At 51.8% G+C, this 138676-nt stretch overlaps 4 protein-coding genes and 1 long non-coding RNA gene across 11 annotated transcripts in view; 3 read left to right on the top strand and 2 right to left on the bottom strand.

The window, feature by feature from the left end:
- Positions 1 to 7669, top strand: part of LOC136326679 (uncharacterized) — a 9568-nt gene extending 1899 nt beyond the window's left edge. The window contains exons 3-6 of one of the 4 annotated variants that reach the window (XR_010729501.1): positions 490 to 568; positions 1507 to 1551; positions 4499 to 6948; positions 7032 to 7669. This is a non-coding gene — a long non-coding RNA (uncharacterized lncRNA). The remainder of the gene's footprint in view (positions 1 to 489; positions 569 to 1506; positions 1552 to 4498; positions 6949 to 7031) is intronic. The other 3 variants (XR_010729502.1, XR_010729504.1, XR_010729503.1) reach the window with 3 other exon arrangements.
- Positions 7670 to 16768: 9099 nt separating this feature from the next.
- On the top strand, positions 16769 to 66802 carry SPNS3 (SPNS lysolipid transporter 3, sphingosine-1-phosphate (putative)). Of its 2 annotated transcripts, none has more exons than XM_066262971.1 (12): positions 16769 to 17101; positions 21347 to 21412; positions 26429 to 26565; positions 27159 to 27310; positions 28036 to 28102; positions 28799 to 28947; positions 29760 to 29912; positions 36796 to 36985; positions 59041 to 59106; positions 65055 to 65153; positions 65293 to 65464; positions 66392 to 66802. In XM_066262971.1, the coding sequence occupies exons 1-12, from the start codon at positions 16954 to 16956 to the stop codon at positions 66478 to 66480; spliced, it is 1488 nt and encodes a 495-aa protein (XP_066119068.1). In that variant the 5' UTR covers positions 16769 to 16953; the 3' UTR covers positions 66481 to 66802. The 2 variants fall into 2 exon arrangements, with proteins under 2 accessions (XP_066119068.1, XP_066119067.1); XM_066262970.1 differs by having other exon boundaries at positions 16769 to 17224.
- An 8671-nt stretch (positions 66803 to 75473) lies between these two features.
- Positions 75474 to 112219, top strand: SPNS2 (SPNS lysolipid transporter 2, sphingosine-1-phosphate). 2 transcript variants are annotated; one of them, XM_066262969.1, is made up of 13 exons: positions 75474 to 76030; positions 89772 to 89837; positions 100519 to 100655; positions 105601 to 105752; positions 105986 to 106052; positions 107394 to 107536; positions 108009 to 108161; positions 108267 to 108456; positions 108786 to 108851; positions 110744 to 110842; positions 110926 to 111089; positions 111544 to 111590; positions 112081 to 112219. In XM_066262969.1, the coding sequence occupies exons 1-12, from the start codon at positions 75661 to 75663 to the stop codon at positions 111584 to 111586; spliced, it is 1650 nt and encodes a 549-aa protein (XP_066119066.1). In that variant the 5' UTR covers positions 75474 to 75660; the 3' UTR covers positions 111587 to 111590; positions 112081 to 112219. The 2 variants fall into 2 exon arrangements, 1 of the variants encoding a protein (XP_066119066.1); XR_010729500.1 differs by having other exon boundaries at positions 75513 to 76030; positions 111430 to 111590; positions 112081 to 112181.
- A 1762-nt stretch (positions 112220 to 113981) lies between these two features.
- Positions 113982 to 132075, bottom strand: MYBBP1A (MYB binding protein 1a). Its single transcript, XM_066262968.1, has 26 exons — positions 131847 to 132075; positions 131565 to 131660; positions 130755 to 130838; positions 130592 to 130666; positions 130385 to 130492; positions 129256 to 129431; positions 128947 to 129114; positions 128703 to 128820; positions 126916 to 127211; positions 126577 to 126687; positions 125878 to 126003; positions 125501 to 125668; positions 125312 to 125417; positions 120331 to 120427; positions 120069 to 120220; positions 119627 to 119707; positions 119309 to 119458; positions 119051 to 119221; positions 118778 to 118935; positions 117245 to 117503; positions 116986 to 117120; positions 116835 to 116903; positions 116145 to 116258; positions 115842 to 115943; positions 114782 to 114930; positions 113982 to 114642 (listed from the first exon to the last, which is right to left on the bottom strand). Exons 1-26 carry the CDS (start codon positions 132042 to 132044, stop codon positions 114075 to 114077), a joined length of 4035 nt encoding a protein of 1344 aa, XP_066119065.1. The 5' UTR covers positions 132045 to 132075; the 3' UTR covers positions 113982 to 114074.
- Positions 132076 to 133449: 1374 nt separating this feature from the next.
- Positions 133450 to 136606, bottom strand: GGT6 (gamma-glutamyltransferase 6). 2 transcript variants are annotated; one of them, XM_066262966.1, is made up of 4 exons: positions 136350 to 136606; positions 135551 to 135753; positions 135349 to 135462; positions 133450 to 135075 (listed from the first exon to the last, which is right to left on the bottom strand). In XM_066262966.1, the coding sequence occupies exons 1-4, from the start codon at positions 136481 to 136483 to the stop codon at positions 134033 to 134035; spliced, it is 1494 nt and encodes a 497-aa protein (XP_066119063.1). In that variant the 5' UTR covers positions 136484 to 136606; the 3' UTR covers positions 133450 to 134032. The 2 variants fall into 2 exon arrangements, with proteins under 2 accessions (XP_066119063.1, XP_066119064.1); XM_066262967.1 differs by having other exon boundaries at positions 134200 to 134476; positions 136350 to 136602.
- Between the last annotated feature and the right edge of the window lie 2070 nt (positions 136607 to 138676).

Here is a 138676-nt window from a genome sequence, read left to right as displayed (position 1 = left end):
GAGAGGTCGGAAACTTGTGAGGGCATTTCTGCTTGTCACAATGACATGGGGTACTACTGGCATTTTGTGCCCACTAGAGTTTTGGGACCAGGGATACTATACTCATGTAGTGGGTTGGGAGTTGGTCCCTTCAAGACCCTGATGAGGCCTGACCTGTGGTGGCGCAGTGGATAAAGCGTCGACCTGGAAATGCTGAGGTCGCCAGTTCGAAACCCTGGGCTTGCCTGGTCAAGGCACATATGGGAGTTGATGCTTCCAGCTCCTCCCCACCTTCTCTCTCTGTCTCTCTCGCCTCTCTCTTTCCCTCTCTGTCTCTCTCTCTTCCTTTCTCCTCTCTAAAATGAATAAAAAAAAAAAAAATTAAAAAAAAAAAAAGACCCTGATGAAATACCAATAGTGACCCACTGAGAAGCCCTGGTAGGGTTGAACTCAGTGACTTCTAAGGGACTTTTCGGTTGTAAGTGACTGTCATTTTAACCTTTATTATAGGTGACAGATGGACTACTGGCAAAATAATCTCAAGAAAAGAGGGTTCAGGGTCTAGGCGCACGCAGTCTAGGCCGACATGGTATGTATGTATCTGCCACAGATGCTTCCGTGCACATACAGGCACACGGGAGTGTGCCCAGGCCTGGACAGGCACACACCGCGCTTTGCATACAGCATAGGTACACACGAACACCCAGGTACACGTACATACTTGGTTGCAAACAGTCCTCTGGGAGAACTCCGACCAGCCCAGCAATAGACGGAGTGAGCTGGACAGACAGATGGAGGGAGAGAGGAGTAGAGTGGGAGGAGAGGGCAGGGAGTCCTGGGGATATTTGGGACCCCAGAGGAGGGCACAGTGGCCACAGCCTTTTCTGGGAACTCAATCTCTCCTTGGCCAGCTGGAAGCAAGCCTCTTCCAGGGCCCTGCTCACCAGCAAAGGTATTTGAAGCCAAGAAAATGCCATTTGATTTGAGTGATGGCGTCAGCTGGTTGCTGGTGGGCATTGGTCCCTGGGTTGATTTGGACACGTGTCCACCCACTGCTTCCTACAAGCCTCTGTGCAGTGGGGCCAAGGGCACATGCAGGCCCGGAGGTGAAGGGCCCTTCCATTGGTTTTGAGCATCCTCTTCTTGGACCTCTGGTTCTGTCACTTGTGCTCTGCTCCCACCTTGCCTGCCTGCTGCTGACAACCTGACCCCAGCCCTCTGGCTTCCTCCTACTCACTACCCTCCTTGACCACAGTTCCCATTCACCTGAGGATTTGGCTGTAGCCCATGAACCTTCACCTGGCCCAGCCCAGCCCCCAGGAGCTGGTTTCTAGGTTTGTCTTGGGCCATATGTGGGACCTAGGCTGAATGATGTACCCGTGCCTGTGGGGACAGGCAGAGAAGGGCTTCAGAAGAGCTGAGGCAGAGAGAAACCATTTGTAATAATAGCTTGTCACCGGTGTGGGCATAATTGGCACCTGGGTACTTTTTAACGCATTGAATTAAAAAAAAGGTCACTACTTACAGGTCCATGTTCTGGTGCAACCTCAAGAACAACCTGAAAACACACAGGTATGCTCATGCACATACCGGCACACATAGGTGTGCACAGGCATGGACAGGACACGGGGTTGTATGCGCACTACATGTGCACACGAACACTCACAGGCGCATCAGTTGTCTCCAGCAGCTCTCAGGGCAAGCTCTCTCTTTGGTCCCAGTTTTTCTAGCTCTGAAAGGCTGTTTCTCCAGTTCTTACCTGAAAGGCAGAGACTGCCAAACCTTACTTGAAGAGGAGGAGCAGGAGAGGCACAAAGTGTCTGTACCTCATTGGGAAAGCATGGCATCCTATAGCAGTTCCCACCCTCAGTTTGGCAGATTTCTTAAGGAGGGAGTAAGTAGGCAGGGTGGCGGGCCACAGTTGGCTCATTTGAGCTTGCGAGAACTACATATCTTCCCACCTCTGTGTTTAATGATGTTGATAGTTTGGCTTTGATGGGAAATATTTATACCATGGCAATTGGCTAATGCTACAACCCCTTCCCCTAACCATCACCATCATCATGGGTTGTTAAAATTTCCCCATGCACCACCAGAGCAGAATCACCTTCTTTCCCAAATTCCTGTGGGAGCTCCCAGCCTGACCCCACTGGGCATGTCACGGGCAGGAGAAATGCATGGGGGGAGAGAGTGGAGAATGGGAACGAGTGTGGGGAACAGGCATTTTTACACGTGTGTGTGGGCTGGTAAGTGGAACAGTACTGACATGCTACAAGTGGACTGCCTTTGAAAACATTATGCTAAGTGAAAGAAACCAGACACAAAAGGCCACCCTCTCTACCTGAATGCACTCGGGACCCAGCTGTGACTGTTCTCTTCACCTTGAAACCTTTTTCCTTCTCTTCCTATCACAAGACCTGCAAGGCCTAGCTGGACTTCTGCCATCCTGGGAGGGTTCTGGGATGCCCTGTAGGCAGTGGGAAGCCTCTCTGGAGCCAGGCAGGGCCCTGATCTGCCATTAACTAGCTGTGTGACTTTGGGCAACTTAACTGTATGGAGGCTTAGTTCCTTTCTCTGTAAAATAGGATTAATGATATTTATATCAACACAGTGTGAGCATTGAGCAGGGCACAGGGCTGGCGCAAAACTAATGATTGGTAGCTGCCAGTTTCTTTTCCCTCCTCCTGTTCGGCCTGTGGCAGGTTGCAGGCGCCTCTGATTAGCTTGGGCTACGATAATTGTAAATGCACCAACTGGGCCAGATTGACTGTCATATTGAATTTGAAAAAGAGTCCAGATTCATGCTGTTTACAAAAGGAACACCTAAAACAAGAATATGGAAGGTTGAAAGTAAAAGGATAGAAAATACTAACCAAAAGGAAGTTGGTGTTATCTATGCAGATATCAAACAAAATATTATTTAAGAGCAAAAATATATTTCTTAAATATTTATTTATTTATTTTAGAGAGAGAGAGAAAAGCAGAGAGAGAGAGAGAAAGACAGGAACATTGATCTGTTCCTATATGTGTCCTGACTGGGGACCGAACTGGCAATCTCCGTGCTCAGGCTGACACTCTAACCAACTGAGCTATCTGGCCAGGGAAAGGGCAAAAATATTAATGAGGGAAAGCAAGAGTGTCTATATCATGTTTATAGGAACAACCTGCTAAGATAAAACAATTCTCAAAACTCTAATATTATCCTTAAAACATACAAAGATGCCTGACCTGTGGTGGCACAGTGGATAAAGCATCAACCTGGAATACTGGGGTCACTGATTTGGAACCCTGGGCTTGCCTGGTCAAGGCACATATAGAAAGCAACTACTACGAGTTGATGCTTCCTGCCCCACCCCCTGCCTTTCTCTCTTTATTCTCTCTAAAATCAATAAACAGCCCTGGCCGGTTGGCTCAGCGGTAGAGCGTTGGCCTGGTGTGCGGGGGACCTGGGTTCGATTCCCGGCCAGGGCACATAGGAGAAGCTCCCATTTGCTTCTCCACCCCTACCCCCTCCTTCCTCTCTGTCTCTCTCTTCCCCTCCCGCAGCCAAGGCTCCATTGGAGCAAAGATGGCCCGGGCGCTGGGGATGGCTCCTTGGCCTCTGCCCCAGGCGCTAGAGTGGCTCTGGTTGCGGCAGAGCGACGCCCCCGGAGGGGCAGAGCATTGCCCCCTGGTGGGCAGAGCATCGCCCCTGGTGGGCGTGCCGGGTGGATCCCGGTCGGGCGCATGCAGGAGTCTGTCTGACTGTCTCTCCCCATTTCCAGCTTCAGAAAAGTACAAAATAAATAAATAAAATAAATAAAAAAAAATCAATAAATAAAATATTTTAAAAACATTTTATTTATTCAATTTAGGGAGGGGAGAGAAAGAGAAGGGGGGAGGAGCAGGAAACATCAACTCCCATATGTGTCTTGACCAGACAAGCCCAGGATTTCGAAATGGCGATCTCAGTGTTCCAGGTCGATGCTTTATCCACTGCGCCACCACAGGTCAGGCAATAAATAAAATCTTAAAAAAACCAAAAACTTATAAAGCAAATATCTCGAAAGTGAAAGACAACCCATGGGAGAATGGGAGAACATTTTTGCAGATCATGTAGCTGATAAGGAATTTGTGTCTAGAATATATAACGAACTCTTACAATTCAACACTAAAAAGACAACCCAATTTAAAAAGGGGCAAAGGTTTGAACAGACAGTTCTCTGAAGAAGATATACAGATGGACAATAACCACATGAAAAGATGTTTAACACCGTTAGTCATGAAGAAAATGCCAATCAAAACCACAATGAGATACCACTTCACACCTACCAGGATGGCTAGAATCAAAGACAGATGTGGGGAAATCGGAACCTTTACACATTGCTGGTAAGAAAGCAAAATGGTGCAACTGCTTTGGAAAACAGACAGTTCCTCAAGTGGTTAAACATAGAGTTACCATTTTTTAAAATTAAAAAATTTTAAATTATTTCACTCATTTATGCATTTATTGTTTGTTTCTTATATGTGCCCTAACCAGGAATCGGACCTTCAACCTTGACATATTTGAAAGATGTGCTAACCAACTGAGCTACCTGGCCAGGACCACACGAAGTTGCCATTTGACCCAGCAATTCCACCTCTAGGAATATACCCAATAAGTTGAGACCATAGGTTCACACAAAAACTCATACAGGAATGTTCATAGCAGCACTATTCATCATAGCCAAAAGGTGAAACAACCCAAATGGGCCTGGCCGGTTGGCTCAGTGGTAGAGCGTCGGCCTGGCGTGTGGGGGACCCGGGTTCGATTCCCGGCCAGGGCACATAGGAGAAGCGCCCATTTGCTTCTCCACCCCCCTCCCCTCCTTCCTCTCTGTCTCTCTCTTCCCCTCCCACAGCCAAGGCTCCATTGGAGCAAAGATGGCCCGGGCGCTGGTGATGGCTCCTTGGCCTCTGCCCCAGGCGCTAGAGTGGCTCTGGACTCGGCAGAGCGACACTCCGGAGGGGCAGAGCATCGCCCCTGGTGGGCGTGCCGGGTGGATCCCGGTTGGGCGCATGCGGGAGTCTGTCTGACTGTCTCTCCCCCGTTTCCAGCTTCAGAAAAATACAAAAAAATACAAAAAAACAAACAAACCCCCCCCAAATGTCCATCACCTGATGAATGGATAAACAAATTGTAGTGTATTTGTGCAATAAAATATTCTTTGCTACAAAAAGGAATGAAGCACTGACACATTCTACCGCTGTGTGACCCTTGAAAATACGCTGAGTGGAAAAAATCAGGCGCAAAAGACTGTGTGTTATGTGATTCCATTTTTATGAAGTTTCCCGAATAGGCAAATCTGTGGAGACAGAAAGTAGATTGGTGGTTGCCAGAGCTGGGGTAGGGGAGTAGGAAGAAGAAGGGAGAAACTGAGGAAAAATGGGGAGTGACAGCTAATGGATATAGGGATTCTTTTTGTGGTGTTAAATTGTTTTAAGGTTGATTGTTGTAATAGTTGCATAACTCTGAATATACTGAAAACCATTGATTTGTACAATTTTTTTTTTTTTTTTTAGTGAGAGATAGGGGACAGGGACAGAGAGACAGGAACAGATAGGGACAGACAGGCAGGAAAGGGGAGAGATGAGAAGCATTAACTCATAGCTGAGGCACCTTAGTTGTTTATTAATTGCTTTCTCGTATGTGCTATGTGCCTTGACCAGGGGGCTACAGCAGAGCAAGTGACCTTGGGCTTCAAGCCCGTGACCTTTGGACTCAAGCCAGTAACCATGGGGTCATGTCCATGATCTCACGCTCAAACCAGCAACCCTGCATCAAGTCGGTGATCTCAGGGATTCGAACCTGTGTCCTCTGCATTCCAGTCTGATGCTCTATCCATTGCGCCACTGCCTGGTCAGATGACTTGTACAATTTCAATGGGTGAATTGTATGGTTCATAAGTTATATCTCAGTGAAACTGGTGTATATATGCTTGGATATATATGTATGTGTGTGTGTATATATATATAAGTTATATCTGTATGTATGTAAATTCACCTTTATTTTATTCTGCTTTTTGATTTGGGGTCTGCTCCCCAGCAGAGGCCTGCCAGCCTGGACTGTGGCCCTTTGTGGGAAGGAAACCCCACCCCTACTTGCCCTTCAGTAGTTGACAAGAACCAGGAGGCTCTGTTCTCAAGGCTTTCATTAGCCTCTGACCCAGATATGCCCCAGAATGGTGCCCCCCTTTTATTTTGTGGCTGAGTGGAATCAGGAAAAGCATGGGGTTCTGGAAAGAGGTATAACCTGCTTGCTTTTGCCATTTTGACCTCTTGGATACGTGCAGTAAAATTCTTACCGAAGATTTGGGTTTTTGAGACTTGTTACCCTGAAGCCCCAGGGATTTCCCCTGGTCTCCAACTCTTTTTCTCTTCTTTCCTCTCTCAGAACCCAAACTGGTCTCTCCCTTGAACTCACACATAGCAGTTTGTTGAGCAAATTTTGTGTGCGTGTTTTATCTGAAGGGAGAAAGCAAAGACACTGGACAGATCAGTGCTTCTCCCTGTGGCTCTTCTGTGAAACCGATGCCTGGGACCCCATGTGGCTTGTCAGGGTTTCTACTACACTGGGGTCTGTGAATTCTGGTCTGCTAGCAAGCTTGTCTGGTGGCCTTTTATTTTATTTTATTTTATTTTTTGTAAGAGACAGAGACAGGAAGGGAAAGAAATGAGAAGCACTAACTAACTTATAGTTGTGGCACTTTAGTTGTTAATTGATTGCTTCTCATATGTGCCTTGACTGGGGGGGCTCTAGCCAAGCCAGTGATCCTTTGCTCAAGCCAGTGACATTGGGTTCAAGCCAGCAACCATGCTATGATCCCACGCTCAAGCCAGTGACCCTTCACTCAATCCGGATGAGCCTGCACCCAAGCTGGCAACCTCAGGGTCTTGAACTTGGGTCTTCAGCATCCCATGTTGATGCTCTATCTACTGCGCCACTGCCAGGTCAGTGCTGGACTATTTTTGTTGAACCCTGAACTAATAATGGTTTTAGTATTTGTTAAAAAAAAATACATTTTCTCCTCCAGGACCTCCTCAACCCTCACAAGAGGAATTCTGGCATGATGATGATGCTACTCCCATAGAGGTGACTTCTTGTTGAATGCTTGGACACTGGGAACACACCTAAAGAAGGACATGTCCCTGCGCCAAATGAAGGGTCCCTGAAAACAAGAGAAAAGAAGAGGAGACCTTTTTCTTCTTTCTCATCTTTCTTCCAACATGAGTCTGCCACAGAGGAAGACTGAACCAGAGGAACCTGGACAAGTGAAAAGACTGAGGCCCGGAGACAACCCACGGTTTAGCCCAGGTCCTCTGCCCAGCCACTTGAGTCACTGGAGACTTCCCATCTCACCATCACCTTAAGCATGCGCTGACTCCCTAGTGTTCTGGGAGAATAGTGGTAAACTGACCATTTAGATGAGTGGTAGTCAACCTGGTTTCTACCGCCCACTAGTGGGCATTCCAGCTTTCATGGTGGGCGGTAGAGGAGCAACCAAAATATAAATAAAAAGATAGATTTAACTATAGTAAGTTGTTTCATAAAGATTTATTCTGCCAAACAGCGAAAAGCCAACATAAAGTACTTGGTAAGTAATTATTATTATTATATGCTTTAACTTGCTGTAACTCTGCTTTATAAATTTTATAAAATAAAGTTACTTCCCTACTTTATAAATCACCATTACTGTGGAACCGGTGGGCAGTTAGAAAATTTTACTACTAACAGAGATACAGAAGTGGGCGGTGGGTATAAAAAGGTTGACTACCCCTGCTTTTAGATGCTTGTGGGCCTTGCCAAGAAACAAGCTTAATGAGGAAGGCTCTTGTCTTAGTCTTTAGCGACACCTGGTGGTCACTGATTATCATAACTCTGACTCACTTTAAAGGCTGACTGATCTCAGAATCAAAGAGCTTATCCAGTCAATAACTTCATTTCCTCAAGAAGGTCGAGAATAACACTGACCTGCCCAGAGGCACACAGAAATTTATTTTTTTCTTTATTAAAATATGAATGAACATGGCCTGAGTGCCAGGGACTATGGCACTAGTGATACAGCAGCTACTGAGATAAACTAGGGGAGAAGAAAACAAACAAACAAATAAACAAACAAGAAAACTATCAGACAGTTGACAAGAGCTATGCAGAGCATTAACTGTGGAGCTGGGACAGAGAGTGGATGACTTCTGTAAACTGAGTGGTCATGGAAGTCTTCTTGGAGGAGGTGACATTTAAGCTGCTATCTGTCCTGGAGCTTCAGGGGCCCTGGGTTAGGATAGTTTCTGGCACCTGAGTCCTCCTAGAGCTCTTCAGTACCTCAATTTTTCCTTTCCTCCTTAGGAAGCCACACCAGGAACTTATTTAAACCCTCGAACATAAAGGGTCAAATCACACCCGGTTCCCTGGGGATGGAGTTTCAGGCCACCATCTATGGAAAGTGTTTGCTCATCCAAACGCCACTGTTCTTTTCCTTCCTCACTAACAGGGGCAGCCTCCCTGGTGCCCATCTTGGCAGCTTCTCTTGCAGCTGGGGCACAGTCAGTGACTCAATCCTGGCCAGTGAGTCCTGAGGGCATGCCGGCTGAGGGTTTTCTAGGAAAGATTTTCCTCCCTGATAAATAAGTACACACAAACACAGGTAAGGAGAAATCTCCTTTCTCATATGTGAGATGATAAGCTGAAGGCTGTGGTAGCCAGCCTGCAAGATGATCTCCAGTGAGCTTCACCCCCTGGTGTTCCCGCCCTGTGTAGTCCCCTCCCACAGTGAATCAGGGCTGGTCTGTGTGACCAGTACAATACAACAGAATCCAGACCTAGAAGGCTAGGTCATGAAAGGTCGTGAAGTTTCTGCCTTGGTCCCTACTGGATTGCTTCCTCCAGGGGAGGCCAGCCACCATAGTGCAAGGACATGCAAGGAAGCACGCCATACTGTGAGGACGCTCAAGCAGTCCTGTGGAGCGGAGCCAACCTGCCAGCCACGTGAGTGAGCTGACATCTCACTGCAGCCACACAAGAGGCTGAGCCGGAACAGCCAGTCAGCTGCTCACAAATCTGGACCCGATCAGCCGAAACCACAGGAGATGATAAATGGCCATTGTGGTTTAAAGTTGTAAAATTTGGGGGGCATTTGTAATGCCATAAAAGACAAGTAATCAAAGGCCAACCCTGTGAAGAGTTCAGAAAGGAAAGATGGAAAATACTGGAGTCTTCGATGATGTCATAGTGCCTCTGAGCTAAGCAGTCCTTAACCCTCTGAGTTCCTGATGATTCCTGTGTGAGATAATTCATGTCCTTGTTCAGCTGAGATGGGGTCTTCTGTAGCTTGCAGCTGAACAAAGACTTCCTGCAAATTTCTGAAGAGTGATTCTTGGGTGATTTCCTCTCACTTTTTATTCTGCGAGGTCAAAACATATCTTTTGTTAACAACAACAACAACAACAAATTTAAATTCTAATAGGAACCTTTCTGGAAGGGCCTCCATGAAAACTAATCTCAAATGAACGTCTGTGTTAGTTTATAGGAGCAAGCAGCTCAGTGAATTATGACGTGCTAACTCGTTTTTTGTTTTTGTTTTTAAGTGAGAATAGGGGAGATAAAGAGACAGACTCCTGCATGTACCTCAACCAGCATCCACCCGGCAACCCATGTCTGGGGCTGATGCTCTGCCCATCTGGGGCCATGCTCACAACAGCTATTAGCGCCTGAGGTGGAGGCTCTATGGAGCCATCCTTAGCAGTTGGGCTGATGTGCTGGAACTAATTGAGCAATGGTGTGGGAGGGGGAGAGAAAGAGAGAGAGGGAAAGGGAGGGGTGGAGAAGCAGATGGTCACTTCCCCTTTGTTCCCTGACCGGAAATTGAACCTGAGACATCCACATACCAGGCTGATGCTCTCATGCTGAGCCAACTGGTTAGGGCCAACTTTTTCTTGTATTTATTTTTATCATTTTTACCCAAAAGGGGCCATTCTGGACCTACTTTTTGTACACTCTTATTTATACTTGACTGTCATGTCTTGAACACATTTCTGATCAACATAGACTAATATGTAGAGTAGAAAGGATATTCTGGGCAATGCAATGTACTGTGTATGGCATTAGAATGATGAATACATGTCATACACTTGTAAAGGTACCATGACTTATTTGACCAATCCTGTGAAACCCAGAATCTAGAATGTTACCATTTTAAAATCTTTACAATCACCACATTTACCTTTTTTTTTGGGGGGGGGGTTGCATTTTTCCAAAGCTGGAAACAGGGAGGCAGTCAGACAGACTCCCACATGCGCCCGACCGGGATCCACCCGGCATGCCCACTAGGGGGCGATGCTCTGCCCCTCTGTGGCATAGCTCTCTTGCATCCAGAGCCATCCTAGTGCCTGAGGCAGAGGCCACAGAGCCATCCTCAGCGCCTGGGCCATTTCTGCTCCAATGGAGCCTTAGCTGCAGGAGGGGAAGAGAGAGATAGAGAGGAAGGAGAGGAGGAGGGGTGGAGAAGCAGATGGGCACTTCTCCTGTGTGCCCTGGCCGGGAATCGAACCCAGGACTCCTGCACGCCAGGCTGACACTCTACCACTGAGCCAACCGGCCAGGGTCACATTTACCTTTTTAATTGTGATAAAATACACATAACATAAAATTTACCATTTTATTTTTTTGTGTGGTGGGGGTGGGGACAGACAGGCAGAAAGGGAGAGAGATGAGAAGCATCAGTTCTTCATTGCAGCACCTTTGTTGTTCATTGATTGCTTTCTCATATGTGTCTTGATGGGGGAGTGGGGGAGGCACCAGTTGAGCCAGTGACCCCTTGCGAAAGCCGACGACCTTGGGATTTTGAACCTGGGTCCTCAGTGTCCCAGGCCAATTCTCTATCCACTGTGCCACTGCCTGGTCAGGCCCATTTTAACCTTTTTTTTTTTTTTTTTTCAGAGAGATAGAGGGATAGACAGGGACAGACAGACAGGAATGGAGAGAGATGAGAAGCATCAATCATCAGTTTTTCGTTGCAACACCTTAGTTGTTCATTGATTGCTTTCTCGTATGTGCCTTGACCGTGGGGCTACAGCAGATCGAGTAACCCCTTGCTCGAATCAGCAACCTTGGGTCCAAGCTGGTGAGCTTTGCTCAACCAGATGAGACCATGCTCAAGCTGGCGACCTCGGGGTCTCGAACCTGGGTCCTCTGCATCCCAGTCCGATGCTCTATCCACTGCACCACCGCCTAGTCAGGCAATCATTAGTTTTTCATTGCATGTTGCAACACCTTAATTGTTCATTGATTGCTTTCTCATATGTGCCTTGACCGTGGGCCTTCAGCAGACCGAGTAACCCCTTGCTGGAACCAGAAACCTTGGGTTCAACCTGGTGGGCTTTTTGCTCAAACCAGATGAGCCCGCGCTCAATCTGGCGACCTCAGGGTCTTGAACCTGGGTCCTCTGCATCCCAGTCCGACGCTCTTTCCACTGCGCCACCGCCTGGTCAGGCAACCTTTTTTATTTAAGTATAATTCGGTAGCAGAAGTGATTTACCTTGTGTAACCATCACCACTTTCCACCGCCAGAACTGTTTCATCTTCCCAAATTGAAACTCTGTACTCATTAAACAAGAACTTGCCAGTGTCACCCCCTCCCACTCCCCACTCCTGGCAACTACTTTTGGTCTCTATGAATCTGCCTACTCTATGTACCCCACGTAAGTGAATCGTACAGTGTTTGCCATTTTTTTTTTTTTTTGGATATTTTAAATTTGTTCGTTTTAGAGAGGGGAAAGAGAGAAGTGGGAGGAGCAGGAAGCATCAACTCCCCCATGTGCCTTGAGCAGGCAAGCCCGGGGTTTCGAACTAGCGACCTCAGCGTTCCAGGTAGGTACTTTATCTATTGTGCCACCACAGGTCAGGCCCAGTGTTTGTCATTTTGTGTCTTGCTTATTTAACTCGACATAATGTCCTCAGGGTTCATTTATGTTGTAGCAATGTGTCACAACGTCCTTCCTTCTTAAGGCTGAATAATATTGCATTGTATGGATAGTCCACACTGCTTATTCATTCATTCAGTGATAGACATTTAGGTTGTTTCCACCTTTTGGCTATTGTGGGTAATAGAGCTATGAACATGGGTGTACAAGTAACTACTTGAATTCCTTCTTTCATTAGAGAATGTGCACATTTACTTTTCAAGGAAAATGATTTTGAACCTATGCCTCAATGTGCAAAAACGACAGACTCTGCCGTGCCAGTTGTCCTGGGTCTCTGTGATTGGGAGGAGGCTGCCATGCATGGTGAAGGATTTGCAGCCAGTGTGGGGGTGACCCTGTCCCTTCCTAAGTCCTCCTCTGATGGGGCTCCAGAGCATGCACAAGGTGTCTTCCCCAGTCCATACTTTTCTCTTTCAAAAACAATGTTTCCTGGCCCTGGCCGGTTGGCTCAGCGGTAGAGCGTCGGCCTAGCGTGCGGAGGACCCGGGTTCGATTCCCGGCCAGGGCACATAGGAGAAGCGCCCATTTGCATCTCCACCCCTCCGCCGCGCCTTCCTCTCTGTCTCTCTCTTCCCCTCCCGCAGCCAAGGCTCCATTGGAGCAAAAGATGGCCCGGGCGCTGGGGATGGCTCTGTGGCCTCTGCCCCAGGCGCTAGAGTGGCTCTGGTCGCAATATGGCGATACCCAGGAGGGTCGCAACATGGCGACGCCCAGGATGGGCAGAGCATCGCCCCCTGGTGGGCAGAGCGTCGCCCCCTGGTGGGCGTGCCGGGTGGATCCCGGTCGGGCGCATGCGGGAGTCTGTCTGACTGTCTCTCCCTGTTTCCAGCTTCAGAAAAATGAAAAAAACAAAACAAAAAAAAACCCCCAATGTTTCCTGTCAGTGTCCATGTAGAAATCTTTCTGTTCTTTGAAAAGCAGGACTCCTGGATGGTCAGAAGGCGGCAGCAGCGGCCTGGTGGCTCCTGGAGAAGTGAATGGGTTCTACTTCCTGGGTCCCTCTCAGGAGTCGCAGTGGGATGCCTGCCCTCTAAGAGCTGAGAGAAGACACACAAACTGGAAAGCCGAGTGGTCCTTCTAGGACCATCCAATCCCTTTACCACAACTGTCAGTGTGCAGCTGAGAAAAGAGAGGCCCTGAGAGGGAAAGTATTGAACCCACGCCTCCTACCTGATCATCCATGGCTCAGTGCCGCCCCTTCTGGCCTCCTGCTCCTGAACGTTGATGTTTTTCTGCTTCATTCCCAAGATGTGCCAGGAATGTGTGGCAAAGCCTTTTCATCCAGAACCCTTCTGGGAGTCAAATCCTGGTGGGAGCCACACCTGGAAGCCCAGGAGTCCATGGAGGCTGGTTGTGTTCCAGTGCTGCTCTCCTGGCCAACACCCAGCCTCCCGAATTCGACCAGTTCTGGGAGTTCTAACTCCGTGAGCGGCTCCCTTGTCTCTGCCTGGCTCTGTAAGTTAAGGCACATGGCATTACGGCCTGGCCTGGTGAGGACTGGACGCTGGAAAAAGCTGCTCATGACGAGCCCTGTCTCGAACAGCAGCCTTCAGATGGGTGCAGCTCTGTCTTGATACTCACTTGCTACAGTGCTCTTGAGTAGTTTGTGTGTATGTGAGTGTGTGTGCATTTGTGGGCTTGTATTAGTGCGTTCATACTTGAGGATGTAACTCTGCCTGCCATTATTCGTCAGCTCTGACGGCAGAGCTGAGACTAAAGTCCCATCTGTGTGTATCAGGGATAACCCCATTTTACTTAACAGACAAATAGCACTTCCTCAATACCAGGCAAAGATCTAGGCATTTTTTCACACATTATCTAATTTAAGCCACAACAACCCTATGATGTATGTACTATTATTACCCCCACTTTATAGATGAGGAAACTGAGGCACAGAGAGGTTGATTTGCCTAAGATCAAGTGGCCAGGGAGTGGTGAGCCCAGCTGCAGGGCTCAGGAGCTTCACTATGACGCTAGACTGCCTGCACGTGCTCACGTTGGAGGGTCTGATTTTGAACTTCCCTTTGTTTCCCGAGACCATCCACATGGGGTATATTATGTGGTCAAACTGAATGGCAGAGGGCAAGGGCCAGTCACCGTCATCATCATTACAACAATCATAATGGTCAACACTCACTGAGTGTGTGTGCCAGGCTCTATGCTGGGAATGTTACACTCATCTTAGTTCATCCTCACAATTCACACCTTAAACACATATTCTTCTCACTGTCACACATGAGGACACCGAGGCTAGGGAGTTTGGGGATTGCCCAAGGCACAAAACTAAGAAGAAACACAATTGGAATTTGAACCTAGGCCTGTCAGATGGCAATGCTTACATTCTTGCCATGTCGCCAGACTGGGTTTTTTGTTTGTTTGATTTAACTTTTTTAAAAAATTGAGGTGAAATTCATGTACAATTTTAAACAGCCTAAAGCATATGATTTGGTGGCATTTGGTATATTCACAAGCTTATGCAACCACCACTTCTATCTAGTTCCACAACATTATCATCATTCCCAAAGGAGACTCTGTACCCATTAAACATTCCCTTTTCCTCTCAGTCCCTGTCAACCACTAATCTGCTTTCTGTTTCTATGGATTAAACTACTTGAGGTATTTCATAGGAATGGAGTCATACAGTATGTGACAGTTTATGTCTGGCTGCCTTAACACGGCCTGGTTCCAAGGTTCGGCCGCAGTGTCACATGGATCAGGTCCTCCTTCCTTCCTGTGGCCGGATTATATTCCATTACATCAGGGGTTGGGAACCTTTTTGGCTGAGAGAGCTGTGAACGCCACATATTTTAAAATGTAATTCCGTGAGAGCCATACAATGACCCGTGTACATTACGCATTATCCAATAAAAATTTGGTGTTGTCACGAAGGACAGCTGTGATTGGCTCCAGCCACCCGCAACCATGGACATGAGCGGTAGGAAATGAATGGATTGTAATACTTGAGAATGTTTTATATTTTTAGCATTATTATTGTTTTTATTAAAGATTTGTCTGCGAGCCAGATGCAGCCATCAAAAGAGCCACATCTGGCTCACGAGCCATAGGTTCCCGACCCCTGCATTACATGTGTATACCACATTTTCATGGCACTTGTAATCAGGGTGCTTTCTAAGGTGGGCACCTGGGCAGTTGCCCAATGTGGAAATCACAAATTTATATCCCTTACTATTTGTTTTTTGTGTATTTTTCCGAAGTTAGAAGCAGGGAGGCAGTCAGACAGACTCCCACATGTGTCAGACCGGCATCCACCCGGCATGCCCACCAGGAGGCGATGCTCTGCCCATCTGGGGTGTTGCTTTGTTGTGGCCAGAGCCATTCTAGTGCCTGAGGTGGAGGTCATGAAGCCGTCCTCAGTGCCCGGGCCAACTTTGCTCCAATGGAGCCTTGGCAGTGGGAGGGGAAGAGAGATAGAGAGGAAGAAGAGGGGGAAGGGTGGAGAAGCAGATGGGCGCTTCTCCTGTGTGCCCTGATCGGGAATCGAACCCGGGACTTCCACACGCTGGGGCCCAATGCTCTACCACTGAGCCAACAGGCCAGGGCTTATTATTCTTATTTAAGTATTAAATGCATGAAATAATAAACTACTTTTTGGTATATCATTTTTTATACTTAAAATGGTCATTAGTGCAGAGAACCAGTTGTTAAATTATTTGAATCTCAACACTAGTATACTGTGTTGAGTGAGATAAATCAGAGAAAGACAAATGCCATATCATTTCATTTATATGGTATCTAAAAACAAAATAAATGAACAAACAAAACAGAAGTGAACTCATAGATAGGTCATTTTGATGGTTGCCAGTTGGGAGGGGGGAAGTAGATGGCTGAAAAACGGGAAGAGATTAAGAAGTACAAACTGATAGTTACAAAATATTTATGGGGATGTAAATTACAGCATAGGGAATATAGTCAGTAATATTGTAATAGCTATGTATGGTGCCAGGTGGGTACTAGATTTATTGGGGTGATCATTTGTAAGTTATATAAATGTCGTACACTTCAAACTAATATTGTGTTTTAACTGTAACTGAAAAATAAAACATTATTTATATATATTTTAAATTTATTGATTTTAGAGAGAGAAGAAAGGGGGAGAGAGAAAGAGACAGAGAGACAGGAACGTTGACCTGTTCCTTTATGTTCCCTGACTGGGGATTGAACCAGCAACCTCTGTGCTTTAGGTTGATGCTCTAACCAACTGAGCTATCCAACCAGAGCCATAAAAAATTATTTAAGCCTGACCTGTGGTGGCGCAGTGGATGAAGCTACAACCTGGAATGCTGAGGTTGCTAGTTCAAAGCTCCAGGCTGGTCCGGTCAAAGCACAGATGAGAAGCAACTACAAGTTGATGCTTCCTGTTCCTCTCCCCCTACCTTTCTCTCTCTCCTGTCTCTAAAATCAATAAATAATAAAATCTTTTAAAAACAGTCCCCCTTAAATTTTTCTTTTATCCGTTGATGAGTTTTGCCCACAGGCTGTCTTCACGTAGGCAGCGGGTGCGCCATCCTTGTTTCTCCAGGTGGGGCATCAGACAGGAGCAGGTGCTGCTTGCACCTACAGTCCAGTCCAATGCTGCTCTCCTGGCCAACACCCAGACTCCCTGATCTGACCCAGGTTCAAGTCCCTTGTTCACATCTCTTGTCTGGACAGCCAGGCCCTCCCACAGTGATCAGGACTCGAAGAGGCTCATCTCATTTCCTGCCCTGCGAAATTTCTCTTCCTCACTGCAGTCACTGCTGCCACCACAGCCATAGTGTTCAGTCACCCGAGGTGGGGGAAGGCAGCCAGGAGCCCTCTTCCCCTCTAGCAGGCCTCGGAGGCTGGGGATGGTGAAATCTCACCATCGAGGCTGTGGTGGGCTCAGCAGGAACCTGTGATAAGATGCTCAGCAGTTAGGGCAGCTGCTTTGAGGCTGGGAGGCTGGGAGCCCACAGGAAGTGACTCGGTAGAGAGCTGATGCGTCTTTGCTCCTGCATGCGTTCTGGGACAGGAGCTGCAAGCTGCAAGGTGTGGGGCATGTCTGAGGAGTGCCAGGAGCCTAGGCCGGAGGGGCCTCAGGGCAGGTCCCCAGGCTCAGGAGGGCACTCTGAGGCCTCAGGCTCAGGTAAGTGTCCCCCTCCAACCACACCTACCACCTGGAGCCTGCCCCGCTGGAGAGCTTATGTGGCTGCAGCAGTGCTCTGCTACACCAACCTCCTGAACTACATGAACTGGTTCATCATCGCAGGTGAGGAAGGGGACAGGCATCCTGGGCAGCCTGCTATGTGACCTTCTTGTGGAGCATATTCCTGCTGTCCTCACCTCTGGCCATGCCAGTCTAGTTTCCCAGTCCGGCCACAAATTAAGCATGTGCACATAGATGTGGGTGGTGGTGAGTGGGTGGGTGAGGACAGTATGGAGGACTGGGCCTTCAGGCAAAAGCCTGGAGGTTCTGGGTGCAATGCAGGGGTGAGGCTGTGGAGGACAGGGCAGCCTGGCCTGGCTCTTAAGCAACAAATAGCTTGCTGGGTATTTGTGGAACAGTAAGCTGCGTGCAAACCTTGCACATTCTCCCTTCTTTCCTGTAGGCCCCAGGGCTCAATCCCCTTTGTCACTCACTCATCCCTCTCCTTCCCTCCGTCCCTCCGTCCCTCCCTCCCTCTGTCCCTCCCTCCCTCCCTTCCTCCCTCCCTTCTTTCCTTCCAGATTCAACCTTCTTTTCTCTATCACTGATTCATTCAAGATCAACTGAGTACTAGCTATGGGCAAGACTCCCTGAGTGGGCCTTGGGGACGCAGTGGAGGGGAAGTCAGTCTTGTAGTTCCTAAACTCAGGAATGACCATCTACAGGGCAGAGAGAGAAGCTTATTAACAAGAATCCAGCAAGGCAGATAGACGCAGCCAGATAAGGGAGGTACCAACTGGCCTAGGGAGCTCAGAGGTTGCATCTGTAGTAGTTGGGCATCCCTGTGACCAGGATACTGAGTCATCAGTTACTAGCATGGCACACCAGAGGGCAGTTGTGGAATGAAGGGGACTCAGGGGTTGCAGACAGCCCTAGACCCAGTGTCTGCCTGTGATGAGCTCAGAGGGACACAGAGCACATGTACAAGTAGCTCTAATACAGGTAGAGTGGGGTGAGCTCAGCTGAGCAGCCCCAGGACCAATGACCAAGGGCTCTGGTAGAATTCACAGAAGAGGGAGCATTTGGTTTGAGCTTTAAAGGCTGTGAAAATTGGCAAGGTGGGGAATGGGGTGAGGCAAGGCATTGAGAGAGGGTTCAGCGTGAGCCAGGGCACACAGGGCAAATGTGCATGCTCTGATCAGATATGGTGAAGGGGGAGAAAGCAAAACATGATGATGATTTTTTTTTTTTAAAGAAGTGATTCTTAAAGAGGGTCGAGGGCCAGATCACAGGCTTTTTCGGTGCCAGGCTAGGTGCTTGGACTTGCTGGTGAAGCACTGGGGAACCATGGAGAATGTTTGTAAGTGCAGGGACTGTAATCAAGTTTGAGGCCCTGATGGAAGCAAAGTGAAACAGTGAAGTTCAAGCCCTGGCCAGTTGGTTCAGTGGTAGAGCATCAGCCTGGTGTGTGGAAGTCCCAGGTTCGATTCCTGGCCAGGGCACACAGGAGAAGTGCCCATCTGCTTCTCCACCCTTTCTTCTCTCCTTTCTCTCTTTCTCTTCCCCTCCTGCAACCAGGGCTCCATTGGAGCAAAATTGTCCCAGGCACTGAGGATGGCTCCATGGCCTCTGCCTCAGGTGCTAGAATGGCTCTGGTTGCAACGGAACAATGCCCCAGATGGGCAGAGCATTGCTCCCTGGTGGGCATGCATGCTGGAGTCTGTCTCTCTGCCTCCCTGCTTCTCATTTCAGAAAAATACAAAAAAAAAAAAAAAAAAAAAAAAAAAAAAGGAACAGGGAAGTTCATTCAGAGCCAACTGCAATGGATTGGGCCAGAGCTGAGGAGGCCTGAACTGGAGTGTGGATCCAGGGCACGAAGAGGAAGGGATGGCAGGACATGGACAAGAGCAGGGCAAGCACGGGTGTAGAGCTCTCTGAGCCCCGAGGGCTGGGTCCCTGCTCTCACAGCCTCCTGTCCTGGGAGACCTTTGGCTGGGCCGCAGACTCTGAGTTCTGCCTGCCTGAGGCCCCTTCCCTGTGGGTACTTCCTCTGGCCAAGTGAGAAGCAAGGCGGTCATTAGGAAGAAGGCCTGGGGAAGTGAAACCAAGCCCAGTGCATGGGGACTGTTGTGGCCCGCCAGTCTCCTGGCAACTAGAATTCTCCCCTGAGAGGCAAGAGTGACAGCTTTTAAAGGTAAAAAATGAGGCTGCACCGAAGTCCCTGGAGCCACAGAGCTGGGAGGATCCCAGGAGGAGACCAAATAAGGGGATGAGTCCTCATTCTCCGATATGGAAGGAGTGTGATGAGAGAGAATTTTTTTTTTTTTTTTTTTTTTTTTACAGAGGCAGAGATAGACAGGGACAGACAGACAGGAACGGAGAGAGATGAGAAGCATCAGTCATTAGTTTCTCGTTGCGCGTTGCGACTTCTTAGTTGTTCATTGATTGCTTTCTCATATGTGCCTTGACCGTGGGCCTACAGCAGACCGAGTAACCCCTTGCTGGAGCCAGCAACCTTGGGTCCAAGCCGGTGAGCTTTTTTTTTTTTTTTTTTGCTCTAACCAGATGAGCCCGCGCTCAAGCTGGCGACCTTGAGGTCTCGAACCTGGATCCTTCCGCATCCCAGTCCGACGCTCTATCTACTGCGCCACCGCCTGGTCATGCGAGAGAGAATTTTTATTTAGCTTATTTGCTTTGCTTACCAGTGTCTAATTTTTTCCTTTCCAATGAATATGTCTTATTTGTGTAATTAAAAATATTAAAAAGGAGGGAAAGGGCATATAAGTGGGCATGCCTAGATGATGTGGCATTGGGCCCAAAGTAAATGTCAGAACAAAAATTTCACTTCGTTTCTCTGATTCTTTCATCATTCCTCACCTGCTAACAGCTCTCAGAGGTGTGGATGTGGGGGGGCTTTCTCCCTTCCCCCCACCCTGTGGGCATTTCTGCAGGGACCCCTTCTGTGACACTGGGTGGCCGGGTGGCTCTGCCTGGGATTCTAGTCCCAGTTTCCCCGTTTCCAGCTGTGCAACTGTGGCTGGCTGGAGCCTCTAGTCCTCACCCGTATCATGGGAACAGTGATAGTCCCCACTCCTTAGGGAAGCACTGCAGATGTCCAGCTCAGGGTGTGGCCCTCAGGCATCTCATAATTCAATGGAAGTAATGATTGTTCTTCACCATGATAGGGCCATAGCCTCACAGCTCAGATCATCAGGTGCCTAGGACCCTGACTAACTGTTTCTAAAATACAACAAATGGCTGAAGAGATCTTGGGGAACAGAACCTGGAGGCTGGGGGCCTGATTCTCCTCTCTGCATTAGGCTAAGTGCCCTGCACCAACCCATGGCCTAGCAAGGTCTTAGAGGGGATTTAGAGACCTGGCTAATGTACAGCAAGAGCACACCACCCTCAGGGAGTTGAGGCCAAGGTCGGACCTAAATAGGGCCTTTCTCTGAAGCTTTCATGTGTACTCTCATGTGTGTGTGCTCATGCCTCTGGAATAACATGCTTGGGTGTGCGTGTGTGCAGGCCAAGGCACATATGTTCCTGCATATACATGCTCATGCATGTATATGGATGTTTATGAATATCTGGAGTTTATACATGAGCAGGGCAGCTGTGTTGCAGAATGCCAGGAACTTTTATTTGCACTGTAATCTAAGTGAACGGCTTTGCATTGTGCAGTAAAAGGAACTCCCACTCGCTCTGACTATGGTGTGACTGACAGCCCTGTGCGTGTTCATATGCATGCATGCCTGTGGGTGTGTCTCAGTGTATATGTATATGTACGTCTGGTGTATAAGACTGGGCTTACACATCTGTGAGTGCAGGCTCCTGTGTGTATGTATATCAGCGCCTCTGTGAGTATATTTCCCAGGGTATTTCTATCTGTGTGTATGTTTGTGGGTCTGCGTGTCTGTGTGTTTGCATGACTGTGTGTCTATGCCTGAGAGTGCATGCCGTATGTGAATGTGTATGTATAACTCAGGACCCGTGGGATGTATGTCCTGCATGTGTTTGATGCGTGCACATCTCTGTGTGCCTGCTCCTCTGTGTGTGTGTGTGTGTGTGTGTGTGTGTGTGGTTGTATGTACATGTAGGAGAGAGGGGGAAGAATAGTGGGCCTGGGTGCCATACCCCGTGCTATGCTGTTCAGCTGTGGCCTTGTCTCAAATGAGGAGGCAGTGCCTTTATGGGCCCACTGGTCTATTTCCCATTTCCCGAGCACCGTCCGTCTGTCCACAGGAGTGCTGCTGGATGTACAGAAGTTCTTTCAGATCAGTGACAGAAGTGCTGGTTTGCTTCAGACAGGTAAGGAGTGAGTCCCGGCCCTGGAGCTGGGTGCTGGGCTCGAGGCTGGGGTGGAGTCTTCTGGCAGGTCCTGTCTGTGCCCAGCTATAGCTGCTGGGACACAAGGACTGGGCTGAGCCCCACAACGTCCCCTGGTAGAGAGAGGGGCATTGGTGACAGTGGGCACGAGGGACAATTTGGGTAGCAGAGGAGGTAGCATGGGCTGTGCCCTTGTGCTTGAACAGCCCCTTCGGGTTCGAGGGTGGGCGTTGCTGGAAGAGCAGCAGGAGCTGGGGCTGGAAAGGGCTCCTGAGCTTCTGATCGTGGCTGTGGAGCAGGTTGCTCACCCCTTCATGTTTGTTCAGCTGAGCTGGGTACCAGAGATGGCAGAGGTTGAGAAATCCTGATGCCTGCTTTCCTTTCATGGACCTGAAAAATCTGACCACCAGGACACAGACAGATAGACAGACAGAGACACCCCCACCCCCACATGAACTCAGAGGATTTGGGTCCACATGCACCTTCTGTCCAGCTTTGGGGAGCAGCTGTATGTTCCTATTCCAAGGAGGGGGCATTTGGGGTCATGAGTGCCTGTAAGGTAACAGACACATGCACCCCCCATATGTGTGCACACATACATGGTCACAACATAGGATACACGTGTATGAACACACTCGGCTGGTAATTAGCACGTGCGTGGTTCCTCCTCCTAACAATCCTGACTATCCCAATGCTTTAGAATAAGGTTCTCAAACTGGAGTATGGGAAACGCTGGGGAGACATAACTTTCTAGGAGCTACATGAGCAGAGCTTTGAGAAAATCCATTTACAGATCCTCGACCCCATATATTTCTTTTCTAAAATGGACCTGCCTGAGAACAAGCCTCTGGTTGGCCTTTGGTTCTCTCCTCTCTCACCTCCTCTTTAATAATCACCAGTGCACCATTTTAAACAGGAAAATGCACCTTCCCTCCTTTCGGAGTTTTACTATGGTGCACTGCTTAGGGGTGTAAAAACCTCCGGGGTGCCAGACAGAGGGAGTCCTCAAGGACCTTGGCTTCAGCTGGGGAGGGCCTGGGAGCAGAGCAGACAGAGTCAGTAGAAACTCACTGGGAATGTTTTCTCCAGGCCACAAACCCATGGCAAGGTGCCAAGCCTTATCTAGCTGTCTTGCTGGTGTGTGACAGTCTGCTATTTATCTATGATTCAGAATTCAAAAGTGAGAAGGTTGTCTCAGGGATGGGTGTCGGCACATTTATTCCAATAAAAAAAAATGATGCCAACATTTTAATGTCTTTCTTACAGACAGCCAGTCTGATCTGTCTGATTGATTTGGCAAATAAGAACTGGTTTTGCTCATTAGACTCTATGGCAGGCATTTCCCTTAAACTGAATGAACTCATTCTGCAGCCCTCATAATTGTGGGCTAAGGTGAGACCATTGTGGGCCAATGCCCTCAAACTTTTCGATGAAACAGAAAACGGTAGTTGAGCCAACCGTTCCCTTCCCTGTTTCTTACCGGGGTGAACAGGATTATTACTACAAGGCCTTTGATAAGTGAGATGTTGTGATTTGTCGTGGAGGGTGAAGTGTGTGTGTGTGTGTGTGTGTGTGTGTGTGAGAGAGAGAGAGACAGAGAGAGACAGAGAGACAGAGAGAAGATACATGAATGTGTGGGTATGGACATGTGAGTGTGGTGTTTGGGAGTAGATAAAGGGAAGGGTCATCTCTGTAGAAATGGCCCAAAAAGTATATGGAAAGAGCAGTGAGACTGGAGAGCTGATGATCAGTTTGTCTCTGGTGACCTCAGGTAAGAATTTTATTTATTTATTTAATAAGAGAAGGGGAGGCAGAGAGACAGATTCCTGCATGCGCCCTGATAAGGATCCACTCGGCCAGCCCACTAGGGGGCGATGCTCTGCCCAACTGGGGCTATTGCTCAGTCGCTCAGCAACCAGAGCCATTTTTTTAGCACCTGAGGGGAGGCCATGGAGCCATCCTCCCTGCCCAGGGCCAGCTGGCTCCTATGGAGCCATGGCTGTAGGAGAGGAGGACAGAGAGAGAAAAAGAGAGAGAGAGAGAGAGAAGGGTAGGGGAAGGGGTGGAGAAGCAGATGGTCACTTCTCCTGTGTGCCCTGACCAGGAATCAAACCCAGGACATCCACATGCAGGGCTAGAATTTCTATCTTTCTAAGTCACCATGCAATGGCCCAAAGACCACCCTGCTGTCTGTCAGGGCTGCAGAGTGAAGGAAACGGCTAAGAAAGGGCTTGGTCAAGCTCTAAGAGTGGGATAGAGGGGAAGGGAAACAATGGTCAGATGCCCCGCCCCCGAACTGAGACAGAGAAACTACTGGAGTAAGTTAACTGATTAACAATATTGAAAACTTACACTGATGTGGCCCTTACCACATGCCAGTCACTATTCTCAGTGCTTTATAATATTAACTCATTTAACCTTCACAACAATCCCATGAGGCAGGCATTATTATTTTGTTCATTTTCTGAATGCAGAATCTGAGGCCCAGGGCAGCTTTGGGGCTTGCTGAAGGTCACAGAGCTGGTGAGGGACGGAGCTGAGATTCAAATCCCCTGGAGTACGTCTCTTAACCATGATGCTCCTTAATTACTCACTCCCACATTGTCATGGAAATTATTTAAATTTGGAGTCGCTAGGAAGGAAAGGCGTGAGTGCCTGTCTTCACTTGAGGGGGCAGTTCCTTCTATCCTAAGGCACCTGCAGGCCTAAGGTGTTTATGTCCCAGAAAAAAAATATTTTTAACACCTTTGGGTAAGAAAGATAGACATTAACAAGACACAAAACAACCTCCCTAGAGGAAGATGATAAATTTGACTACAAAGCTAAACCCTTCTGTATGTTGCTGATTGCAACTATAAATGCAGTAAGTGGCAGTAGGTAACATTTATTAGGCATTTACATAAAGCCAGTCACTGCCTTTTATATGCCTTATTATATTTGAACTTTAAAACAATTTTTTAAAATTTATTGATTTTTAGTGAGAGAGGGAGGAAGGGAGAGAGAAAGAGAGACAGGAACATCAATCTCTTCCTGTATGTGCCCTGACCTGACCTGGACAGAACCAGTAACCTCTGCCCTTAGGGATGATGCTCTAACCAACTGAGCTATCCAGCCAGGGCATTATATTTGATCTTATGAGGCAAGTACTCTCGCTATCTCATTGTGTAGCTCAGTGGTAGTCAACCTGGTCCCTACCGCCCACTAGTGGGAGTTCCAGCTTTCATGGTGGGCGGTTAGCAGAGCAACCAAAGTATAAATTAAAAAATAGATTTAACTATAGTAAGTTGTTTTATAAAGATTTATTCTGCCAAACTTAGCGAAAATCTGACATACAGTACTTGGTAAGTAATTATTATTATATGCTTTAACTTAATGTAACTCTGCTTTAGAAATTTTATAAAATCAAGTTACTTCCCTACTTTATAAATCACCATTACTGTGGAACCGGTGGGCAGTTAGAAAATTTTACTACTAACAGAGATACAGAAGTGGGAGGTAGGTATAAAAAGGTTGACAACCCCTGGTGTAGCTGATGAAAGAGGAAAAGGAGAGTTAAGAAATTTGCCCAAGGTCATACAACTAGGAAGTGGTGGCGTCAGGGTGTGAGCCCAGGTCCTTTAGTCTCAGGACTTGCATTTTATATCCTTAAAACAAATATGAAGGACTGGGGAAAAGAGCCCAGTAGTAAAATGGGCAGAGGGTGCTCAGTTTTCCTGGGACTAGGATGCAGATGAAAATATCAGCTAGACACCATTTACTTTTCAGTGAGACACCATTTATTTTTCAACCGGTAGATGAACAAAAATAGAGTGATTGATCCCATCAAGTGTCACAAGGGTGCTGGCATATGCTTCTATACAAGTGTAAATTGATGCAGCCTTTTTGGAGGCCTATTTTGTCAGTAGCTATTAAAATTATAAATGCCATTGACACCAAGACCATTCTCTGTGGAGTATTAGGTCGAACCATATTAAAGTCTCGTTTTTGTAGGTCAAGACTGGCCTAATTTCCACAATTGCATGCAGCTGAAGCCAATACTGTAGAAGTGGGAGGGGCTGGAACTTTAGCCAAGAGGAATCTGGACACTCTTTGGGCTCAGGAAGTGTCAGTCATGTTTGCTCAATGAATGGAGACCCAGGTGGTGGGTGAGGCCCTCCAAAGCCTAAGGCTCTTGGATGGTGGGACTGGTGGGGACGGTCCAGGTCTTCTTGTCACCTGCAGATTCGGACATGCCCTCCTCAGAGGGTGGAGGCAATTTATTTAAGGAACAGAAGCAGTGAGGGTACTTATCCATATGGTAGAGTCATGCAAAAATGTGGCAGTTTGTCTTCACAGAGAGCAGATGTGTTCATTAATCCAGCCGCCAGATCTTAAGGGTTTACTTTAAAAAATGGTATAAATATAACCGACAGTGTCAGGGGAATGTTTTACCTACTTAGGAAAACCAACGCATTTGCAGCCTCCAGGAATCACTGTGCTCATTCTAAACCGTTCTCATTTGCTCCAAGAGGGGCCAGGTAGACCACCCATCCCTTCTGCCATCCCTCACCCTCAGCAAGGGTGTGACAACAAAGTCAGACCAGTCTTGCATCAGGCTCACAGAGGGCAGGAGTTCTGGTAAAGCTAGGGCACTGGTGTGCACTGAACACGCGTGCTCTCCATGTTCATGTCTATCTCATCTTTACACAGCCCCAGAGGGGCATGCAGGGTGGGGGTGAAAGTTATTTCCTTCACCAATGCTGGGGTGATGATCAGAGAGGTGAAGTTAGTAACCCAAGGCCACACAATGAGCAAGTAGCCTAGTTGGGATTTGACCTGGGGCCCAGATCCCTGACTTTAGGCAATGAGCTATGTGCTAGAAGGGGATTGGGGGTTTCTCTTATGCTCTCCTCTCGGCTTTGACCCACTGCCAGGATGCCCTTCTGTGGGCCTGTTGGACCCATCTGCCCACCCACCGCTGTGGGGAGATGCATGCTGCCCTTTGTCTGTCTCCTCCAGTCTTCACTGGCTGCCTGCTGCTATCTGCACCGGTGTTTGGCTACCTAGGCGACCGACACAGCCGCAAAATCACGCTGAGTTTGGGGATCCTCCTCTGGTCTGGAGCAGGCCTCTCCAGCTCCTTCATCTCCCCACGGGTAGGTGCTCTGACCCCTCCTCCTCTGGTCTGGAGCAGGCCTCTCCAGCTCCTTCATCTCCCCACGGGTAGGTGCTCTGACCCCTGCAGAGGCCCCAGAGGATCGTCCCCCACCGGCTTCCTCCCTGACCCAGCCCCATCAGAGCTGGGTGGGGCTCCTTCTGCTGCACTCCAGGCTCCAGACTAGACGGGGAATGCCTTCCAGGGCTGAAAGAGGAGCCGCTAGGCTTTCTTAACAGGAGCCTTTTTCTCTTGCATTTCCCGCTGCCCTTGGCTTTATTCCTGCCTGCTGTGCTGGGGATGGGGGTTAACAGCTACTGTCTGGGAGAGCTGGTCTGGTGAGCAAAGGCGATCCTCCGGAGAAGGGCTCCTCTGGGCTAGGGACATGCGGCAGCTGCAGGCGCCAGCAGGGGGCACCCGTGTGACTTGGGGAACTTGAGCTGGGAAGATAATGAGATGCCCCTAGCTCAATCCCCTCTTCCTCTCATGGAGGCACGTGTCTCCAAGTGCCCTCAGCCCCTCCGACAAACCCTTGAGTCCGTTGCCCGTAGGTGATTTCTGGAACTCACACTGTTCTTGTGCCTGCTTGCTCAGTATTCCTGGCTCTTCTTCCTCTCTCGGGGAGTCGTGGGCACCGGCACTGCCAGCTACTCCACCATTGCGCCCACCATCCTGGGTGACCTCTTCATGGGGGACCAGCGGACTCGGGTGCTGGCCATCTTCTACATCTTTATTCCTGTTGGAAGGTTTGTATCACCCTGCATTCACTTCCTGAGGAGGTAAACTGAGGCCCAAAGAAATCAGAACAGGGGCTGGGCTGGGAGAAGAGACCTCAGACCGGGAAGGCTGGGATTTAAATCCCAACTCTACCTCTTCCTCATTTGGTCACTTTCCCTCTCTGAGCCTCAGTTCCTCATCTGTAAATGGGGGTAATAATACTGGTGGACTGTGGAGAGGATTAGAGAGAATAAAGGTACTCCTGCCATGCTGGTACACTTCCGAAGGGGTGCGAGAGAGAAGCCTGGAAGTCCCACTGGTCCGGGCGGGGCCGGCTCTGGGAGGTGAGACAGGGAAGTGCGTTAGGGCTGGCAGTGTAACCCACGGCCTGCCGGCCTGCCGGCCTGCCGGAAGGAACAAGCGGGGTTTACAGTTAGGCCCCTGAGCTCTGACCCACGTTTCCTGAAATCACCTGACTCAGGCAGGGCTGGGCCTTGGGCAAGGGAGGAGGTCCTCATCTAGGGGGGACAGTGAACAGCAGTGCTAGGGATGGGCTAGGAGCCAGAGGTCACCAGTGACCTGACCAAGGGCAGTGGACATCTGGGCCTTACGTGGCTCACTTTTCCCAGTGAAGGGGCTATGAGCTGTAGAGAACCAGTTCCCTGGGATGGGGGCAGCTTGGCGCAGGCTGGCCTTGGGGCCTCGGGCCACCTCTCTGTCCTCACTGCCCATTCTCCTTGCCCCTCCGTGACAGTGGTCTGGGCTACGTGCTGGGGTCAGCTGTGAAGACGCTAACTGGGAACTGGCACTGGGCCCTGCGAGTGAGTCCAGCTTCCTTTTCTTCCCTTTGCTTCCCCCCTGGGCCGGCCGGGACTTTCCAGTTTCGATTGGCCTTAGACACTTGGCACAGTACCCGGCGCCCCGGGGGGTGGTCAGCCGTCAGCAGCCTCAGACGTGTGGGGCCTCCTGTGGAATGTGCACCGTGAAAGTCCTGGCCCCGGGTGCACACCCTGGCTGCTCGGCTTGCTAGCTGCGTGCACTGCAGTCACCTCCCTCTTAGGGGTCTCACTTTGCCCATTCGTAAAGCGAGGGAGTAAATGCTAGGACTCTTGAGCATTGATGAGATAGGAAGATACTGGGGCATGACTGGCGTGGCAGATGGAGGGAAAAGGGGCAGTTATGGGGGCAGCAGTATGCAGTAGTCGGGGCCACTGTAGTCAGAGCTCCAGTTCTCAGCCACGTCAGGCTCATTGATTTACTAGAATAGTGCCTGTGCTGGACAGATAGGTATTAAATCAACTCCCAAGGGGACCCTCCTCCCAGAGAGACTGTACTCTCAGATGACAGGACTATGTCAGGCTCTGTATAATCAGCACCCAGGAAATGAGCCTTCCCCCCTCACTTCTCCCCAGGGCACAGAGCACTCCAAAATCCGGGACCACAGAGAGCAGTCACCCTAGGGTCTTTGGACCATAGGAGCATGTGGCACTGAGCTTTCTGGGCCCTCCTGTCCCTAGATCATGCCCTGCCTGGAAGCTGTGGCCTTGATTCTGCTTATCACGCTGGTTCCAGACCCACCTCGGGGAGCTGCTGAGAAGCAGAGGGAGGTGGCCATGGGGGGCCCGAGGAGCAGCTGGTGTGAGGATGTCAGATACCTGGGAAGAAAGTGAGTGTTCTTGCTCCTTCCTGCTTGTCACCAAAGACCCCACTGTCTGTCTCAGCATCCCTGACCTCCCCCTCTCTGCCTCCAGGGAGCTCTCTGTGACTGTCCAATGTGTCCAATATTCGCAGCCCCCTCTGAGCTCCTATGCATCAACTGAAATGTCCCTCCCTCACATGTGAGAGATACGGGCTGGGACGGAGGGAAAGGGAAAGGAGGGAGGTAGCGTGAGTTCCAGTCTTGGCTCTGCCACTGCCTTATTCCTGAGTGACCTAGGACTTGGAGCCTCACTTCCCTCATTTATTCAATGGGCGTGATTCTCCAGCCCTGCCTGCTTCTCGGGGTTGCTGAGAGGATGCTGGGAGTTAATCTCTTACCTCTCTGAGCCTCGTGGGAGGGCATCTATCCTCTGTTCCAGGCACGGTCGGGGAAGTAGACAGGAGTCAACCCCCAGGCCTCATGATTGACCAGAATGTGAGGCACAGACAGGACCCAGCTCTGGTTGTTGCAGAGCCATGAGAGCAGTGGAGGGCACTCAGGACGGTGGGGGCAGCTTCCTGGAGGACGAGGTATTGGATGTGGTCCTTTCAGGATGGGGAGAGCTGGTCTTAAAGGGAGGACGGAGGAAGACCGCACATGAGTAAAGGTGTGGCGGTGCAGTGGTAAGGGCATGCTGGGAAGGATGCAGAGCCTGGAACCCACCTGAGTGCCCAGATGACATAAGTGCCCAGAGATGGGAGAAGAGAAGGAAACAGGAGCGGACACCCCCTGCAGCCCCAGCCCTCACCCAGCTTCAGCTAGGGCGATTTCTCTTGCAGCTGGAGTTTTGTGTGGTCGACCCTGGGAGTGACAGCCATGGCCTTCGTGACTGGAGCGCTGGGCTTCTGGGCCCCCAAGTTTCTGTTCGAGGCCCGTGTGGTGCATGGGCTGCAGCTTCCCTGCTTCCAGCAGCCATGTGACAGCAAGGACAGGTGAGGGGCCTCTGGGAGCCCTGGGCACCTGGCCCTGGTTAGGGGGGCTCTTGATCGGGAGGTCTCTGGAGGTTCTGAGCCCCCAACTCCATCTGTCTGGCACATGGTGCTCTGTGAAGACCCCAGAGCTGGGCAGCTGGCTGGCTCTGGCTCTGGCTGAGCCCCTGCTGCTCTGGGTGTGCAGAGGCAGCTCCCTTGTCTTGTCTGGGCCCCGTCCCTGTTTCCCCTGCTGCCCTGGGTGTGCAGAGGCAGCTCCCTTGTCTTGTCTGGGCCCCGTCCCTGTTTTCCCACTCTTGGACTGCTGTGGAGGTCCAGAAAGCATTTGGAGTGGGGGTGAGAATGATGGGACTCTTAAGCAACGTTCTTTCAAAGAGACCCATAGTGTGAGTTCCTCCCATTTTACAGATGGCAATCTGAGGTACTGCGAGGCCTCATTACTTAACTGGCTTAGAGATTTCACTCATACATTTGTTTGTTCTCTACCGCATTTGAAGCACTGAGAATCCAGGAAAGCTGCTGGATGGGTGGGGAGGTGGAGGGCAAAAGCCACCCAGAAGGCAGGTTCTCTGCTCTCAAGGGATGTCCTCCCCACTCCCTGCCCCCTTGCCCCGTTCTCCGAGGACTCAATGACCTGACTGAGAGGGCACATCTCAGTCCTCTCTTATTTTCTCCTCCTTGAAACCCCTAATCCTAGTCCCCCCCCCTCTCCAGCTGATGCTTTTCAGTCTCCTGTGGTGCCCTCCTTCCCTCTGACTGCCTCATGAGCTGTTGTGAGTCCCCACAGCACCAAGCTCTGTCCCTCTTCCCAGCAGCTCCACAATTCCTGGAGATTCATTGACATCAGTTCTCTGCCAGCAGCTCATCTCTCTCCTTCTCCCCAGCCTCCTCCTCATTCCCAGATGACCAGAGAGAGAGCTTCATGTAATTTCTAGAATGACCTATGTCCTCTCACTTGTTTGCACCTTTGCCCAAGCTATGCCTTATTCCCATAGCTCCCAGCTCCCTTCCTTTTTTTATTGTTACTTATTATTATTATATTATTATTATTATTATTATTATTATTATTATTATGTGAGAGGCAGGAGGCAGAGAAACAGACTCCTGCATGCGCCCTGACCGGGATCCACCTGGCAATGGGAGATGCTCTGCCCGTCTAGGGCCGTTGTTCGGCAAGTGAGCAATTTTAGTGCCTGAGGCAAGGCCATGATGCTATCTTCAGCTCCCGGAGCCAACTTGCTAAAATAAGCTATGGCTATGGGAGGAGAAGAGAGAGAGAAAGAAAGAGAGAGAGAGAAGGGGAAGGAGGATGGGTTAGAGAAGCAGATGGTTGCTTTTCTTGTATGCCCTGACCAGGAAATGAACTCAGGACTTCCACATGCTGAGCTGACATTCTACCGCTGAGCCAACTGGCCAGGGCCTAATTGTTACTTTTTTTTTTTTAGATTTTATTTATTCATTTTTATTGGAGAGAGAGAGAGAGAGAGAAAGAGGAAAGAGATAGAGAGAACAGAGGGAGGAGCAGGAGTATCAACTCACATATGTGCCTTGACCAGGCAAGCCTGGGGCCTTGAACCAGCAACCTCAGCATTCCAGGTCGATGCTTTATCCACTGCGCCACCACAGGTTAGGCTCATTGTTACTTTTTAAGCTTTAACTTTACTTTAGGTCCTGACCTATGCATTCTACATGAAAAACCCTCTGAGGTTTTATAATAATTAACTGTTATTATTCTTGTATTACAAATGAGGAGAGGTTAAATGACTTGTCCAAGGCCACAAAGCTAACAAGTAGTAGAGCCAGGATTCAAACCCATCTGATTCCAAAGTTGGTGATTTTAGGCATCACATCCTATTGCCTCTGGAGACTGCCTGTTCCTATTAATTGATTTTAACACCTCTCCACTCAGCTGGAAGCAGCTTCCTGGCACACACACCGTGGGTGCTCAGTGTAAATGAGTGAATGATTCAGATGAGACTGCCATGCTTGTCTTGGTGTCACAGTTAGATTGTTATCTCCCTGGAGGCAAAGACTGGGTCCTAAAAACCCCCACAGCGGCTTGAAAAGTGGGGTAAAAATAAGGCTCAATTCCACCTGAGGCATTAACTGGCTGTGTTTTCCCTGGGCAACTCAATTCCCCCGTTCTCAGCTGACCTCAAAATCAGGCTGAAACCAAGGTTGGCTTCTTTCTTTCTTTCTTTCTTTCTTTCTTTCTTTCTTTCTTTCTTTCTTTCTTTCTTTCTCTTTCTTTCTTTCTTTCTTCTTTCTTTCTTTCTTTCTTCTTTCTCTCTTTCTTTCTTCTTTCTCTCTTTTCTTTCTTTCTTTCTTTCTTTCTTTCTTTCTTCTTCCTATCTTCTTTCTTTCTTTCTTTCTCTCTCTCTCTCTCTCTCTCTCTCAAATCAATAATTTTTTTAAAAAGGCAATTAAAAAAAAACCCAGAAATTAATTTTCTGAGAAGTCTTAAATGGTTTCACTGGGCCAAAATCAAGTTCATCAGGGCACACTCTCTTGGGAGGCTCTATAGGAGACACTTTTCTTTTGTTTTGTTTTTTTGCATTTTTCTGAAGCTGGAAATGGGGAGGCAGTCAGACAGACTCCCGCATGCGCCCGACCGGGATCCACCCGGCATGCCCACCAAGGGCGACGCTCTGCCCATCTGGGGCGTTGCTCTGTTGCATCCAGAGCCATCCTAGCTCCTGAGGCAGAGGCCACAGAGCCATCTTCAGTGCCCGGGCCATCTTTGTTCCAATGGAGCCTTGGCTGTGGGAGGGGAAGAGAGAGACAGAGAGGAAGGAGAGGGGGAGGGGTGGAGAAGCAGATGGGCACTTTTCCTGTGTGCCCTGGCCGGGAATCGAACCCAGGACTCCTGCTCGCCAGGCCGACGCTCTACCACTGAGCCAACCGGCCAGGGCCGGGAGACACTTTTCTTGCCTCTTCCAACTTCTGGTGGCTGCTGGCATTCCTTGGCCTGCGGCTGCATCAATCCAGGTTCTACATCCACAGACAAATGGCTTTTTCTTTTCTGTCTCAAATCTCCCGCTGCTTCCATTTTTTTCCTAAACTTATTTATTGATTTGAGAGAGAGAGAGAGAAACATTAATCTGTTACTGTATGTGCCTTGACGGGGGATTGAACCTGCAACCTTTGCGTATCAGGATGATGTTCTAACTAACCAAGCTATCCAGCCAGGGCCTCTGCTTCCTATTTATAAGGACACTTGCGGGTAGATTTAGGGCCCACTAAATAATGAAGGATAATCTCTCCATTTCAAGGTCCGTAGTGTAATCATATTTTGTCATATGAGGTAACATTCACAGGTTCCAGAGATTAGGACATAGACACCTGGGGGGCCATTATTCAGCTTAGCACACAATGAATAGAAGGTCCCAGTACTGAGGTTCTGCACAAACCCCAGCTATTAATATACCCTCTGTGGTGAGGATAAGCCTCAGGGTGAAGGTGGGGTGAGGGCAAAAAGTTGCAGGACACAGGATTCTAGCTTAGATATAAGAAAAACTTCCCATCCTAAGAGCTCACCAGATAGAAGGGGCTACATGGGGGTAGTGAGCTTACCACCTCTGAGAGTAGGTAAGTAGAAGTTGGACAGCTATTTGCCAGGACCACTGTGCAGAGAACCAGCATAGAACTTGCAGGCCTTTAAGACTCCTACTCGCCTGACCAGGCAGTGGCGCAGTGGATAGAGCGTTGGACTGGGATGCGAAGGACCCAGGTTCGAGACCCCGAGGTTGCCAGCTTGCTTGCGGGCTCATCTGGTTTGAGCAAAGCTCACCAGCTTGGACCCAAGGTTGCTGGCTTGAGCAAGGGGTTACTCAGTCTGCTGTAGCCCTACGGTCAAGGCACATATGAGAAAACGATCAATGAACAACTAAAGTGCCACAACAAAAAACTGATGATTGATGCTTCTCATCTCTCTCTGTTCTTGTCTGTCCCTATCTGTCCTTCTCTCTGACTCTCTCTGTCTCTGTAAAAAAGAAAAAAAAAGACCCTTACTCTTGGCTCTGAGAGTCTGATTCTGCAAAGGCCTTGTGAGGTAGAGGAGCCTGATGGCTGGGTGTGTCCTACAGTCACACCTTCTGCGCAGAGGTCTCCCCTGTTTACACTGCCTGTCTGAATAATCAATCCTAAGTCTCACAAGGTCTTGAGAATTTGCTAAGGCCGGCTCAGAGCAGGACTCAGATGCGGATAACATTCATCTGGGATTCAGGGTCACTTGACTGGGCTGAGCCAGAGCTTTACCCAGCTTGGAAGAGTGGGAAGGTTCAATGAGTACCTCTAAGCTGCCTAAGGACCCACATGCTTCAGTAGGCAGAGGGCCAGGAGGCCCTGGCTCTGCCTATGAGGGGCTGGCTGTGTGACCTCAGGCAGATTCCTGCCCTTTCTGGGCTCTATGCTCTCTCCTATAAACCAATGAGGTGGGGCAGAAGGACAAACCCATAGTCCTCAGCTAATTGAATAAACATTTTACAGAAGTTGTTTAGAGAAGAGGTATTTTTTATGACACTCGATTTGTCAGTAGCCATAGTGTTGCATCTGTCACATTCTTTCTTAATTTTGGTGGGAGCCACCATGAAGGTAATACATATCAGGGCACCTGGCTATTTTATGCACATGTTTGAGTTTGGGAGGGAATACTGGCCAGGCAGAGAAGGTACATGGGTGGAAGGTGGGTAATGGTACTTGAGGCCAAGAGAAGAGTGTGGGCCAAGGCAGGGAAGCTCGAAAGTGTAGGTTGAGTTTAGAGAATTCCCAGTCATTCGCAGAGGGAGAGAGGGAGAAGAGAGGGAGGTTCCACAGGTCTTCAGGGACCAGTCCCGCAGCGCTGACCATGAGCTTGCCCTGAGGACAACAGGGGGCCACTGAGGGGCTGGAAAGGTTACATTTGTGTTTTCAAGAGTTCACATTGGTTAGTCCTTTTAATAAGAGGCTTGGGAGAGCAGGATGACTAGGAGATGAAAATATATATTCAAATCCTGCCTCTGTCACTATTAGCTGGGTAATCTTTTTATTTCTTCTTAAAAATTTTTATTTATTCATTTTAGACAGGCAGGAGCAAGGAGGGGGAGAAACAGAGAGAGAGAGAGAGAGGGAGAGAGAGAGAGAGAGAGAGAGAGAGAGAGAGAGAGAGAGAGAGGCAGGGGAGGGCCAAGAAGCATCAATTCCCATATGTGCCTTGACCAGGTAACCATAGGATCTCAAACCAGCAACCTCAGCATTCCAGGTCGACACTTTATCTACTGTGCCACCACAGGTCAGGCTTAGCTGGGTAATCTTGACCTTAACCTTCCTTTCTCAGACTAACCTTCCCCATTGTCCACCTGGGAATTCTGGAAGGTCTCAATGAGCTCATTTGCTCAATATATAAATATATCTCTTGTAGTCTAGGCTCTATCCTCCCAGCGTAGAGTCAAGAAAGTAAAACAAATCTGTTCTCTGTTCTCCAGTAATTCACAGCTAATAAGTAATAATTTTGATGACAGAGAAACAGAAAGTGCTATGGGAACTGAAGGAAGTGAAGGAATAAAGCAAAGGGCCAGGGGAAGGCATCTCCAAAAAGGAGATAATTGTGATGGGTATTGAAGGATGAATAAGAGTTCATTCAGTAGGTGGAAAAACTAGTGAAAAGTGTCCAGATGGAGGCATAAAAGAATGAAGTGAGGATAATAACTAGTTTGGAGCTGGAGGTTGGGGTTGAGGTCAGGCAGGGTCAGATCATAAAGGGCCATGTATGCCACCAGTGGGCACCAAATCTGGTAGATGTTTGAGATCCGGTGGAGAACTTTAGGCTGGGAATGGGCAGGGGCAGTCAGATCTGTGTTCTAGAGAGCACCTTCTGGGGACCTGTCTTGAAATTGTATTGAAGGGACAGGTTTCCACAGGAGGAAGGTGCAAGAGGGGCCAGGTGGAGTTGCAGGAGGTCCAGGAGTAGGAGGAAAAGGTGGTAAAGTTAGGAGGGGGCTGCTTGAGAGTGTTCAAAGACAGAGATCGGAAGATGGGATTCAAGGAGGGAGAGTGTCAAATGCCTGGATAAGGGCCTAGTGTATCATAGGCGATCAAAAAATAAATGTTCAGGCCCTAGCCGGTTGGCTCAGCAGTAGAGCGTCGACCTGGAGTGCGGGGGACCCGGGTTCAATTCCTGACCAGGGCACATAGGAGAAGCGCTCATTTGCTTCTCCAACCCCCCCTCCTTCCTCTCTGTCTCTCTCTTCCCCTCCCGCAGCCAAGGCTCCATTGGAGCAAAGATGGCTGGGGCGCTGGGGATGGCTCCTTGGCCTCTGCCCAAGGCGCTAGAGTGGCTCTGGTCGCGGCAGAGCGAAGCCCCGGAGGGGCAGAGCATCGCCCCCTGGTGGGAAGAGCGTCGCCCCTGGTGGGCGTGCCGGGTGGATCCCGGCCGGGCGCATGCGGGAGTCTGTCTGACTGTCTCTCCCCGTTTCCAGCTTCAGAAAAATATAATAAATAAATAAATAAATGTTCACTTGCTTCCATTCCCATTGGAAGTGGGGGCTAGAAGGTGAGACGGTTGGGGCCACACTGGGACTGTAGAATTGAGTTTTCTGACTGGGATAGTTTTGGGTGGTGAGAGCTTGGAGCAGGTTACTGGAGTTGAGGAAGGCTGGAAACTGGTGCTGGGAAGATCACCACATGGGCCAGTGGCATCCCCAGGATGAGGCAGGAAAGAAAATGAGGGGAGAGTACGTGGGTCCCTGATCAGGCTCCCAGTGACCTAGGTCCTAGGAGCGCTGGTTAGGAGGCAGGGGAAAGGGCCCACAGCCACATTCCTTTTGGGTGGCTGGATCATGCACAGGGACTATCAATCCCTATTCTGACCCCACCTGCTGACCAACCCCTCTCTGTTCTTTCCCATCAGCCTGATTTTTGGGGCAGTGACCGTTGTGACTGGGATCATTGGGGTTTTTCTGGGAGCAGAAGCTTCACGGAGATACAAGAAAGTCAACCCACGGGCTGAGCCCCTCATCTGTGCCTCTAGCCTGCTTGCTGCAGCCCCCTGCCTCTACCTGGCTCTCATTCTGGCTCCGACCACTCTGCTGGCCTCTTACGTAAGTGAGGGCCCATTGGAGGTGGGGGTGAAATGGGTTGGGTAGAGAATTCCTGCCTTATATAGACTTATACTGTGTCAGTTCTTTATGTACATCATGTGTATCAGTTCTTCCAGTTGGAGCTTGTTACCCCCATTTTACAGATGAGTTATCTGAGGTTGACCAAGAGTTATACATATAGGAAGGGGAAGAACTGAGATTTTAGCCTAAGACTTTCCAGCTCTGAGCTCCTGGTTAATGCTTTGACTGGAGATAATAAGACTCACTTATCCCTAGGACATGAAGGAATAAGGTGATTCTTTCTAGGTTACAGATGAGGAAAGTTTGGCCATAACCAGTGCAGACACTGCTTTAAAGGTGACCATTGTGGCCTGACCTGTGGTGGCGCAGTGGATAAAGCATCGACCTGGAAATGCTGAAGTCGCCGGTTCGAAACCCTGGACTTGCCTGGTCAAGGCACATATGGAAGTTGATGCTTCCAGCTCCTCCCCTCTCCTCTCTCTCTCTCTCTCTCTCTCTCTCTCTCTCTGTTTCTCCTTCTCCTCTCTAAAATGAATAAATTAAAAAAAAAGGTGACCACTGTGATAATATAGCATCTTCCAGATCCATGACCCATATGTCTCTTCATGTGCCTCGCAGTCTGACTGTACCAGTGACAGGTGCTTTCTCCTCCCAGCCTTTGCTTGTGTCCGTTCCCTCTGCCAGGGGCACCATCACCTCTGGGCATCCTGAAACCCTTCTCCTTCTGCAAGACACAACTCAGAAACCACCTCCTTCAAAAGCCTTTCCACACTACTCTCTGTGTCTGAATTCACTGTTCCCACTTGGGCTCAGTGCATGTTTGGGTCTCAATAAGCACTATGACGTAAGGGTGGGGCTGTATCTGCATACACACATACATATGTGCAGCAGTGTCCCTACCTCCCCAAAGCCCCAGCCCTGGCTGTCCCACCCAATGGGAAAGGGCCGCTGATTCTGGGAATTTGGCTCCAGCCTCACTTCAATCAGACAGGCTTGAGCTCCCCTCCCCTGCCCTTACCTGGCCCCAAGGCCCTGGGGACACACCACTGTGGGCACTGATGCCCCTGCACGTGTGTGCAGGGTTCACTGAGCAGACTGGACTTAGAAATCAAATCAATCACAGCTTTGATGTTTTCCTGCCAGTTTGGGTGAGTCTCCTGCCAGTGACCAGACCCCAGTCACACTCATGGACTAAAAAACCAGTCCCATTTAAGTCAAAACTTCGGTTCTACTTCCCAATAAAGCTTCTATCCAGGCCCAGAAAATTGCACTGGGAAGAGGGGGAAAGGGGCGCTCTAGTCAGTTCTGTTCTTGTTCCAGCTCTGTCCCTCGTGCCTGACACCGCCCCTTCTCCAAAGTCCTGACCCATCCATGGTTGGGCAGGTCAGGAAGGATGACGGGAAATGGGAGTTGTTTGTGTCCAGAGTTGTTTTTGCCATCAGTGCCCTCCAAGTGAATGTGGCCGATGCCCAGATGCGGGCTGACTCCTTTCTTGGGGCACTTTTGTGGGTTTTAGACCCCTGGCCCTGGCTTTAGCATTTTCAGTTCCTTGCTCCAGACGACACAATCACCTCTGTCCTCTCCCATCTTCTCCTGTGCTCCTCTTCAGGTGTTGCCCTTCCAGCCCTTCCTGCTAGACTCTGTGTCCCTGGACAGGATGACCTTCCAGTCTGTCTCCTCTCTAGTGTTCACTTAACTCTCTGGATGAACCCAGGAGCTGCCTCCGCCCTGCCCTCTCTCCTCACTCCGACACTACAGGCTGCTTCCTCTGGCACTCCTGCCCTCAGCCTCCCCTTAGGAAATAGAGTCCTTTTTTTTTTTTTTTTTTTTTTTTTTTTTACAGAGACAGAGATTGAGTCAGAGAGAGGGATAGACAGGGACAGACAGACAGGAACGGAAAGAGATGAGAAGCATCAATCATTAGTTTTTCATTGCATGTTGCAACACCTTAGTTGTTCATTGATTGCTTTCTCATATGTGCCTTGACCGCGGGCCTTCAGCAGACCGAGTAACCCCTTGCTGGAGCCAGCGACCTTGGGTTCAAGCTGGTGGGCTTTTCCTCAAACCAGATGAGCCCGCACTCAAGCTGGCGACCTCGGGGTCTCGAACCCGGGTCCTCTGCATCCCAGTCCGACTCTCTATCCACTGCACCACCGCCTGGTCAGGCAGGAAACAGAGTCCTTTTGTTTTTTTAGAAACTGGCCTGGAGTTCTGCTTTTCTTGGGGCCAGGGTGGGGTCTATGATTGCGAGGGCTCGCTATATATATATTAATTGATTTTAGAGAGAGAAATAGGGAGAGAGAGAAACATCGATTTGTTGTTCCACTTATTTATGCGTTCATTGTTGGTTTTTGTTTGGTTAATTTTTTACATTGATTTGAGAGAGAGAGAAAAGGACAGAGGAAGGGAAGAAAGAGGGCAGAGAGAGAGACAGATAGAGATAGAGAGAGAGGAGCATTAGCTCGTTTCACTTAGTTGTTCATTTAGTTACGCACTCACTGATTGCTTCTGGCTGTGCCCTGACTGAGGGGTCGAACCTGCAACCTCTGGCATGCTTGGTTGACACTTTATCCACTGAGCAACCTGGCCAGGGCCCATTGGTTGATTCTTGTATGTGCTCTGACTGGGGATTGAACCTGCAACCTTAGCATATCAGGTCTATACTCTTAACAACAAAGCTACCTGGCCATGGTGCCCCGGGAACCATGTTTTCCCAAAGCCAGGTGACATGCTTCCAGATGCCCCAAGGGTGCCCTCTGTGGATGCCCCTCCGGTATTCCTGGTGCAGGACGGTCAGCATTTCACTGGTGTCCAGGCAGGGAGAAAGGCAGGTACCCTTACTGGCAGGTACTGCCCTGTCTGTGGGTGAGTTGCTCAAGGCCCCTCACTCAGCTTCCTCATTCTTTTTAAAAAAATTATTTATTGACCTGTGGTGGTGCAGTGGATAAAGCGTCAACCTGGAAATGCTGAGGTCGCCGGTTCGAAACCCTGGGCTTGCCTAGTCAAGGCACATATAAGAGTTGATGCTTCCAGCTCCTCCCCCCTTCTCTCTCTCTGTTTCTATCTCTCCCTCTCTCTCTCCTCTCTAAAAATGAATAAATAGCCCTGGCCGGTTGGCTCAGCGGTAGAGCGTCGGCCTAGCGTGCGGAGGACCCGGGTTCGATTCCTGGCCAGGGCACACAGGAGAAGTGCCCATTTTCTTCTCCACCCCTCCACCACGCCTTCCTCTCTGTCTCTCTCTTCCCCTCCCGCAGCCAAGGCTCCATTGGAGCAAAGATGGTCCGGGCGCTGGGGATGGCTCTGTGGCCTGTGCCTCAGGCGCTAGAGTGGCTCTGGTCGCAACATGGCGACGCCCAGGATGGGCAGAGCATCGCCCCCTGGTGGGCAGAGCATCGCCCCCTGGTGGGCAGAGCTTCGCCCCTGGTGGGTGTGCCGGGTGGATCCCGGTTGGGCGCATGCAGGAGTCTGTCTGACTGTCTCTCCCTGTTTCCAGCTTCAGAAAAATGCAAAAAATAAAAAAAATTAAAAAAAAATAAAAATGAATAAATAAAAAAATTATTTATTGATTTTAGAGAGAGAGGGGAAGAGAGAAAGAGAGAGAAAGAGAAATATTGATCTGTTCCCGTATGTGCCGTGACCAAGGATTGAAACTGCATCTTTTGCATATCAGCATGATGCTCCAACCAATCACGCTTCAAATGTACCCTCCCCAGTTCGAGTCTCCAGCCTCTTATACAAGCTGGGGGGCCACACAGGACAGTTCTGTTTCTCTCTCTGAGCCCTGAAGGTGTGTCCGGCACCTCTCTTAGGTGTGGTGCCGGACCTTGAGCCTTCAGCCTTGGTTGGGTTTCTGCTGCAATTCCTGGAGAGCAGACAAGTCCTGTTAGCATTCCTTCCTACCTCTCTCTGCCCTTATCTTGTCTTTATCACACCCTCGTGGAGAAGGGTTTTTCTCATGCCCACGTAATAGATTGGAACACTGAGGCCCAGAAACAACAACACAAATAGCAGAACAGACAAAATTCAAACTCAGCCCTGCAAATTGTAAAGTCTGTGTCCTGCACGCTCCACTGACCCTTGTCACCCCTATGGGAGAGAAACGGCCTGTGTACACTAGGCACCAATAGATGCCTTACTGTTTATTGGCCAAAGGAGCAGAAGAGTGACTGGGACCATCATCTCCAGCCAGTGGGAACCGAATGGGCCTGCCCTTGCAGGCAGGCTGAGGCCCAGGCAGATGGAGGCCCCATCAAAGGCCTGTCTCTGCATCAGCTGGGGCCGCAGACCCCCTGCCAGCTCTGCTTCTGCCACTGTCTTGGTTGGCTCTGGGAGGCAGTTCCTTGGCGGTACGTTGGAGACACAGCTGTCCCTCCCCCCCCCCCCCCCCACTGTCTGGCACATTTCCAGAGCTGGATGGCTCATCTAGAAGTGACATTGCATCTTGGCTGACGACGCCAGCTGGAGACACTGTTCTCGAGGCCTGCACTGGGGGTGAGGGGCTGAGGACAGGAAGGCAGGCGGGGTCAGGAGGCATCAGTCTTCCAGTGCTGGGAAGCTGCTTCTCCCCGTGGCTTGTGTTTGTCCCTGGCATGGTGCCCAGCTGTGCTGCTCCCCCATGGCCAGGTCTCCAGCCTTGCAGAAGTGGACAGCTTCTGCTGGACCTCCTGATGGACCCCCGCCTCTATAGCTCAGTCTGTACCTCGGAAGGCCATCTGAATGCTTAGACTTGAGATTACGGCTCTGGTTCCTTCCCCCCAACATAATCATAAAACCCTTAATACCTCCAACCTACTGTCTTCTCTCAGTCCCCTCTGTTCTTTCCTGGCTCATGCCTCACTGTCTCTCTCCAAGAATGTTCTGGGAGCCATCTTCCTGGTTTCCTTGCCTTCCTGCTCACCCATGACAATCGGTGCTTTCCACACTGCCAGAGTGACTCCATGGACCTTCCCTGCTCCAAAGCCTTGCATGGCTCCCCAGTGCCTCTGGGACCATGTCAAACTCTTCATCCTAGAGTTCAAAGCCCCTCACAAATAGTTCTGACAATCTTAGTAGTCTTATCCTCATTCAGTCCTGCCATGCAGGTCCCCTCTCAATTCCCAGGACACGCCCCATGCTTCCCACATCTGGGGCCTCCCTCTACCCCTACTCCTTCTCCATATGCCTGAGTCCTTCTGGGCCTTCAGCAGCAGGCCTGAGCACCATCTCTCCGTGGAGCCTTCCCTGATTGGTGGGCCTGACTCTCTCTCCATCCTCAATGCTCCTCAGCTTTGTCTTCCTTGGTTCATGGTTATTTATACTTTGACCCCTCTCCCAGCAGGTCCTAGGTTGGTTCTGATCTTTCTCAGCACTCCAACCTGAAGCAAAATATCAGGCACTTGGGGTGGGTAGGGGTAATCACTGCTTGCTGAGTAAATGGTTGAATGACTAGCTATTTGCATTCATTTATTTATCCAATAAATATTTATTGAATGCCTATAAAGTGGCATGCTAGTTGAAATGCTATGGATATTAGCAATGGATAAAATAGACTAAAACATCTCTGCCCTTAGGGTGCTTACATTCTAAGTAGGGGAAATAGACAACAGGCAAGATAAATAAGTAAAGTTCATAGTATTTCAGATGATCATAAATGCTTAGAATAAATAGAGTGGGGAAGGGAGATAGGGAGAGTGTAGGGTTGCAGGAGAGGGCTTCAATTTTATGTAGTGTAACCAGAGAGACCTCACAGAGAAGGTGGTTGTTGAGTAAAGACCTGTAGGAGGTGAAGGAATGAATTATGTGGCTATTTAGGGGAACCATTTTCCAGGCAGAGAGAATAACAACTACAAAGACCCTGAAGCAGGAGTGTACCTGGTGGTTTGAAGAACAGCAAGGATACTGTGGCTAGTGTGGAGAGAGTGAAGGGAGAGACAGAGAAGAGGACAAACAGGTCCTCTGCAGACAACAGGTGATGGGGGCTGGATCACATAGACCCTGTGGGCATCAAGTGAGATCGGCTTTTACTGGGAACGAAACAGGGTTCTGAGTTAAGGAGGTGGGAGATAGGGCTTATGCCTTCTGCATCTATTGAGATGATCATGTGGCCTGTTCTTTATTTTATCAATATGGTGTATTACATTGACTGATATTGGTGTTTAACCAACCTTGCATTCCTGGGATAAATTCTCTCTTGGCCGTGGTATACAGTTGGCGTTCCATATCTATGGGTTCCACATTCATGAATTCAACCAATCTCAAGTAGAAAATACTTGGAAATAAAAAGTTTTGTTGTTGCTCACATGTACTATGTAGTTAGGCCTGCAATGATTGTGCCTGCACTGAATATGTACAGACCTTTTATTCCCCTTGTCAATATTCCCTAAAAAAATATACTATAACAATTATTGACATAGCATTTCTATTGTATTAGGTATTATAAGTAATCTAGAGATGACTTAAAGTGTACAGGAGGATGTGTGTAGCCTGTATCCAAATGCTACACTATTTTTAAAATAAGAAATCTGAGCATCCATGGATTCTAGTACCTGTTGGGGCCCTGGAACCAACCCCCTCTGACACCGAGAGATAACTGCATGAATCATTTCATATGATGCTGAATTTGGCTTGCTACTATTTTGTGGAGGATTTTTGCATCTATATTCATTAAGAATACTGGCGTGGGCCCTGGCCGGTTGGCTCAGAAGTAGAGCGTCGGCCTGGCATGCAGGAGTCCTGGGTTCGATTCCCGGCCAGGGCATACAGGAGAAGCGCCCATCTGCTTCTTCACCCCTCCCCCTCTCCTTCCTCTCTGTCACTCTCTTCCCCTCCTGCAGCCGAGGCTCCATTGGAGCAAAGGATGGCCCGGGAGCTGGGGACGGCTCTGTGGCCTCTGCCTCAGGTGCTAGAATGGCTCTGGGTGCAACAGAACGATGCCCCAGAGGGGCAGAGCATCGCCCCCTGGTGGGCATGCCAGGTGGATCCCGGTCGGGCGCATGCTGGAGTCTGTCTGACTGCCTCCCCGTTTCCAGCTTCGGAAAAAAGAAAAAAAAAAAAAAGAAAAGAAAAAAGAATACTGGCCTGTAGATTGCTTGGTAATGGCTGCATAGAATGAGTTGACAAGTGTTTCTTTCTCTTCTATTTTTTGGAAGAGTTTGTGAAGAACTTATGTTAACCCATCTTTAGGTGTTTGTTAGAATCCATTAATGAAGCCATCTGGTTCTGGGCTTTTGTTTTTGGGAAGTTTTGATTACTGACTAAATATTTACTTGGTATAGGTGAACAGTCTTTTTAAATCAACTTTGGTAGTTTAGGTCTTTCTAGGAATTTGTTCATTTTACTTAGATTGTCTAATTTGTGGCATACACTTGTTCATAGTATTCCCTTATAATCCTTTCAATTTCTGCAAGGTTGGTAGTAATGTTTCCTCTTTTGTTTTTGGTTTTAGTAATTTGAGCTTTCACTTCTTTTTTCTTGGCCAATTTAACTAAAGAGTTGTCAATTTTGCTGCCAACTTTTGGCTTTATTGATTTTTATCATTGTTTTTCTATTATTGGCCTGTGTTTAATAGAATCACTCTGGTTTCTCTGTTGAGAATAGACTTTGGGGGCAAGGGAAGAAACAGAGAGAAGAGTTAGACTGCTATAATCTGGGTCAGAAGTTATGGAGCTTGGGCCAGCGTGGAAGTAGTGAAGGTGGGGAGAAGTGATTGGGTTACAGATATATTTTGAAGGTAGAACTATCAGAATTTCCTGAGGGATTCAATGTGCTGTGTGAGAAAAAGAAGAGTCAAAGGTGAGTTCTAGGATATTGACCTGAGCAGGTGGAAGAGGGGAGACACTATTAACTGAGATAGTAAAGTGGGCAGGAGCAGCAGGGGTGGTTTTGAGGATCAACAGCATGGTTTTATATATTCTGAGTTTGTGGTGGGATGTCAATATCCAAGTGGAGCTATAGTGGAGAATTGGAAAGATACAGGGTTCTAGAGTTCAAGGGACATGACACCACCCCCAAAACTTCAGTGGGCAGGAACTGGCTGCAGTCTACCATAAAGAATATCATTAGGTTTGAAGAACCTATGAAGGTCAACATGAGAAGGGTGTCTAAAGAGGCTATGTTGAGCTTCAAAATAGCAAGAGTCACTTGAATCTCTGCCACCTATTCATTTATTCCTTCTCTGCAGATTCCAGGAACCAAAGTTCTTGCACTATCTCTGTGAGTCCTGCGAAGACCGATTGGCCCCATGATCTTCTTGGGAAGAGCACATGGAAAATTGGGCATATGTGCTAGTATGTGTGCATGCATCTAAGTGTAGATATACTCAGGTCCATGACTATGAGTGCAGATGTGTGCTCTTGTGTATTCAATTTCTGTGTACTGGTATAGTCCATTTTATATATTGGTACTGGTATAGTCCAGCTTTCTATATATTGCATGTACATGTATAGTCATTCTCTATGTGCACGGTGTGTATGAGTGTGTTCATATGTTCTGTTTTGTATACATGTCTGTGCATGAGTGTGCATATACATGTGTATCAAGGCATGTAGATAATATAATTATGTGGGATGTATGTGTGCACATGTAAGTCTGCAGCTGAGCATAATTTTTCTTCCACTGCTTTAGTGACTGAAGATGCACTGTGTGGGAAGGAGGGGTTTTTGGCGGCATCATGTGTTTGCCCCCAAATTTGTTGAAGTAGGGGCCAAATCATGCTGTATATTTCATGGCAATGAGGTTTCTTGAGCATGTAAACCTTTCCCAGGGGGAACTCACGTCCTGTGGCCCACCTGCCAGCACAGTGTTCTGTATCTTCCCTCCTTCCAATCTCTTTGGCAGGAGAACTGGACTTTTTGGCTGCTAATTGGGATCCAGACATGCACAGCAGGTCTTGGCTCACACCCTCTTCCTTGGCCTACTTCCCAAAGCAGCTGCCCTTCAGAGGAGAATGGGTTTGTACTCAGAGGAGGGACTGAGCCCAATGCAGGGGCTCCATCATCACCGGCCTGGTTGCTGGAGGACAGGGCTGAACTCTGGCAATCCCCCCTTGGGTGGGCTTTGCAGTCCAGATGGAAGGGCAGGAATGGGGGGGTGGGAGTGTGCCTGCATCACGGTGTCTGCAAGACCTGGATGCCATGCCTGCTTCTTCATCGACTAGCTCTATCAGCTAGGGCAAGATCTCGGCCCTGCTGTGCCTCAATCTTTTCAGATATAAAATGGTGGTGCTAGTACTAATTACTTCTTGGTTTCCTTAAGGAACTAAATAAATAAACTTTTGTGCTTGTTCTAGTTACGATGGATATGTAATGAAACTTAGTAGGTTAAAACAACAAAAATACATATTTGCTCACAAATTTGCAGTTTGAGCAAGGTTAGGAGTGGGGATAACTTAGCTCTTTTCCACTGGGAGTTAACAAGGCAGGATGGGGTGGGGGCTGCATCACCAAAGGCGGGGGGCCATCGGAGACCGATTCTGACTATTGGCTGAGACCTTACCTGAAGCCATTGGCTAAAACACCTGGCTATGGTCTTCCCACGTGGCCTTGGCTTCCTCATAACATTGTGGCTTGGTTCCAAGGACTATCATCCTGTGAGCGAGAGCCAGATGCAGCCATATTGTCTTTATGACCTACCCTTGAAAGCGACATAGCATGACTTTCACAGCATTCTGTTCTTCATTTGAGCTACAACTTCTCAGATTTGAGGGGAGAGAAAATAGATTCAATCTTTCGAGGGAGACTAACAGCGATCTTAAAGAGCATGTAGACATACTGCAGTGGATGTTTTGGGTAAATACAATCTGCCATAGCTCCCCAAGGGAGCTTCTCCACTGTGGTCTGCGTCCTGCTGACATCCAGCATCGTGGGAGGTGTGTCTGGGCACATGACTATGAAGCCCCCACAAATGTGAGCCATCCCCTGCCTGGGCAGGTCTCTAACTCCATGCTGCTACTTTAGTCTCACAGGTGAGAAATCTTGGGGTTCAGTCTTGACCCTCAAACCCCTGCTGGGCCTCCTGGGTTGAGGGAGCAGAGGCCTCAAGGGGCAGAGCCAAGGCCATGGTGAGGTGGTTCAATGAGCAGCAATGTTCACCTGCTTACCAAGTATTTGTCAAATACCTCCTGTGTGCCAGGGTCTGTTCCACCTCTGGGGATACAACATTAAACGAAACAGGCAAAAATATGTATGTAATGAAATAAACATGTAAATTAAATGGTATGTTAAATGGGGCTGAAGGCTGTGGACAATAACAGAGCAGGGAAGGAGGACCAGAAGAGGGATAGGGGTAGTGCAAGGTGGCCAGAGAGGCCTCACTGGGATGGTGACACTTCTGTAGCAACCTGAAGCAAGTGAGGGAGGGAGCCATGTGGATACAGGGGTAGAGTGGGGAAGATCATTCCATGTAGAGGGAACAGCAAGTGCGAAGGTCACAAAGGGCAAAGCATGGCTGGTGCATTTGAGGAAATGTGGCTGGAATGGGTTAAGCCAGGGAAGAACAGGAGATATGAGGTCAGAGGTCATGGCAGTGGGGATACAGACTATGTAGGACTCTGTATATATAATGACTTTGGCTTCAAGTGTAAGTGAAATGGAAAGCCATTAGAGGATGTCTAGCACAGATATGAAATGACCTGACTTATGGGTATATCAGTTATCTATTGCTGTATAACAAATTGCTTCAAAACTTAATGGCTTAAAAGAATTTTCTTATTTCTTGTAATTCTGTGGGTTGGCTGGACAGTTTCTCTGCTGGTGCTCACTCAGGTAGCTTCCTTTACCTGGAAGACTGGCTGGGCTGGAGTGTCCAAGCTGATCTCACTCGGGTCTGGCTGTCTGCTCCTCCATGTAGCTTCTCATCCTCCACTGGGCTAAGCCACCTTCGTCCGTGGCAGTCCCAGGGTAGCATTCCAAGAAAGCAACAGTGGGAGCTGCAAAGACCCTGAAGGCCCAGGGCAGGAACAGCCAGCCAGCATCACTGCCACCCAGTTTCCCCATGGGAGGGCACTATGCCAGAGTACAAATGCCAAGAAACGTGATTAATTGGGTGGTCATTTTGTAACATCTCCCCCGTGGTTTAATGGGGTCTCTATGGCTCCTGTGTTGATAATAGAGTGAAAGAAGACAAGGACAGAACCTGGGAAAACAATTAGGAGGCCTTCTAATGATACAGGCAAGAGATGCATGTGGCTGGGTCCAGGGCAATTATGGAGGAAGTGTGGAGAAGTGGTCAGAGCTGGGTATATTTTGGAAGTAGAATTGACAGGATTTCCTGACAGGTTGGGTGTGGAGTGTGGATGAGAGGGAGGAGTCGAGAGTGACACCAGGAGCACAAGCATGGAGTTGGCATTTACTGAGATGGAGGAGACTGAGGGAGGTGCAGGATTGTTTTGTTTTGTTTTGTTTTGGGGAAGTGACATTAGAGATTCAGTTTTAGACATCTTAAATTTAAGATGCCTCTTAGAATAGTCAACTGGAAGTGTTAAGAGGCAGTTGGGTATATACGAGTCTGAAGTTCAGGAGAGCGGTCTGGGCTGGTTATTTAGAGCCGTGCACTTGAATGAGGTCACCTCACCATGAGGGTGAGCATGGACAGAGAAGAGAAGACCAAGGACCAAGGGCCAGGGCACTCCACACATCAAGGCTGTGGCAGCGTCAAGAGCTGGGACCAACAATTCAATCTACCACTCTGTATCACGTGACTCTCCCATTTTTATCTGGGAGGAATTTAAAAAACAAAAGCAAAAACAGAAAAGCACAAGGAAGAAAATTGCAATTATCCGTATTCTTATCTTTCAGAATCAACTACTCTTAACATCCTGGCCTAGTTGCTTCCACTTTTGCTATGTAATTAGGTGACTGTCTTCCTATCCTTGTCACACAGATTTATGTTTTTAGAAATATTTTCATTAAACTGAGGTCATATGATAGTATACTTTAAATTTTTTTTTTAATTTATTTTTTACAGAGACAGAGAGTGAGTCAGAGAGAGGGATAGACAGGGACAGACAGACAGGAATGGAGAGAGATGAGAAGCATCAATCATTAGTTTTTCATTGCACGTTGCAATACCTTAGTTGTTCATTGATTGCTTTCTCATATGTGCCTTGATCACGGGCCTTCAGCAGACTGAGTAACCCCTTGCTGGAGCCAGCGACCTTGGGTTCAAGCTGGTGGGCTTTTCTTCAAACTAGATGAGCCCGCACTCAAGCTGGCGACCTCAGGGTCTCGAACCCGGGTCCTCTGCATCCCAGTCCAATGCTCTATCCACTGCGCCACCGCCTGGTCAGGCTGATAGTATACTTTTAAAAACAGATTTAGTGAGCCTGACCAGGTGGTGGCACAGTGGATAGAGCATCAGACTGGGATGCAGAGGACCCAAGTTTGAAACTCCGAGGTCGCCGGCTTGAATGTGGGCTCACCAGCTTGAGCGTGGGGTTGCTGGCTTGAGCGTGGGATCATAGACATGACCTTATGGTCTCTGGCTTGAAGCCCAAGGTTTCTGGCTTGAGCCCAAGATCGCTGGCTTGAGCAAGGGGTCACTTGCTCTACTGTAGCCCCTGGTCAAGGCACATATGAGAAAGCAGTCAATGAACAACTAAGGTACCACAATGAAGAATTGACACTTCTCATCTCTCTACCTTCCTGTCTGTCCCCCTCTCTGTCACAAAAAAACAAAACAAAACCAAAAACCAAAAACAGATTTAGTGAAATGTAATTTACATACAATTTACCCATTTAAAGTGTATAGTTTAATGGTTTTTAGTATATTCAAAGTTGTGCAATTATCACCACGTCAATTTTAGAATGTATCATCACCCCAAAAAGAAACCGTATCCATTATCAGTCGCTTGCCGTTCCTCCCCAACCTGCCCTTACGCTAGCACTAGGTAACCACAGATCTAACTTCTGTTTTTATAGATTTGCCTACTCTGGGTATTTCATATAAATGGAATCATACAATATGTTTAATTAATTTATATAAATTTACCTGAAATCAAATTTAAGTGAAATCAAAGGAATTACTTAACTTCACATTAATTTCATAACTTTGGATTTAGTGATGAATCCCAACTATGAGAGAGAATACCAGCCTTCTCATACACCTCCCTTTCTCTCTTCCCAAGCTCCTGATTTTTGTTAGTTATATTATCAGAGAACACTCACAATCTGTTCTTTAAGCATAATCTTCCCAGATTTAAATAGATGCAATGCTCATTATAAGTCTGTTGACATAGATCCTCCATTCCTGGGTTCTTTATTTTGCTTTAACTCCTAACTAGGTAGATTTTTGTGGTTAAGTAGTTTTACCCGTTTCCCCCCAATCCCTGCTACGTCCCCCCTGCCCCAGAAAGGCTAGATTGTACGCTTTTGGTTCATTTATGTTTGAAGTTGTTTTCTCCTCTTCGACTCTTGAGCAACATCTAATGGTATAATATTCTTAGCTCACATTTTCTTTCCCTCGCTACTTTGTAAACATTTGCTCCATTGTCTTTTGGCATCAAATGTTGCTATGGAGAGTAGAGTTAGCCTGATTTAAAATAAAAATCTTTCATGTTGACTCATTTATTCCATCTGGATACCTGAAAATTTTATGATTCATTCTTGAAATTCAGTAGCTTAACTAGTGTATTATTTGTATTATTTATCTCTTGCTGTGTAACAAATCACCCCAAGACCTAACTGTTTAAGACAACACACATTTATTACCTCTCAGTTTCTGTGAGTCAGGAATCCAGCCGTAGCCCAAATGGATCCTCTGCGTCATGGTTTCATACAGGCTGCAGTCAAGGCAAGGATGAGAAAATAAGAGACGGGGTCTCTGGAGCCATGCTGGGAAATGCTTACTACAGCTAGGCTGTGTCTCAATGTTAAGTATTCCACATCATAACGAAACTTCTTCCTAATAATGTTCTTCTTATTTGTTGAATCAGTACGGAGTATCTTCCTTCCTCATTTCATCTCTTTGGATATTTCTTATGTTTATTTATTATTATTATTATTATTTTTTAACTTGGGTTGGGTCATCTTCAGGGTGAGGCAAGCAAGGCATCGAGGGCACACAATTTTAGGCAGTGCTCACTCTCAGGTCCAGACTCTGCCCTTGTGCAAATTGAAAGTAAGCAGCTTCCGAAATCTGGTGACTTAGGTGCCTTGCTTGCCGCACACCTGTCTCAGCCTTGATCATCTTCATCTGTCTTCCATATCATTTACTTCTCCCTAATGTTTTCTTCTCTTTGTGTTTTTAAAATCAACAGTGAGATGATATCAAGCCTTTTCTCTATATCAGTAAGTCTACTTTCACTAATGCCTACTCTGTTTCTTGCTGTTTATAATTTATTTGTTCTGTAATTATGTCTTTTGCCATTTTGCCTCCCCTCTCCTCCATTTATTTTCTTAGGTCTGTGATATACCTTTATATCTCATCCTATGCAGGTTCAGTTCACCTTTGAACTTTTTCTTGATTGAATTAACATTCAATATAATTTGAAGCAATTATAAGGAATTTTCTTCTCCTTCTCCTAACATCTATCTTCTAAGTTGGGTTCTTTTTTCTTTTTTCTTTTTTTTTTTTGTATTTTTCTGAAGCTGGAAACAGGGAGAGACAGTCAGACAGACTCCTGCATGCGCCCGACCGGGATCCACCCGGCACGCCCACCAGGGGCGATGCTCTGCCCACCAGGGAGCGATGCTCTGCCCCTCTGGGGCGCCGCTCCGCCCAGACCAGAGCCACTCTAGCGCCTGGGGCAGAGGCCAAGGAGCCATCCCCAGCGCCCGGGCCATCCCCGCTCCAATGGAGCCCCGGCTGCGGGAGGGGAAGAGAGAGACAGAGAGGAAGGAGGGGGGGTGGAGAAGCAAATGGGCGCTTCTCCTATGTGCCCCGGCCGGGAATCGAACCCGGGTCCCCCACATGCCAGGCCGACACTCTACCGCTGAGCCAACCGGCCAGGGCCGGTTGGGTTCTTTTTTCATCCTATCCCTCTCTTTCTCTTTCTCTTTCTCTCCCCTCCCCTCTCCTCCCCTCCCCTTCCCTTACTTCTTCTTCTTCTTCTTTTTTTTTTTTTTTTTTTTTTTTTTTACAGAGACAGAGAGAGTCAGAGAGAGGGATAGATAGGGGCAGACAGACAGGAACAGAGGGAGATGAGAAGCATCAATCATTAGTGTTTCGTTGCGACACCTTAGTTGTTCATTGATTGCTTTCTCATATGTGCCTTGATCGTGGGGCTACAGCAGACCAAGTAACCCCTTGCTCGAGCGAATGACCTTGGGTCCAAGCTGGTGAGCTTTTGCTCAAACCAGATGAACCCGCGCTCAAGCTGGCGACCTCGAAGTTTTGAACCTGGGTCCTCCGCATCCTAGTCTGATGCTCTACCCACTGCGCCACCACCTGGTCAGGCTCCTTTTACTTCTTTTCCCTATCCTTCCCTTCCTCCTCCCCTTCATCTCTCCTTCCTTTTTATTTCATTTCTTTTCCTTTCCCTTTCCTTTTTTCTTTCTTCTACACTCTCTGTCTGCTGAATGCTTCCCCCCCAGCTTGGGCCTGGCAGCTCTTCTCAGATGCTGAATTTGCTTTGATGGAGTGTGGGTGACTCTTTGTTCTTGACTCTCTTCCAGCCTTCTCTGTGACCATTCTCTTCTCCAAAGGAGCTGCAGTTGGAGACTTGAGCATTAGGTTTTCTGTCGCCTGAGGGAACTGCAGGGCTCAGGTGAGGCAGTGAAAAGTCTTTGTTTCAACACCTGGGCTCTGCTCCCACTTCTGGGATTTAGGTAAATAAATGCTGTACCACATTCTGCTAAATTACTGGGTGCATCCCCTTCTGGGATGGGGGCTGTGCTCTGGCCTGGAGTGGAGTCAGTAACTGGAGCCATTGTTTACCCACTTCTACCCATTTCTCCCCAGCAGCTTTTCCCTCTGATTCTAAGTCAAGAGCGGGGACTAAGGACCTCTGGTTTATTTCCCTTCAGTCTGGGGGTTTTGGAGAGTAGTGTTGGGGAGGGGAGCTGAGAAGGGCCATGCCCTCTACCCTAGTCCAGAATTGTCTGTTTGTTTGTGTTTTCCCTTTGTCTGCCAATATTTAGTGTTTATCTCATTAAGTTTTATTCTTTTCCTTGGCGAAAAACAACATTATTCTGACCTAACTATTTTTTACTTTTGGGAGGAAGAGAAGTCTATGTTGCAATGTCAGCCTTCCATCTTTACACAGGAGCTGGCCCAGATCATATTTAAGGCCCCTTCCAGCCCAGACTAGACCATAACTCTGAGTACCCTACTTGCCGAAGGAGAATGTGGCCACCACCACACAGCAGAACCAGCTTGGCTGCTGCAGAGGCCTTTACATCTGGGGTGGGGGGATGCTGTCCTTCTGAGCCTCAAGTCTCCGGAGCAAGGACCAGAGGTGGAGGCCTCGTATCTGACCAACTTGGTGCTCACAGGAGAGACTTACAAGGTGGTTGTCAGGGAACAGCCAGGATGTGTGCCCATCACAGCTGTAGTCAGGGTCAGCTAAGGATTCTGCTTTCTGGCCCTTGGGTGGGTGGGTAGGGGTGGCAGACAGCTGGGCTATGCAGATGTCCCAGCTCTGGGGGCCTCTCTTACAACTTAGTTTGAGGGGCTTCTTGAATAAGCCCCTTTTCTCTTGCACCTTGGGCTAGAGCAACCAGACTTGCCAGGGCGGCCCTGGAGGGACTGAGAGAGACCTACTCGCCCGTCCTCTAAGGCCTCACTTCCCTTCCGCCATCTAGGAGGTGTCTCCTCTTGGCTGGGTGGCAGAGCCCACCCGGAGTGCCCGCAGTCTCTGCTGAGTTCTCCAGGAGGACGCCAGAGCTCCCCTCCCTCACTGCCTCACTCCCCGCCTGCCTGCCTCCCAGGCTGCTGGGCTGCAGCTGGCCCCTGGGAAACAGGTGGTGCCCTTGTGCCCTAACGCCAGTCCCTGCAATTACAGGTTGGCAGACCCAGAGGCAGAGTGTGCCAGCCATCATGACAGCTTGCTGGCGGCCAGTCTGTGCCTGTGGCCTGGCCCAGCCACAGAGCGAGAGGAGTTGATTCACGGGTCTTAGCTCTGCCCCAGTCTCCATGGGCTCATGGGGGACATTTGCCTTTCCATTTATTGATGGGGCCTAGGTTCCATTCTTTGCAGGTCAGAGATCAGTTACTGCCCAACCGGAAGACTTAGATGGACCAAGGGGAAGACACTGCCTACTCCAGCCCATTGAGACTAAGCCTTCTCTGGGCAGGGGCTTCATTTTTCCTCTGGTTCCCTTCCCATGCCTACCTGTGTGTGCAAGTATACTCAAGGAGAGGTGCATGTGAGTGTGTGTGTGAAAGTATGAGTGTATGCATGTCCGTGAGTATGAGTGTGAGGGCACGAGCATGTTTGTGCACATGCACATGAGTGTGTGCACATGTGATTATGCGTGCTGTCCATGTTGTGAGACCACAAGCATGCCCATGCACGTGCACACACTAGGCTGTTTTCACTTTCACCTCAGCAAGTGTGTACCAGTGTTTACAGCCACCATCTAGTTGGTGGGTGCTTTGGCTACCTGAGTTTTACTATTTCAAGTATCATCTATGTGTGTACTATGGTGTGTTTTCTGTGTGTTCCAGGTTATGAGTGTCCATGTATGTGTGCATATGTGGGATTGTGCATGTGCATTGAAGCTTGTCTATACACATGTGAGATTTTGCACATGCACATGTCTGTGCATGCTCACATGGCTGTGTCTGTATGTGAGTACGTGCGCCTGCGTCACAGTGTGAGGGGGGGGTGTCTCTGTGCCCTCCTTTGGGGTCAGGGGTGATTAAGGCCAGGGATGGTCATCACCGCTGCCCAGCTCGAGGGGAAATCCTCTTGAATCTGAAATGGAAAAGGCCAGAGGCTGAGCGGCAGCACGGTTGTCAGGCTCCAGGCAGTGTTCCCAGGCTCCATCACCCAAGGGGCCTGAGCCAGGGTGCGGGAAGCATGCAGAGGTGCTAAGGGGACAAGGGCAGAATCGGATTTCTCTTTTGGAAGTCCCCTTCAGCACTGGGGGTGGGGGACTGTGGGGCCTGGGAAACTGTCGAGGAGGAGAAAGAAGGCGAGGCCTGGTCCAGGCCAGCAGCAGTGGACAGGAGGAACAGCTGGTTGGAGGGACATTTAGGATTCAGAGTGGACAGGGTTCAGGAGTGGAGGGCTGTGATGGTAAGCGAGGCACGTAGGAGCTCCCCACTCCCCTCCCTGTGTCTGGCCTGGGTGATGAGGTCCAACAGGCTTTCCCATGGCTCAGCCACAGGAAGGACAGTGACGTGGGGGGACAGTAGGCAAGAACACATCTGGGGACCTGGTCAGTGAGAAGCCTGTGGCCATGCAAGAGAGGGTGTCCAAGGGGTCCTGGCACTGTGGGGCTGAGGCAACCATGCGGGAGTAGCTTTAAATAGCTAAATTCTTCATGGTGACTTTATTTCAAGCCACAGCCCTTGTAGTTAGTTTTTGTTTGTTTGTTTTTTTAATTTTACTTTTTAAGGTGAGAAGAGGGGAGATTGGCAGACTCCTGCATCCACCCTGAAATAGGATCCACTCAGCAACCCCATCTGGAGCCAATGCTTGAGTACTGAGCTTTTTTTTTAACACCTGAGGCTGATGCACTTCAACATAGTCATCCTCAGCACCCAGGGCCACACTCAACCAATCCAGCCACTGGCTGCTGGAGGGGAAGAGAGAGAGAATGGGGAGAGGGAGGGTGGGAGAAGCAGATAGTCGCTTCTCTTGTGTGCCCTGTCTGGAAATTGAACCTAGGATGTCCATAAGCCAGGGTGACGCTCCATCCACTGAGGCACAGACCAAGGCCTTAGTTTCATTTTATTTTTTTTTTAAGCAAGAGAGACAGAGACAGAGAGAGGGACAGGTAGGGACAAGCAGGAAGGGAGAGAGATGAGAAGCATCAATTTTTCTTTTCTTTTTTTTTAAATACAGGAACAGAGATAGAGTCAGAGAGAGGGATAGAGAAGGACAGACAGACAGGAACAAAGAGAGATAAGAAGCATCAATCATCAGTTTTTCATTTTTTTTTTTAATTCTTATTTATATATTTATTTGTTTATTTTACAGAGAGAGAGTGAGTCAGAGAGAGGGATAGACAGGGACAGACAGACAGGAACGGAGAGAGATGAGAAGCATCAATCATTAGTTTTCCATTGCGCGTTGCAACACTTTAGTTGTTCATTGATTGCTTTCTCATATGTGCCTTGACCACGGGCCTTCAGCAGACTGAGTAACCCCTTGTTGGACCCAGTGACCTTTGGTTCAAGCTGGTAGGCTTTTGCTCAAACCAGATGAGCTCGCACTGAAGCTGGCGACCTTGGGATCTCGAACCTGGGTCCTCTGCATCCCAGTCCGACGCTCTATCCACTGCGCCACCGCCTGGTCAGGCAGTTTTTCATTTTGAAACAGTTGTTCATTGAACCCTAGTTGTTCATTGACCAAGTAACCCCTTGCTCGAGACAGCGACCTTGGGTCCAAGCTGGTGAGCTTTTACTCAAACCAGATGAACCCGCACTCAAGCTGGTGACCTCGAGGTTTGATGCTCTATCCACTGTACCACCACCTATTCAGGCTTACTGTACTTTCATTTTTTTTTTTTATAGAGACAGAGAGTCAGAGAGAGGGATAGACAGGGACAGACAGACAGGAACAGAGAGATGAGAAGCATCAATTTTCATTGCGACACCTTAGTTGTTTATTGATTGCTTTCTCATATGTGCCTTGACTATGGGCCTTCAGCAGACTGAGTAACCCCGTGCTCACGCCAGCGACCTTGGGTCCAAGCTGGTGAGCTTTGCTCAAATGAGATGAGCCTGTGCTGAAGCTGGCAACCTCGGGGTCTCGAACCTGGGTCTTCCGCATCCCAGTCTGATGCTCTATCCACTGCGCCACCACCTGGTCAGGCTGTACTTTCATTTTTAATTGAGGAACTTGAGTTTGAATTGGCCATGGAAGCCACCAAACTCTAAGACCCAATTTGTACTCAGCGTGTGGGGAACACAAGTAGAGCCAAGCAAGGATCCCAGCGTTAGAGGCACAGGCTGTGGGCACTGGAGGTGCCTAGCAGGGTACTTGGGCCACCTTGATTGTTGTATGGTTGGGAAAACCAAGGCTCAGAGGGTGGTGACCTCCCCACAGTAGCCCAGCATGGCAGGGTGGGGCCAGGCCCATCCACCCCATGAGGTCACACCCCTTTGTTGGAGAGCCCCTTTTTTAGCAGCTGTCTCAGGAGACTCTGTAATTATGGGATTGGGAGGCGGCTTCTCCCCAGTCGGGCCTTTGGCCCTTCAAAGCCACTGTATGGAGACGATTTGGTGGGTTGGGGCCGGTTTCCAGGTGTGTCTGAGGAAACCTGGCATCCTCAGGCGCCTTTTTCAGCATGAATGGCCCCATTGTGGCTGCAGCCTCTCTCGGATCGGCTCTATTTTGGGGTCTGGACCCACCCTGCTCCAGCTGGGGGAAGGAAAAGGTGTATTTCAGTATGTCTGGTGGGAGTGAGGGAGCAGGGAGAGACAGGCGGGGGGTATGGCATCAGCAGAGTGCCTGTCCCAGTGGCTGGTGTCCGACTGCAGCGCAGTTCAGGTGGAAGTGGCTGGAATAGGAGGGGAGGGTGTGTGTGAGCTCAGTCCAGGCTTTCATATGGCTTCAGAGGCTGGGGTGACAAATCCTGTCAGATTGGAATTCAGGTCTGCCTAGACACCTCCTGGACCGCCTCCCAGCTGGTCTGATTCCCTCCCCTGTGGGTGCCCAGCCCCATATTCTAGGCCCAGAGGGAGACCTGCCCTGCCCTCAGGGGTTCTGAGTTTGGGTGCAGAGGGCCAGGTACTGATAAGACCGAGAGAACACACACAATTGCTCTCCCTGCCAGGTGGGTTCTGCCCTTTCTACCACACCGGGCCATATTTCTGTCCCACCCAGCATGGTGGGTGCATTCTAGCTTCTGCCTCTGCTTTAGTGGGTCCTCTGCCAGCATTGCCTTGGGGCTCTTCTCAGCCCATCCTGATCCTGCCCATCCTTCAGGGCTTTGCTCAGTACCACCTCCACCAGGATGCCCTCCCATCTTGGGCCTTTCTCTGACTTCCCTCCTGCCGGGGTCACTGGACACTATGGCTGCTAAGGCCTCCCCTGCCCCCAGCTTCTTGTCCCTCACCTTGCACAGGGCCAGTGTTGGGGTGAGGGGCTTGCCAGAAAGTGGTCTGATGTGTGTGGCCTTGGACTTGAGTCTGCTCATCTGTGAAATAGGTGTAATGAAGTCTACTTTATGAGGTGGCTGAGAGGTTAGACAGGTGACCAAACTGGACATGCCTGGCACACAGTAGGTGTGCAGGCAGTGGGCCCTTGGTTCTTTTGCCCTGGGTGCTCACGGGCCTCTGGGAACCAGAGCCTGGGCTGCTCGGGACACAGCCCCGTGACTCCAGGAATGACTAATTCCACTCTAGCAATAAGCTCTCGGAAGCTCTGAGGAATAAGACGTTTTTCCTCTTTCTTGCTGCTTCATTAAACTCTTCTTGAGTGAGTGGAATGAGGATTGTCCTAATCCTTTGGCTGGAGGGAGGTTCAGGAAGCTGGGAGAGACAGGTACCGAGTGGCCTCCAGTTACCGGCAGACATTGGGGTGGGGGGCACACAGTAGACACCGTATCAGTGTACACAGGCCTTAAGGAACATGGAGGAGGCATGGGCTTTTCTCCTCTCTGAGCCTGTGGCCTGGAAGCCTGGCTGCCTCCTACTGGGGCCCCATGGGTGACCCCAAGCACTGGACCCCGGGGGCTGTCCACCGGGAAGAACGCTGTCCCCAGGCTCAGGGCTTGGCACTCCGCTCTGGGTCATGGCTGCCAGCCTGCCCAGATGGGAATATCTTCCCACCCCTGAGGCGACTGGAACTGGAAACACAGTTGCAGACTTCGGCCATCCCAGTAAGTCTTAAAGGTGCCTTCCTCTGTGCAGCCTCAGGCTCCCTCTGCACAGTGGGAAGAGACAGTGCTCAGAGGGGTCGGTAACTGAGGTCCAGGGAGCCTCACCTGGCTGCTGTTTGTCCACAGGTGTTCCTGGCCCTTGGGGAGCTGCTTCTGTCCTGCAACTGGGCAGTGGTTGCTGACATCCTGCTGGTAGGTGTGGGAGTCAGAGTGGGAGGCTGGTTCTAGGGTCTTTTGAGCGGGGGGACCTTAAGTCTGTCTAGTTCAGTGCTGTTCCTGGGCTATTGGGTGGCCTGGATATTGGGAGGGAGACCGTGGGTTAGGGGACCAAGCTCACTGAATAGTTGCCTTGGGCCAGGGGCCTCCCTGACACTCCTAAATATCTCCTCTGACTATCACTCTCATTTTGCAGATGAGCAAATGGAGGCTCAGAGAGGGCAGGGGCCTGGACTAAGGACACATAGCATGCAAAGGCACTGAGCCAGAACTGGAACCCAGGCTTTTTGACACCAAGGCTTCCTCCTTCCTACTGTCTTTCTTGACTACATTCCTTCTCAACAAGCAGGATCCTTGGCCTCCACTCTGGGCATGTAGATGAGCGTGCTGGACTTTAGGGTTATAGCCACTGAGCTCAGGTGGGTCCAGGCTACTCCAGCTCCAATGCCTTGGACTATAATAAGGTCTGGTGTTGTTCTGACCACATGACTTTGCTAGGTCCAGAGTCCTGCCTCCCTTTCTCCTGCTAGGAGACATGCAGGGAAGGACTTTAAGCACCAAAGGGCTGTGCCCTTGTGGATAACGCAGGGTCCCAGACCTCAGCACGCGCCACGAGTCCTCATCCTGCCTTCTGGCAGCCCGGTACCCGCACTGGGCACAAGGGAATAAGAGCAGCTTGGCAGTTGGCTGAGAGCTGCCCTGAGGCGGGGGTAGCAGGGCACAAATTTGGATTCAGGAGACAGACCTGGGTTTCAGCCTTGCTTTTGTCACTTACTAGCTCTACGGCCTAGGCAAGTCACTTTGTGTTGCTGAGCCTTAGTTTCCCTGTTTTGCAAATGAGGATGAAAATGCCTCGTGGATTATTGAAATGAGATGATACGTGTAAAGTTTTTGCCCAGTGAATGGCACAGAGAATTCTGGCTGGGATTCCGATAGCAACTCAGAGGTTTTCACTTTCTCATCCTTCATCTCCCAGAGCTCTCCCGACAGCCAAGAATCGGCATTTGGAAGGCCTGTGGGAAAGTGCAGTCATTTAATTAGCCAACGAAGCCTTTTTGAATCCTACTGCTGAAGGGACACTCACTTCCTGCCTAGATGTCCTGCCCCCTCCCCAGGGCCCAGGCTCAGCAGGGATAGACAGTCCTGCCCCCTCCCCAGGGCCCAGGCTCAGCAGGGATAGACAGTCCTGCCCCGTCTTTGACTCCGGGTGGGTGTCTCAGCTGCAGGGAGCTGGGCCGGTCCTTGCCATCCTGGGAGCTGCAGGGCTGGCAGGTCTCCCTTCTCTCCACAGACAGAAGAACTGGGCTCCCACTCACACTCATCTACAGACCTCTCAATGGCCTTGGGCCTCAGTTTCCTTGTCTATAAAAGAAGGGTAATCATACCAGCCTGGCAGGGTAAGCAAGAGAGCCTGCAGGACAGCCCTCAGCAGATAAGAAAGCAGGACAGTGCCGGCAAACGTTGCTTGGTGGGATTGCCCACTTACGGCACAGGGGACTGTCCCCCGACCTCCAAAAGAACTGCTCCCTCGGGTGGTGTAGGTGAGCCGGAACCTGCCCCCTGCAGCCTCCTCTGCTGGCCCCGCTGCCTCTGCTCCCTTTCCACATGACAGCCCCGCAAATATGTGGAGGCTGCGCGTGTGTCCCCCAGTGTTTGTGTCTGCAAGAATGATTAACCTGGCCAAGCCAGGCCTTCATAGAGCTGTGTGTGTGTGTTGAGGGGAGGGGTTGGGCGAAAGGGGAGGGTTATGGCGCTGCTCAGCCATAGTCCCCAGCTGGGTCTGCAGGGGAGCCAGCTAGAACTGCCCAGGGGGCCAGCTGGCCATGATCCAGGCCATGATCCCTGACTCGGAGGCCTCCATCCCCCAAAGCTTAGCAAGGCCTGCCATCCCAGGAAGGCTTCATGCTCCCTTCTCCTGCCTTCCCACCTTCCTGAAACCCCTTAGCGAAAGATTGCCTTTGGATACTGTGGCTGGGAGCTGATCCGGTCCTTGTAGTCTTTGGAGCTCGGTCCCCTGCCAGAAAGAGGGGACCCTCAAGGAGGGAGTGGCCTTGGGCCAAATGCAGGTGATGAGCAGGCTGTGGGGAACCTGGCCTGTGCAGCGGGGGGGGTGGGGGGGTGGGGGGGTGGGGGGGTGGGGGTGGTGGGGGGGGTCAGCCAGGAGCAAGGTGAGGAGGGAGACCTGGAGTGTAAACCAAAGGTGCAGGGAGCTGTGCCCAAGGGGAGAGAAGATGGAAGCTGGAGTCGGCAGAAGATCCTGGGAAGCTGCTGTTGCTTTTTCAGAGATGAGGCAGCAGCAGCCTCCAGAGGCAGGAAGGTGGAGAAAGGGCCAGTCATAGGTGGGGTGGGGCCTCAGGGGTAACAGCCTGGAGCATGGCAGGGGCAGGAAGTGCAGGAGGTCCCATCCTAGGATAGCTCTTGCTCCTGAGGCACAGGTGGTCTCATTGGGCGTGAGGAGGCCCTGGGTGTGCCCCCAGGCTGTAAAGATAGGTGGGCTAATACCTGCTATGTGAATCATGCATGTTCCTGAGGGCTCTGCAGTCCTCTGTGAATTCTGCCTTAGGAACACTGCTCTCTTGAACCCTCATATCCACAAGTAAGAGAAGCTAAGTTCTCCCTGGGGAAGAGACCTCAGGGCTCTCTGGCCCAGTGGTTCTCAAAGTCTATTGATTTAGATTTGGGGAGCTCATTGCAAATTTAAGTTTCCAGGCCCTTTGTTCTCAGAATCTTATTCAGTGAGTCTGTGCTGGGGCCAGGAATCTGCATTTCTAATGAAATTTTCATGTGATCCTGATATGGGTGTTCTTCACAGCACACTTGGAGACCACTGGTCTGGTGCAGCCAGCTCCCTAGTCCCTGATCGCTCTGCAAAATTCTGACTAGGGCAGTCTGTCCCCTTGTTCACATACCCTCTGACAGGGAGCTCCCTCCCTGAGCCCTGAGAAACCCCTGTCTCCTGGTGGCTCCATCATAGCCAAGACCTACTTCAGACCCACTCTGGCAACCCTCCCCCACAGCCCAGGTGGACCCCCAAGGGCATTGGTCTTTGGAAGGCTGACGTTGTGTCTTCCCAAGCCGAGCTCCCTGCCTCCCAGAACCCACTGATGGGGACTCCAGCTTCCACCCAACGGTACTGGTCCTGGCTGTCTGGGCCCCGCTTGGGGTGGTGCAGAGCCAACTCACTCCATCCCTGAAGCCAGGAGAGCAGAAGGGGAGCTCACTTCCTCTCCCAGGTCTGACCTCTGGGGTTCTGGAATCCAGCCACTTCCTCAGCAGATGTCCCCCTACCCCCCGAGAGGGCTAGCACCCTCCTATTCTGCTGACTCCATCTTAGTGCTACCCTGCTCTGCCTTCTGCCCCCCAGGTAGCTGTCTGCTCATGCTCTCAGGGGTGTCTGGCGTAAGGGCTGAGCGGGGAGCGTAGGAGGCAGGCTGCCGGGGAGTCTGCACCTGGTGGTTCTCACTCTGAATTTCTGTAGGCCCTTCGTCGGTGCTGGTTAGAACCCAGGCTATAAAGGGAATAGGTCTTCTAAGAAAGGAGAATCAAAAACAGAGGTGTATTTGTCTCAGAATAGAGCGAGCCTGGGTTTTTGGGAACCCAAAAGCCTCTCACTTCTAAAATTACCATCTAGGCTCTCCAGCTGCTGGTGGGCCCAGCCTTGGCCCTCTGACTATATGGAGACAATGTGGACCCAGGGCAGGCTGGAGGAGACCTACCTCTCTTCCCGTTGGCAGCAATGGCTTGGTCTCAGCCTACCTGGTTGGGGTTCCTGGGAGGGGAAAACAGGACCAGACTGCCTGGATCTTTCTGAGGGTCTAAGCAGCCCTGCATCCTGAATGGACTCTTTTGGACATTCAGGGCTTGGCCTCTAGGAGTTGCTGCCCTTTTTTCTAGAACTACTAGTGAGTAATCACATAATTATGGGATAAGAAGGAAGCACCTGGGGAAGGTGCAGAGCTGTGGTCAGTGCCTTCTCGGGCCTGTTGGCAGGTTGCGGTGATGGGTGGGAGGCCCAGCTTTCTGACCGCCTGCAAAGAGTGGCTCAGCACCAGCGACCCTGGGACTATCCGGTCACCCACAAGAGTGCCTCCTGCTACTCTTCACTGCGCATGCACAGGCTTCTCTCACCAGATCCCCTGTGGCTCCCAGTCCCTGGCCTCCTGCTCACAAAGGGACACCTTTGCTCACATTGTCCCTGGCCTGGAATGCCTTTCTCCAGTTTCTATACCAGTTACCTGTTTGTAGGGCTAGAGGTGAACTTGTCCTTTTTATCCTGCTTTCCACTTTCCAAAAGTTCTAGGACAAATACATAAATATTTTTGGAAAGGCTCCTTCCTCCTGGCTCATAGCAGCAGAGTGGTGGGAAGGCCAGGCACTGGAGGGAGAAGGCCTGGACTCAAAGCTCAGTCATGCTGTTCCCTGGCTGGGTGACCCTGAGCAAGGTAATTTCCCTCCCTGTGGAAAGCTTCTTCATCGATAAAATGCAGATAATAATCACATCTCCCTCATGGCTTGGTTGAATATATATATAAATATATATATACATATATATATATTATTAAATGCATATAGGAAGCATTTAATAAATGTTAATAATTATTTTAATTATTATTACTCTCTGCTGGGCTCAGACTACAGATACCCAGATCTCAGGGATCAGACTCTGGAGTGGGAAGCCCCCCGTGGCTGCTCTGTGTGGACCGTGTGAAGTGTGGCTTCTGCTTGAACCCCTTCCTCCACCCCGTCCCCTGCTGCAGCCCTGAGTTCTGGCAGTGGTTTTCCTGGGACCAGTCTCCCAGGCCGTTCTACTATTTTATTTAGTTGTCAAACTTTCAGCTAATCCTCTCTGTACCCAGTGCCTTCTTTTTCCCCAGGGACCTTAAGAGAATTTAGGAGCTTTGCTGCCCAGGTGATGTAGGGGTTAGAGGAAGTGGACACAGAAGGAATCGTCCCAGTTGTGGGGGATGTGTGTTCAGTGAGGGGTGCACACAAGAGCTGCGGGAACTCACTATAGGTCCCTCAACTCTGAGAAGGCTTCACAGAGATGACCCAAAGGTTAATCCTGAAGGACAAATAAGGAGGCTCCAGCTGGACCAGAATGGGGAAGGCTTGCCAGGCAGAAGGCACCACATGCGCCAATGCCTGGAAGCATTCTGCTTCCAGAAGTGATAGGATGTTATTTCCAGTTGATGTCCACAGAAGCCTCCAAGTACCAGGTGAAGACTGATAAGGAATCTAACCCTCCATGGAGGCCCTATTATCATCCCCGTTAGGGGATGAGGAGACTGAGGCATAGAGAAGTGAAACAACTTGCCCAAAGTCACACAGCTAGTGAGTGGGGGATCTGGATTGGAACCCAGACATCCTGACTCCAGAATTCATATTCTTAACCTCCCTACCCTCTTCCTTGGAGTTATGTGGGCCTGCCCAGCGAGGCTGCCTTTGGTCTCTGCCAAGTGGGGCTTGAACTTCCCGAGAGAAGGCTGAGCTGTCTGAACTATCCTGCCCAAGTGCCGACACATGCAGACACCTGGATGTGTACCCACTCTTCACCCTTCCAGCCTGTACTACTGCCACCTGGGTCCCTGAGCTGCAAGGCCCCAGCCCCATCTCTGTGGCCACAGCCATGCCTTGTCCCTGCCTAGTTTAAGAGCAAACCCTCAAGAGAGGTAGCCTCATCAGGGGTGTCGCACGCCCATCCTGGGGGATGAGGGAGTTTTCTTGAACTTCGGTGGGGCCTGACATTCTGGTGATGGGGCTTCCCATCAGAATTCGGGTCATCGATTTCCTCTCATCTTATCCCCTTGGTCAGCCTATCACACCTCCAGGCAGGTGCTTGGCAGGTGGGAAGCAGGACGTAGGTATAAGGGGCATCTCCTCTGCCCTCGCTTGGGGAGCTCCCCTGGTTCTCCTGTGTTTTGCAGTCAGTGGTGGCGCCCAGATGCCGGGGGACAGCAGAGGCACTTCAGATCACAGTGGGCCACATCCTGGGAGATGCCGGCAGCCCCTACCTCATTGGACTGGTAAGGCTGGGTGGGTGGCTGGGCTGCAGACATGCTTGAGTGTGTCCAAGGTGGGAAGGGTGTGGGGGAGGAGCTGCACACAGTGAGGCCTGCCAGCTGGCCTGGTGGGCCTGGCAGACCCGGCCTCCCTCCTCTGCAGGTCTCCAGCGCCCTGCGGGCCAGGCACCCTGACTCCTACCTGCAGCGCTTCCTCAGCCTTCAGCAGAGCTTCCTGTGCTGTACCTTCGCCATTGCCCTGGGTGGCGGCTGCTTCCTGCTGGCTGCACTGAACCTAGAGAGAGACCAGGCTCAGGCCCAGCAGCCTGGTACAGGTACCCCCACCCTTTACACCCATGCCAGACTCAGGGCTGAACCCCATGGTAGCAAGGAGCACTGGCTACCCCCTGAACTCCTGGACAGTTTATTTGTTTATTCATTCATTCAAAAATAGTTATTATGCCCTTGCTATGTGCCAGGCAAGGTTGCAGATGCTGGGGAGTGAAGGCCGAGTCTAAGTTCTCATGGAGCTGATGCTCTAGGCAGAGACACTCATGAAACAAACAAACAAACAAACAAACAGAAAGGATAGAGTGTGTTTGTGGTGGTAAGTGCTACAGAGAGATATAAAGCAGGAACGTGGGTAGAGAGAAACAATTAGGGGCAGTTTGCAATTTTTGCAAGGACAGTCAGGGAGGTTCTCCCTGCACAGGTGACAATGGAGCAAGGAGGAGGTGAGGGAGTGAACCCTGAAGTTATTTGTGGGGAGGGAACAGCGAGTGCAAAGGGCTTGAGGTGGGAATGCACCTGCTTGAGGACTACCAAGGAGGCTAGTGTGGCTGGAGCAGGAGAGAGGGAAAGGGATGAGGGTGGCAGTAATGCGGCCAGAGCATGAGGGGTTTTGAGGGACCCTGTAGGAACTGTGGTCTTAACTGGGAGTGAGATGGGAGCCCAGTGGGATTTCCAGCAGATGTGCCTTAAGGCAACTGATTTATAATGCAAAAGCACCAGGCTGGCTGCCGTGCTGAGAACAGACTGCAGAGGCTTGGCGTTGAAGCAGAGAGGCCACAGGAGTCTCTGCAGCATCAAGTGAGAGCAGTGGGGCTGGGACCCCGCTGGTGGCGTTGAAGAAGGGCTCCGACCTGGAATTTTATTTTGAAACTGGAAGCTAGAGGATTTCCTGACAGACTTGGACCAGTGGTCCCAACGCATTTTTTTTTTTTGCCTCCTTTGGGGCTGGCTAAACTTCTTTCCTCCTGCAGGGACCCCAGGCAGCAAGGATGTGGACAGCAGAAACACGGAGAGACAAAGCCTGCTTTTTCACACGGGGGCCGCCAGACAGGACTCCTGAGGCCCCCGTCCTGCAGTGAGGAGGTACCATCCACCCTGCCTGCAACCCTCCTGGTGGCCTCCACAGTGTCAGAGCCTCTGCTCACCTTTGGCTGTGGCTCAGGAACTCCGGCTTGCCGGCTGAGCTGCACCTGCCACGTCTCCACTCCCAGCCAGAGAGCTGGCGGTGTCTGTGGTTGGGCTGGGATTGAGCTGTCAGCAGCCCCCGCGGGAGGCCTGCGCCTGTGCCTGCACCCAGCACGAAGCTGCTGCAGCCTGGGGTCCTCAGCCTGTCCGCCAGGAGGCCCCCATTAAAGGATGGCCAGTACAAAGCCCGTGGATCTCAGGCTTTTGGACAGTTATGTTATTTCCAGTCTCGCCATGCCTCTGCTGAGAGTGAGAGCAGGAGAGAAAGAGGGGGACGGTCCTGGCCAAGAAGGCGGGGCTTCCCCTGAAGTGGGGAAACTGAGGGACTGCTCAGATGGGTCTCTAGGCATCCCTCCCCTGGACCTCCCACTGTGACTCATCTTCCCCATTCTGCAGGGCCAGGAGGGCACAAACACCCCTCTTTGTGAAGTCATCCTCTTAACAAAAGGTGGGGCCGAATCCATAGTCTTAGAGATAGATTTCTACTAGGGTGCTGGTGTGGGGGTGTGGCTTCAAGTTCCAGGGAACTCCATGAGGAATGCCCAAGCTGCCTCTTAAGCCAGCATGACTCCTGGCAGAGCCTTGCTCTGCACCCTGGCCCCGCACCACAGCCCTCGCTCTGACCCCAGAACAGCCTATCAGGAGGGCTGGCTCTGTGGGACTCATACTTGCCACTGGGTTCAGAGCAGCTGGGCGCAGTAGGCCCTGCAGGAGATCAACAGCTTCCAGGCGGGCAGCAGTGGGGTGGCATGTATTTTCTGCCTGTGAGCATGAGTTTCTCTCCCCCTCCCCTGGTGCCTGGCCAGGCGATCACTTGTTTACTTGCTGATTGCCCCCTTCCCTGTGCCAGGCTGTGCCTGCCTCCCAGCAGCTGCGGACAGGGCAGTGACCCAGCTTCCTGCTCACCTCCTGACCCCTGCTTGCTCCATCCCTGCCCCCTGTAGTGTCCTCCCTGTGCATGGAACAGGTTCCAAGAGCTAGACTCTCCAGCTCAGCCCACGCCTGTTCCCCAGTTCCAGCCATTCCTCAAGAGTGGCCATCACCAGGCTGACCAGCCCCTCAACTCACCATTTGACACTTGGAGCTCATGAAATAGGGAGAGCTGCCTGTTATAAGAAAAAGAATTTGTGAAGATATTTACTAAGTGTTCTGCACCCAATTATAAGGTGGATGGGGCTGTCCTATACTACCAAGCAGTTCTCTGACACCAACTGGGTGTCCTGCATTGTAACGCAATTCTGACACAGTCTACCAAGAGAGCGTGTCAGATCCTAAAGCTTAAGGGTTCGGTCATACATGCCTACCCCTGCCCCCCACAAGTCCAGATTGTTATTGTGATTCTGCCCGACTGCCTATAAATCAGAGGTTCCCCCGACCCCCTTCTTGGGTCTGATTAAGTCACTAAAGTGGCTCATAGAACTGAGGAAACCCTTTTGCTTACCATTACCGGTTCATTGTAAAAGGATATAATTGAGACATATCCTGGTGGGAGAGATGCATAGGGCAAGGCACAGGGGAAGGTGAGGAGCATCCCCATCCTCTCCAGGTGCCACTCTCTCCAATGTCCGTGTGTTCATCAACCCGGAAGCTCCCGAATTCTGACCTTTGGGGGCTTCTTTTTTTTTTTTTTTTTTTTAGAGAGAGAGTAAGGGAGGGAATCATCCATCTGTTTTCCACTTAGTTATTTAGTCATTGGTTGATTCTTGTATGTACCCTGACTGGGGATCAAACGTGCATGCTTAGTGTATCTGGACGATGCTCCCAACAGCGCAGCTACCCAGCCAGAGCCCTGAACTTTTGGGTCGCTATGGAGGCTTCATTATATAGGCATGATTGATTAAACTATTGGCCATTGGTGATTGACCTCAACCTCCAGCACCTCTACCCTCCTCAGAGGTTGGTTGGGAGTCTGATAGGACTGGAAAAGTTCTAACCCTCTAATCACAGTAGGTTCCCCTGGCAACCAGCCCCCATCTTTAGATGGGGTCCAAAAGTCACCTCATTAACAAACAAAACAACTTTAGGGTTCTTATCACTTAGGAAATTCCCAGTTTTAGGAGCTCTGTGCCAGAAACATATACTTCTTATTATAATGCCATGGTTCCTTCGTCATTCCCTGGCTGTATGACCTGGGCCACTTCTTGCCCTCTCTGAGCTGCAGCCTCCCCAGCTGTATTTCAGAGGTGTAGTGAATATGGCTTTTCCAGCCCAAGCACCGTGTGTTCTCACAGGCTGGGTCTAGGCCCACAGAAACCCAGCTCCAGATTCTGAACCTCCCTCCCAACAGCCCTGGCGAGGATCCCTGTGTGGCTCAGCTCTCAGAAAAGGGTGAGGGCTTCCCAAGAGTCAGAACATCAGCCACTCCCAACTCCTCCACCCCAGAGTCCGATGGCTGGGGCAAATGATCATAAACCTCATGTGTGCCGGTTCCAAAAACATGTATTGGTATCAGTAGGTGCCCAGCTTGGCGTCAGGCAGGGAATCTGACTCCAGCCCTGCCCTTGGACCTCACAGTCCAAGATAAAACAGAGAAACACTCCGCTAGGCCTAGGGAGGCACACCCATGGGCAGAGGAAGGGATTACATCCCTCAGAAGCCTTTGAGGAGGTGGCCTAGGAGCTGGCAAATAGCAGGAGAAGGTGTGGGGAAGGGAATTCCCAGTGGAAGGAATGGGCATGGCCAAGGTACAGGGGAATGGAGCAAATCTGTGATGAATCATGGAGGGGTCTGGTGTGGCTGGAGAGGAGTGTGTGTGTGTTGTAGGGGAGGGAAAGGAAACAGGAGAGACTGGCTGGGACCAGAGAGGCTTAGGTGCCAGCTGAGGAGCTGTGGCGTGAAGTCTGTAATAGTTCAGTAGGGACAGTTTCTTCTGACTCCAGTGCATTCTGGTGTTTGGGTTGCTGAGCAGGGCGGGTGGTGCTTCCTAGGAATGAACTAGACAAAATGCTCAGCCAGGAGTTTATAGGATGTTATCATCCAAAGTGTTTTGAGGCAGGGCAAGAGCTTCAGGGCTAGTGGACTCTTGGGGAGAGAGACCAGTACCAGACTCAGGCCTGACTGGTCTGAGGTCACAGGTGCAGGTCTGTGACAGCTCAGCCACTCAGACTAGAGCAGGTGTGGCCACTAGAACACACCTGTCTGGCCTAAATGGTACTTGCTTTATAATTCCAGTCCCTACTACTCTGGACTTGTTTGTTGGGAATGTCATCAAGGAACATGCTGCTCAGCAGGTTTAAGTCCTCAAGCCTGACTCGCTCACATAATGTATTATTAATTGCTCTTCCCGGAAACATGCTGCGTTCCAGGTCCCAGGTGTCATCTTGGCATGTGGGTGTGTGTGCTTATTTCTGTGTTGGTGTGCGAGCATATGAAGATGTGTTTCTAGGGTATTGATGAAAGCTCTTCTACCACTCTGACCTTAGGCTCGAAGGGTAGAACACACGTGTCGAGATGATCAACACTATCCTGGCTTGTTCCCCTGCAAAACCAGACATCAGTCTGTCTGTTTCATCCCCTGAAGTCTCTGCCTCTCCTCCACGCCTGGGTGGGTCTGTGAGGTTGTTTGGCTTTAATGCAGACTCTAAAGATAGAGCTGTGAGGAGGCGGCAACTGGTATATGACCGCAAGCGCTCCTACTATGTGGCCATATCAGTTAGGGTTGTAGGGTTGTGTGCAACAGAAACTATCTTAAGTAAGAAAGAAATGTGTTGGAAACATATCAGGAGTTCACAGAATCAATGGGAAGATTGAAGATTCAGGAGCCAGGGCTCCCTGGGCCATCTTAATGGGGAGCCTTCACCAAAATCCAGACAAATTTTCCCTATTCATTTGCAACCCTACTCAAGATTTAAAACACTGGGTGAGAGAGTCTGGTTGGATCCTATGCACTGCCTTGATTTATAATTCCATTTAGACCAAGAAACTAGAATGCTGTTAGGAAAGGTGATGGCTCTGAGCATCAAAATAAAATAGCAATGAAAGGAAAAACGATCCCTCCCCCCCCCAAAAAAAAACAAAGATGGTGTTCATTACATGAACTTGGGCAGGCCACTGGTCCTCTCTCAGATGTAGTCTCTCCATGAGAAAGGGAGAAGGTCAGACTCAATGTCCTTCAAGGGATTCTTCATTTCTGATGGTCTGAGTCCATGATCAAAGGAGGCTGAAACTTCCATAATTTAGAAAGTGTTAAACATGTTCAAATGACAGCCTGACCTGTGGTGGCACAGTGGATACACTGACCTGGAACACTGAGGTTGTCGGTTTGAAACCCTGGGCTTGCCTGGTCAAGGCACATATGGGAGTTGATGCTTCCTGCCCTTCCCCTTTTCTTTTTCTCTCTCTGAAAAATGAATAAATAAGTAAAATATATATAAAAAAAAGTGCTAAACATGTTCAGTTGACAGAATAGAAACGTCTGTGTTTGTGGGCATTCAGAACCATCTGTTCTGAGCAGAAGAGAGAGGCAGAGATGAAGCATTTTGAGCAAAATTCGTGAGGCAGGCCTGGGCTGGGGAAGTGGATTGGCTCCAACAAATCTTAGTTTGGCAATACCAGGAGAGGTGCCTTCTCCCTACCTGTGGATGATGACCTGTAAAGAAGGTAATCAGGCCTGACCTGTGGTGGCGCAGTGGATAAAGCGTCAACCTGGAAATGCTGAGGTCGGTGGTTCGAAACCCTGGGCTTGCCTGGTCAAGGCACATATGGGAGTTGATGCTTCCAGCTCCTCCCCCCTTCTCTCTCTGTCTCTCTCTCTCCTCTCTAAAATGAATAAATAAAATAAAATTTAAAAAAAAGAAGGTAATCAAAGGGTGGACACAAATGGCACATGGAAGCTAAGAGAAGGTGGAGTCAATTAGGGAGAAAATGCCTTTTTCAGAGGGGTCAGAAGAGGAATGTGGCTGGTTTCTGAGTCACTCGGAGCAATAGACACATGATGCAAATCAACACATTCATCCCGAGCACCTGCTAAATGTCATTTACTCATCCAATCAACACACATTCTCTGAACACCTCCTCTGTACAGGATTGCAGAGATGAATCAGACAGGGTATGGGCCCTTGAGGCAAATAGTCTATTATGGGGAGTGTGTGTGTGTGTGTGTGTGTGTGTGTGTGTGATGGACTCATGTACAAACATAATCAGCACAATGTGTTTGGTGTGATGAAGCGATACACAGGTTGCTCAAGTATCCAGAGGAGGAAATGACAATTTTCCAGGTGGCTCAGGGAGGGCTTCCCGGAGGAAGTCATGTCTGTGTTAAGTTTGTAAAGGATGAGTGGAAGGAGGGAACTAAGTAGGCAGCAAAGGCAGAGCATGATTAAGAGCCTAGGGAAGGGGTGTTGCCATGTGTCGCTCTCCGTGGTATTGAACCATCATTGCATTAGCAGGACAAGGGCTTGTGTGTTGAGAGGGGAGCAGGAACTATACACAAGTGCTTCCAATTCCTGCCACTCTTCTAGGTTCCAGGAAGTATATGTGAGTGAGTATATGGAGCTCAGTTTTCTGTGTGGTGGGATGTAATTTTGAGAAATGGGCAGTAGAATCTGCAGCTGGAGATTGGCATGGGTCTTAAAGGGTTAGGAAGGGTCTTGGAGATCATGTTAAGGAACTTAGATATTTTTAATCCTATAGGCAATAGGAAGCCATAAAAAGTTTTTGTGCAAGGTAGCTATGGGGTCATATGTGTGATTTAGAAAATTGCTGGCAAGAAATATGGAGTAAAGGCTGAAGGGGATGTTGGGGCAGATGGTGTTGAACTTTACAAGGGTCTAAGTGAGACAGAGAGGTTTGTACTAAGTAAGCAATGAGGACACTGGGAGATATTAAAAAAAAATGGACAGGACCTAGATGTGGAAGTGGAAAGAGAAGGAATCCCAAATGGCTTCCAGTTTTCCTGCTTGGTGACAATGTGGATGATGGTGCTACTCGTTGAGAAAAATGATACTGGGGTGGGAAAGGTTTAGGGAAAAGATGATGAGATCAGTGTTGGATGAGCTGAGTTCAAGGTGCTGTGGGAGGTCTACAGGGGTCCCCAAACTACGGCCCCACGGGCCACATGTGGCCCCCTGAGGCCATTTATCCGGCCCCCTGCCGCACTTCCAGAAGGGCACCTCTTTCATTGGTGGTCAGTGAGAGGAGCACTGGATGTGGTGGCCCTCTAATGGTCTGAGGGACAGTGAACTGGCCCCCTGTATAAAAATTTTTGGGATCCCTGCTGTAGTAATGGACCTAGTACTTAAAGATGAGGCCACATCTAGAGATGGAGATTGGTGTGTCACTGGCATGGGATGCTTGCTTACTGAAAGCCCAGGCATGGGTGAGAGGATACCAAGGGAGAGTGTGCCGAGTGAGAAAGGAAGAAACTGAGCCCTGAGCCCTGGAAAAACTCGTGTGGGGGAATGAGTAGAGGAGAGGGGGACTGAGCTCTCTGTTGTCAGCCTTAGGGGAGCTGGTGTTTTTCAGGCTGTGTTTTACAAAGCTCCAATCATCTTACAAAATGCTCTGTGGTCTAGAACACACGGGGACGTGGCAGCCTATACCTGTCCCTGAGAGGTATCCTGAGAGTATACAGTCTCAGATTAAAGGCTCTGAAAAGTCCATCAGTAAGGAAATCTACTCTCTGTGTCTACCCCATCATTTCCCAAACATGCTTGTTGTTGGAATACTGGCCACTAATGTCCTGTGCCCCATTTGTTTGGCAGTTATGGTCTAGACCCAGTGAATGAATATCAGAAGGTCTATTAGCCATCATGGAGTTCAGCCTCCCCTTGTGCCAATGAAGAAACTGGGACCTGGAGAAGTTAAGAGCAGCACTGCAGGACAATAGAGGAAACACTGGATTAGAGTTAGGCATACCTGGGCTTCGTGCAAGCTCCATCATTTACTAGGTATGTGAATTTGGGCAGATTACTTCTTTTCTCTGGAACTCAGTTTCTTTGATGATATGGAGATAAGAATCCTAGAAGTTTTACAACCAATAGTTCTGTGAGGTTGCTAGAGGCTCTCAGAAGGTCACTGTAACTTGCCCAGGGCCACACAGTAGAAAGGACTGTGACCGAAAGGATGAGGAATGTTTGGGAGAAGAAGGGAGCTCTTGAGGATGAGCTTAGAGCCATGGTTGTGCTTCTTCAGAGCTGGGCAGTCTCACAGCCGGCACTGTGCTCTAGCCGGCATCATCATACATGAAGGTCATTGCCAGGGCCCAGGCCCAGCCCCATGGAGCCCCCTGGCTTGTCTTTGCCTTTTATTCACCTGTCATCCCAGGCCATCCGTTAGAACTTTCCCTGTCTGGCTTTGCAGGCTTGAGGTTAGCAAGCTGAAAAGTGGCAGCAAGGCAACTTTCAGAATGAAATCTGCTTTTCTAACCCTTCCGTCACAGTCATTCATACCCAACATGCCAAAGCATATTTTTAGTCACTTCACAGAATTTAAAATACACCTCAAGGGTGACAAAAACACCAGCTTGGGGATTAACTCGGCTCCCAAGAGACAGAGGGGTGTGTGTGTGTGTGGGGGGGTTTGCCTCATGCTGCGTCACCTATTTGCTATGTCATGACTCACTGTGGCCGACACCCTTACGAAATGCACCTGCCTGTGGACTTTGGGTCTGGAGGAGCCGGCAGTAGGAACTGAGCTTCCAGCCCAGGGGGTTGGTATCAGAGCCATGGGTCAACACCAACTGTGCCATTGACTAACCGCATGTCCATCATGGCGTGATTTCTGGGCCCTGGGACCTGTCTGTGAAACATGGGATAATTCTAGTTTCCCAGGTTTTATCTAGTTCTATCATCCTGTGCTCAGCACTTTGTTTGTATAGGATTTTTATTTCATCAAAGCCTTAAATCGATGAGTGGTGGTGGTGGTGGTGGTGGGGGGTGCACAGAACCACAGCACCTCTGAGATGCCTGAGAGGAGAGGGGTGATTGTGATCCTGAACACAGAAGCTACCCAACTGCTCTCGATGGAAGACAGGACTTCCCTCTAGCTGACCACTCTTTGACTTCCAGGTTGTCTTAACACTATCCTTTTATCTACCCCAGAGAGAGTTAGGGTTCATGACACCCTCTGGGGCAGAGCTGGGCTAGGACCAAGTCTCTTATCTTCCATTCGGAGCTTTGTACCTTATCTAGTGCACAGCTGTTAAGTCTGACGCTGGGGATACCACACCCTCAGGAGAGGAGGCCCTTTCTTAAAGCCCTGTTTATAGTGGGCCCCCATTGGAGCCTTGGCTCTCCCGGCCAGGGACTGCCTCTCTGAGAGACAGAGGTAGTATCTCAGTGCATACACAGGAATAGGCCCCCGGGGTTGGGGGTGTTGGGGCTGATATGGGCTTCCCTGAGAGGGTGGCCAACATAACCTTCAGTGCCTGTTGGAGACCTGGGTTCTGGGCCAAGATCACCGGTCACGCTTCTTGGTTCTTATGCAGCTCTCCCCGAACTGATTCAATCAGGGGGTGAGTAGTTGCTGGAGCAGCCACGGTTTTTCTACAAGCACTCGGGACTTAACCGAGACCCTCTTTCCAGGATGTGCATTTGCCTTGAGCTGGAGCCTTCAGCTGTCTCCCAGTCTCCGCCAAGAGCCCACTCTCGTGGTAGGGAGTGAGGAGGGAGGGCACTGAGTGAGTGCTGCACAGTCCTGCTTCCTGCACCGTATTCCTAGCTCTATAGCTCCCACAAACCCCCTCCGGTCCTCTCCCATCTCCGCCGCCGCGCGGCTCTAGCTTAACTGGGCCCCGTCCGGCAGAAGGCGCTCTGCGGCTCGTAACCCTCCCCGCCCCCCGGGGCAGCACGTGCGGGGCGGTGCTATGGCCCGAGCCTGGAGCTGATTGGACGCGGCCTGGTGGGGAGGACCTGGACCTCAACTGTCAGAGCCGCGGCAGCGGCGACAGCGCATCGTGCTGAACCGTGGCGGCGCCGCAACCCACGCCCGAGCACAGGAGCCGACGGGGCCGGGCCGGGATGGTGCAGCGGCGGCTCCGCGGCGCACACACGCACTGAGTGGGCCCAAGCTGGGCCACGCGCCCCCCGCGCCTCCCGCCGCCGCGATCCCGGCCGGAATGATGTGCCTGGAATGCGCCTCGGCGGCGGCGGGCGGCGCGGAGGAGGAGGAGGCGGACGCGGAGCGGCGGCGCCGGCGCCGGGGGGCGCAGCTAGGGGCTAGTGGTGGTGTTTGCTGCGGGGCGCGGAGAGCGGGAGCCGCTGGAGTCGTGGCCTCCAACGATGAGGTGCAGACGCTGTCGGGCAGCGTGAGGCGGGCCCCTTCGGGACCTCCCAGCACCCCCAGCACCCCTAGCTGCGCAGCCGCTGCCAAGGGCCCCAGCGCACAGCAGCCCAAACCTGCCAGCTTGGGCCGCAGGCGGGGGGCAGCCGCCGCCATCCTCAGCTTGGGCAACGTGCTCAACTACCTGGACAGGTACACCGTAGTAGGTGAGCTGGTGCCCCACCCCCCAGCCCCAGAACCAGGACTCCCTGCCTCGAGGTACCCCAGGGAGCCTTTAGTCCCAGACCTGCTATAGCAAAGCCTTACTTGAGGTCTCTAAGGGCCCTCTGCGCAGGCAACAGGGCAAGTGATGCCCCATGATCCATGGGTCCAATCCAGGGACCACCTCTCACCCGGGACCAGGGGTTTGGGGAGTCCCCACCCCTGGAATAGCCTGCGCGTCTTCGCCAGCCCTTGACGTCCCGTCCGTTGTCCTCTTTTTCCAAGAGTCTCCTCTACGTTTCTCCGCCTTCTCGCCCTGCGCCCCCTTCCGCCCCACCTTAGATTTTCAGGCTTCTGCTCCCCTTCCCCAGCCCAGGCGGTCTGTGGGTTCATAGCTGGTCAGTTCCTTCCTTCCTCTGCCACCTCCGCTCCCCTGCGTCCGTGCGGCGTGTGCGCGCGCCACTGGTGAGTGTGCGCTAGGAGAGACCAAGTGTGTGCGCGCCGGCAGCACGGATGTGTGTGTGAGCGTGTGAGCGTATGAGCGTGTGAGCGTGTGAGCGCGTGGCTGACAAAGGCTCTGGGCTGCGGGGAGCAAAGGGAGGGGCGGGGCGGGTCTGTGGCGCCTGGGGACCCAGGATGCGGTTTGCAGCTGGCCCTGGCTAGAGGCCTGAAGATGCCTCCCTCTGCTCCGTGGCGCCTGGGGCCTGGAATAGAGCGCAGGCCAGCGGGGCTAGAGAAAGGTTGCCTCATATTCTCTGAGCATCTCTGGGAACCAGCCTTGGGGATGGAGTAGAGGTCCATAAAACAATCGGGTTCTAGTTCCAGATTTGCCCCTCCTGTGCTTTACGTGTGACCTTGGGCCAGTTTCAGCTTGTGCTTAGGTCTGTTTCCCCGTTTGTGAGGTGGTTGATTAGTGGACCCTTTGGAGATGGAATTCCAGTCTGCTCCTTCCCCTCCTCCAGTTCTCAGGGGTCTGGGAGTAGGGCCTTTCCCTAGACTGAGCTGTTCTTAGGTGGGGATGGTGCCTCCTTGAGAAAAAAGGACACTGGCCAGGCTGACATAGGTGGGGGCTTCCTGCTGGAAATGAGCTGTGACAGTATACCTAGCATACTGGTCCAGAATCTGCCTAACCACAGCTTAGTATAGTCTGAATTAAAAAAAAAAAAAAAAAAAAAGCACAAGGGATTTTGGTTAGACTTTAAAGAGAACTTTGTGGTGATGGAGAGGAGAGCCCTGGCAAAAATCAGACGCTACCTGGATCCCCTTCTTTGGGCTTCAGTCTCTTCCTCCGTTGATTGGAGTTTTGTGTCAGGTGGGAGGAAAGAACTCTGATGGGAGAGCAGTGGCTTCCAGCTTCCCCCATTCTGCTTTCAAAACCTTTGGCTCTCTCCAGTCCTCCGCTCTAGGTTGAAAGTGGGTACCAGTGGCACCAATTTCGGGGGTGGGGTCTCCCAAAATAAGAGGTTCTTATTTTGATCTGTTGTGCAGGAATACCCAGTATGATCCAAGTACACCAGCCCCCGTCATCCATGTGCTTGCCTAGTGGGGAGAAGTCAGAGAACATTGGGGCCCTTATAGTAAGTGCAAAATAGACTTATGTATATAGATGGGGAAATTGAGGTCCCTGTACAGCCTTTGTCCGAGATGGCCTAGAGAGCACACAACAAGGATGACATTAGATCTACCAGTGAACCTCGCCTGGGAAGAGGTTTTCCACCCTTTCTCAGCTGAGCAATGAATGGTGCTGCCTCTGGCATTGGAGTACTTTCCAACTTGTTTTTTCCGGCCCCAGACCACCCCCTCTGATATTCTTAGGGAACCTGACTTTGCCAGGAGCTGAGGAGGGAGAGGGTGGGATCAGGTAGGTCTGGTGCTTATCTGCCCCCACCCCGACTTGGGTTCTAGAGTCAGAATATCAGAATAGAAGAAGATAGGAAACTTCTGGTAAATTGGTAAGGGGGGATGGGAACAGTGACTAAGAGGGGCATGGCAGTAGGGAGGAAGGCCCGGAAAGCCCTGTGCAAACACCGGCATGGGTTGTGCATCCCTCAGGCCCCGCCCTGCCTCTAACATACAACATACACAGATTTCCTCTCTGGATAAGCCTGGCTCCCTCTCCCTCTCTTATGGTAGATTTCCCCCACACTCTCTTGGCCCCAAGTTCAGTTTTTAGGAAGATTTGCTGTCTCTATGGCAACTACTATGGCTTGATGGGTCTCAGGGTGGGGCAGGGGAATGGTCATTCCAGGCCTGAGTCCACCTGTTGCTGGCTGGCCCAGCAGAGAGAGAGAGAGGGGTTGCTGACACTCAACTGCTCAGTCACTTTTGATGTTCCCACCCACCTGGCCCCCCAAAAACCTCATAATCTGGTTCTGGGTCCCCCCCTCAGAAAAAGGTGTTCTCACTCTCTTCCTTTAAATCCTGTGAATTTCTGTATAGATCACCTCTGTTCAAAAAAAAATATATATATATGTAATGCAAACCCCATATAAAATTTAAAATTTTCTAATAGTCACATTAAAAAAGTAAAAAGAAATAAGTGAAACAAATTAATATATTTTATTCAACTCAATATACCCAACATATTTCAACATGTAATCAATATACAATAAAAGCCACGAGTGAGATATTTTGCCTTCTTTTTCATGCTAAGTTCTGAAACCCTGTGTGTGTATGACATATGTAACACATATCCGTTTAGATGAGTTGCATTTCAGGTGTTCAGCAGACACAGTGGCTGGGGCCATTGCTGTGGACAGCACCGCTCTGGGGTCTTAAATGCCAGAGCTTGTCTCCAGGCTCTTCAACTACCAGCTGTGTGACCTTGGAGATGTCGCCTGAGCATTCTGGGTTACCATTTTCTCCTCTCCATCCCCCTAGGTTGTGTAGAGCAAATGGGAATGTCTCTTAAGCATCCGGGACAAGACCAGACTCCTAGGAGAGCTTCACAAATGTCAGCTGCGTTCTCCTCCCGTGCCTCTGTTCAGGCTATGCCCTGGCCATGATGCCCTTCGCACTTTGCTCTGTTTTTGGACAGTCTCTTTTAGGACACCTTTCCGAACCCCGCCCTTGTCCACCAGGGCTGGCCTTCATCCTGGGAACAACAGTAGGTTCTGCCTCTGCCCTGGCATTCCCAGCACCACCCAGTGATCCAGCTAATTATGGCCTCTCCTTCTCACTATGAGAACCCCCTGAGGGCAACAGGCCTCCGAAGCGAAGCAGGCGAGGCAGAAGCAGGTGAAGAGGGCCAGGCCCCTGCTCTTGCTTTCTTTCCTGAGTGTTGTTTCAGCTGGATAAGATTGAGGTAGCCCAGAAACCAACCACCTCTGCATCCTTTTCTCCACCTCCTGGTGCTGATGGCGACACCGATGCCTGGAGAATGCAGGTACTTACCCAAGGTCACACGGCAGGGCAGAGCAGAACCAGAACCCCCCAATGCAGTGTTCTCTTGGTGGAGGCAGGGACATGCCCCCTTCTTCTGCCCTACTTCTAGAAATTCAGACTCTGATGGCCAGACTCTGGGCTGATGAATTCCAGTGCAGCTTAACTGAGGCAGTTTTAGCTCCCCTAGGGCAGGGGTCCCCAAACTTTTTACACAGGGGGCCAGTTCACTGTCCCTCAGACCGTTGGAGGGCCGGACTATAAAAAAAACTATGAACAAATCCCTATGCACACCGCACATATCTTATTTTAAAGTAAAAAAACAAAACGGGAAGAAATACAATATTTAAAATAAAGAACAAGTAAATTTAAATCAACAAACTGACCAGTATTTCAATGGGAACTATGGGTTTGCTTTTGGTTAATGAGATGGTCAATGTGCTCCTCTCACTGACCACCAATGAAAGAGGTGCTTCTTCCAGAAGTGCGGTGGGGGCCGGATAAATGGCCTCAGGGGGCCGCATGAGGCCTGCGGGCCGTAGTTTGGGGACCCCTGCCCTAGGGCATGCGGCTTCTGATTCTATGGCCCCTACCATCCTGGTAGCCACCCCCTCTCCATGCTGAGTCCACCTGTGGCTGCCAGGTCTGGAGAAGGAGGGTCCTGCGTTCCCTCTTCCCAGCTCTGCTTCTTGGTGCCAGAGCTGCCTCTGCCTCTGCCTCTGGGCTCCCACTCTCCCATCTGTAAAGTGGAAGCAGAGCTCAGGGTATAGGTGGTACTCCTCTGCTTCCAGCACCGGGCTGCGCAAGAGGGGACTGATGCTAGCCCCGTTCATGGTTGGAGAATGACTGTTTGAGAGCTGGGATTCTCCCCCACCCTCTATGTTCTTTCCCTTTGATCCAGGCCATGGCAAATTGGCACTTGAAACTGGGTGGGGTGGGGGCTGGTGAGGAGAGGCAGAATCCTGCCCTGGGGGAGTCCTTTTCTGCCAAAGAAGCTGAGACTCGTATCTGTGGCAACCGCTTACTAACACAAACCTAGAAAGAGCTGAGCCTAGGGACCCAGCCAAGAACACAGGCCTGGTAGGGACTGGGGGCTTCCCCAAACACCTGAGCTGGGTGCTGGAGGGAGCTGCCAGGCTGGGGGTCTTGGCTCCTTTTTGTCGGCCTGATAGAGTCTGTCCAGAGCTGACAGATGGGGAAGTGGCGGCCCAGGGTCTTTTACAGGGTCACCTGGGAGGCCAAGCCAAGCTTCACTTCTGTAGCTCTCTTTGTGGATAAGGTAGTCAATACCACCTTTATCCTGTCCCCTCAGGTAGTCTTGTCCCCTTGGTGGCCCTGCCCTTGCCTACCTAGAGTCTGTAGGGCAGGGAGTTCCGGGGCTGCATTCCAGAGCACCTGTCTGGCAGGTCAGCACCCAGGTGAACCGCAGGCCAGCCCGGAATGCCGGCACCCTGATGACTAACTGCCAGCTGCCCACTTCCTTGATCCTTCTTCCTCCTCTCCATCTCGCAGTTGGTTCTGCCAGCACCTCGTCTGTGCTGTTGGCTTGTCAGAGGAAGTGTTTTGAAACTCAGTACCTCGCTCTGGGACTCAGGGCCATTTAATGCCCCAGCCTGTGCCTTAGTTCTTCATTTTATGAATGGGGCAGGAAGGCTTCAGGGCTGCCTTACTGTGCGAAGAAGGCTGCCCCGGAGTCAGAGCTGCTCAGAGAGGAAGGGGCTCCATGTCCCTCCCCCAGGCAGGAAGTAGCTTTTGTTTCTGCCTGGTGTGGGGTCCTGAAATCCTGAGAGCACAAAGGTAGTGAGAGGAGGGCGCAAAGAGGACATTGGCTTGTTCCCGAAGATCCTGGGGCTGGGCTCCCTGTGAGCTCTGACATCTTCTGGGCTAAGCTCCTGGCTTTGCCAGACTTGCTGTGTGACCTGATGCAGTTCCTGACACTCTCTGAGCCCTGAATCCACAATAGATGATTTTTAAAATTCATTTTTAGAAAGGAAGAGGTGGGGGAGAGAAGCAGGAAGCATCAACTCCCATATGTGCCTTGACTTGGTGAGCCCAGGGTTTCACACCTGTGACCTCAGCATTCTAGGTCAACGCTTTATCCATTGTGCCGCCACAGGTCAGGCTGCAATGGAAGATTTTGCTCCTGTCCTTTTGTGGCCAGGGTCTTACTCCCAAGGGTGGCATGGGGCACTTGGTTTCAGGAACTCTTGTCCGCTGGCCCCCGGCTCTGCCTGCACCTCTCTCCCAGGATAACCAGGGCCGTTCCCCAGTTGCTGCAGCAGCCAACCTCAGTTTCCCTGGTTGGGTTGTAGTGGTGCCTCTGCTTTCCTTCCAGGAAGTCTTCCCCCAGCTCTCTGGGGTGAGTCAGGCACCTAACTCCTGCTTTTCAACTGAACTCTATCCCATATCCATCAAATCACATCACCTACCCCCATGTAGGGTAGCTGTCTCCCTCCAGCCTTGTGGGGCTAAGCCTGTCATCTCTGTGACCTCAGTATGTATGGGGGACTGGCATTGGCCTGGCCCTTGGTGATTGTCTTGAGTAGTAGAGTTGAGTTGACCCAGACCTGCTTGACCTCCGAAGCCCATCCCTCTGAACTGAAGGGGCCTTGAAAGGTTTGGATGAGTCTGGATAAGGACCATGACCTTATTGATGAGGCCAGGGTTTTTCTCAAGGTGTTGGCACTACCCTTCTCTCTCTCTCTCTCTCTTTTTTAGTGAGAGAGACAGAGGCAGGGAGAGAGAGAGACAGACAGGGACAGACAGGCAGGACTGAGAGAGATGAGAAACATCAATTCTTCATTGTAGCACCTTAGTTGTTCATTGATTGCTTTCTCATATATGTCTTGACCTGGGGGCTACGGCAGAGTGAGTGACCCCTTGCTCAAGCCAGTGACCTTGGACTCAAGCCAGCGACCTTGGGCTTCAAGCCAGTGACCTTGGACTCAAGCCAGCGACCATGGGGTCATGTCTATGATCCTACACTGAAGCCAGCAACCCTGCACTCAAGTTGTTGAGCCCATACTCAAGCTGGCGATCTTGAGGTTTCAAACCTGGGTCCTCTGTGTCCCAGGCCAACGCTCTATCCATTGCACCACCACCTGGTCAGGCACTACCCTTTTGTCTTGACCAGGTCACACAGTGAGCTGTGGGACCTTGCATCCCCAGAAAGGAAATTGGGGAAGTGGTCAGCGTGGTCCCTGTCTATCCAGTTCTCAGCCCCAACAGTGGGGCCCTCTTACCTCCATGCTGAGCAGAATGGCTTCTGTATATTCAGGAGGGCAGTATGGTGGCTTTGCTTGGTTTCTTCTGCAGAGAGGGCACCAGAGGTGAAGGGCTGGGCCCAGGTCACACGGTGAGGCTGTCTCCTCTGGGCCTGGTAGCCAGCCTGGAAGTTGGTGAAAGGAGTCCTGGGGGAGATGTAGCAGAGGACAGAAGCAGTTACACCAGAGCAAGAAATAAGCAGGAACAGTGCACTTGCCGGAGCTGGGAAGCTAGGGCTGGGGCCCAGCTTCCTACCTCCCCTCAGCCCTTTGCCATCAAGGAGACCTTGCTGGGGTCCCCCCCAACCTGGTAGCTCCATGATGTCTTTGTGGTCTCCTACTGTCAAGCATGGATTTGCCAGTGGGGTCCTCAGAGGCAAGGAGCTCGGTTAGGCTTTATGAACTGTAGAGGGCTGAGCCTGTGGAGGGAGGTATTATTTCTAGCACCCACACGAGAGCTATGGGTGTGGATGTTGAGAGGGGGCTGGTTACAGCTACTTTTCTGGGTTTTGTTGGGGTGAAGTGGGGGAACTCAGGCCAGGTCCAGAGCTTGGAGGCCAGGTCCTGCCTGTTACTTTGGCCTTTGTCCCATTCACCTTCTGAATCTCAATTTTCCACCTGAGAAGTGGGAGCAGAAGTCACTGGTCCCTTTGGCCACTGACGCGCACACCAGAAGCAGCTGGGTGCTTGTGCGCTTGAGCCGCGCTATTCTGGGTCTCTTATCTCTCTCCCCACACCTCCCCTTACCCTATGTCTGTGGTCACACAGGCCACACCCTCCAAGGGTCATGGCAAAGGTGTGGCCACCTTGTCCTCTGCCCAGTGGTCTCGGGAGTCCCCTCCCCCCCGAGGTAAGACAGGGCAGGCAGGGAAGGCTGAGCTGGGATAGGAGCGGCTGTGCAAAGCCCCCAAATTGCTAAGGCTGAGCCTGGTTCCAGGAAAGCTGGCCCCAAATGATAGACTGGAACCACAGGACAGAGGCCGGACTGCCTGTCCCTGCCCACTTTGGGCATAGAGATGGTGGGGAGAAGAGAGGGCTCTCTGAGTACTGGGGGTGGCTCCTGTCTAGGGATCAGCAGCAGCAGGCAGAGCTCTAGGCAGGGAGGGGTGTTATGGTCTCCAGCTGGAATATACTTTAGGTGACAAGTTTGGAGTCTAGATCTTCTAGGGAAGGGGTAGGACCTCTCTGAGGGGCTGAGGTTCTGGGCCTGGGGGCTCATACTCATGGTTCCTGCAGAGATGACCACTAAGCTGTCCTGACATTAGTGGACCCGGTTTGTAGGTCAACATGGGGGCAGGAGGGTTAGCCTATGTCGAAAACATAAGACTGAGATTTAGTATGGACTTAGCAGGGATGTATGGGGATTCTTGGTCATTCTCAGATGGGCGACCTGAGGCTCAGAGCAGGGGCCAGATGCTCCAGGAGGTCACTCAGCTTGTCCCTGGTGGAGGAGGCAGGATCTTGCTCTGTGGGAGCTCTGGGGCAAGTAGAAGTGAGTGTGCCCAAGAGACTGAGTCCCTTGCTCGGGGACTGCCCTGGCCAGTCCCCTTCGGGTAATGATGGCAGTTGGGAGGGGGGCGGTTGTCAATAGGGCCAGGCTGTGGTTTCCCAGCCTTAGCCATCCAGAGCCAGGTCAGCAGAGCCAGCTGCCAGACCCCTATAATTACTGGGGTGGGAGCTGTGGCCCAGCATTGAAGCAGCAGTGAGACTTCCAGAGTAAGCCAGCCCTGAGGCCTCCGCAAGGGAACCAGGGTCCCTCCTGGAGGGACCAACCAATAGCAGGCATGACCTATCCCTGCAGATCCCTGGGCTCTGTCTCTCTAGCCATCTGTCCCCATTTTGGAGAAAAGACCACTGGGATAGGAGTTCCCATTGTTCTCTGTCATGGTTGAGGCTTCTGCCCCATGAGTTAATGGTCTGTGATAACATTTATTGATTACCTACTATGTGCTAGGCACCAGTCTAAGCACTTTCATCTTTCATACATGGATCGACCCCTTTAAATCTCACAGCAAGCACAGAAAGCAGATTTTAAAATTAAGCCATATTACAGAAGAAGAAACTGGTATAGAGAAATTAAGTAACTAAGGTCACACAGCAGGGAAGGTAGAGAAGCCAGGATTTGAACCCAGGTGGTCTGCCTGGCTCTTAGAGTCCATGCTTTTGAGAATTCAGCTAAGTTGCCTGCTGCTCTGAAAGAGGCAGAGTGAATGTGGAGTGATGATGACTGTGTTTGGGGACATGAGCTTGAATACCAGGTAGCCTACCCTGGCTGACTAGGCAAGAAGAGACCTCAGGATCACAATGTCCCTACCTTACATCTGATGCTGGTGTGAGCTGGGGGCTCCTGAGTTTATTGAGGGTTTCCTTGTACATCCTGGCCTTTTTGACAACTCGGTGATATCAGCAGGTTGGGATCTGGACCTGGCTCTGCTGGGGGCTATTGAGTGAAGGGGATTACTATGAGTATCTGTGACCAGCCAGCTGGGTGAGTCAGGCCAGATTCCATCCAGTTCTGGGAGTACCCTCAAGGTAACAGGCTACTCTTCAAAAAGAGTCACAGAGGAGGTATTGGGTGGAGGGATGTGCGGCATCCTGGCAGATGTGATCTTGGATCTGGGCTCTGAATGAGGTTTATCTTAACAAGTGGACATGGACACCGCAGGAAGAGGGCACAGCGTAGCCAAGGGTTGGAGGCCTACAGGCTGTGATGTGCGAGTCCTAGTGGCCTCGGACCAGCCAGGCAAGTGGTTTCCAATCACCTGGGTGGTGTGTTAATAGATCCCTGCATCTCACCTCTAGACAGGATGATTGTGCAGATGTGGATCGTGGAGGCCTCAAATGCTTGAAGAAGTCTGTCCCACAATTTGTGGCAGTGGGGAGCCACTAAGCATTATTGGACAGCCACACTAAGCTAATACAGGTAACACCCTTAGAACAGTGTGTGGCACATAGTAAGCACTAATATATGTTAATATCCAGATGATTGTTGTTGTTAGTAGTTGTATTATTGAACCAGTGGCCTGAGCCAGTGGATTTTGAAGAACACACAGGTAACTCTCCGAGACCTACCCAGAGGTGACAACCACTGGACCATGGCATTAGCTCCTTCAGTTCAGACACTGTCTGTGGTCTCTGAAGCCCAGCCAGGAGTTAGTGAATGGATAAGTGCCTGTGAGATCACGCTGTGGGAGGGATGTTAGATGGGCCAGGAGGGGCTGGAAACAGGGAGCCCGGAGAGGAAGCCAGGTGGTGAATGAGAGAATCATTAAGCTTATTCATAGGGAAGCAGGTCAGGGAAGCGAGGAGGTGTCATGGCTGACTCCCAGGTGTCTGGCCTGGGTATTGCCATGGTGCACTTAGGGAATGGGGACTAGGTGGAGCAGAGGAGTCGGAGTTGAGGTAGTTGGGACACTGAAGGATGAAAGAATCTGCGGGATTGGGCCACCAGGGGGTGGCTGGTTTCAGGGAGTGATGGAGGTGAGGACATCGAGTTGGGGAGGGACAAGAACTGTTCTAAGAACTTTAGCTGTGAAGGGGGAGAGAGAAACCATTGACATAGAGGATAACAAGTCAGGGTTGCTTTCACCACCAGGATGAGAGATACGAGCACTTTTGTCGGCTGATGTGCAGGAGACAGAAGTGAGGGAGACGCTGAGAGTACCAGCCCAGCCTGGGGTGGGCCCAGGGCAAGGTCCCTGGGAGGCAGGAGGGGCAGCTGGCCTAGAGGGGACAGTAGGCCTTAGATCAGCCGCAAGACCCTCGGGGGTTCAGGAGGAGGGTAACTGGGGTCAGTGAACGAGAAGATTCAGATGCCTGCTGCTCCAGAATGTTTCCACAGCCTGGGGAGGAGAGACCTGTGGGCACAGGGCGATTCTGACTGTGGATTTGGGTTGACTGCCTGGAGAGGTACGGACTGGGACCTGTGGCTGGGGGGTGGTTGGGGGCTTCGTGTGAGGTGGGCTTGGCCTGAGCTGTAGGAGGCTCCTCCTGGGCGTGAGGCCCATCCTATGACCCACCAAACCTCAGCCTCCAGGAAAGAGGCTAAAAATAAGGCTGTGGTGAAGGAGGGAGGGGGTCAGGCCGAAGCCCAGAGGAAAATCTGAGACGACCATCCGGGCTGCTGTGACACACGCTTCCCGTGCCAGTGGCCTGTGGGATCTCATCCACTTGTGGCTATAGCCCCTTCCAGGTCTTTAAGGAGGAAAACAACCCAGAAAGGCTCAGGCAGGACCTGCCTGAGACGGTTTCCTGAGAAGGTTCTCTCTGACCTTCTGCCTAGAGATTAGTACTTGGACCTAAGCCTGGGCTCTAGGGGTTGCAGCGGTGGGGGCATCTAAAGCTTCCTGTGTCTTGGGGTCTAGACTGCCTGGGGTTTCCCAGGGACCCTGGATACCTGTCTGGATGAGGAGAAATGTTCCTCCCCCTTCCTAGGGGCTCTGTGCAGTAGGGGTCAGGAAAGCTTCCTGGAAGCAGAGGTAAAGGTTGGGCCTTGAAGTCATGGGAGGGGGGCTGTGTCCAGTCAGGTGCCTAGAATGAGTCTTGGGAGGAATGGCTTGCCATGGCTTCAGCCCTCAAGGGGCTTCTGGTCTAGTGGAGGAGGATGTGGACACTCACATTTGTCTCTGCATCCACTCTACATACAGTCACTGTAGACTGTTGTGAGCGGGGCCCTGGGCTGGGGATATGAGTGAACCATATAGAAGCTGAAGAACAGCTTTGTTTCTGGCAATAGACCTGGTTTCAAATCTCACCTCACACTTTACGTGCTGCTATATGACAAGTTATTTCACTTCTTAGAGCCTCGGTTTTCTCATATGTAAAATGGGGATAATAATTGTAGATACAAGCATTAGCAACAAGGGGTTGATAATCATAGAAAGTAGCATAGGTAGAAATACCATCTGAAGAGCCTCACATGGTACCTGGAACTTAGCAGGAACCAATAACTTGTGGCTCTTAGCTCCTGGCTACAGTGGGTCCAAGAAGTTCATACCTATGTCCCTATTTGTCTTTCCTGAAGAACTAACTAATCCTAGTGTGACAGGTGCTAAAACAAGGATGGACAGGAGCAACTAATTTATTGAATTTGATGGGAGGGGGAAATCAGGGAAGAATTCCCAGAAGAGGAGGCACCTGAACTAGTCTTGAAGGAGTGGCAGGAATTAGCAGAGCTAACAGAGTTGTACCAGGGTAGGAGAGGAAGCATGTGAATGGGGAGCCATGAGTATGGGTAGAAGAGTGGTATCCTGAGAAGTAAGGCTGGAGGGCAGGGTTGGCAGGGTTGAGCCTGCAGGTGGTGACCTGGTGAAGGGGCCTGTGTCCTCCTGAAGCACTGGGGAGTCACAGTTGATGGCGACTATGCGTGGGGATGCTATCATACCCACACATAGGGAGGGAACACGTCCTGGCCCCGGGGGTTGGGGGTGATGAACTGTATAGGGTGGGAGGTAAGTGTGGGTGGTTCCCCCAGATCAGGCCTAACAGTGCCACCTGCAGGCCCCATTGGAACTCTGGGCCTCTGAGACCAGGGTAGGGCACATTGGGGGGTCCCACTTGGTGACTCTGCATTCCACAGGCCCAGGAGTGGCCCCTGGCTTCTGCCTTCAAGGCAAGGCCACAGCCGGCCTTGGCTATTAAGTCATTAACTGGGCCTCACACAGCCTCTTCATTATGGGTAATTATGGTAAATCCATTGTGGGCATTAATGAGGATGAGACCGGCTTTTCTGGGCTGTCAGACTGCTAGGGCAGCAGCTGGGGCTGCCCCGCGGCCCCGGAAACGGCCCAGCATCCCGGTGCTGGGTCTTGGGAAGGACAGTGACACTCCACTCTCTCCACTTAGACACCAGCCACCGGATGGGACCTTCATACAGGGCCTGGAGATTCCACTTTCAGGTGGTATGACTTTGAGCATGTGGTTTAACTTCCTGTGCCTCAGTTTCTTCATCTGTCCAGTGAGATAACAGTACTATAATAGGGTTGAATGAGGATTGAACTATCAAAGTATTTAATGTTCAATAATGTGAACCATCAGCATTTCAAATGCTGAGATCATTCTCATTATCACCACGAAGAGCTTGGGAAGCCCGTGAAGGCAGGGTCTACCCTTCTTCTGTCCCCTGCATGGGGTGCTCGTAAGGCAGGCCCTGTCTCTTCCTTCTCCCCTGTCCCTTTTCTGTGCAGATAGATGTGTGCTGGTCAGAAGGGCTCTGGCCTATCCCAGGCTCCTGGTGTTTTTAGAGATAAAAGAGTGAGTCAGGGGCTCTTGGGCCCTGGGGGTTGTGCTGACTCAGGGCCCTGGTTGTGTGCTATGAGAGGTGGGAGGGGCCCATGGCTCTGTCTGCTCACAGCTGGGGGCGGTTTCTGGTTGTTCTGGTGGCCCCCCCAACCCCCATGCAGTGCCTTAATGGGAGAGCAGAGGTGGCTGGGACTTGGGGAAAGGAATCTCCTTCCCCAAGAAAAGCAAGCCTGGAGCCCCCACTGCTTCCCTCTGCATTGGAAAAGTGGGGGTCCTGGTTATAATCCTAAGGACAACTGGGTGAATGAGTGTGTGTGTGCATGTGTGTGCTATGTGTTTGTGTGCACATGCAGGTGAGCAGATGTGAGCGCTGCCTGCGAGCCCCTCAGTCCTCTCCCAGACAGAGAGCTTCCTCCGCAGCTCTGGCTACCCACCTGCTTTCTGGGCTGCGGGGCTCGGTGGTCTTCCCTGAAGGCGGGGCCCTTGTCTCTTCCTCACTCAGTCTGGCGTTGGGCCACAGGTGTGCCGATAGGAAGCCTGGCTGCCTCACTGACTGAGTAACCAGGAGGATCCTGACCTGTCTGTGCCTTGGGCCCCTGCAGGGCTGAGGGAGGGGTTGAGATCCTATCCCTTGCGTGAACACAGGAGGCCCAATGGGGCAGGATGGAAGCTTGGCCTCCAAAGTCCCCAGTGGCCTGGCTAACCTGGGCAGGGTGGGGGGAGTTATGTAGATGGGCCATGCTGGGTCCTGCAAGGTGGGAAGAGGGCTGGGCTGGGACTAGGGGCCACCTAGGTGGGATAGGGAAATGGGGGTATGAGGCGTCAGCTGTTGCCAGTAAGCACCATCTGTCTTCCCCTCCAGGCGTCCTTCTGGACATTCAGCAGCACTTTGGGGTCAAGGACCGAGGGGCCGGATTGCTGCAGTCAGGTGAGACCCACTACCTCTCCCCAGGTCTCGGCCCTCCTTCCTGGGGGGCCATTCTCTGCTGGGTCTCTTACTGGTCCCGACTGACTGGTAAGAGCACGGGCTTTGGCCCTGGCCGGTTGGCTCAGCGGTAGAGCGTTGGCCTGGTGTGCGGGGGACCCGGGTTCGATTCCCGGCCGGGGCACATAGGAGAGGCGCCCATTTGCTTCTCCACCCCCCCCTTCCTCTCTGTCTCTCTCTTCCCCTCCCGCAGCCAAGGCTCCATTGGAGCAAAGATGGCCCGGGCGCTGGGGATGGCTCCTTGACCTCTGCCCCAGGCGCTAGAGTGGCTCTGGTCGCAGCAGAGCGACGCCCCGGAGGGGCAGAGCATCGCCCCCTGGTGGGCAGAACATTGCCCCTGGTGGGCGTGCCGGGTGGATCCCGGTCGGGTGCATGCGGGAGTCTGTCTGACTGTCTCTCCCCGTTTCTAGCTGCAGAAAAATACAAAAAAAAAAAAAAAAAAAAAAAAAAAAAGCACGGGCTTTGTGTACACATCCCACTGTTGCTACTCACAGAGGGCACCCCTTTTAGTTATGCTTTTCTTCTTTTTTTTACATAGGCAGAGATAGACAGGGACAGACAGGAACAGAGAGAGAGATGAGAAGCATCAATCATTAGTTTTTCGTTGCACGTTGCGACTTCTTAGTTGTTCGTTGATTGCTTTCTCACACATGCCCTGACCGCGGGCCTTCAGCAGACCAAGTAACCCCTTGCTAGAGCCAGCGACCTTGGGTCCAAGCTGGTGAGTTTTTGCTCAAACCAGATGAGCCCGCGCTCAAGCTGGCGACCTTGGGGTCTCGAACCTGGATCCTTCCGCATCCCAGTCAGACGCTCCATCCACTGTGCCACCGCCCGGTCAGGCTCTGCTTCTCTTCTTGCAAAAGAAAACAAATCATACCTGCCCCAGAGGCTGTGGGAGATGTGGCAGTGTGCAGGCCAAGGGCCTAGGTCCTTGGAGGTGACTTCTCGGGCCTCGTGGGCATGGGGAGCCAGGGATCCAGGTTTCATCCTGAGGTTGGTGAAGGGAGCTCCTTAGATCAGTAAGTTGGGCACTGTCAACAGAGCCTTGGCAACTCTATTTCCATATCCACTCCTACCACCAATTCCTTCCACTGCCATTACCTGGGAATCATCTCGTAGGTGTCAAATCAGGAAAACAGCCCAGAGCTGTTCCCAGACTCAGGGCAGGAGCCTAGTCCTGGGCCTGAGGGTCTTGGCCTGTCTTCCTTGGGGCCCCAGCTTTCTGACTGGGGCTTGGGCAGTCAGGCCCCAACCCCCCTGGGCCAGGGCAGGGTGGCAGGTCATTAAGCAATTATTCCAGCCTGTCTGCCCCTCCCTCTTGGGTCCCAATCTCCCTGGTCCCTGCCCTACCCACTACATGGTCCTGGTGAATCTGAGCTCCTGGCCCCGAGACGCTCTCACTAGCTGTGGCCGTGCTGGCCATGTCCTCAGCGGTCCCTCAGACTTGGGCAGAGACTCAGAGCCAGCACTCTATCCTACTGCTGAGGTGTGGTTGGGCCTGGTCCCCTTGGCCCTGGCTCCCCTGGGTCTAGGAGTCCACCTGATGTGAGGCCCCGTCAGATGTGTGGGAGAAAGTCCATAGTCTGCATCCAGTCTGTGAACCCCTTCCCCTGCCTGGGACCTCCTGAGAAGGAGGTGTGGAGGGAGCCGGCTCTGTCCAGGAACCTGCCTGACCTGTCTAGGTGGCATTCCAGTATGTACAATGCCAGGCCTCCACAATGGGTTCGTAGAGCCTGGCTACCTGTGCTTGTTTCTCAGATGGGGTCTTTGGGGCTCAGAGAGAGGGGGTGTGACAGCTTTGGGCTCATCCTTAATATGTGAGAGTTGACAGAGCTGGGAATGGGGCAAGGCTGTGTGGTCCAGCTCTTGCTGAGGGTGGCCAGGTCCCTGCCATTGCAAACATCACCTCTACCCGGGATGTGAGCCCAAACCCCTCCCTAGGCCCCTACCCCTTGCTGGGTGTCCCTGGATGGACCAGAGCGCATCAGCGGCCCTGTCCTAGGCCCTCTAGCCTTCTGAGCTCTGCAGTTTTAAAGGACAGAGAGAGTTCAAGCCCGATGCGAGCGTGGGAGGGAGCAGGCTGCTGAGCTGCTGAGGAAAGGGCAGGAGAGAGCGTAGTCACCCAGACCCTCTCCCTGTGGCCCCTGTGTCACTGGGGACCTGCTGAGCCTCATTCCCTCCTGGTCGTGGCCTTGATGACTGATACAGAACAAGGTTCTGCCCCAGCCTTCTCCACGGAGTGAGGTCAGGGCCAGTGCAGCCGCCCAGGAAGAGGGTGAGAGGGCTGTGAGGGCTGTGGTGCTGCCACAGTTATGTCCCAGGCCACCTCTCTGGCCAAGAGAGAGAAGTAAGGTAGTCCCTGTGATCCATAGCGACCTGGCCAGAGGTGGAGAAACACTCCCACAGGCGTCATCTTGTTTGATTATTCCTGCTGCAAGCTTCACTTTCTAGATGAAGGGATAGAAGTTAAGAGGGGGGAAGTGACTTGCTTAAGGTCTCATGCTGAGAGAGCAGCAGGCCTGGAATTGGACTCTTGGTTTGGGGAAGGAACACAGATGGCCACTATTGTGCTGACCCAGGTGTCTGACAGTCTGGCATCTCAGGGTTCTCAGGTTGGTGCCTTTGGGCCATGCGAGTCCCAGCAGTCTCAGAGACCCCCTCGTCTTACCCTACCACTTACCCTATCACAGCTGGGACGGCTCCCCAGACTGTCCTAACCCCTTTGGCCACCTGAGCCAGGAAGCCAGGTGAGTTAGACCAGGAGGTGACCCTGAGCTACCCAGGTAACTCATCTAATTGCGCTGGGCCCCAGGCACCTGTCTCTTCCCCAAGCCCTGATAAGGTCGCAGCCTGGTGGAGGGCGCCAGCCAGGTGTTAGTGCTTGCCCGGATCAAAGAGCCAGGGCTGAGAGCTGAGTTGTCTGCTTATGTCTGGGCACCAGGGGCTGCTGAGCCAGGAGACAGGGTGGGGGTGGCTGAGGTTTAGGCCTGGGGCCGCCCCTGCTATTTCCTTGTGGGACCAGAGCATGAGCTCTGCTTTGAGAAGAGCCTCCTTTCTGGAGCCCCCTTGCAGATTGCTGCTGGCTCAGAGCTGACCACCCAGTCTGCTGAAGCAGCCATAGCTCAGTCTCTGCGAAAGCCCACAGCAGGATTACCGCTCTTGACTTTTGCTATTTTGGGTCATCAGGAGCCCCATACCCTACACCTAAAGGAGCAGGTGCCTCTGAATGTACTGCATGGCATGCCCTGTGCTGGGCTCTGCCATAGAGGCTGTCCCTGCACTCAGGTAGATTCCCTCAGTTGGGAACAGAAAACAGCCAGTCTCCGCCCAGGCGCAGGGGTACCGTGGGAGCCCCGGGGGAGTGCAGCGAGGGCGCACTGGGCTGTGCCTCGTGGCAGGTGGAGAAGGTTTCCTCAAGGAGGGGGCATCTGAGTGGGGCTTTGAAGGGTGAGTTAGAATTTATTCAGGGGAAAGAACTCCCAGTCAGTTTGTCAGGTTGAATAGATGTGAGAAGCCCTCCTTTCCCCTCCACGCTGGATAAAATATGCCAAGAAACATTTAAATGACAGAGCTGAGCTTGAAAGCTAAAGCTAGCAGGAAAATGTCCAGGGGCCGGAAGCAGAGAATCGAGCTCAGAAGCAGGAGAGGGAGCTGGTGTTCAAGCCAAGTGATGTGGTGTTTGGGGAGCAGCAGCTGTCTTGGAAGCTTGTTACAGGATATATTTTTAAGATTTTATTTATCGATTTTATAGAGAGAAGAGGGGGCGGGTAACGACAAGTAGTTGCTTCACTCTAGCTGTTCATTGGTTGCTTGTCATATGTGCCTTATCTGGGTAAGCCCAGGGTTTCGAACCGGGGACCTCAGCATTCCAGGTCGGTGCTCTATCCACTGCACCACCACCGGTCAGGCTTGTTATAGTATTTTTCATGGAAACATTTTTTACGATGAAAAATTTTAAGTATACATAAAATGTAGAGAGAAGAGTATAATGAACCTCCACGTGGCCATCACCCAGATTCATCCAGTCTTATCAGTCTGGCCCGGTTTCCAGGCTCTGGGTTTTTTTTGTTCTGAGGATTGGGCAGTGCAGGCTTGGGTTCTAGTGTCGCATGGGGGACTTGGTTTCCCCTCAGCGCCCAGGGCAAGGTCCTTGACTTCAGTCTGTGCTCCCAAGCCGGTGGGCAGTTTTCCCGTCTGTGAGAGGACATCTCCTTGCAGGTTCTGGCTTTCTGCAGAGAGCCTAGTCCAGCCCCTGCTTTGTGCATTTCTGAGCCCTCCACTCCCTTTCCTGTGCAGACTTTATGTTTCCAGGAACCACAGCAGAGGCCAATGCAAAACTGCTCCCTGGGGAAACCTTCATGATTCAGATCCTGCATGGGACGCAGATGACAATCCCCATTGAAGTCAAACTCAGATTCAACACGGACGGAGCACACAGGGAAGCCCACCTTTGTGCGAGGGAGTCAGCTGGCCCAGAAAATGGGAAAACCGACTCCTGAAGAGACTTTAACACTAGGTAGACTTAATTTTCAACGCTCTACAGGAGAGAGTAGAGTTTATAAGACAGGAACAGTACCTTATTTTAAAAAAAGAACAAGAAGATGTTTAAAAGACCTAGATTTTAAATTCTACTAGTGACAAATGTAAATATTACAATTAAAAAGTGTAATAATTAGGGCTGTGAATGGGTCGATAGACCCAGCTGAAGAGAAAATAAGCAAGTTAGAAGATGGATCTGAGGAAATCAGAATAGCTACAGCTCAAGGGAAAGGGGGAATGCAGGCTGTGAGACCGCCTGGCTCTGGGGCCTAGCACTTCATCAGCCACGGTCTGAACGTGGGGAGAACGGAGGGAGAAGAGGTGGGGTAGTAGGCAGGCTCTGATGATGACGGGCATCTGGATTTTGTCCTGGGGCAGTGGGGAGCCGGAGAAGGATTCAGAGCAGGGCGGGTCCCTATAGGATGTGTGCATCAGGTTGTTTATTCTGGGCCCAGTGTGGAATGGATAGCAGAGGAGGCTGCACGGTAGTTCAGGGCTGGGGTTCGTGGGGTCATGAGGAAGTGCCGGAATAGGGGAGTGGGGGTGGCAGGGAGATAGTGGGGACGGAGGAAGAGCCAATTCAGACCGAAACCAGACAGTGCCTCTGCTTCAGGGCTGAGTCTCATTTCGACCTTGCCCCCCTCCCCACTTTGGCCAATCTGCAACATCCTCTGCTTTGTCTCTGAAGGCAAGGATGGGCACTGCCTGTGACTGCTCCCCCAGGACCTCCCTGAGGCCCGAGGGGCCAACCTGGCTCTTGTATCCAGAGCAGCCTGAAAAGGAGGAGTGGTTTCTGCAGGAAGTCTGGGTATGGTGGCTTTCAGGCCCTGATAGAGCCAGGCTGTTCTGGGTCCTCCCCATCATCTTGGTTGGCCTGGGCTGCCATCCTCCACATCCTGTGGGCAGGGAGGATACCCAGGCAAAGCCTGACCCCTGCCCACCTCATGCCTGTCCAAGTACTCTCTCTGCCCACAGGATATGGAGGATGGCAGATCTTTTCCAAATAACAGGTCAAACAGATCTGGACTTTGTAAAAAGAGTCCTGGTTCAGCCCAGGCCAAGGTGGGGGCTGGATGCAGGCTCCAAGGCTACAGTGTAGGAGCCCTGGGATACCCCAGCTCAGACCTCACCTACTCCTGCTCTGGGACGACCTTCTGGGGTCAGAGTCACATGTACACTGAGGGTGGCTCAGCAGCCTCACGGTGAGGGTCCTGGGGCTGCTTGCCAGGCGCAGAGTCCTCAGTGGGGGCTGTTCTGAGCTCCTAGGTGCTGATCTCTCTGTGGGCTCACAGGGAAGAAGGCCTTTGGCCAGTACCCTGCGCCCTTGGACTGCCGTGAGAGGTAGACAGTCCTTACAGATGCTATCCAAGCCCTGTCTTCCCCATGACTCTCGTCAGCACTGGGAGGAGGGGGCATGGCCTATCTCATAGAGAAGCACGTGACGAGTGACGCTCAGCCCAGGTTCTGATGGCCAGCCAAAGGCCCTGACTTCTTCTACCCTGCCATCTGGGCCCTGCCCCACCCCCACCCTACCCCCTGGCTCCCTGCCGGCCACTCCATTGTCCCAGACCTATGGGCTCAGCACATGTGAGCTGAGCGAGGGCTTCCCCACACCCCGGCCACAGGCCACAGGATGTCCTCATGCAGGGAAAGCCACCCCTACTGAGATCTGGGGTGGGGTAGCTAGACAGCCCAGAAAGCTCTCCTCAAACAAACAAAGGCTATAGGGTAGGGGGTGGGTGTACGGGGAAGCTTCTAGCCTGCTGGTCTTTATTTTCAGCATTGCTGCCTGCTGACCAGATTGGACTCGGGGCCCCGGTCTGGGACAGGTTCACATGTCCCTGCCTTTGTCAGTGCTGTCCCTTCTGCCAGCAACATTTCCCCCTCTGTTCCTACTGTGATTGTGTATAGTCCCCTCCGCTGGCCTGTGACATTCTTTTCTTTTTCTTTTTTTGATTTTATTTATTCATTTTAGAGAGGAGAGGAGAGAGAGGAAGAGAAGAGAGAAGGGGGGAGGAGCAGGAAGCATCAACTCCCATATGTGCCTTAACCAGGCAAGCCCAGGGTTTCGAACCTGCGACCTCAGCATTTCAGGTCGAGGCTTTATCCACTGTACCACCACAGGTCAGGCCAGCCTGTGACATTCTTGAGGACCTAGAGATGTCCTTTCTGTTGTTTGCCCCAAGCCAGGCAGAGCAGAGGGCTGCAAAGATGGATTGTGTCTTCGATTTCATATCCGAGGCCGCTGAAATGCGGGGAATTTGCCCAAGATTATCCTGTGATCCTCTTGACCCTGGACTCCTTTGTCCCTCAGATGTAAAATGGGACAGACATGGTAAAGCTCAGGGTGGTGCCTGGTGACCTTCAGCAGGCTGCACCTAGAGGTGGGGATATGGTGTGCCTGCTCCAGGAGGAGCCCTCCTCAGTCCAGGGTGCCTCCGCCCACCCAGAGGAGCAGGCAGAGCCAGGCTGAGAGCCCAGAGCCGCCTTCCTGCTCGGCCTCGTGCAGGCAGGTGGGGGCGAACGCGGAGGGCCAAGGTCTGGCCAAGGCCCAGCTCACTTTCTTCAGCCCCTCTCCCCCCACCCAGTGGGGCCTTTTCCACTGTGCCCTCTTGAGGGGGGAGAATGGAGCATGCTGTGGTTCTCCACTGCCCTCAACTCAACACCAGACCTGGCCTCAGTGTTTAGGGCCCAGCCTCCTCCATGGCCTCATCTGGCAGGGCTTCCTCCTTAGTTTCCTCATGCTGCAGCAGGACCTGCTTTCTTGCTGTCCCCAACACACCCTGAACTTTCTCTGACCTTGGGAACATCAGCTGCGACCACCCCCCTTCTGGGCTTGGCTGTCTGTAGTGTGATTTAGAGCAAGGACTCTGGAGTCAGACAAATTGGGGTTTAAATTCTGGCCCAGCCACACACTAGTCATGTGATGTCACTCCTTTCAGCCCCTTTGTCCCCTCTGTAAGATAAGATAATAGTGAGAATCAGATGAGATAACCTGTGCTTATGTCCAGGGCACATCCTTGGGCCTTGCCTATAATAAGTATTCCATAAATGGTAATTGAAATTATTATTAATAACAATAAGCATTGTGCTTCAACCATTATACAGTATTGCTTATAAGAGATGTAATTTATATATATAATATAATATAATATAATATAATATAATATAATTGTTATATTATAGTTATAGTACAGCTTGGTAAATTCCTATGCATCCTTCAGTGTCCAGATCTGACGTCACCACCTCCATGAAGCCTACATTATCCTGGCAGGTTCCTTTCTGATTCCCTGGCATTTTAGTCCTTTAAGCTGGGCAACCCATGGATGGGGTCTGCCCCGTCACCAGACAGGGCACAACTCTGCTGTCTTTGCTCACTCCCCACCTAGCACAGATAGACACAGCGGGGAGAGTTCTCCCTCCTCCCCCTAATGTGTGTAAGTCCTAACGAGACTGAAATTTCTTTCCTGCCCATATCCTGGTCTGATCTCAGGCAGGTCCTGGGAGGCAGGCCCAGCAGGAAAAATTCTTTTTCTAGATACGGGGAAATAATTTTTGCCTTGATTAATCTAAACAAGGGCCCAGTGTTGACGGAGGCTGACCCACTCTGGGCAGGGTGTGGCATTAAGCGTCTTACAAGAACAACAGGGGAATTGCTATTTTTATTTTCATTTTACAGATGAGGAAGTTCACATGCTGGAAGTTCGCATGTGAATTGTTAGATTTTCAGGAATTATGTCATTTGGTTGTTAAACAGCCATTATTGAAAACTGAATTATGTAAACTTACAGTTAAATAATGTATATTAAAAACAAAGGTAATAAACACAATTTATCACTTCCCATTTATTTCACTACATTTTACTCTTACCTATGTTCTTAAGGTTATTTACTTCTATTATATCTGTCTGGTAGAAATACTGTATATACAATGTTGTGTGGAACACACATCACGTCAGTAGCTTGAAATCAGCTGGGGCGGGAGTATTTACACAATGAAAATTGGCAAACACTGCACATCAGGAGAGCCAGTTGTCCAACACTTATCAGCACACTGCTAACTGAGGCACAGAGAGGCTATGACCTGTTCAAGGTCACCCAGCTGAGAAGGAACAGAGCTGAATTAGAATGTCACTGGAGCCCAAATCTGTGCGTCTTTATGCTGATTCTGCCCAAGGTCCCAGTCACACATATGTAGTTGGGACTAACTGGTCCCCCCCACACCCATACATACTCACTGTACCCACTAGGCTAAGAGAGACAATCACACCCCTCCAGCCCAGCCCTCTCTCCCTAGTTCACCTTCTTCCCTCCTTCCCTCCTCCCCTCCTTCCCTCCTTCCTCCCCTTCCCCTTTCTCTTCTTCCACCCTGCCTCCCTGGGGACTCAGGTCTGTGAGAGAGTAGCCCAGACCATGTGCACATTCAGCCTGGCGGTCAGAGGCCAGTCACTGGCCACCTTGTCTGCCCACCCCCAGTGTTTGTCTGGCCATCTGCCCATCAGCTGTGGGGTTGCCTTCCAAGGGGAGTATTGGGGGGCTGCCTTGCCTGTGACCCAGAGCCTACCCTTGCTTGCTGGCCTCTTTATCCCACCTGGGACCTCCAAGGCCCCTCCCATCAGAGGCAGTGGCAGCCCCATGGAGTCCTCTGAGACTCTGCCCTTCTCTTGTTCTGGAAGAACAAAACCAGGTCAGCGCACTCCTCTGCTCAGCATCCTCCAGTGTTTTCCTTTCTCACTCTCAGAAGCTACAGCATCACAACAGGCAAGAAGGCCGCACCCCATCTGGCATTTCCCCTTCTGCCCCTCTTGTTCTAGCCACTCTGGCCTCTATGCTGTTCCTCAAATATATTATGCACACTCCTGCCCCAGGGCCTTTGTACTTGCTATTCTTACCCCAATATTTGTTTTCTCAGCTCCTTCAGGTCTCTGCTGAAATGTCACCTTCTCTGACCCTTCTATTTAAAATTTTAACATCTAGCCTGACCTGTGGTGGCGCAGTGGATAAAGCGTCGACCTGGAAATGCTGAGGTCGCTGGTTCGAAACCCTGGGCTTGCCTGGTTAAGGCACATATGGGAGTTGATGCTTCCAGCTCCTCCCCCCTTCTCTCTCTCTCTCTCTCTCTCTGTCTCTCTCTCCTTCTCTGTCTCTCTGTCTCCCCTCTCTAAAAATGAATAAATAAAATAAAAATAAAATAAAATTTTAACATCTATTTCACACATTTCCTATCTCCTGCTTCTGCCCTTTACCCTGCTTAGCACTTGTCACCATCTGACATACTATATTTTTTTATTTTATTGTCTGTTTCGCCTAGTAGAATGAAAGTTCCAAGAAGGCAGGAATTTTTTTCTGTTTTGTTGGATAGGATGGATGAGTGGACAAATAAACAAATGAACAACAAGTTTCCAAATGTCAGGAAAGCCTTTGCAGCCCACTGGGAATGAGGGTGGCTGTGTCAGGTATGAGGCCAGGTCCAGTTCCATCCCACTTTGCTGTGTGACCCGGGGTAGTTTTCTTCCTTCTCTGTCCCAATTCTAATAAGGAAAGCAGTGTGGCAAAGTCTAAGGAACACTGGCTCTGGAGTCAGACAGGCAGGATCAATTCCCCACTGGGCCGTTTACTGCTGGTGGGGCCTTGGGCAAGTCACTTCTCCCTGAGTTTGTCTCCCCACGGCGAGGTGGGGTGGGGTGGGTTGAAAGGATGTATAAGATGCTTTGTGGTGAGCCCTAGTAAAGCTCCTGGCATATAGAAACTGTTCAGTGAGTACAACTTGACTGTTTTCAAAGTACCCAAAGAGCTTGCCTGCAACTGGACAAATTGTGGGCCTGCATTAAAGAGGGTGGCGTTGTGGAATAACCTGAGCCGGGGGCCGTTCCTGCCTCCCTTGGGCCCCGGCCTGGCTGAGATTGCTTCCTCGTTGTTAACTCTTATCACTTACATTTGCTCCCTCTCTGGGGTTGCTTCCTCAGTCCCTGGCATAGGCTACACTTTGTTTCGTGGGCTCAGGGCCTCAGTGGGGGTGGAATGGGCAGGTGGGCTCAGCCACAGGGACCCTGCACCACCTCTCAAGCTCTCTTCTGCCTGCACAGTGTTCATCTGCAGCTTCATGGTGGCTGCCCCCGTCTTTGGCTACCTGGGCGACCGCTTCAACAGGAAAGTGATCCTCAGCTGCGGCATTTTCTTCTGGTCGGCAGTCACGTTCTCCAGCTCCTTCATCTCCCAGCAGGTGAGGCCTGTCTGGACATCCTGCCGGCAACCCTGAGCGTGCCCTCTGTGCCTTCAGTGGGTGGCCGGTCTGATGAACCTGTTTTAGTCTAGACTGGGGGGGAGGGGGTCCAGCCCTTTTGCTCAAACCCCAGTTAGCATCTTTCAAGTTGAGTAGGGTGAAGGGGGGGGTGTCTTTGGGTACTTTTTATAAACTGGTCCTACAAATAGGGACTTCCCCACACTGGCCTGAACTGAGAGACTTGCAGCCCAGTATGACACCCTGACTGCCTCTGATTTGGGGAGGATGCTAGGAACGAGGGGAACTAGTCTGGCCTAGGAGTCAGGTCCCTTTGGTTCTAGTCCTGGCTCCTCCATCATCTTGCTGTCTGATCATAGGTGAGCCACTACCCATGTCTGGGCCTCCCACAGTTTGCTCTTCATTTGATGACCAGCTAACTACTTGGGTCAAAGTCCTAGGTAGGCAAACATCACTTCAACACAAGAAAGGTATTTCTTACTCAGCTCTCATAGTTCTGGGTTTGACTATCCCAACTCGGTTGCCCACTCAGCTTTGTGATCTGGAGAAATTTACTTAACCCCTCCGTGCCTCAGTTTCTTCATCTTTAATATAGGGAGAATACTTCTCAATTTAAAGGTTTATTGTGAGAAATAACTGAGCTAATGAATATTTAGGGCCTGAAACATAGCAGATATTCAGCAAATAATTATTTCTATTCTTTCTTCCAAAAAGGAGATATGTTGCTTTGAGAGGTAGTGAGTTTCCCATTACTAGGGATGTTCAAGTGTCCTATCACTAGGGATGTTAACCATCACATGATGGTTACTTTAGAGAGGAAGATAGAGGAAGATTAGGGAGAATTCCAGCATCTGTCCTCAAGGAGTTTTCAGCCTTTGGGACAAAGGAGAAGACCCTGGCCCAGTCCTTGGAAGCACCCAGGCTAGAGATGGGAAGATGTGACAGGAGGTCCCATGTTTAGAGGCTTCAAGATGTGCAGAGTACTGAGAGTACTCAATGTAGAGAGAGCAGTCTTTTAAAACCCATGGGTCAGGGAAGGCTTCCTGGCAGAGGTGGGATTTGGGCAGGCAGCACAGGGAGATTAGGCTTTTTGGTGAAGATAGTATGGGCAGAGGGAGCAAACTCATGGGAGTCGAAGTAGTTGAGTGTATTAAGAAATTGAAGAGGAGAGTTTTGGCTAGAAAGGAAGGCAGGGACCAAGTCATGGAGAGCCTCAAATGCCAGGTGGGAGGTTCTGGGGTCCTCCCGAGGACAGTGCAGGACCCTGGAAGAGTGTGAAGAAGGGCAATGGTGAATCAGATTTATATTGGTTGAGAGGAAGTTGGAGGTGAGGGTGGAGAGAATCAGGTTTGGGGTTACTACTGTGTTTCCTGGGGCAGCTTCAGAGGACAATCAGGCTCAGGTAAGCTCCAAGCCCAGAGTGTCAGGTAGAGCTTGACACGCGCAGTAAAACGTGGGGCCTGGGCCAGAAGCCTCTAGCGCCCCTCTGGGCCTTGTTCTGCCCCGGCCAGGCCCCTGGTCTTCTGATCTCTGATGCTACTTGTGGTATTCACCAGTGAGTCCAGGACCAGGATGCCAGTGCTGGGCCCCACTCCAGGTGTGCAGAAGGAAGGGAGGGTTAGGGAGAGAAGATGAGCAGAGGCAGAGAGGAAAACAGATAGATCACTCCAATTAAATCTATATATATATACTTTAATTTAGTGAGAGACAGGGAAGCAGAGACAGGCTCCTGCATGCACCTGGGCCGAGATCCTCTGGCAAGCCCCCTACCAGGCAATGCTCTGCCCATCTGGGCCACTGCTCTGTTGCTCGGCAACCAAGCTATTATAGCTCCTGAGGCAAGGCCATAGAGCCATCATCAGCGCCCAGAGCTGACTTTGCTCAAACCATTCAAGCCATGGTTGTGGGAAGAGGAGAGGGAGAAGGGGTGAAGAAGCAGATGGTCACTTCTCCTGTGTGCTCTGACCAGGAATTGAACCCGGGACTTCCACATGCTGGGCTGATGCTCTACTACTGAGCCAACAGGCCAGGGTCCCAATTAATCTATAAATTCAGTGCAGAAACAATCCAAGTCTCACAAGAGTTTTGGGTGGACCTTGGCAATGTGGTTCTGAAGTTAATTTAGCAGAGAAAATGCCCAGGAACAGCCAAGAACATTGTGAAAAATAACCGTGAAAAGGGACTTGCCCTATCAGTTACTACACTATAATTGTTCTGACTAGAACAGCAGAGGGACAGACTAAGAATCAATGAAACGCAGTCCTCCTTTCTATGGGAACCGAGTGTGGGATGAAAGTTGCATCTTAAATGGTTTTGGGAGAATTGTCCGTCTGGATGAAAAATAAAGTTTAGTCTGTATTTCAAACCACAGGTCAAAATAAATTCCAGATAGGTTAAGGTAAAGTAAAAAGCAAACTGTAAAAATCTAGAATTATAAATCAACAAGGAAAAGGCAAATAACTCAGGAAAATGGGTAAAGAATAGCAACAGGCAATTAATTCCAGAAGAAGATACCTACTGGGCAATAAAAGTAGGAAGAGACAGTACTTTCTCCTGAGAAATCAGGGAGATGCAAATTAAAACGACAATGAGATACCATTTCACACCCATCAGATTGGCAACAATTAAAAAGGCTGGCGATACCAAGTGTTATTTTTTATTTTTTTATTTTTTCATTTTTCTGAAGCTGGAAACGGGGAGAGACAGTCAGACAGACTCCCGCATGCGCCCGACCGGGATCCACCCGGCACGCCCACCATGGGACGACGCTCTGCCCACCAGGGGGCGATGCTCTGCCCATCCTGGGCGTCGCCATATTGCGACCAGAGCCACTCTAGCGCCTGAGGCAGAGGCCACAGAGCCATCCCCAGCGCCCGGGCCATCTTTGCTCCAATGGAGCCTCGGCTGCGGGAGGGGAAGAGAGAGACAGAGAGGAAAGCGCGGCGGAGGGGTGGAGAAGCAAATGGGCGCTTCTCCTGTGTGCCCTGGCCGGGAATCGAACCCGGGTCCTCCTCACGCTAGGCCGACGCTCTACCGCTGAGCCAACCGGCCAGGGCGATACCAAGTGTTATTAAAGTTGCTGGTGGGAGTGTAAATTGATAGAGACTCTGGAGAGAGTAAAACGGCAGGATTTTGTAAAATTCTAGCTGTGTACATCCCACGGCCCAGCCTTCTACTTGGAGGTATGTGCCTGAGATAGAAACTCCAACTTGTGGACACAGGTGCATGCAAGGGTGTTTGCTGCAGTCTTAAAATGGAGAAAAAAGGGAAACAGCCTAAAGGAACATAACTGAGGGGAGCCCAGATCAAATGGGGTGTCTTCATCCTATGAGTCTTGTGACTGTAAAAGAATGAATTAGATCTATATTAAAAAATAAGAATGAGGGGGAAAGGTGCCTGACCAGGCAGTGGCGCAGTGGATAGAGCATCGGACTAGGATGCGGAGGACCCAGGTTCGAGACCTCGAGGTCGCCAGCTTGAGCGCGGGCTCATCTGGTTTGAGCAAAGCTCACCAGCTTGAGCCCAAGGTCGCTGGCTCGAGCAAGGGGTCACTCACTCTGCTGTAGCTCCCCGGCCAAGGCACATATGAGGAATCAATCAATGAACAATTAAGGAGTCACAATAAAGAATTGATGTTTCTCATCTCTCTCCCTTCCTGTCTGTCCCTATCTGTCTCTCTCTCTGATTCTCTCTGTCTTTGCCAAAAAAAAGAATGAATGAGGGGAAAAGCAAACTATGAAACAAGATGCATGGAATGGCTCCTTCTCTCTCTAAAATAGACATAAATATTAGATAATATTTTGCATTTGGGGATGGAGTAGGCCTTTCTGAACAAGATGTGAAGCCTAGAAACCTTAAGAGAAAATGAACAGGTTGGACATCCTTAAATTAAACAACCCAAAGTAAAGTTTATGTATGGTAGAACTCCCCATATACAAAGTGGAAAGAAAGATGACGGAAAATATTTGGGACATATGTAATAAAGGATCAATACCCATGATATATAAAAAGCTAATAGAAATCAAGGCAAGAAAGACAGTCCAACAGAAAAATAGGGAAAGGCTATAGGCAGATGATCCCTAGGATAAGAAGCAGAGGTAAGGAACGAGGGAAAGACTCGGAGATGGAGAGAGAGAGTGTGGTATAGAAATAAGAGACCAGGGCAGGACCAGTGACAAGAGTGAGGGCCAGAAAAGAGCTGGGCAGATGGAGAGAGGGAAGCAGGGAGCCCAAAGGAGGGCTGGATGTGGGCGATGCTGGCCGGATGGGTGGTCAGGGTGGGGCCGGGGAAAGATGACCAGGCTGAGTTCTCAGGCCCTGGGCAGCTGAGGGACAGAGAGGACGGGTCCACATCAAAGGGGCAGTAGCATTGGCATCTGGCACAGCCTCACCCTTTCCAGTTCAGTGGGGCTTTGCTCTTTGATGTGTGTATGGGGGAGGGGTACTGAGCCCACTGGGCTGCCCTACCTACTCCCCGCTCACACTTGATCCTCAGTGCTGCCAGGGTCAGCCCAGCTGCCCTGCCTCCGGGTGGGACTCAGGGTGGGGGTGCCTCAAGGCTCCCAAGGTGGGGGCAGAACTCAGTGAGGAAGTTTCCCAATTGGTGTGTGTGTGTGAAGACACAGGCTTATATCCTCCATGCTTATGAGGACAGAGGGGGCCTGTCTGGGCTATACCTACAACTCTCAACTTGGGAAAGTCAAGTCCCATCCCCACAGTGGGAAAACCAGGCCCAGTCAGACCCACTACATGGAGGGGAAACTGAGGACCAGGGTGGCCTGGGGGGTGTAGTTGCTGACATAGGAGTTGGGCTCCATTCTCTCCCTTCGCTCGTGGACCCTGCAGGGGGTGGAGCAAAGTGGGGACCAAAGATGAGCAGGCAGAGGAGTAAGACAGACCCCCAGCATTCTCCCCCCCTCCCCCACAGCACTTCTGGCTGCTGGTCCTGTCCCGGGGGCTGGTGGGCATCGGGGAGGCCAGCTACTCCACCATCGCGCCCACCATCATTGGCGACCTCTTCACCAAGAACACTCGCACGCTCATGCTGTCTGTCTTCTACTTTGCCATCCCACTGGGCAGGTGAGGATCTGGGCAAGGTCCCCTCAAACTTCTGACCATTCCCCTCCCTGAGGTTTGGCCTTCTGTGGCCTAAACATGTGGGTGGTCAGCCTTGGGTAAATGCTGGACCTGCTCCCCAGCTGGCTGGCTGGGTGGTTGGGGCAAGTAGGCAGGTGTTCTGCCTCTTAGATAGTGAGTCTCCCCTGTCCCCCACCCCAGCCTGTCCTTGCTGACTGTGCCTGTCTTCTCTGCAGTGGCCTGGGCTACATCACTGGCTCCAGCGTGAAGCAGGCAGCTGGAGACTGGCACTGGGCCTTGCGGGTAAGGGCACCCCCAGACCAGCTGCGTCCACGATCACTTAGAGATTCAGGGACAGAACCTGGGCTAGGAGGCAAGCCTTGGCCTCCAAGCTTCACCGTGTGGCCTGCAGTTTCCTAGCTTAGACCACAGTGTGGTGTCTGGGAGCCCAGGTATGAGCAGAGCCCAGCTCAGCCCCACCACCATCAGGGTTCCCCGGGCTGAGAGGACGAACTCTCCCACCGTGTCAGGAAATTCCAGATCCACGATGGCGCTTCCTGCCTCAAGCCCTGGCTCCGTGCTAGAGTGAGGCGGAGACAAGACCTCTGTGTGGGGGTCTGCAGCTACTTCCTGTCCCAGGGGAGGATTCAGGGCAAGTCCGCCAAGGCCCCAGGACAGTGCAATCAGAGGAAACAGAGATCCCCAGTCTCGCAGAGGAGAGGAAGCTTAAGACAAAGTGTTTTTTCCTCAAAAGCAGGAAGGAAGCAGCCTCTGTGGAATTTCTTAATGGGGGTGGGTGGGAGTGATTAGAGAGGAACACCCCAGCCTATGGGCTCCAGGCCTGGGGGGCTGGGGGTGGGAACAGATTTCCCTGTTATCAGCTGGTGGAAGAGCTGACATCTTGGAATCCAGGCTGCCAAGATGTCCCCTTCATCTGGGGAGAGGGCTGGGGCCTGGAGATCCTGTTCTTGACCTTGGAACTGACAAAAAGAAGACCCACAGGGGGCCCTGAGTCTTTGTTCTCCTGAGGCCCACAGGGTCCCCTCGCAAATGATAACCTACCTGATCTATTTGCTGGAGGCTTTATGCCCAGCCAGTCTCGTCCCAGTGCCCCCCAGGGTAAGGATCTGGCCTGGAAAATTTCCCCAGACCCAGGGGTTTGGGCAGGGCTGGTATCTGGCTTCTTGTACACAGCAACTCTCTGACCTCCCCCATTCATCATTCCATATGTCTGTCCAATATCTACCTGCCTTCCTTTCTTCCCATCCATCCATCCATCCATCCATCTATCATCCATCCATCCATCCAACTTTCCATCTGTCTGTTCATCTCTCTGTCCATCTATGCAGCTATCTGTCTTCCCTCCTCCACCCATCTGACTGCCCATCCCTCCCTTCTTCCTTCAGTCCTCCACCCATCCTGCCCCTGCCCTGGACAGTGCAGTTTGAGCCCCCCAACCTCTTTTTGCTGACTACTTTGCCAGTGGCTTTGCTCAGCAGTCCAATCAGGAAGGCTGGGCAGATGCAGCCCAGAGGAGGAACCCAGAGCCCAGAGAATGTGTGACTTGCCTGTGCTCCCCCTCTTAGTGTAGCAGAGACAAAGTCGACTTGGCCCTGGTGTCCTAATTTGGTGTCCCCAAATTAGGTGTCCCCCATCGTGGGCATGATCACAGGAACGCTCATCCTCGTCCTGGTCCCGGCTACTAAGAGAGGTCATGCTGACCAGCTCGGAGAGCAGCTCAAGGCACGGACCTCCTGGCTCCGAGACATGAAGGCTCTGATCCGCAAGTGAGCACTGCTGGGAGGGGTCTGGTGGGAAGGAGGGGTGCCAAGACGAGAGGACACTCTTTCCAGGTGGCCCTCCCAGCACCCTCAGCCAGACTCCCTGCTGTCTCCACTGTCAACAGTGCTGGGAGTGACATTTTGGCCACTAGTGTTTATTATTCTACAGCCATAGCGCTCATACCCAGAACCCGTCAGGGAAGACATTAGAGGCCTCTGACCCTGGGGGAGGAGTGGGAGAGGAAAGGCTGCCCCCGGGCCAGAGACAGGGGTCCCGGCCCCACACAGGGTCCCAGAGGCAGGGGTCCCGGCCCCACTCGGGGTCCCAGAGGCGGGGGTCCCGGTCCCACTCGGGGTCCCAGAGGCGGGGGTCCCGGCCCCACTCGGGGTCCCAGAGGCGGGGGTCCCGGCCCCACTCAGGGGCCCAGAGGCGGGGGTCCCGGCCCCACTCAGGGTCGCTGCTCTGGCCTCTCCCCAGCCGCAGCTACGTCTTTTCCTCCCTGGCCACGTCGGCGGTGTCCTTCGCCACAGGGGCCCTGGGCATGTGGATCCCGCTCTACCTGCACCGTGCCCAGGTCGTGCAGAAGACAGCAGAGGCATGCAGCAGTCCACCCTGTGGGACGAAGGACAGGTGGGGTTGGCCCGAGTGGGGGTGCTGGGCGGCAGGGTGGCCAGCCCTCAGCCCCAGCGTTGGTCTTCCTCTTAACCTGTACCCCACTGTTCTCTATCCCCACAGCCTCATCTTTGGGGCCATCACCTGCTTTACAGGCTTCCTGGGTGTGGTCACGGGGGCAGGAGCCACACGCTGGTGCCGCCTGCGGACCCAGCGGGCTGACCCGCTGGTGTGTGCTGTGGGCATGCTGGGCTCTGCCATCTTCATCTGCCTCATCTTCGTGGCCGCCAAGAGCAGCATCGTGGGGGCCTATGTGAGTGTGTGTGGGGGTAAGGGTGGCGGGGGAAGCTGGCTTGGAAGGAGATACAGTCTGAAGGGGCCTTCCTTCCCCAGGGGGAGGCTCCTATCTGCCTGCCCTGCTCTGTCCAGACCCTGTCCAGGGCTCTGGTGTCCTTCAGGGCTGTGGGCATGGTTTGATAAGCCACAACACTTCCTCCTGAGCCTGACGGCTAGTATATGCAGGCCCCAGGGAGGGGTGGGAGGGTTTGGGGTGCCCTGCCAGCAGCCAGGGTGCAGAGAGCAACCTGAGGCCGCTGGGGGGTGGAGTGCCTCCTGACGGTTGTTCTGGTCTCTCCTGGGCAGATCTGCATCTTTGTCGGGGAAACACTGCTGTTTTCTAACTGGGCCATCACCGCAGACATCCTCATGGTGAGGCAGGCTGAGGTTGCCTCTGCTGACCAGTCCTCTTGACCTCTTGGGGCAGCTGGGGAGGGCGAAAGAAGGGGAGGAAGAGCAGGCAGGACTTGGTGGCGGGGTGGGGGAAGCAGGCTGGTAAGGTGAGTCTGGAGGCGGGGAGAGGAGCAGAGGTTGGGGTCTGCGTGGTGCGGGCAGAAATCAGAGGGCTGAGCAGGCAGGATGGATGTGGAGACTGCTTAGGGAGGGGATGTCTGGAGACTCAGGTTTGTGGCCAGAAGGCTGGCAGTGCCAGGCTGGCACAGAGGGGGTGCTGCCTGCCAGCACTCCACCCCCAGGGTCTGAGCTCCCATCAACCCAGCTCAGCCTGGGTCCCAGGCACGCCTGCCTGAGTGCCTGCGGCTGTGGCCAGGAGGACAGAGGCCGTCTTCACAGGGCCAACAATGGGCTCCTGACCAGCCAGCCAGGGACAAAGGGCTGTCTGAGCATGGCAGGGGTTTGTGTCCCTGGGCGGGGCTGGGTGCAGCCTGGGCGGAACAGGGAGCAGGCTGTGGAATTGGTAACTTGCAGTAGTCTGAAGGGTGGTGAGTGTGAGGGTGGGGGATGGTGACACCTGGCTCTGTCCTCTGGAATCCTCCAGGTCAGTGTCAAGAGAGGATTGGGAGAAGGAAATGTAGGGGACCGGTGGGGGGTGGGGAGAGTATCTGGGAGCTGCTGGGACAGGCCCTGGGGGCCGGAGGCTGAAGGGCTCCTCATGGGCCAACCCTCAGGGCACTCAGGGTTTGGTGCCACAGTATGGGACAGCCCAGATCAGAATCTGCCAGGCACTGGGGCCCCTGCCAGCTCCTCTCCTCCAGGAAGGCTGCCTGCCCTACCGGAGCTTCCCTGCATATCCGTTTCACCCGGGGCTGTCTCTCTCTCTCCACACCAGTTCATGGCTGGGAGGAGGTCTGCCTCAGCTCTCCGCCTCAGCGTGGAGTCAGGCGGGGTGGCAAGGGTGGCTTGGGGGCTCCCTGTACACATCTGCAGTGAAGGGAGAAGTCTAAATCAAGTGCCCTTGGTGTTGAGCAGAACCCCCATCCCTGCCTTTGCCCCCAGGGGCAGCCCCAGCTGCTGACAGGGTTTGGGTCCCTGGGAAATTGTGTCCCATTTTATTAAGTGTCACAGCCATGTGACTATTACTGGAAATGGGGCCACACAATCCCATCAGATACAGGTCTCCTCCCTACCCTGTCGCGGGGTGCCCAGTGGGCTCCAGCTGCTCTCACTGACTGTCCAAAGGCTGACTAGTTGAGGCCACCAGAGCTTGGGGCAGGGGCCGGTCGGGGCACCCACTGGGCTGGCTGCTGCCAGCTCTCCTGCTCCTCTCCTGACCTTGGCCCACCCGGCTTTGGAGCTGTGACCCCTGTGGCTAGGGCCTGCTTGGTCCGATAAGATTTCCAGGGGCCCAGTGGCTCCTGGCATTTGGTACTGGCGATGCCCATGGTAAAAGTGGAGGCTCTTCCAGGCAGGGTCCTGCTCCCCCTCCCTTGCAGGCCAACGTTGGCTTTGCCAGGTCCTCACCGAAGGGGAGCCGAGATAGGTCCTCAGCTGGTGGGAGGTGAGGGCAGGAGGCTGCTTGACACAGGTGTAAGCTGTGTCCCTCTGGGCCTCAGTTTTCCAGGACCCCTGCAGTTGGCTCTCCACCAAGAGCCCAGTACAAAATCTAAGGCAGTTGGAGATGGGCAGAGGGCCCTGCTGGAGGTGGGGGTGCGGGGGGAGGGCCCAGGGCAGTGAGTGAGGGGTTAAGACACCAGAGAGGAAGGGGTCTGATGGCACAAGGGCTTCAGAAGTGTCCTGACCCCAAAGGTGAGGCCAGGTGGGTGGGCCGGTCCCCTCTGGCCCCTGACCTGCCACCTCTTCCACAGTATGTGGTCATCCCCACGAGACGGGCCACCGCTGTGGCCCTGCAGAGCTTCACCTCTCACCTGCTGGGGGATGCTGGCAGCCCCTACCTCATCGGCTTTGTGAGTGCCGGGGCGGGAGAGCCAGGGCGGGTGGCGGGCTGCAGGAGGTGGGCCTGGCCTGACACCCACCCCCGCCCTCGCAGATCTCCGACCTGATTCGCCAGAGCACCAAGGACTCCCCGCTCTGGGAGTTCTTGAGTCTGGGCTATGCCCTCATGCTCTGCCCCTTCGTCGTGGTCCTGGGTGGCATGTTCTTCCTAGCCACTGCCCTCTTCTTCCTCAGTGACCGTGCCAAGGCTGAGCAGCAGTGAGTTGGGGGTGGGGTGGATCTGTTACCTCCATTGCCACAACCCTGCCTGGGGTAGTAGGAGGGGGATGTGGGTGGGTCACCTGGCCCGGCTCCCAAGTCTTCCTGCAGCTCACAAGCCTCTGTCCCAAACCAGATGAGCTTGGGAGCTGTGGGAGTCTATGGGGAACCAGGCTGTTCCTGGTGGTTCTAGACTTGGGTTTTTCTCTGGAGTTAATGGTTTTCAGAGCTGGGATACCTTTTTCCTTCTCCTCTCATTTTCTGACTTCTCTCTTCTTTACTCTTCTCTCTTTCCTCTCCCCACCCCTGGGCTCTCCCACCTCCTCCTGGGGCTGACGAGGTCCCTGCCCAGCACGTCCGGTCAACCGGCCCCCGTGATTCGATGTGCCAGAGCAGTGCCCGGGCTCGGCCCCCGCTGACCCGCCGCCTTGACCCCTGCCCGTCTCTCCCCCAGGGTGAACGAGCTGGTGATTCCACCCACATCCGCGAAGGTCTGAGGCGGTGAGTACAGCCTGAAGGGGGGAGGGGGTGTTTGAGGGTGGGCTCCTTGTGTGAGGGAAAGGCAGGGGTAGGGGAGGAGCACTCAGGGCAGCACTTCCTCCTGAAATGTTGCCCAAATTGACTAGAGGACCCGTGGGAGGGGTGCAGGCTCCCTCTTCCAGTAAACCAGCCCCCACTTCCTTCCTCAGAAGGGCTGGGGGCATAGGTCAGAGCCAGGACTGGCCAGGACTCCCTGTGGTCCCAGATTCTGTCATCCCAGATTTTCTTAGAGGTGCCAGGGCCTGACTCCTTCTCTGACCTTCCTCTGGGCCTGGCCTCCGGGGGCAGCACTTCCTAGCAGTGCGGGACCCAAGGTCACTACCCCCAGGCCCCTTTCATGCCCTAGAGCCCAGAGAAAGGCGTTTCTCCAAACAGCAAGGAAAATGAAGAAAGCTCTAAAATGCGCCTCCCAAAGCCCCACCTCTGACCTCTGACGCCCTTCCCTCTCTAGGTGCCTCTGGAACTATGAAGAACACTCACTCCAACCTAGTCTGGGAGGTACCGTTCAGCATCCCAGCTCTGCTGGGCTGTCCAGCTTCCCATGTGACCCACGGCTAGATGCCCACCATCTCTGGTCTCGGACTACTGAGTGGCCAAGGCTTCAGGAAGAGGCTGTGTCCTCAACTAACCTGGAAAGCTGTTTGTGTTGGGGCCACACGGTTGGACAGACCCGTAGCCCTGGGTTTGGGCTCCAAGGCCCCTGGGATCCAGGGAGAAGACAGCCCCCACTGGGTGTGTGGAGAGAATCTGGCCTACCACCAGCTTATGTGATCCTGGGCAAGTCCCGGCCCTCCCCAGACCGTGGGGCCAGCGAGCTGGACTTTCCCATGCAGCTTGCTGGACAAGTCACTGTCTGCAGCACTGAAGACCCAGCAGCTCCTGGCCTGCACAGAGAGGTAGCCCAGGCCTCAAGGTGGCAATCTAGGCTCTGAGGCCCCCTGGTGTTGGGGACCAGAGCCTTTCAACTAGGCCTCTGAACTTGGGGACATTGGACTCAACCTGGCAGAGCCAGGCACCTGTCACTGGGACTTCCACGCCTGGCTGATCACTCTGGAGGACGCTGGTCTCTTCTGTTTTAGGCTGGCTGTCAGCCTGGAGGTCTCCTCGGGTGAGCTGGCATCCCCAGGAGAGAAGGCCCTGGTGGTTGCCACAAGCCACCTGTGGCCCCAGGTCAGAGACCACTGGGGTTACCCACCCATACAAGGCTCCTTGAAGCCCCTATTCATCTTTCAAACCACTCCTCCCATGAATAGCTACGAACCTACCATGCCCCACACTGGGCTCTTCCTAGGGATAGGGTCCCAGGGGACTATTCCCGGAATCTATGGGGCAGTAGCTAGGGCTCTGATGGCCAGAGGGAGCAGCCATCAACTAAACTCCTGACCTAGGGAAGAGCCTGATGGGGGTTTCAGCCCAAGAGGTTAAAACCTGTCACCTCCACCCATATCCCAGCTGCCATTGCTCACATGCATTTCCACACAGCCCACCATGCCCCAGCCTGACTGGCCCTGTAGTCCCATCTGCACAGCCCACCCATCCTCACAGCCACATGGGGTGTAGCTGCCCAGCACACCAGACCTGGTCCCAGCGTGCAGCTTCCAGGCCCTCTGCTTCATTGTCCCTGCACATTTGCTGGAATCAAGGTGGTTCTGGCCTGAGGCCCCTTGTGGCCAGCCAACCCCAAGAGCCAGCTTAGACAATGTTCTTCGCCCTGTAGTTACTGGCTGGTGTAGCTTCAGTGGTGTGTAAGCTACTGGAATACCCACTCCCCACCAAGTTCTGGGGCACCCTGGGGAGCCTAACAAGGGGGTAGAATCCCCTAAAGACCAGCCTGGCCCCCACCCCCACCCCAGCCTCACCCGGGGCCCCAGGAATGTTTTCTTGTTGTACAAGAACCAGGTCCAAGTGTTGCCTCCTCTTCCTTCCGGAAGCCAAACTGCTCCTTTATTTTTTAGAGCTGCTGATTGTGAATCTCAGAGTCTTAAGAGAGAAGCCAAATATATTCCTCTTATAAATGAAGAAATAAACCTATTTAAATCATGCCCTGGTAACTCTTGCAGGAAAGTAGCCTTAGGGGTGTGGGGGGCACAAGGAGCGGTCGGTCACACCTGTGCTCAGCCAGTGATGCCAGCACTGCAATGGTGGCGTCTACCTGTGCCGACCTGCGTGGACATGAGCCCTGGGCCTGGTCCACACTGCTGGGTGCCAAGGTCCCAGCCCCATACAATTCAGATGTGTCCAGGGCTCAGAAACAAGACAACGGGAGAGCAGAGCCAGCACCCCCCCCCCAGAAAAGGACTCAGGCTGTGCTTGCTGCAGCAGACCCCTCCCCCAGGGCCAGAAGGTAAGCACTTCACACAGTGGCTTGTTTATTGAAATCCTGGTGAAAAAAAATAGAGGAGTCTCTAGAGCTGAAGGGAAGGGACTGAAGGGCAGGGCCTGCGCTTAGAACCTGCTCCTCCTTCTCAGCCGTGTTTTCTTTTTCTTGGCCCCGATCTGGAGGAGGCCGGGGCTGCTGCTGGCTAAAGACAATCCTGCCTTTATCTCCGGCAGCGCCGACTGGGGAGATTCACCTGAGACCTCCATTTGGGGCGGCTCTTCCTGATGCTGCTTCTCACTAGTAGGCTCTGTGGGGGTCACAGGAGTGGCTCCATTCACCTGGGACATCTTCCGATTTCTCTTCCTTCGCTTTGGGGTCTTGGCAGGGGTGCTGGGGCCCACGGTAGGGGGCTCTGGGGCTGGACTCTTGGTGGCAGGACTCTCAGCAGGAGGTGTCCCGTTCACTTGGGCCTGGGCTGCCATCTTAGCTTTCCTCTTCCTCCTCCTCTTCTTGCCGGTGCTGACGGGCTGGTCTCCCCCGGTGGCTGTGGGCGTGGCATTTTCCTCTTGAGTGGGGCCGCCTGCCTTGCGCTTCTTGGTCTCTGGCAAGAAACCCTTTTTCTTCCGCTTCATGCTAATGGGGCTCTGAATGGCACTGGGGACTTCCTGGGCATCCTTCTCTAACTTGGGGCGCCTGGGAGAAAGTGATCAAATTAAGGAAGCATCCAGTGGAGGCAGCAGTGTCCCTCGCCTCTGTGACCCCATGGGACTCGTGTGCAGCGCAAGGGTCTCTCCAGCCCCTCCCAAAGTGTAGCCCTCCTCCCAGAACCTACTGGACTCCAAGGATCTTCATGGCCTGCCAGTAGAGGTCATAGAGGCGGCTGGACCCGGCCGAGTGCTCCCCCTGCTGCACCTTCTGCTGCAGCTTTGCTTGCTGGCTCAGCAGCACACCCTGGACAACTGTCAGGTCCACGGTCAGCTTCTGCAGAAGGGTGGGTTATCTGAGGCTACACAGGAGACCGGAAGCAGGGCCTCTTCCCAGTTCTCAGCCCCAGTCCTCCCTCCCTCCCCTTTGCCCAATTACTGCCGCTTCAGGGACTGCATGCCCCCTCTGCACCCTCAGCCACTCCTCCTGCCTGTAAGTCACCCGTTTCACTTGCCTTCGGAAGAAAAAGGAGCCCCAGGTGCCTCATTCCCTCTCCCCACAGCCAGAAACTCCAACCTATACCTCCTCAACCCTCACTCAGTCCTCCCTGTGGTGGCTCTAGCCTGCCCCCCTCTGGGGGAACCATGCAGTGATGCCAGGGTGGCCAAAGCTCTTCTTCCCATCTCACCCTGCCACATACCGAATGGATTATTTTGAAACCCACTTTCTTCCAGGACACCCTTTTCTTCTGGCTTTTTACTACCTCTCTGAGCACTGACTGCTTCTCAGGTCCACCTGCTGCTGAGGGGGCTCTAGCAAGCTTCCCTGCGCTTGGCTATGCCCAGTGTCTACGTAGGAACTCCCAGCCCTTTCCCTCTGGGCCAGACTGAGGGAACCAGACACTCACCCACAGCTGCGTCCAGGACCACACTCTGATGGCGCCTGCCTCTCGCCACAGGCCCGGAAACCTGGCTCCTTCCTGACAGTTGCTCACCAGGAATCCCTGTCACCTCCTCCCACAGGCCCTCCCAGCCCCTTCTCAGCTTTCTTACTGCGGCACAGTCAAGAGCACCCCCCCTTACTCTGACCCTGGCGAGGCACGGGTGTGGCACTCACCCTTTCCAAGTCAATCACCTGTGTCCACGGCTCTCTAACCACGCAAACAAAAACAGCGATTCCTTCCCTGGCATCTAGAACCCGCCCCAAATAGCTCTCCGCCTGCCTGGCGACCTCCCTCCTGAGCTCACCTCATGATTAATAATCCGGAAAAGAGTGTTGAGCAGCTCTAAGGAGGTCCGCTCCTTCAGTTGCTGCACCTTGGTCTGCGTTTCGCCCAGTGTCCGCAGATTCTGAGGAGAAGGCAGCCGGGCTAAGCCTGTGGACAGCTTTCCGGAGCCATTTCCCATACCAGACGAGGGCCCCGGTGGAAGAAATGTCCCCTGGGGCACCCCAAGACCACCCCAAGGCCTAGGCTCCCAGTAATTCTTGTCCTTGGTTCTGAGAGAACCAGTCTTGAGGGGGGTGTGGAAGGAGAGTTCTGTGGCTGCTACCTCAGTGACATTTGCCAGGATCTCGCCAATCAGCTGCTCCCACTCAGGGTCCTCAAAGCACAGTCTCAGCTCCCGGATGGGCAGGGTCTTCAGGAGGAGCAGGCAGGCCTGGGCCTGGGGGATGGAATGTGGTCACCGGAGCCTCAGCACACGAGGCCAAGGCTGAGGGGACCAGAGGGCAGCCCAGAGCTTGGCGTCCAACCTGCCTGGGTTGTCACCAAAGAAGTTTGGGCTCAGTCATCCTGTTCCTTTCCCCTCTTCTCAGGTAGGTGGGGGAACAGAGGCCTGAGCTGGGGGAGCTCTCTGCTGGCGAGGCAGCAACCTGGGCTGAGACAGTTCCTGACCCTCTTACCCATCGGCACCATCTTCCCCAGCCTCCCCAGCACGTCTCTGTCCTCGTCCTGCCTGTCAGCTCGGCACCTGAGCAGACAGCCAGGGCCTCCTCTGTGCCGGCTGCAGTGTGGGAACTAAGGGGCTGGAATGCTCGGGCCACGTGGGAAGTGGCAGCAGCGGGAGCAAAGCTACTCCTCCCCCGCGGGTACACTGTGCCCGTAGCAGGGAAGCGGCTGGCATGGCTGGAGGGGCAGGGCAGCGCTGGGCCCGCCCTTCTTCTCGCCAGGGCAGCGCTCCTGGGTCTCATCAAGACCTAGCCAGAGATGAGTCCAGTAGATAATTCAGACAGGCCCTTACCTGGTGGCGAGGTCGTGTTTGGCCTGTCACATGCTGGACCAAAACGGGAAGCAAGCTCTTACAGAGCATCTAGGGAGGGAACGACAGGCTATGAGAAGGGAGACTGGGTTGAGCAGAGGTCCCGGGGTGGTAGGCCAGCCCCTACACTCACCGGGTGCCGGTAAAAGAGGCTGAGGAACATGGGCACGGTCAGCGGGCTGTTGCGCTTGGTCAGGAAGGAGCTCAGTGCTGATGAGTATATCGGGGTCACAAGGTTCAAATCCAAGCAGCTAGTGGTCTGGGCCACCTGAAAGAGAGTTGGTGTGAAATCAGGGAGAGGGGTTCCTGGTCTGGGAGCAGAGTGTGGGGTGCCTTCAGAAGGCTGAAAGCTGGGTCACTGGGAAGTCATGGCCTCAATTCCCTCTGCTCACCTCGGGGCCCTTGGGCTCGGGGCTGGTGTCAGTGCCTTCTTTCTCTGCTTTCTCCTTCGGGGTCTTGTTTATGGACCTGTCAGCACTGTTGCCCTTCAAAACCCGGAGCAGATACAGAGAGGCGTTGAAGTAGTAGAGGGAGACTGATGAGTCGGCTTGCTGACCGGCCTGCTGTATCAGCCTCTCCACCTGGGTGTACAGGGTCTCCACGCAACTGCCCACGTCACGGCAGTAACGCCGGGAGCGGCACAGGTGGTGTCTGCGGGGCAGTAAGGGGCAGAGCTGGTTACGAACATTCACTTTCCACCCCTGCTCCCACCAGGCAGAGCCAACCCCAAGAGTAGGGCGAGTCCCATTTCACAGGTGGGGAAGCAGACACCTAGGTAAGAAAAGAGATCTGACTAAGGCTGCAGGAAGAGGCCCAAGGCCACCTGCAGATCTGCTCTGAGGACCAGCCAGAGGGGAGACTAGCTCCCTGACCTGAGGCTGTACTCCTTACCTGCTCCACATCTCCTGTCTAGACCTGTCCCTCATGGGCCAGTGGCTCTCAGGCCCTTTGTAAAGCAGGACCAGGGTCTCTGCGCTCAGAACCCTGTGTGGTCCTGCAGGACTGGGAACACGAAGGACAAGAGGCAGGACACAAGCCCAACACTGCCCCCGCAGGCAGCAAGGAGAACAGCAGAGAGGGTGCAGCCTGAAGCTGGTATGAGTTGGGGGTGCACTGTCCGTCACTCTCCCCACCCTCTCGGTTCTGTGTACTCGGCATTTCAAGTCTCAAGGCCTTCGTCTCCTTCAGCACCTCTGCACTCTGGAAGGCAGCTTGTACCTGCCACCTGCACTGTCCCCCTCTGGCTGGGTCCCTGGTCTATTGCAGCCCACGCTGCCACCCGTTTCTAAAAGACAAACCGCCCCTTCGCCCCTGCCTATGCTCTTGGTGAAAACGCCTGTCTCTCCCTAACACTGCTAGGGTTGGGTTTACAAGGCCTCTTAACACTCCAGCTGCGTCTGACTGGCGCCCCTCTGGACCCCTTCTGCCTTGTCTGTGGCCTCTGGGCCTGGTGAACTAAGATCGCCCAGCATTACTGATACCTTCCCAGGAGGACTTCCCTGGCACCTCTAGACTAATTAGTGCCTCCACTACTTTGCGCTCTCTTATCCACTACCTACTCCCCGCCACAGCCCCAGGATGTTGCTGCCTAATGACCAGTCTGGTTTCCCAACTGTAGTGACCCGCAGGGCAGGGCAGGGCAGGGCAGGGCAGAGCTGGGACTGGGGCCCCTGCGGACTGCCGGTCTAGCACAGCTCTGCTGCTAAGTATAGGAGGATGGATAACTATTGAATGGATGGAGAAATCAAGGCCTGTGTGTGAGCTGCTGAGAGACATGTGCCTCTAGGGCAGAACAGTGAACCCTGAGAACGAAGTAGGCCTGCTCTGGAATCCTGGCTCTTCCCCTTTCTACTTGGGAAACTCCAAAGGCCTGGCACTCCTGAGCGCCACTTTCGGGGCACGTGAGGGGTCCCGCCCACGCTCACGTGAAGATGCGGGCGGTCTTGTGTAGGAGGTCCTGCTCCTGCTTGGTGCTGCTGGTGCGCATGCTGCGATGGATGATGTTCAGCAGCGGCTCGAGCAGCTCTAGGACCAGGGGGTTCTCGGGCTGCCTGGTCACTAACACCTCGATCAGGTCCAGGACCTGTGGCCAGGACAGGCAGGTTCAGTCAGGAGTGGGGGCCGTGCAGAGGAAGGGGAGGAGCAGAGCACCTGGGCCAGAGAGGGCTGGTGGTGCTCGGGCTGGTTCTCAGGCTCACCCTGATCTGGAAGTCCTGCCGGAGGGCCTTCTCCTTCTGCAGCTTGTTCTTCTCGTCCCTCCGGGCCTGGATGCGCAGCTTCTGCTCTGCAAAGAGGCTGGCGAGGTTCTGGTCCAGAGCCATCATGGCCTCATCCCCCAGCTCCTCCTCCTCCTCCTCCTCTTCTCCACCCTGACGAAGAGATGCCCAGTGAGCAGGCTGGCGTCTTACAGGCACATGCAGACAGAGGGATAGGAGCCTTTCTGAGGTGCTGCTCACCAGTGCCTTCCCTGCCTGCAGCACCGCCATCAGCTGCTCCCGGAAGCTGGGGTCTACGTCCCCATCCCGCTCCTCCTCTTCGCTTTCCTCCTCATCGCTGTCCTCCTCACTCTCAGAGTTCTTGTCGTCCTCGCTCTCTGAGCTCTTGTCCTGTGGGTGGCCAGGGTATAGCATCTCCCACTGCACACCACGTGTCCACCCAGGCCGGTGTATAGCACCTCCCACTGCACACCACGTGTCCACCCAGGCCGGTGTATAGCACCTCCCACTGCACACCACGTGTCCGCCCACCTTGCGCTGCCCCTTGCTAGCAAGTACCTCCTCATTCTCCAGCTGCTCGGAATCGTCCACAATCATCACGTTGTCGTCCTCATCCTGGCTCTGCTCTGGGTTTAGCACCTGCAGGGTATTCCCAGATGGCTGACCCTTTACGCTCCTCAGACCACTGGGCTCTCCTAACTTCTCTGACCTTTCCCAGTCCAGTCTTGGCCAAAGATCAACGGAGGAAAATGAATGAAGCCCAGGAGGTAAGGCTACACCCCCCAGTGCCCAGAGCCAGCAACTCCTCCACAGACACAACTGCCACTCAGCGTGCCCTGGAGCACGGCTGTACGGTGGCAGAGCTGCACCTACTCTGTAGGTTACAGTGAGGATGAGGGGTTGATACGGCAGCCTTGACTCAGCCTGAAGCCCGAACAGCCACATAGCAGGATCCATTTCCCTGAAGTCCCAACTTACATTCCCCGAAGTCCCAACTTACATTCAGGATTAGCTGCAGGGCACGTGAAGTCAGGTGGGAGCAGATGTGGCTAAACACGCTCCGGGCCACCTGGCGAATCAAATGGCTGGGCTGGGCCAGGAGGGATAGGAGGACCTCCACCAGCACCTCCACCCAGGGCGGCTCCTGGGAGGCTGCAATCAGGAAGAGGTCTGAGCCTGGGCAGAGCACTGCTGCCCCATTCCAGGTCCCTGTTGTGCCCAAGATGTGCCCTGCCACCCCTGCCTCTGGGGCAATGACCCACTGTTGGCCTTGGAGCGAGTCCGCCGTTTCTTCTCCCCCAGGCTCTTCTTGATGCATGTCTGGATGTCACACAGGAGGTCGCAGCTCTCTGTGGGGGACTGTGGGTAGGGTACAAATCAGGAGCCAAGCCCCATTCCCACTCTTTGCTGAGACAGGGGAGGCATAGTCAACTAGGAGTGGCTGGCATCCTCAGAGACTGAGGACGCTCCAGCCTGCCTTAGTCAGTTACTCGCACCATCCAAAATAGAGGACCACAGCCAGACCCCAGGGGCAGCGCAGGAGGTTTTCACCTAACATACAATCACAGCACCCGAGAGCACTCAGAGAAATAGAGCCCAAATTTCCCAAGATGCCCAGAGAGGCAGAAAGCCTGACAAGGATGGCTGGGTCAGAGTCACCGGAAGCCAGCAGGTCCCAGCCTCATGATTTGCAATTCTAGATTTCCTGGCTCAACATTATTACATAGAAAAAAACTAAAAATCCCGAATTTTAACTAATTTAAACTGATTTAAAACCCATCTCGTTGGGGATAAGCAAAGACTCCAGCCACCCACCCTTCTTGCCCACCCTCAAGGGGCCTCTAAATAGCCCGTGTGATCCATGGTACTCAAAAGGTAGACCTCTCCATCATACTGCAGTGTGTGTGTGTGTGTGTGTGGGGGGTTCAATGTTTGTGCCAGGGTGATAGAATAAAGGCCAGAAGAGAAGCCCAGAGCTCTGGTCATCTTTGTGTCCAGCTCCCTGGCTGTGGTCATTTTTTACCTAGGAGCCTGACACAAAATGGTCCAAGTCAAGCTTAGAGATCTCAGGGTCTGGGGTTAGCTCAAAACATGTTCCTAATCACAGGGCCCTAATGTCCAGTGCCAAGGAGTGAAAGGGGCACCACAGCCACCCTTTCTCCACGGGCTAGGCCCAGAAGCAAACTCCTCAGCCAGGAGGCTAGAAGGAGCAACGAGAGCCTATCCTCTCAAACTACTTAAGACCCAGGAGCAGACTCCTGGTCAGGATGGTGGAGTAGGTAAATGCTACGCTTGCCTTTTCCATGAACACATCAAAATTACAACCATCATTCAGAATCGCCTGAAGTCTAATTGAACAGAAGGCCCATAACCCAGGATATATAGAAGTCAGACTAGTAGGAGAGGCAGAGATATGGAAGGGGCTGGTGTGGTGGTTAAAAATTGGGAGAGTTATCACACATGTGGGGTTACCCCGGAAGGAGTGAAGGGTCCCAGCACCACGATGGACTTTCTAGCGCAGGGTTCTAGTGCTGGGAGAAGTAGTTCCCATAACTTCTGGCTGTGAAAACCAGCAGAGATTATGGGTAAGAAGTAGGGCTGCTCGAATTCTAAGCAGGAGCTCCTCTTAAAGGACCATATACATAGACTACTGGACTTGCTGTGGCAGTAACTCATAAAGTGCCAGGAATATACAGGGAGGAATTAGATCGGCTGGTTTCGTAGTGAAGGTTAGAAGGGCAGCTTTCTCCCAGAGAGAAGTACTGGTAGAAGCCATTGTTTCCTTGCTGAGACCTACCCCCATAGAGCCGGCAGGCAGGTGCCACATCTGAGTCTCCATCAACCTGGCTAACACTGTTTGCCCAGCCCTGGTGATTCCCTGAGGCCCCACCCACACAACTTGCAGGCCCACTCAAGCTGCTTCCAATGGTTTCTCCTCACTAACAGCCAATAGCAGCTGGCCTCAGTGTGCCCCATCCTTCTTGCTAAGCAGCCACAAGCACAGCACTAGTGGCAGCCAGCCTCAGTTTGCAGCTTACTTTCTCAGGCATCTCCAAGCCCAACAGAAGAGGTAACCATCTGTACATCACTTTGTAGTGCATACCAGTTGACAGCAGGCACAGCAAAGGTTGCTGCTGAACTTGGCCTATACCAGAGCCCCTCCCGAGAGGCCCCAGAACCAACATACCTGGTGGCCAGCTTCAGAGCACCCCCCAAACACCTCCACAAATGATACACCCAAAGGGGGCATTCAGCAGGCATCAGAGCCTGGTTAAAGTGAATCCTGCTCTGTGGGGTTGGTCCCCACACAACAATTCCTCCACTATAGTCATGGCCAGTCCTCCTAGTCCAACAGCCCGAGGGTCAATCCCTCCCCTTGATGTGCCAACAACAATCAATGCTCAACTATAACAGGAGGGCACACACAACCCACACAAGGGACACACCTGGAGCACCCAGCTCAGATGACCAGGGAGACTGTGCCATTGGGACCCACAGGACACCTACTACATAAGGCCACTCTACCAAGACTAAGACACGTGGTAGTTCTACTTAATAAACAGAAACATAGAGAGGCAGCCAAAATGAGGAGACAGAAAAACATGTCACAAATAAAAGAACAGGACAAAAACCCAGAAAAATAACTAAATATGGAGACAAGCAATCTACCAGATGCAGAGTTCAAAACCCTGTTATTATGCTCAATGAACTCAATGAAAACTTTAACAAAGAGACAGGAAACATAAAAAAAGGACAAAACAAACAAAAAAGTCAGAAATAAAGACTATGATAACTAAAATGAAAAATACATTAGAGGGAAACAGCTGCAGTTTAGATGAAGCAAAAGATCGAATCAGAGAAGATAAAAACATAGAAAACACCCAATCAGTACAGCAAAAAGAAAAAAGAATCCCCCCAAATGGGGACAGTTTAAGTATCCTAGGACAACATAAAACAAACCAACATTTGCATAATAGGGGTACAAGAAGAAGGAAAAGGAGTTAAACTTATTTGAAGAAATAATGACAAAATTTCCCTAACTTGGCAAAGGAAATAGACATACAAGTCCAGGAAGCACAGACAGTCTCAAACAAGATGAACTAAAAAAACCCACACCAAGACACATAATTAAAATGCCAAAGCTTAAAGAGAAAGAAAGAATCTCAAAAGCAGCAAGAGAAAAGCACTTAGTTAAGCTCCAGAAGACTATCAGCTATTTCTCAACAGAAACTTTGCAGGCCAGAAAGAACGGGCATGTAATATTGAAAATGATGAAATGTAAAGACTTACAAGATTACTCTACCAAGCAAAGCTATCATTTTGAATCAGAGAACAGATAAAGAGCTTCCCAGGCCAGAAAAAGCTAATGGAGTACATTACCACCAAATCAGTATTATAAGAAATGAAAGGAACTTCTTTTTTGTGTGTGTGTGGCAGAGACAGAGAGAGTCAGAAAGAGAGGGACAGATAGGGACAGACAGACAGGAAGGGAGAGAGATGAGAAACATCAATTCTTTGTTGCGGCTCCTTAGTTGTTCATTGATTGATTTCTCTATGTGCCTTGAGGGGGGGGGCTACAGCAGACCGAGTGACCCCTTGCTCGAGCCAGCAACCTTGCTCAAATCAGATGAGCCCACGCTCAAGCTGGCGACCTTGGGGTCTCGAACCTGGGTCCTCTACATCCCAGTTCGATGCTTTATCCACTGCGCCACCACCTGGTCGGCCATAAGGAACTTCTTTAAGAAAAAAAAAATAATAATAATAAAATAGCAACAACTACATTATCTAATAACCACTTTAAAGGCAAGTTGATTAAATGCTCCAATCAAAAAGCATAGGAAGGCTGAATAGATAAGAAAATAAGACCCTTACATATGCTGCCTTTAAGAGATCTACTTCAGATAGAAAGACACACAGAGACTGAAAGTAAAGGGATGGAAAAAAATATTTCATGACAAAGGAAACAAAAAAAGTTGGGAGAACATTACTTATATCAGACAAAATAGACTTGAAAACAAAAGCTACAAGAGACAAAGACCCAGCAATTCCATTTCTGAGTATTTTTATCTGAAGAAACCCAAAACACTAATGTGAAGACATATACATCCTTATGTTCATCGCAGCACTACTATAATAGCCAAGACATGGAAGCAACCTAAGTACTTATCAATAGATGAATGAATAAAGAAGTGGTACAGCCTGACCAGGCAGTGGCGCAGTGGATAGAGTGTTGGACTGGGATGCAGAGGACCCAGGTTTGAGACCCCGAGGTTGCCAGCTTGAGCGCAGGCTCATCTGGTTTGAGCAAAGCTCACCAGCTTGGACCCAAGGTCACTGGCTCAAGCAAGGGGTTATGCGGCCTGCTGAAGGCCTGCGGTCAAGGCACATATGAGAAAGCAATCAATGAACTATGGTGTTGCAACGAAAAACTGATGATTGATGCTTCTCATCTCTCTCCGTTCCTGTCTTTATCTATCCCTCTGTCTGACTCTGTCTCTGTACATACATACAATAGTATTCTATTGATTCAGCCATACAAAAGAATGAAATCTTCCCATCTTCAGAAACAGGAATGAGTCTGTCTGTGCTGAGTGCAATAAGCCAGAGAGAAAGAGAAATACCCTATGATTTCACTTACATGTGTAATCTAAAAACACCCACAAAGGAACAAAGAAAATGGAAACTCATAGGTACACAGAACATGTTGATGGCTGTCACATGGGAGGGGGGTTAGGGAGCTAGTTGAAAAAGGGAAAGGGATTAAGAAGGACAAATTGAAAGTTATAAAAACAATCATGAGGATATAGAGCATTAAGGATATAGTTAATAATGTAATAACTAGGTATGGTGTCAGATGGGTATTCGACTTATTGGGGTGATCACTTTCTAAGTTATATAAACATCTAACCACTACCATACACCTAAAACTAAGATAATATTGTATGTCAACTGTAATTTAAAAATAAAACATTATTAAAAAACTAAAAACAAAAAAAGTAACAAAAGGAAAAAAAAACCTCGTAGGAACTGCATGTGATGTAAGAAGAAAACCTCTGAAGAACCGAGGGATCAGAGTCAAGAAGAAACCACCAGGGTTATGAGTTACTGGCACTAAGCTCCACCAGGACCACCTAGCCTAGGAAATCTGTGAAGTTCAACTCCCCAGAGCCTTTCCTGGCTGAGGCCTTGAGGCTCTCAAGAGGACACCAGGTCCATAACCCCCTCCTTTCCAGGCTGCTGTACCTTGAAGAGGTGGATGCCCACCAAGAGTAGCAGGTGCTGAAAGGCAGTGGCCTTGGCCTTGGCCTCCGACGAGCAAGCCTCCAGTTCCTTCAGGGTCTGTAGCATCCTGGTGTGAGATGGGCATGCTCTCAGGCCACTGTTGCCAGTGTCAGAGTGCCCCACCCATCCCCTGGAAATCCCAGCCCTTACCGGTCCCAGGCCTGGCGCTGCTGCTCAGTGAAGGGCACCAGCAGGGCCACGTTGTGGCTGTGGTTAAACAGCATGTCTGCAAACTGTACCAGGCGGTAGGTCCAGGGCTGACTGTCCTGGGTCTGCTCCGCTGCCTGCTTAAACTGAGTGCTGAGGGTCTGCAGCAGGCTGGGTTAAGGTGGGGTCAGGGTCGGGGTCAGGGTCATGGGCTTGGTTAGTAAACATCAATACCTACCCCCCACCTACCTCCTGACCCACTGAAACTCACTGGGCCTCTAGTTCCTCCCAGTTTAGAGCTGGACAGAGCAAGCCTTCCCAAGCGTCCCTCCGACCCTGCTAGCCCACCCTCAGGTTCTCCCGAGCTGCCCATGGCCCACCTGAAGAAGGCAGTGCTGGCCACCTCTCGGGCCCGGACCTCCATAGGGAAGGAGAACTTCTGTTCAGTTTCTGGGATCTGGGGTGTGGCCTCCTTTGTTTCAAAGAAAGAGTGGAAGAAACAAAACCTGGGGAAGGATGGGACATCAAGCCATGTCGCCTCAGTTAGCCTCACCCATTTTTACCAGCCCATCCTTACACGGCATCACCGAAGGCCTGGAGAAGGGAGCTACTTTGCTGATGAGAGTGGACATTTCTCAGATCTGTATCCAGCTTCCCTCCCTTGGAACCAAGAGAGACTTGAGGCTGTGTGGCTTAAATCAAGTCACACCATCACTTCTGCAAACATGGGATCCCCCCTCGGGACTGCAGTGAGAGCAGAATGAGCACCCAGAATCATGAGGCCGTGCTGAGATTTCCCCCACACTGTCGATGTGCAGAGGCTGTCTGACGCACAGGCAGAGCCAGCCTGAGTCCGAGTCCCCTGCAACCTCACACCCCCTGGGTCTCTTCCTTTCAAAGGTTCCCAAGGAATTTCTCCTGAATCCCCTGTGAGAGGCAGGAATGGGCTGCCTATTCTTCATGGACCACTTGACCCCAACACTTCTGGCTCCAGTGGGACCCAAACTAGGAACAGGCAAGAGGCCCAACTTCTTGGCTGCTCCCCCCATAGAGAATTGGGGTTTGGGCATGTCTCACACCTGGCCACCTCCTCAATCAAGGCCTCCTCCTTCTCCAAGTGCAAGCTGTCTACAATGCTGACCATGCGGAGGATGATCCACTTCCGCAACCGGAGCGCGGCTCGTTCAGGACTGAAAGCAGAAACCAGGTCATTGGAGCCACTTAGAGATAACTGTGGTATGCCTTTGCCCCATTTTGAGACAGGAATACCAAGACCTCTGCCCCCTTAACTCAAGCATGGGAATACATGTGAGGAAACTGAGGCTCAGCTCCTCCTTTCCCCTTCCATACACCTCAACTGCAGCAGAGAGGGTCCTGGTCGTGGGTTCAGCCCGCCCCCACTGGGCCCATTCACTCACCTATGGAACGAGGCATTTTGGGCTTTCTTCTGATTGACGGTGCTGAAGTCCACCAACAAGTCAAGGTTAGGCTGGAGAAACATGTCCCGCAGCCAGGTCACATAGCCCTTGAGAGCGGGGGCGCTCAGGAACCGCACGACTCGCCAGAAGGTAGGCACAACAGGGAGACCCTGGTTGGTGACACATGTGAAGGCCACCACCACGTCCAGTTGCCTCTCGGGGTCGTCCCGGCAGCCTTCCAGGAAGGTTCCAATGTACTCATTCATCTCTGGAGAAAACTTGAACTGGTTCGGGAACTGCAAGAGTCAGGTACTGCATTGACCAAAAGCCCTGGCAACCTCTTCCACAGCAGGGTAGACAGAGGCCCAGCAAGTCCCCTCCCTTGTGCAGCCAGCTAAGTTGCCCTGTCGTCACAATACTTGTCTGCCATCAACATCTGCCTCCACCTGACTGCTTTAGCAATCACAACTCGGGCCCCAGAAGGCCTCTTCTTCCCACCTCTCACTGGATCGGAACAAGCTGTTTTCTGGGCTCAAGGCAGGGCAGAGCAGTGGTTCAGAGTCCAGACTGGGCCATCAAACTGACCTGGGTTCAAATCTCACTTCCGCCGGCTACTAGCTGTGTCACAGTGGGTCTCTCCCATGCTCACTATGTGCTGGCCACCATGAGATGTTTTTTGTGTGTGAAAGTTTGTTTAATCTTTGTAACAGTGGGCCTCTTTTGCTATTTTACAGATGAAGAAAATTAGGCACAAAAAGGCTTAGAAATAATTGTTTTTTTAAAGGAAGAGGAGAGAGAGGGACAGACAAGGAGAGAGATGAGAAGCACCTTAGTTGTTCATTGATTGCTTTCTCATGTGTGCCTTGCCTGGTGGTGGTGGTGGGGTCCAGAAGAGCCAGTAACCCCTTGCTCAAGCCACCTACCTTGGGCTCATGTCTATGATCTCATAAGCTGGCGACCCAGAGCTCAAGCTAGATGAGCCTGTGCTCAAGCCAGCAACCTTGGTGTTTCAAACCTGGGTTGTCAGCGTCCCAGGCTGATGCTCTATCCATTCTGCCACCACCTGGTTAGGCATGGGAGTAATTTTTGAGGGTCACGAGGCTCCAGGTAGCCTGGCCTCCCAGCCTGTGTCCTTCACCCAGAATTCTAACAGCATTGTAGCTCTGAAGTTCCTTGTGAAGGTGAAGTAAACTGGTGGGAGGAGCAAACCCAGCTGCACTTCCTGTGCAGGATGCACGGCTGTAAGTGGCCTATGGGTATTAAGTGGCTATCTTCACAGCCGCTGTGTGGAACACAGCTCCTCTTGTCTCACAGACAAGGAGAGGCAGGCAGGGGCAGGGAAGCGACCTGTAACAGGGCACACAGCTAGTGGACAGTGAAGCCAGGACTGGGACCTGGTGGTCTAGCCCTCACTCCATGCTTCTGCACCCCTTAACTCTCCTGTTGAGTGCTTAGCTTAGTGTGGGACGAACAGACAGTGCTCAGAACACAGGGTGGATGGAAGTCTGTACAGACTGCTGGCTGTAATGCCTCTGCTGAGGGGCCCAAGGGCAGAAGGATCCAGATAGCTCACTTTATCCAGAAGGGACGCTCAGGTCCCAGGCTCCTTCAAACAGCAGCCATGCTTGCCCGTACCAGGCAGGACTGGAGGTAGGAAGACCTGTGATGCTGGAGCAAAGACCAATCTTGTTTTCCAGAAGCTGACTGATCTCTGAGGCGACCCAACCCCCTTCTTGGTGAGAAGCCTGGCCGTGTCTGGCATGTTGGGTTGCATTGCCCGTACCCACCTTAGTAGCGACCATGTGTTCCCCAAAATGTCGGATCAGGTCTCCTCGCATCACCAGCTGCAGCTGCTCCTTGGACAGCAGGGGCAAGGATGCACCCAGCAGGCGGAAACACAGATAGCTAAGGGGGTACATGACAGGGCCTGGTCAGGGGCCTCAGTTCCCATAGGTGGACTTCAGGAATGCCAACCCATCTCCACTTAACCAACAGGAAAGAGGGGATCGAGAGTGGACAGGCCAAAGGCACCTGGCTGGCCAGGACTGCTTCTTTAGTAGCCCTTGCTCCACAACTTCCTCCCAGAACCGTGGGAACTTGTTTTCCTGAAGTGCCAGGCGGAGCAGGTCCAGAGCCACGTCGGGCAGTTTGCGCTGCTTCTTCACGGAGGCGGCAGCCATCTTCAGCACATTCACCAGTCTATGGAGGGCAGAGAGGATTCAGGTAGCATCCACTGGCCTAGGTGCCCAGGGAAGGAGGGACCCCCCAGGTCCTATCACAAATCTGAGGATGGCCAGACGCAGCCCCTTGGCCCTAGGGAAGCCACCCACCCCCTCACACCTGGGGATATTCTCATCTGAGAATAGGTCGACCGATCCCATGAGCTTCTCGAGCTTCTCCGGCACTTTCTGCTGGGCCAAGAGGAAGAGCTCCAGGTGCTCGGGGGAGCCAAGCACTGAATTCAAGTCGGCCTTGAGAACCTTCGGCAGCACCTCTTGCAACATGGACTCCGGGACCTGTGGTGGGAGACAGCTTGAGGGAGGGTGGCTCCCTCACAGCACCCTGCTTCTTCCCTTGTGAAGTGAGCCCTATGGGCCCTGTTCTACCTGCCAGGCTCCCTCGAAGGCCCTGGTACAGTGCCAATCTGAGGTGGGACGGCCACAACTCACTTTGCTAAGCATCAGAATCATCAGAGGGTATTTGTTAAAACATTCAAATTTCCAGGTTTCAGGAAGCTGGGTTTTTAACAAGCACCCCACTGATGATAACTGTCCTGTGATCTCCATTTTAATTATTCTTCTTTTGCTTTTTTTATATAAGGAGCCCCAAGTAGAGAGCTAGGGTTCAAATTTAGGTCCTTCTGGCTCTACAGAAAGCTAGGGCCCAGACTTTGCTGTCCCTGCCTTTTCCCCAGCAGCAAAAGGTTCCAGGTACTGGCCTACCTCCATTTCCCAAGTAGGGCAGTGGGGGTCCCTGAGGGACCAGTTCTGCTGAAGAACAACAGCAAATATGTTTCATATACTTGCCACACACCAGGTGCTGTTCTAGAACTACACTGTCCAATATGGCAGCCACTAGCCACAAGTGGCTACTGAGCACTGAGGACATGCTAAATCTGGAGATTTGCTGTAAGTGTAAAACACAAACTGGTTTTCTAACACTTAATATTGCCAGAAATAATATATAAAATATTTCTATAACCTTTCATAACGATTGCACATTGAAACAATATTTTAGGTTATTATTTAGATTACCTAATAAATGTATAAAAATAATTAATAACGCTACTAAGCTATACTTGTTTCTTTTTACCTTTTTCATACAGGCACTAAAAAAATGTCACTCACACACTTCTGTATTTCAACGGGACAGTGCTGTTCTAGAGCGTTTCCAAGCGTTAACTCACGTCTTCTCCGTGTTTCTGTAATGAGTAGCACTACCTGAGCTCCCATAACCGGTAAGCCTATACCTCAGAGAGAATGTCCACCAGGGCCTTCTGGGGCTGCTCCTGCAAGTGGTTGTAGTGTTGGGCCAGGGCTTGCAGTAGCTTCACGGACTTCATCAGTGCCTCTGAGTCCTGGTACCCAAAAAGGGGTAGAGAGCATGAGCAGGACATGCCACTGTCCCCCACCACTCCCAAGCCAGTCTACATACCCAGTTCCCCCAAAGCTCTTACCTTCACCAGCCTGCCTGACTGAAAGAGGGCTAGCACCCCAAACAGGTTTGCAAAAAGAGTAGGTCTCATCATTGCCTAGAAATAGATTCCAGGTACAGGTGAGAAGGGCCCAAGTATTCCCGATCCCATGGCTGCAATCCTCCTCATAGACACTAACTCTCACCTTCTTAACCTTCTGCAGGTCATGTTTCTCTTGTATCTGCTCCAGGATGCTGCACAAAGGGATATCTTCAAAAGTCTGTAACAGCTGCCAGGAGTTGTGGCAACAGGAAGATGCTCAGAGGAGTGGTCCAGCCACATCCCAAAGACCTCAACTTCCTCCCACTTCCTTCAGTTTCTGCCCAGAGGCCTTGGGCCCCAGCTCCCACCCCAAGGATGCCTCTGAAGCTGCTCACGCCCCTCTGAGCAGCACTAACGATGAAACCTGCTGCTCGAGGGAAGTTGAATCTTGCCTCCCTGCCCCATGCCTACCTGGGTTGCACAAAATACCTTTTCTGGTCCTTAAGATTCCCACACGCTATCCCCACAGCCTGCTCTGAGCTCCCTCAGACTGACCCTAAAGGAGTGATCTTTACTGCCCTTCCATCCAGGTGTCCAAGTTCCTCAGAGTGACCTCTCATTGGCTGAGTGGCCCTTGGGAGGAGAGGATGCTGAACATTGCAAAAATAAGGGAGCCCACTCCAAAGCTTACTAGCCCCAGTTAAATGTACCTCAGAGATCAGTCAACCCACGAACCAAAAAAAAATTATCAACCTCCCACTCCACCTGCGGGGGCTTCTTTGTAGACAAACCTGGCTCATACACTTTCCCTACCTCCATGTGGGGACGCCTCCCATCAACTCAGATGTCACCCCTCCCCAACTTCTTCCTCTGAGGACCACGGACTCCTCCCCTGCAGCTGAGACATCTGCCCTCCTCACTCCCCACTATTCTGACCAGCATGGCTGGTCCCTTCCAGAAGTCACCATCTTACCTGGGCCAAAGCCAGACTGTAGCAGGGCCGGGCGGTTTCTCGCCCCATCCCGAGTCCAGTTATTAGGCGCTTCAGGGCGTACTTCATATCGGGTCCCTGCGGAACCAAGAAGATCCCCGAGTCGACCAGTGACAAGAATCGCACCATGCCCGCCCCTCTGCCCGCGCTCAAGTGGGCACCCAGGTTCGCAACCAACTACCCCTAATACCCAATTCCTGTGGCCCGCCGCCACATCTTTGCTGAGATCTACGCAGTCCCTTGCCCCAGGCCCCGCCATCATACTTCTCGTCTAGTGCGCAGATACTCCAGCAGCTTCTCCGTGGCCTCAAGCCGCGTCTCCTGTTCTGGCTTCGCAATGTCCCAGAAAAAATCCAAGAACTCGCGGCTGTGCTTCAGCAGGCCCTGGCGGTCGACAGGCCGAGGGCCGCTGTTCGTCGCTTCTCCCGGAGACATAGCCTCAGCAACGTTCTCACCCTCCATCTCCGCCACGCTCCAGAACACGTGGGCTCCGAAGGCTGCCTCTTCCGGGTCAGGTCGTGGCGCATGCGCGCTGGATAGGGTCGGCTGTGGAAAGTGGAGCCGGGGTAGGGCGGAGCCGGGCGGTGCGGAGAGCCTTAGGGGCTGGGCGGGGGCGGCGAAGGGGATCCGGACCGTGCCGCCCTTTTGCTGTCACTCCAGGGAATCAGTTTGAATTTTGTTATGAGTGTGATGGGGTCGTTGGAGGGTTTTATGGAAGGGCAAGTCTTGATTCTGTTTACATGTTTAAAATATTATTCTGCAGCTCTGTTGGGGGGATGGATTTTAAGATGCAGAGGCAGAAGCAGAAAGAACAGAGACAGTGGTGGGTTGGACCAAGGTGATGATAGGAGAACAGGTCAGATTCCAGCTAATTTGGAGCTGGTAGGGAGTGATAGATGTGGGGCGAGAATAAAAAGAGAGGGATGCCAGGTTTGGGGCTAAAATAAGTAGGTAAATTGTGCTACCATTTACTGAGCAGGGGAAGAATTTTCTTTGCTGAGGAGGGGGATAGAGGTGGTAGAATCAAGAGTTCTATTAAAAGAAAGATACCTTTTACATGTGGAGGTGCTACTGGTCCCCCTGCTTATTGACTTGAGAAGCTGTCTCTGGCAGCAAGCAGCTCTTGGCCCAGGTAGGAGCATGTGGCTGCAGCAAGGAAGACATTGTCGTGGGGAGGGGTGTGGGACCAGTGACTCTAGATGGCCCTTCCCCTCCCCTGAGCTGTTCTCATCACTGACCTGCAGGGCTGATGGTGGCACTGTGGTGGTGTATGCCAGGGCGTTGGGAGTGCCCACTGGGTGGAGGGGCTACAGAGCCCAGGGTTTCTGTAGACGACCCCTGGTGTGGAGTTGTCTCTGGAGGATGTAGTCCCAGAGAGACCCCAGCCCTCAGGAAGGTGAGGTGTTAAGGGCCAAACCTGGTCTTTAAATATCATACACCCAGCTCTGTTGTACTCAAGCCTCTGGGGAACCTCCTACTCACCCTCTCAACATCTTCCTTGCTCTGCTGTCTGTTTTAGAAAGTGAGATTAAGAGGTTTATCCACCTGACCAGGCAGTGGTGCAGTGAATAGAGAGTTGGCCTGGTATGCAAAAGACCCAGGTTTGAATCCCCGAGGTCACCGGCTTGAGTGCAGGCTCACCAGCTTAAGTGTGGTGTCACTGGCTTGCGTGTGGATCATAGACATGACACCATGCTCTCTGGCTTGAAGCACAAGGTCGCTGGCTTTAGCAAGGGGTCACTGGCTTGAGTGGAACCTCTCCCTACCCCCTGTAAAGGCACATATGAAGAAGCAATCAATGAATAAGTAAGGTGCCACAATGAAGAATTGATGCTTCTCATCTCTCTGCCTTCCTGTCTGTTTTTCTCTTGCATACATGTGCTAAAATAAAAAAAAGTTTACCCTGTATATATGGTGTCCTAGGAGGCAGGAGGTGAGCAGAGCAGGGGTGAGCTGAAAGACATCAGCCCAGGCTCTGCTTCTCTGGCTGGGGATTACCTGTACTGCCCATCTGGGAAGCCCCGATACCAGGTGCCTCAAAGACTTATGGGAAATTAACCAAGATGCAGGAATGGCACATGGCATTTGTGGGACTTGAGTTTTATTTTGTTTCCAGCTTTATTGAGGGAGATCAGCAGAGGGTGGCCTGAAGGGGAGGATGGAGATGCCAGCGGTAACCCAGGCTCTGCCTGCCCTGCCCATGGGGCCCAGAGCTGAGGCAGGGACTTGGCAGTCTTCCATCTTTCCTTCCCAGAGCTGGATCTGAACTCAGGATTGGCCTCAGGCCCTGATGCTCTTTTATTGTTATCCTCAGTTATCTTAGCTGAAAAGAGCCAGTCCAAGTAACTGTCCAGGCCAGAGTTTGAGAGCCTGAGCTAGCCATGAGCACATAGCTCCTGCACACTCTTTGTGCACTCCATTGCTGCTGGGCCTGCTGTGTCTCTGCCCCCTTAGAACCCCTGGAAGGGGCAGCAGCCATTGGGTACACTGGAGACATGGGCGTGCTCTGCATGGGCTGCCACCTGGACCATGGTCCCTTGGCCACAAACACTAGGGCTCTCTGTCGATCCTTGCTGGGCCTGGTGCTGGTGCTGAGGCTGGGCCTGGGTTTGGGGCCCAGCCAGGTGGCTTAGCAGGGCGTGAGTTGTGACTCTGGCTACTGCAGGGGTCCCTGAAACCATTAGCCCCAACACGTCAACTTCTGTGTCATCTGGGCCACGAAGGATAAGGGGGCAGGCCCAGGTACTAATTGCAGACTTGGACACTAGGTTGCTGAGTAGAACCCCGGTGCTTGGGGACAGGTGTCGAGAGCCAAAGGAGCTGTTGAGTGAAGAGATAAGAAGGAGCACAGAGCCGCTGCTGTCCACGGTGGCCAGGACACTGGTTGTAGGGGTCTCAGGAGCTTGTAGGGGTGGTGGGCAGGGGTCAAGGCTGTGTCCTTTAGGCTGTAGGGCTGCCTCCAGCAGTGCCAGCAGTTCTGGGCCAGCTGAGGGGCTGGGGGTGGTGAACAGGATACCCTCGGCCGAAGGAAGCTGCAGTGCTGGCTCCAAAGTGGGCATGGGCTTAGCTGAGGGTCCCTCCAGCCCCAGGTCTCTGGCCAGCAGACTTAGTAGGACATCCCCAGCAAAGTCTGGGGTGGGGGTATGTTTTGTCCTGCGTAGGACAGCTGCCAGTTTTTGGTTGATGCCGCGGTCTCCATAGTTCAGGGGGTTCCCATCATTGTGGCAAAGTAATGGACAGAGGCCTTTTGTGCCCTGGGCTGCCAGAGCCCTGGCCAAGTGTGTGTCCACAAGGAAACCCTCTTGAGCCAGTGTGATGGGGCCCACCAGCAGTCGTGGCCAGGGCAGGCGGCCAAAGTGTGTGTGCAGCAAGTGCAGGGCAGGCAGAGCTGAAGGCAGCCCCAGGCCTGGGACCAGGGTCTGGACTGGGCCTGGTGTCAGGGCAGTTGAATTGCCTGAGGAGCTATTGTAGAAGAGGCCCCAAAATGTGGCACCTGGGGGAGACAAAGGGGTCACATGGGATCGGGGTCACTCAGTGGCTCGAGGTGAAGGGCTATGAACTTAGCCTCTGTGGAGTCAGGAGATACTAACTGGGTCTGGAGACACACCTGGGGTCAAGATCACATGGACCTAGAATCAAGGGTCACAGCCTAGGGTTGGGTTACTAGCCAAATCCTAGGTCCTGTTCACTAACTAGCCTTGAGGTCAGGACCACTGATTGCCTGGGTTCCAGGTCACCAGCTGGGCCCAGGGTTGGGGTCACTGACCTAGCCCTGTGGCATGAGGGTGCACCACTGCCAGACACAAAGCTGCTGCAACTCCAGCGTCCACAACGTTGCCCCCGGCAAGAAACAGCTCTTGGCCCAGGCGGGAGCATGTGGCTGCAGCAAAGAAGACACTGTTGTGGGGAGGGGCCTGGGACCACTGACCCTGGTCCTTCCCCTCCCCTGAGCTGTGCTCATCACTGACCTGCAGGGCTGATGATGGCCCCATGGTGGTATATGCCGGGGTGGTGGGAGTGCCCGCTGGATGGAGGGGCCACAGAGCTCAGGGTGTCTGTAGAGCTACCCCTGGTGCGGAGTTGCCACACGGCCAGGGAGAAGCCAACAGCCAGCAGCAGCAGGGCAGCGACCAGTTTGGCCCAGCGCCCAGGCCGAGCACCAATTTCTTTCCTGCAGAGAGGGGTATCCTGAGCCAGGGCCGAGGCAGGGGGACACCCGTGAGCCCCAAGAAAACCCAGGGAATATTTCCCAGAAGGTTGGTCTTGCTTGCAAGAGGAGTATAAGTTTTCCAAGGAGAAAGTCTTCCTGGCAGATGGCGCAGCGTGGTTAGAAACATGAAGATTGGGGAAACTGAGGACAGCTAGGGAGGGAGTCTCTGGAGAGAGATTGGAGAGGCAGGATTGAGCCAGTTGGGAGGGAAGCCTGATAAGGGTTTGGCAAGCTTGAAGAGCAGGGCTCAGCCAGGTGTGGCCAGGCCCCAACCTGCTCAGCAGGTGCCTGCTGCACCAGGCGGTGGGGGTTGGGAACCTTTGACAGAGCAGCTGGCAGGGCTGGCTTGGCACAAAGGTCCCTTCAGACATACAGACCGTGAATTGATTGGATCAGGCCAGGTCTGAGGCTGCAGTCTGGGTTCCTTCTATTCAACTAGAAAGTTCCTGGAGCTGAACCAAGCACAGGGTTGTCTGGCCCTGCTAGGGGCCCCAGAGGGAGGGACTTAACAGCCTGAGTCCTGAGTTTCTGGGTGCCCAGGTCCCTCCCTGACTTACCCAGAGGAGTCCTGGGGCTTCCAGGGGTCAGAAACAAGCGGCTCTGATACTTCCTCCTCTTCTTCCTCAGACTCCAAGCTCTGCTCCCAGAGCAGCAGCTTCTGGTAGAGCACGGGTTCTGCTGTGGCTTCCATCGCCCCACCGTGCCCGCCTCAGCCTGCCTGCCTGCCTGCCAGCCTTCCCAGCTGAGTCTCAGGAGGCCCTGCCCGAGCCAGGCAAGTGGGAGGTGGAGGCAGCCTTGGGGAAGGGTGGTATGGAATCTACAACAGGTCTGGGCAGGTCACGGGACTGGGGAGCCTGCGCATAAGCCTGTCCCATTAGGGCACAGGGCTCTAGGTCCCTAGGGACTGTCATGGTAGGGGACTCTGTCAGGGGATGCAGCTTAGGAAGGTTGGAAGAGCCCAGCTCTCAGGTCACAGCTATAGGTCCTGAGACCAAGATGCTTGCTGGCTGCCTCTTTAGGGGATGCAGTTCCAGGCCCCCCCCCCCCCCGGCCTGTTCAGAACACTATATCTAGGCACAGTGGAGCTTGAATTGGGACTACAGTTACATTGTTGCTTGGGTCGGGGCTCAGCATGTGACTAGGTTTTATGTGGAGGTATCTGGTCTCTGGTTGAGGTCAAGGTTCAGCCTGAGGCCCCTCTAGGGGTCTGGGTTTATCTGGGGAGCAACGAGAGGTGAAGGCATAGTCATGTGGCTCTTGACCAGCAGGTGGCGCTACAGACCTTTTAGGGAGCCACAGCCTGAAAATCATGTTTTCAAATTCCTTCACTCTGGGAATTAAATCAAAGAACTGTTCTGTTCAAAACCATAGAATCCCAGAGTGTCACAGGATTTGCTATGGACTTCAGTCTCATTCATTCTCTAATCAGCTAGCTGACAATTCTGCTATGACCTCCTCAAACCTTCTCCCTCTCACCTGCCTCAAAACCCTGAACCCTCTGACTCCGCACTTCAATCCACCATCTTGCTTCCTACTTCGCATGGTCAAATCAAGGCTGCTGCAAAGAACCCCCGATATCTACCCCCAACTACAAATCCACCTTCCATACTGCTCTATCCTTCTCACCTGTTGCCTCTCCCTGCTTGTTCTGGCCCAACCCCTCCCACCTCTTGCTTCCTGCTTCCTCAGGGACCTCACACTCACTTTGACCCCTTCTCTCCTATAGCGTCATTATCTCTCTACTAGTTCCTTCTCAATATTTACACAGACTTGAGTTCTTAGAAATTCCTCTCCTAGGTATGTACCCAACAGACATGTCCTAGGATGTTCATGGCAGCACTAATTGGAACAGTCCCAAAATGGAAAGTAGAGCAAGTGGTGTAGGCACACAGTGGAATACTCTGCAGCAGAGAGACCGAGGGATCTACAATTGTATGCCATAATATAGATTATCTTGCCAACATACCGATGAGTGAAAAAGGTCAGATACCAAAGGGCACATTATTATTATTTTGCTTCCATTTATGTAAAGTACCAGAACAGGTAAACAGCTCTGACTGGTTGGCTCAGTAGTAGAGTGTCCACCCGCGTGTGGATGTCCCAGGTTTGATTTCCAGTTAGGGCACATAGGAGAAGTGCCCATCTGCTCTCCACCCCTCCCCCTCTTGCTCCTCTATCTCTTTTCCCCTCCTGCAGTCATGGCTCAATTGGAGTGAGTTGGCCCCTGGGGCTGAGGATGGATCGGTGGCCTCCCTCTCCTCCGCTAAGAAGAGCTTGGTTGCTGAGCAAAGGAGCACCACCCCAGATGGGCAGAGCATTGCCCCCTAGTGGGCTTGCGGGGTGAATCCCAGTGGGGGCACATGCCTGAGTCTTTCTGCCTTCTCTCCTCTCACTGAATTAAAAAAAAAAAAAAGCACAGGTGAAGCTACTTTCTGCCATTAGAAGTCAGATGGTGAGGGAGAAGGCATGAGAGGCTGATGGAATGCTGGGGATGGTGTTTCTTAATCTGATGTTGTTTATATGAATATTCTGATGTGAAAATGAATACAGCTGTACCTTTATGACAGTGCACTTTTTTTTTTGGAGGTGTATTGTACTTAAATTAAAAAGCTTGTATTTTCTACATTGAAACAACCACCAAAATCATTCTTTAATTCCATTTGGCTCTCCAGCCATGTCCCTTTCTCTCAGCCTCTTCACAAACAGGTAGAATTGGTTCTCTGACTTTTGGTGACAAGGGAGCCTGTTGTTTTTTTTAAAAATTTCTTTATTGAGAGGAGGGATCCACCCAGCAAGCTCCCTATGGGGCGAGGCTCTGCCCATCTGGGGTGTTGCTCCATTTCAGCAACCAAGCTATTCTCAGCACTTGAAGCATAGGCTATGG

Source organism: Saccopteryx bilineata, chromosome 2 (genome assembly GCF_036850765.1).
Source record: "Saccopteryx bilineata isolate mSacBil1 chromosome 2, mSacBil1_pri_phased_curated, whole genome shotgun sequence".
Taxonomy (NCBI): Eukaryota; Metazoa; Chordata; class Mammalia; order Chiroptera; family Emballonuridae; genus Saccopteryx; species Saccopteryx bilineata.
Note: the sequence above shows the minus strand (reverse complement) of the source record. Positions and strands in the feature narration are given on the sequence as shown.

What these genes read in the sequence shown, in the direction of transcription:
- MYBBP1A (XM_066262968.1), bottom strand. Translation starts at nt 132,044, where the DNA reads ATGGAGGGTGAGAACGTTGCTGAGGCTATGTCTCCGGGAGAAGCGACG. An exon ending in ACCTGCAGAAGGTTAAGAAG is followed by an intron (nt 130,667 to 130,754) that starts GTGAGAGTTAGT and finishes ATCTATTTCTAG; the next exon opens with GCAATGATGAGACCTACTCT. An exon ending in GCCAGCACTGCCTTCTTCAG is followed by an intron (nt 125,669 to 125,877) that starts GTGGGCCATGGG and finishes ACCTTAACCCAG; the next exon opens with CCTGCTGCAGACCCTCAGCA.
- SPNS2 (XM_066262969.1), top strand. Translation starts at nt 75,661, where the DNA reads ATGATGTGCCTGGAATGCGCCTCGGCGGCGGCGGGCGGCGCGGAGGAG. An exon ending in ACTGGCACTGGGCCTTGCGG is followed by an intron (nt 106,053 to 107,393) that starts GTAAGGGCACCC and finishes TCCCCAAATTAG; the next exon opens with GTGTCCCCCATCGTGGGCAT. An exon ending in GCCCCTACCTCATCGGCTTT is followed by an intron (nt 110,843 to 110,925) that starts GTGAGTGCCGGG and finishes CCGCCCTCGCAG; the next exon opens with ATCTCCGACCTGATTCGCCA.
- SPNS3 (XM_066262970.1), top strand. Translation starts at nt 16,954, where the DNA reads ATGCGTCTTTGCTCCTGCATGCGTTCTGGGACAGGAGCTGCAAGCTGC. An exon ending in GTCAGATACCTGGGAAGAAA is followed by an intron (nt 28,948 to 29,759) that starts GTGAGTGTTCTT and finishes TTTCTCTTGCAG; the next exon opens with CTGGAGTTTTGTGTGGTCGA. An exon ending in CCACTCTGCTGGCCTCTTAC is followed by an intron (nt 36,986 to 59,040) that starts GTAAGTGAGGGC and finishes GTTTGTCCACAG; the next exon opens with GTGTTCCTGGCCCTTGGGGA.
- GGT6 (XM_066262966.1), bottom strand. Translation starts at nt 136,483, where the DNA reads ATGGAAGCCACAGCAGAACCCGTGCTCTACCAGAAGCTGCTGCTCTGG. An exon ending in GGCCATCATCAGCCCTGCAG is followed by an intron (nt 135,463 to 135,550) that starts GTCAGTGATGAG and finishes TCTTTGCTGCAG; the next exon opens with CCACATGCTCCCGCCTGGGC. An exon ending in CCCTCATGCCACAGGGCTAG is followed by an intron (nt 135,076 to 135,348) that starts GTCAGTGACCCC and finishes TGTCTCCCCCAG; the next exon opens with GTGCCACATTTTGGGGCCTC.